A 122,513-nucleotide genomic window follows, 5' to 3' on the forward strand; every position below is an offset into this window, starting at 1 on the left:
ACTGGCAAAGGTCTCCATTCTGTGCCATCTTTAAAGACTGCAGTGAGTGTCCAAATATTCCCGCAAATCATCTGTAATTTTGTAAACTAGCCACTAACTCAATCTCTTTGCAAATGCCAGCCAAACAGGAATATACTTTGACAGTGATGAAGCACTTAATGGATTGCGCCAAAAAACCAAAACAGAAAACAGATAACTCAAACAGATGGATGAAAACCTCCAAAAGTCAACTAATTTATACAAAAATCTAACTAAATTACAGCTAGCGAGAGCTGTGTAAGAGGAACCAAGCCTGCTGTCTTGCAGGAATATCCTTGTTTTGAAGAAATTAAATAAGCCTTTTCATTAAAAGATCAGAACATAGACTCTGAATTTGCAGAGGCATAAAAGTGAGTCCAAACCTTAAGGATTGTTCATTACAAAGTGATATAGACATAGCCGATAGATTAAGGAGTCCTAAACTGCAGTCTCACCAGAGGCTAATTGGAAACAGCAAAGCATGTGACGTGAAGGGGAAAGTTATATCCTTTGTGGATGGGTCGGTAGGCGATGGCACCAAATGTATGGCTGATGCATTTCAACCCAGACGCCAGTGCTGAGCTCAGGAGAAACAGCAGCCAGACCGCTGTGTGACCAGTGCAATAAATACACACATGCACACATACCCCACAGCACTGTATAGCTCTTGAAAACCATCCAACTATTAGCTCAAACACACTCCAAGTGAATTAAGGCGATTACATTTAATACCATCTCCGCTTTGAGTGATGAATAGCATAAGGTGATGTGAAGTGAAAGGTGAAATTTGAAGGCAGAAAAATGCTGAGCTGTCATCCACACCAGACTAAACTGCGCCATCTTCTCCCAGCGCGGCGGCAAGCGTCTGTCAAATGGCAGAGTGACAGTATATATACTCATATATAGTGTATATATATCAGAGAGAAAGCATTTCTTTATGAATAAATCGCTTGAATGAATTTTATTTACATTATAGCCACAGTATATATGTTCTCATTCTTAAATAAAGAATTGCTTTTAAAATAATGAACCAAAATATTCATTGTTATGTGAAAAGATTATGAAAAAGAAAAGCTAGAGGTGTTTTGCAATTCTATGCAGTGCGCATAATTAAGCGGGTATAATAAAGCATGGGAAGGAAATGTAATTAGTTGGCATCCTGTGAAGCCATAATATCACAGATGTCATATTGTTTTTTTCATCTTCCATAAGGATGAAAAACACTTTTGTCTATAAAATGGGTTTATTAAAATGCATGTCGAATAGTCTATACCAGTGGAGCTGATTTTGTTTCAGACCCATATTTTTAAATTGTACATCAAATTGAAGCCCAACACAATACCAAATAAAATAGTTTATTGTACAAAAATAGACAAAAATGTCCTTAGATTCAAACACTTAAGTGTATTAATATTACATCTTGAATCATTAACGACAAAGGCTAAATAGAAAAATTGGTTTCTAAAATTTTGGGAAGTTTAGGTCTTATGAGCAGCATTGGGGAAAGTTACGTTTAAAAAATAATGCATTACAATATTGCGTTACTCACTAAAAAGTAATTGCATTACTTAGTTACTTTTTATGAAAAGTAATGTGTTACATTACTTTTGCTTTACTTTTTCTCTCCTGGCCTGGGCTTGCTTGTTTGTTTTTTAATAACAAAAAAGTTCTATTTTTTGGCAAATGTTAAAGTGCCCCTATTATGCTTTTTTGGATATAACCTTTCATGCAATGTGTAATGTACAACCCGAATTCCGGAATGTTGGGACGTTTTTTAAATTTGAATAAAATGAAAACTAAAAGACTTTCAAATCACAATATTTTATTCACAATAGAACATAGATAACATAACAAATGTTTAAACTGAGAAATTTTAAAATTTTATGCACAAAATGAGCTCATTTCAACTTTGATGCCTGCTACAGATCTCAAAATAGTTGGGACGGGGGCATGTTTACCATGGTGTAGCATCTCCTCTTCTTTTCAAAACAGTTTGAAGACGTCTGGGCATCGAGGTTATGAGTTTCTGGAGTTTTGGTGTTGAAATTTGGTCCCATTCTTGCCTGATATAGGTTTCCAGCTGCTGAAGAGTTCATGGTTGTCTTTCGTTTAATGATGCGCCAAATGTTCTCTATAGGTGAAAGATCTGGACTGCAGGCAGGCCAATTCAGCACCCGGACTCTTCTACGACGAAGCCATGCTGTTGTAATAGCTGCAGTATGTGGTTTTGCATTGTCCTGCTGAAATACACAAGGCCATCCCTGAAATAGACGTCGTCTGGAGGGGAGCATATGTTGCTCTAAAACCTTTATATACCTTTCAGCATTCATAGTGCCTTCCAAAACATGCAAGCTGCCCATACCGTATGCACTTATGCATCCCATACCATCAGGAAGTATTCCTGGGCCCATTTAGTAATGTCATTGACACAATCATGCCGATGAGCGATGAAACGTCGTCTGAGGCCTTGTCCCTTACGCACAGAGTTTCTCCAGTTTCTCTGAATCTTTTGATGATGTTATGCACTGTAGATGATGAGATTTGCAAAGCCTTTGCAATTTGACGTTGAGGAACATTGTTTTTAAAGTATTCCACAATCTTTTTACGCACTCTTCCACAGATTGCCCATCTTTACTTCTGAGAGACTCTGCCTCTCTAAGACATCCCTTTTATAGCTAATCATGTTACAGCCCTGATATCAATTAACTTAATTAGTTGCTAGATGTTCTCCCAGCTGAATCTTTTCAAAATTTCTTGCTTTTTCACTCATGTGTTGCCCCCGTGCCAACTTTTTTGAGACCTGTAGCAGGCATCAAATTTGAAATGAGCTCATTTAGTGGATAAAAATGTAAAATTTCTGAGTTTAAACATTTGTTATGTTTTCTATGTTCTATTGTGAATAAAATATTTGCTCATTTGATTTGAAAGTCTTTTAATTTTCATTTTATTCAAATTTACAAAACGTCCCAACATTTCCGGAATTCCGGGTTGTAGCATAATAGGAGCACTTTAAGGCCCTTTCACACCAGAAATTAAATGAATAAGCCTAAAGTGGAAGGAAATATATATATACGCACAGCTCAGACAAACCTTTCAGCTGTGCTGCCATTTTGGATTAAAGAAGAATAGGATACTGGAGAAGGAAGTTCAACACTCTTATTTCTAAATCTAATCTAAAGTCATTTTTGCTTATACTAGTATATTAGTATGATTGAGTTAGATCATTGAAGGTCAGCAGCAAAGACATCAGTTAATAAAGTGAGATTAAATACATTTGTATAATTTAAGATAGTAAATTATCACAGGTTTGCATAAAATTCTGAGATTACATTTTACTGTTTTTATTCATTTTGAGGAATATTTTTGTGCAAGTAAGATGAGTAAATGCATGTTCACATTTAGTCTAGAACTACAATAACCATCATGTTTACACAGCGCACACAACACCTCTGCACTTTATTTCTCTCAACATGGGGACACGAGAGCTGTCAGTCAATAAATGTGAAAAGTAACTTGCATTATTTGAAAAAGTAACTTAGATATTTTGTTGTAAATTGAAAAAAAGAATACGTTACTTTACTAGTTACTTGAAAAAAGTAATCTGATTACGTAACTGAAGTTACTTGTAATGCTTTATCCCCAACACTGTTCATGAGAATCTCATGAGAAAACTTAATTATTTTATGAGTTGGCAATATTATGTGAAATTGTATGATTTGATTCAAACAGAAGCATATGGTTTTTAGAAAAAAAATTAATAAATAAAGAAAGGTCCACCCCTAAACCCAACCCTCAATGGGGGTGTGAACACATCAACATATGAATAAGATTGCACAAATTCATTCTAATTCGCCACCATTTTTTCAAAACATAAGAATGTGTTGCTGTGGCGCAAACTATGTACCATCTTTTACAGAAAGTTGCATGTGAATCCAATGATTAAGCTTTGTTACATTTATACAGAAAAGTATTTTAGTAACCTAAAAGTACCAATCTAGGCTCATGTAAAATAAAACGTGCCTGTGATATTACAAAATTATATTATGTTGTTTCTTAAATATACATATTTAGAGTTTTGCAAAAATGTAGGTTAGAGGCACGTTTTTCAAATGAGCCTGTTGCAAAGTACGCAAGGGTATTTTAGTCAAAAACTACAAATGACTCAAATCATAAAGTTTTTATTACCTGTTTTCATCTACATCATTGCAAATCCTGTAAGCCTGCATGTTTTACCATATTATGTCCCCAAAACACACATAGTGCCTGTGAAAGGTTTATTTAGGACTAAGTGCTGAAATAATTTCATCATGGATGAATTAGACAGCTGAGAATGATGATTATGATGTTATTGTATCCATTAGGATTTCAACATTAATCCCTATCTAGTATGAAGGGCACAGTTATGGAATCCAAGCTTTTCTGAGCGACTCCTGTTATGGAAGCAAGAAAAACTCATCGTAATTCATCTGTCTGGACTGTGGCCAAAGGTACAAGACATTTAGCTGCAGAGTTGTGAGGCTTTTAGTGAGACAATATTATGCTCAAATTCTATGGCTAGCTATACAAATAAATACAAATGTTTGTTTAATAAAGTAAAAGTGATTGTAAGTTTTGTTTTCGCTATGAACTTTTTGCCGGTTTAAGCGACGAGCTTAAACTTTAATCATTGACAGTGAATTCCTCTTGAGCATTGCTTACACTCTATGATGGAGATAATCAAGCTAGACAGTTATGTAACTCAGAGTCACAATATAAAAATGTTTGCTTACGTGTGTGGGAAACGTTTGAATTTTGCTGTCGCCCTACCATTTCAAAACCCTCCCTTTGCCACTTAAAGCAGTTGTAAAGTGACTGGTGTATAAATATATAGTCACATACATTCAGATGTATATTAATGATTCCCCAGAGGACCATTAATTTACTAGAGGATCTACATATGCCACATATGGTATTTTACTGCAATATACTATTGTTTGTTCTCATGTCTTATTCCCATGGCCTTTTTAAACTGACTATTGAAAATGTTTATTCTAAACTTATAGATATTCAAAGGTTTGATTTATTGATTTAGGATTTGTAACAATACTGGAAAATATTACTGTTTTTACTGTATTTTGATGAAATAATGGCAGCCTCGTGAGACCTTTATACGAGACTTCTTTCAAAAGCATTAAACCAACTCCAAATTTTTGAACGTTAGTGTAGATTTATAATTAAATCATTCATTTATCAAGACATTTTCCAGCATGTCTTGTCTATAGGCTTTCATAATGTCTTTGGTCACAGCAGTCAAATATACTGTATGTCAAATTGTAATTTTGTAAGATTAATGCGAATACCTGCTAAATTGATATTGCTCTTGACGCCTGTGGAATATGAGCATTATTTTAAGACACTTGTTTGGAAATATCACACAGTCTCACAGGCAGAAGAGAATAATGCCAAGAGTTTATCATGGGACACGAGCCATTAATCCATGAGATTTATCTTAATATTAATATCCTGGATGTTATGAGGATAGCATCTCTTACCTTTGCTTTTGTGCTTCACATGCTGGAACACAAAGTACCAGACATCGGTATAATTCGCCCATAGCAGGAAGTGGCTCCTTTTGAATTTCGTACTAGATATGAGATAGTTAGATAGAGTGAAAATACAAATGACTATCATACCCGGACCCTTTGTTGGTAATGTAACAAGCTTTATCTAAAAGTAATGCATAAAAATAAGTAAATTATCATAAAATGCAGAATTGAATTTCTAGAAAAAGGACATTCACATAAATGTAGGCTACATACTGATGATTTTTTATTTCTCTTCCTGCATTTCAGAACCCTTTTCTTCTTCTCGCTTTGGGAAATGTACTTAATCTATCACTCTTTCCCCTAGATTTTAATGTGGGACAGAATGGAGAGATGCGGGATAGAGATTGCAGGAAATTATACAAGGGTCATATTGCCCTGATAAAGGAAAAACTCCAGAAATGGAAGATCACAGTGAACACAGACATGAATACTAATTCTTTACACTCATTAGAGAGCATCCACAGCTAAGGAAAAGAGTACTCTAAAGATAAAATTAACAGAAAAGAGTCATCAGATCTGCACTGCATTATACATAATTACATACTGTAGCAGACACTTTTATCCCAAGCGACTTACCTTGAAAATCACAAGCAATCATATGCAATTTCATGAATAATCCAGAGTAAGCTGGAGCGTGACTGGAAAAAGTTGAGGAAAGAGGGGGGAAAGGAGGCAAAAAAAAAAGACATGCCTTTATTTAATATTAGATTTATATTTGTATATGCAAATTAAACGAGTAGGATGGTCATTGACATTCTCAGTGCAGTCCATTGACATACTGCCATGTCTATGTATGTGTGTCCACTGATGCAACTGTGTTCAATAAACAAAAGGGACCATGAGGCTCATTGACTTCCTTTTAGATATTTATATATAGAGTAGTGGCTTTATTGAATAGCATAAAATAAATAGATAGCAGATGACTGTCAAAACTGGCAGTAAAACACAAAATTTATTCTGCGTTGGTAAGGTTGCCATTTTCTTCTAACTAATAAGACATTATTTTATATTGGTAGCACCCGGTGTGTTTTTCTTTCTACTATAAGTTGAGACTTCTGCTGCATTACAATGACGTCCAAACACCAGATCCATTTTAAACAACTGTCTCCTTCGTAAATAATAATAACTACTATTTACTTTCTGTTAACATCTGACCTAACCCTTAGCCCTTTGTCCGCATTTGTAGCAGCTGGTTTCACAGTGCTGTCCTCCCTTGTGCTCTAAAACAGAGCTACAAAAATCAGGACAGCAGTCAAACTCTGGCTGCAGTTTATTATTGTTTATGTAGATGTTTTATTTATTTATGGTTATTATTAAGCTCATAAAAAAAGCGAGTTGTAATTGCTTGATATAAATACTTCAATGTTTATGTCGCTGCTTGCTGTGGCTGAAGCATTTTTTTTTTTTTTACTTTGTTAAATTCTCAAGTTACATTTTAAAGTAAAGTGAAAGAATGCACATCTGCATGTCATTTATATTTAATCCACAAATTCCCAGGTAATATTTTGACAAATGTGTCCCGAAAGAGAGCGTACAACATTTAAGTAACTTTAGTATATGATCCGTAGGGACCAAAGAAGATTCTCCATGCTTCCGAGTTTAAATGAGTTTTGCACATTTTCTCAGCTCCTGTGAGACTTTCTGGAAAAACAGCAGAATTTCCCAGTCTGTGGCCCTGAAAAGATGTGATTTCACAGTGATTTAGCGTTCTCAGTTTGTATCGCTCAGCAGGTCTCTGTTGTCACTAGACTGGAATGAATGACGCTGGATGTACGTTGGAGCTGGAGGGTCAGCGTGCATCTGAGTTGAGTTTCGTCATAGCTCGACGTCCAAAAAAGACAGTAATCTATTAAAATCAGCAACTTCGATTGGGTAGCATGAAAACTGCTAACAGCACAATCATTTAAAATGAAAAATAACCTTATCCTGAATGGATAGGTTTGGCCAAAAGACATGGAAAAATATTAAAAAGATGGACCTTAAAGCTCTTCCCATTGGAATCAGCACTTTTTTTCACACCCAAAATAAAGGCAGGCCGAGGGAAGCCTAAAGCAATCAATTATAAATTGGCCTCACTTTGGTCCAAACTATACTGTAGAGACAGAACTGTTTCACAGTCAATACTATATGATCCAAAATAACACACTTCTACTCAGCCATAGCTTATACAGCATATTTCTATCATGACAACTCTCTGAAGATTTTTAGTATGGTAATGGATATGACAATGTTAATGCATTTGATCTTGGCGGAATAGATCTGCTACGCTGCTGCTGCTGATACTGTTGCTGCTGCTGGTTAATGCTGCTGCTGCTGCTGATAATATTGCTGCTGTTGATTATTGCTGCTGATACTGTTGCTGATGATATTGCTGCTGTTGATTATTGCTGCTTATGATGATTATTGCTGCTGATACTGTTGCTGCTGCTGTTGATTATTGCTGCTTATGATGATATTGCTGCTGTTGATTATTGCTGCTTATGATGATATTGCTGCTGCTGGTTAATGCTGCTGCTGATGATATTGCTGCTGTTGATTATTGCTGCTGCTGATGATATTGCTGCTGTTGTTGATTATTGCTGCTGCTGTTGATTATTGCTGCTGATTATTGCTGCTGTTGATTATTACTGCTGATGATGATATTGCTGCTGCTGATTATTGCTGCTGCTGTTGATTATTGCTGCTGCTGATGATATTCCTGCTGATGATTATTGCTGCTGCTGCTGATGATGATATTGCTGCTGCTGATGATTGCTGCTGCTGCTGATTATTGCTGCTGATGATGATATTGCTGCTGTTGTTGATTATTGCTGCTGCTGTTGATTATTGCTGCTGATTATTGCTGCTGCTGCTGATATTGCTACTGTTGATTATTGCTGGCTGCTGCTGTTGATTATTGCTGCTGATGATATTGCTGCTGTTGATTATTGCTGGCTGCTGCTGTTGATTATTGCTGCTGCTGTTGATTATTGCTGCTGCTTATGATATCACTGCTGCTGTTGTTGATATTGCTGCTGCTAATTATTTGTGCTGCTGATTATTGTTGCTGATGTTGATTATTCCTACTGATGCTGCTGCTGATTCATGCTACTGCTGGTGCTGCTGCAGAGCAAGTACAGGAACTTGCTACTGCCAATACATACAGTACACTGATACGCTACCATGAGAAAGTAAGACATGCTGCTTCTGCACAAATAGCATATATAAAATTACCAATACCAGATCAATACAGGTGGGGCTGGGGAAGGTGGAGGGTTTCAGAGGAACTCAAAAAAAAAAAAGCTGCAAACTGCTATAGTAAATGCTAACCAGCTATTTAAATGTTGAGCAGCAAGCTCATTGGCTGCAGATGAAACAGGAACCAATCTGCTTGTGGCATGTATTAATGATGTCAATATCATCAGGTTGCATTAAGGATCCATCAGCCTTTTTCAGAGTTTTCAGTTTATGTAAAAAATTTATGGAATATATTCCTAAATTCATGATGCAAAATTAAATACAAAACTAAATATAATTCTAAATTTCAAACATTAACCTGTCACACAATGTTGAAGGAAGAACAAGAAGATGAACAAATCTTTAATAATCCACTTCAAAGGCATTTAACACCTGTGAATCTCCATGACACCTAAAGAGTCGTGGGAAACTGAACAAAGGAACACATGTGACTGAAAATAACAAACTAAAAGTCCATGAAAACAGAAACTAACTGAACATGTGAACAACTGAACTGTGACAAAACATAGTACCATGCCATTGCATTGTTCAGTCCAGCTATTGTAGTGGGTTTTAAAGTTATTTTACTTAATGGATTCTTTGTACTTTACTATAATCTACACTATCTGGGAGGACATTCTTTGGTAAGTTCCCCACAATGATGAAATAAGGGATGCTGGAGCAATACAATGAATAACAACCAAATCACATTCCAGGAATGAGATAAAATTCAATTTGGGCATTCGTAAATAAATCAGAAGTTACAAAAATAGGCAGGCTAATTTCGTGCCATGTTGCATCCACGTGCTTTCTTCAAGGCATTAACAATAGAGATTAGAGGGCTGGGGAAACATTCTTTAAGCCACTATTTTAATGACCCTGTTTATTTTGCTAAAAAGAAAAATTATCATGCTATATCACAAGAAGATAAATGCAGTAATGTCTGGAAATCATGAGACCAGCTTGTGATTGAACAGTTCTGTGTGGCTGCATTCTGATTCATCACCCAAACAAACCATTGTTTTCTATTTGTATGAGCGGAGTAGCAGATGTTCATCTGTACATTGGAGACCTCATGTTTTGAACAATAAAAATATTGTTATTGTTGTGCTGTAATGTTAATCCACAGAAGAAAATCAATGACATTTTAAAGGCTTAAATAATTTATAAATTTTAATATATAATTTTAATAAAGAGACACTGGATGATATTTTTAAAATGTCACTCACTGAATTTAGACAATCAGTATTATTCAGCATAATGGGCATTACTGACCTTAAAGGGATATGTCATCTTTAAAAAACAGTTTAAAAAAGTTTAAAATATTAGTATTTTTCACTTCAGAAGACACTGAATCATCAATTGGGGTTGTATGGATTACTGTCCACAATGGGATTAGATGGATTCAGATGGATTACTGAATACAACTGTTGGTTTTGTGTGGTTTTTGAGCCTGAGATTGTCTGTTTGTGTGCAGTATTACTTTTACAAGCTGGCTCAATCTTCTTCCAAACGTTTCTTTCCTATAGGCGAGCATGAAAACCTTCCTTCAAAGTGAAATTTTCCAGAAAGTCAAAAACTCACCTTTAAAAAGGAAGTAAGACTCTAATATTAATAGAATATTCTTGCCATGATTAATAATATTTTATTAAATTCACTCAGCACTGCTTGGGCTAAACACTATAATGGTACTGTGTCTGGCATGACTAATTTATGGTGAAACAAATGACAGAAATCCGTGGATTCTAACTGTCTGCATTACCAGACAGGCACGGCTTGTATCTGTGAGGCTGAAGGGGTTCTGGAGTGACTTTGGAACAGAGACAGAGATCAAGCCGAGAAAATTAAGGGTTAATCTCCTGAGGATGCTAGACTCATCACACCATACTTCCCTCACTACCTGCGGCTTTTAGCTCTGTGAATGGTCCCCTTTCCCAACATCACCTGTTACCACAATGCTGAATTGTGGTACCGGTGTTATCATCAGAAAATCAATAGTGGCTGCTAGACGAGTAAACAAGGTCAGGCTGCACCACATCTGATTCATCCAGGTCCATATAGTCAAAAATGGACTCACTGGAAAATGACAAGTGCTGGGTTTTAGTTAGATTAATAAGCTTAATTCATCCTCACAATGCCCTGATAGAACTGGTGACGACAATAGCACCCAGTTGATACGGCATGCATGATCTGTTACGTTGGTTGCTTTTTTTAAAAGCAAACTGATTCATATATTTAATTGAATAAAAATCTAAAGATAATTGGTAATATTGGATGCACACAGTTTGCTGGGGAGGATTAACGAAGCTTATCAATGGTTGCATTCAAAATGCATGTAAAATGACTAATTGAATGAATGAAACATGAGGGCTTCTGAATATGCATGAGACATAAGAATAACCCCTTAATTAGCCCTGGACACTGAACAGTGAAGTCTGAAGTCTTTTCACAAGCTCTCAAAGCTCTGAATGAGCACTCACACAAAATGACTGCATACGCACATACTGTATTTATGAATATCAGGACTGAATACATTTAAAATATATATATATATATATATATATATATATATATATATATCTTACAGTTTATTAACTGCACATACTGTATTTATGAATATCAGGACTGAATATATTTAATATATATATATATATATATATATATATCTTACAGTTTATTATTATTAAAGGTGCAATATGTAAGAATTTTACAGTAAAATATCCAAAAACCACTAGGCCAGTGTTATATATTTTGTTCACTTGAGTACTTACAATATTCCAAATGTTTCCAACTATTTGTAAATCGTGAGAAAATTGCAATTTTAACCAAGGCTCCGGGACGTGTGAGGAGTCGCCTGTCAATTGCGTCATACCTGCGTTACCCTCGGTTTCCGGTATTATTTTGTAGAAACCATGGAAACACCAAAGACTCTTTAATACTTCTTTTTACTTGTTTTAATAGACAAGGGAATGACTGTTTTGATATATTTATATACAGAAAACTAATTATTGTTATATAGCTCAACACATTTACAGGTGCTGGTCATATAATAAAAAAATGAACTTTTTGATGATATTCTTATTATAAATTATTTTTAAAAATGAAACTTTCATATATTCTAGATTCCCTACATGTAAAGTAAAACATTTCAAAAGTTTTTTTTTTAAATTTTGATGATTAGAGCGTACAGCTCATGAAAGTCCAAAATCCAGTATTTCAAAATATTAGAATATTTCCTAAAATCAATCAAAAAATGGATTTGCAAAACAGAAAAGTTAAAGTTCTTTAAAGTATGTTCTTTTGTGCACTCAATACTTGATCGGCAGGACATATTACAGCAAATGACTTGCTCCTAGCCCAAATTACTGCATCAGTGAAGTGTGGCATGGAAGTGATCAGCCTGTGGCACTGCTGAGGCACTATTGAGCCTTCAGATCATCTGTATATTGTTGGATCGACTGTTTCTCATCTTTCTCTTGAAAATATCCCATAGATTCAGGTCAGGCATATTGGCTGGCCAATAAAGCACAGTAATATCATGGTCAGCAAACCACTTGGAAGTGGTTTTTGCACTGTGGGCAGGTGCTAAAGTTCTGCTGGAAAAGGAAATCAGCATCTCCATAAAGCTTGTCAGCAGATGGAAGCATAAAGTGCTTCAAAATCTCCTGGAAGATGGCTGCATTGACTTTGCACTTGATAAAACACAATGGACCAACACCAGCAGACGTCACGCCCCCCCAAAATCATTATTGACTTCAGAAACTTCACACTAGACTTCAAGCAGCTTGGATTCTGTGCCTCTCCAGTCTTCTTTCAGACTCTGGGACCATGATTTCAACATGAAATGCAAAATTTACTTTTATCTGAAAAGAGGACTTTCGACCACTGTTCACTGTCCAGTTCTTTTTCTCCTTAGCCCAGGTAAGATGCTTCTGACGTTGTCTCTGGTTCAGAAGTGGCTTGGTAGTCCTTTTCCTGAAGATGTCTGAGTGTGGTGACTCTTGATGCGCTGACTCCGGCTTCATTCTACTCATTGTGAAGCTCTCCCAAGTGTTTGAATCGGCTTTACTTGACAGTATTCTCAAGCTTGCGGTCATCCCTGTTGCTTGTGCACCTTTGCCTACCCAATTTCTTCCTTCCAGTCAACTTTGCATTTAATATGCTTTGATACATCACTCTGTAAACAGCCACCCCATTCAGTAATGACCTTCTGTGACTTACTCTCTTTGTGGAGGGTGTCAATGATTGTCTCCTGGACCATTGCCAAGTCAGCAGTCTTCCCCATTAGTGTGGTTTCAAAAAACAAAAGATACCCGGATTTTATACTGTAGGGATGGTCATTTAATGAAACTCAAATGTAAATATTCTAATATTTTGAGATACTGGATTTTGGACTTTCATTAGCTGTACGCTTTAATCAACAAATTTACAAAAAAAAAACTTTTGAAATGTTTTACTTTTGCATGTAGGGAATCTAGAATATATGAAAGTTTCATTTTTTAAAATAATTTACAATAAAAAAATGAACTTTTTCACGATATTCTAATTATATGACCAGCACCTGTAGTCTTATTGTTTAAATCTAATTTTCTTGATTTTTTTTGCGAGTACCATGCTTTTACCATGCCTCAGAGAAAAACACTATTTTGTGAAGTAGTTAACATAGCATAATCAGATGCAGCTTTATTTTTAGTAACAGTAATACAGCTTTTTCTCCATCATACAATATGTTTTAAAATTAATTGTATGCCATTCATCAACACAAGCCATCCAGCATTTAACATGATATTCTAATAGCAATCTAGTTTACTGCAGTGTGCAACAGGTGTCTCACAGCAGCCGCCAAGCGAACGCACAGAGTAACATTATAACATTTTCAACACAGTCAAATGTATCTAGTATGATAAACAGAGCTGTGTTACCTCATACTCATAACCGGAAAAGCGGTAGCGGCGCCGGCGACTGTGGCATAATAAAAGTTCCACTGCTCACGAGGCGTGTGTTGCGCAATCGCTCCAGCGGCCTCGTTCAGCTCCCACAACACTCGGTCCTGCTCTGCTTCATACTCCAGTAACGTTAATAATCGCATCCATGAACATGATTTCCTCCCGAGTCCTATCCCAATTGTTTTCCATCATCCGTTGAGGTGAAGACCACATGTCCCAAGATTCCACACTCAAACTTGGCATCATCAAGCTATGCCTTTGTTTTGAATAGGCCTCTAGCGACCTCTAGCGGACAGAAAATCTTACATATTGCACCTTTAATACTAATAATACACTTAATTTAGGATACATTTGAACAATGTTTTAAATTCAATTCTGATTATTATTATTATTATTATTATTACTTGCAAGTGCAAGTGGCAAAGCGGATTAAAAAATAAATTACTTAAAATAAATGTGGAAGATTTTGACCATAACAAACCGCATTCAAAATACATTTTTTAAACAAATGTTTTAATTCATTATTAATATTTTAATTAAAAAAGGAAGACTAATAATAATAATAATGAACTTAATTAGATGTATTATTTGAAATTAAATTTCAAAAAAATCTCAACAACATGTTATAAAATTTTGCCTCTGAATTTATATCTATTAAGGATATTTAAATATTTTGATAACCCTTTACATTAACACTTTACAATGTCTCATTTGATAACATTAGCTAATGCATTAACTAACATGAAGGTGCAAGATATTTTTTACAGCATTTATTACCCTTTAATCTTAATAAAAACGTTCATGTTAGTTCACAGTGCATTAACTAATGATAACAGATACAACTTTTAATCTTAAAAAGGTAGTAAATACTGAGATCATGTATTGATTCCACTGAAGGATTGTTTGATGTCAGGAAATATAGGCTGGAGATATCAGTATATAAACAATCAAACTCTTTATTAAACAATAAAGTGAAGATGGCACAGTGAAAGCAACAGGCAGCGATGACGGAGAACAAGCAGGTGAGGATCCACACACACGCGCACACACACACGTTAACAATCACTGAGGAGCTATGGTAACTTTCCTTTGTCTTGCAGATGTTCCACGTGGGAACGAGAACGAGAACAGAGGTAAGTATACTTCAGGTAAGTCACAATCCAAATGATGTGTGTGGAGTGTCCTTATATCTGGTGCTGTGGTGATAAGGTGATTGATGACAGCTGGGGATGATTGTGAAATGTGTGCAAGTGGTGGACCAGGAAGGATTCTGGGAGATGTAGTGCTGAAGGTGACAGGCATAGTAATTGGTGATAGTTGACAGATGAGAACTTGAACAAATACAAAAATAAACAGAAGTGGCTTGACGAAAAAAAGAAAAAAAAAAACATGAATAAAACATGAACTTAAACTTACCAACAGCAGTAACAGGAAACAAAGCAAGACCAAGGAACAATAGCTGCGTCTCATTTCGGAGGCTGCGTCCTTCGGAGGTTACAATTGAAGGCTGCAATTCTTTCTTGCTTTGCAATTTAATTGTTACTTTTCTTAAACGAGACCGCCTCGATGACGTATGCAGCCCTTCAAATGCAACCTCCGGAGGACACGGAAGCTAGAAGGTTCTTCTCTCAAACATCCAATCCAATGTCTTATGCTAATATCTTGCTACAGAACAAAGACTCGTAAAAGTTTCCCTCCGAAGGGAAAACTCCTTGTTGGCTCAGACACCTCAAGAGGGTGTGACATCTTCACTCTTTAAAATCACTGATCACAAGATCACACCCCCTCTCTTCTTCTCTTTTACTGAGAAATGCTGATGTGAAGATGATGCTAAGAAGCTAGAAGCTACTAAGGAACCCCAAGCTTGTGCCAGGCTTCGGCCTTGTCCTTCCATTCACCAAAGATCCTCTGAATCCAACTGGTTCTCATCAAGACAACATCAGCAAGTATCAACTGGAGCCTCAACAAATTGCATCATGACAAGTTTAATTCAAATTGGCGAGACATGCAAGTATCAAACTTTGTCTCATTATTTGCATTAAGTATCTTTACCCCTTTTAAAGAAGGGCGTGTTAGAACTAAACTGATGGTTTGCTCAAGGCTGTTGATCTATTGAATTTCAAACAATGCTGTAACTTCTTGCTTTCCTGTATTCTGCTTCAGCTCTCTCTTTCCCTTGGTAAACTGTATGCATGTATGTGTGTGATTGTTAGAGTAGTTTAAGTGTTTAGTCTAGTTAATAAAGTCTTGTTCATGTCACACGTAAAGTTGACCGTGTTTCATGCTCATATACTGAAGTCCCTAATTATGCCGATCCCGACTACAGGCTCTGAGTAGTACTGTACAATAAGATGTTATTTCCCATAATCTGGAAATTAACATTTCTTAGAATTAATAAACAATTAACACTGAGTGCTCATTGGCCAAACAGGTTAATTGATTGTAATATTAATTTTATTACATTAAGTTAATTTTATTAACTGATCCAAATATTTATAATTAATTATAACTAGTTATGATTAATTATCATATTTATTTTGAGCTAATTTGCTACATGCCTTACAATTCACTAAGGGAAGCAGGTGAAGGGGGTGACGAGAAGATGCCGGATAGCAAATTAATTATTGTCACTGATTAAACCCACTGCCTATCACTCAATGTGTTTTTGAAAGTTTTGTATTTTGTTTGGTTCAATATACTTTTACAAGTCTGACTCTCACAGTTTGTTGGCTTGTGAAATAGCATAACTTGCATGCAGCCACTACAAAACTGTTCACAAGCTTCTAGGGATTTGATTTTGGCTGTCTTGTGTTGAAATAAATGTATAAAAAAAAAACAGTGTGTCGATGTCTGTCTGCTGAATGTGACCCACACAGGCTATTTATGAACAGAGCAAACAAAGTTAATTAACAAGACACAGGTGAATATAATGACTAATAAGACAACTCAGGAAAACTTGGTCAAACGATGGGCAAACATGACAAAACCAAAAACACAATGAAACAGAGAACACGCGTCACAAGCAGAGAGCGATCCTCTTCAGATGGAGACAGCGCCCCAAAATGCAAAGCGGAGTGAGATAGCTTCACGTTCTCTATTATATGCAACTAAACCAAATCCTGATCTTAAACCTAACCCTATAGTAAGTACATGTAGTTAATTAATATTACCCAGTTCTTGAATATATAATTACAGTGTAACAAAAACATTTTATTTAAATAAATTGCAACCATTCATGTTTGTTTTTTTTGTTTGTTTGTTTTTTACAGATAATGGATCACACGCAAGTAATACATAGACATAGGTCTGGTTTCACAGACAGGGTTTAGATTAAATCAGGATTAGGCCTTAGTTTATTAGTAGCTTTTATATACATGCCTTAGAAAAATAACCTTACTGGTGTGCATCTTGAGACAAAACAATGGCACTGACATATTTTAAGATATGTCATTACAAGCTGCTTTCAGTTAAAACGGCTCAAATATGCATTTTAGTCTGGGACTAGCTTAAGCCTTGTCTGTGAAACCGGGGGAAAGTGTGCTTGATTTACTCTCTCCATCCCAAAAACAACATTTAGAGTAATTTAGAGGATTAAAAATAAATAAAACGGGCCTAGTCATCAAGCAGAGGGAAAACTGGAATGTTTCATGAGTGCTGACAGCTCTGTATACACTGCGCAGTTGTTATGAGCCAGTTTTTCATCAAAGGGATCATCCCACAAGAACTGGACGTGTCGTATGTCAAGAGCAGCAGATACGGATCAGCAACTAGGAGGAACACTCAAATGTTGTGCTTCTATGAGAATCAGGCCAGCAGGACCACGTCTTCCCATCGAAACATCTCCCCTCTGAGCTCCAGCAGCTCTGCTTCCCAATTCCCATGAGATAAATCCCAACATGGCTCCCAGCCAGGTGGAAGCACGACCCATCTGTATGGAAAACACAATTTCTACTTACTCTGTTTATATTCTCAATGAGCTTTTTAGCTTTGTCCAGCCCATAAATATACTTTCCATTACTGTTGCTAATGACAGATAAGAGTATAGTGCACTGTTTTGGTTCGTTTATTTTAAAGATAGAGCATCCTCACTCACATTCAGACAGTGACTTCATGGGAAATCTTTGGGAATCGTGATGATTAAATCCTTTTAAAATAAATAAGTGGTCTCAAATGAAATGTCTGAGCCTGGCAGATTTGCAACAATATTTTGTAACAATATAAATTTAGTGTTTTGATCAATTTAACGCATTCTTGCTGAATAAAAGTATTGGTTTCTATTAAAAACAAATGGTATCTTATCAGCATAATGTGTTTTTTAAACACAGTCCTCAGTTAGAAGCACATTAAACATTTTTATGTTCATGTTTCTGTTTGCCCAGCTTTACTTTTTAGCACAGTAAACCAAATTAAAGAGACCACACTGAAAACCCTCTGCCCACTGCGTTATCTCCATGAACTACATGAAGCACGACTCACTGTCTCGAGTTCAGCTCAATTCAACAGATGGAGCCGTTGTGTAACAGGATAGCCTTAGCATTTTCTGTTCAGTGGCCATTAGAAGAAATCTTCAAAAGAACTTTTTAAAATCTCATGTCCTCTTCCCAGAATCCTTTTTATAGTCAAGTGGTGTTTAAAAAACAATGTTACTCCAAGTGTTGACATATACAAGACGAATCACCACTTGATTCTTGATAAGCAGCAAAGTCTCCTGTGTAAACATTAGCCTGTATCTGATCTGCTCGGTTAGGGCTTTAATTACCTTGTTTGAATATCAGCATTGTAATACAGGTGTGTGGTTTAGGGCCACGGCCTCAAGAGCACTGAAGCTCTTCATCAACTGTGGAGATTTTTTGTGCAAGGGGTCGTGAACCTGCAGTGTCATTGTAACTCACAGCACGGGGGGACTGAATCAGCACTCCCTACTGCCAACTTGGCTCGATACCTCCTTTTTCCTTCCCACTCGGGCTGATTTACTTTCATAAGAGGTGTAAAAATCCTAATCGCTGAGGATTCATTTTTATAGACAGCAGGGTGTATGCCACCCCCATGTTGTTCTGGGTTTGCCTGCTGGCTCAATATCTTTCTGTCAGCATTCACACATGAACAGACTTTTACATAATCAACAGAAGTGTGGAAATATTCATTTTATTTATTAATTTATTTAATGATTCCAATCCGATTATCAAATCAAGTAAACCTAATTATTTTGCTGGCTAAAATAGCTTGGAGACAACAAGACCTACAAGTTTAGTATGAATATAGTAAGTAACTTTGTTTAGGCGTGAAAAAGAACAGAGAAACTTAAATGCCAGATCATTAAAATTCACTGTGATAAATGAATCTGAGTAAAAATAAATGGATTTGAAAAATATGGATAGAAAAAAAACCTTTCTGACATAATGGTCAAAACAGCAGGAACTTCAATACTACTACTACTACTAATAATAATAAATAAATAAATGATTGAACTTCATGGAAACAAATTTGCTGCCTCTTTTAACTTTTTATTATTTATTTTTAACCCTTAAATGCATATCTCAGGTCTTTAGTGTTGGGGAAAGTTACTTTTAAAAGTAATGAAATACAATATTGCATTACTCCCTAAAAAAGTAACTAATTGCATTACTTAGTTACTTTTTATGAAAAGTAATGTGTTACATTACTTTTTGCGTTTTGGGCTGGGCTTGCTTGTTTGTTTTTTAATAACAATAAAAATGTTATATTTTTGGCAAATGTAAAGGCCCTTTCACACCAATACTGAAATGAATAAGCCTCAGGCTGAAGGAAATGCATATTTACGCCTGTACAGTAGAGGGCGCAACTCAAACAAACCTTTCAGCTGTGCTGCCATTCTGGATTAAAGAAGAATAGGACTCAGGAGAAGGAAGTTCAACACTGTTATTTCTAAATCTAATCTAAAGTATTTTTTGCTTATTAGTATGGTTGAATTGGATCATTTAAGGTCAGCAGCAAAGACATTTGTTAATAAAAAGAGATTCGTAAAGTATATTTGTGTAATTTAATATACAGGTGCTGGTCATATTATTAGAATATCATCAAAAAGTTGATTTATTTCACTAATTCCATTCAAAAAGTGAAACTTGTATATTATATTCATTCATTACACACAGACTGATATATTTCAAATGTTTATTTCTTTTAATTTTGATGATTATAACTGACAACTAAGGAAAATCCCAAATTCAGTATCTCAGAAAATTAGAATATTGTGAAAAGGTTCAATATTGAAGACACCTGGTCCCACACTCTAATCAGCTAATTAACTCAAAACACCTGCAAAGGCCTTTAAATGGTCTCTCAGTCTAGTTCTGTAGGCTACACAATCATGGGGAAGACTGCTGACTTGACAGTTGTCCAAAAGACGACTATTGACACCTTGCACAAGGAGGGCAAGACACAAAAGGTCATTGCAAAAGAGGCAGGCTGTTCACAGAGCTCTGTGTCCAAGCACATTAATAGAGAGGCGAAGGGAAGGAAAAGATGTGGTAGAAAAAAGTGTACAAGCAATAGGGATAACCGCACCCTGGAGAGGATTGTGAAACAAAACCCATTCAAAAATGTGGGGGAGATTCACAAAGAGTGGACTGCAGCTGGAGTCAGTGCTTCAAGAACCACTACGCACAGACGTATGCAAGACATGGGTTTCAGCTGTCGCATTCCTTGTGTCAAGCCACTCTTGAACAACAGACAGCGTCAGAAGCGTCTCGCCTGGGCTAAAGACAAAAAGGACTGGACTGCTGCTGAGTGGTCCAAAGTTATGTTCTCTGATGAAAGTAAATTTTGCATTTCCTTTGGAAATCAGGGTCCCAGAGTCTGGAGGAAGAGAGGAGAGGCACACAATCCACGTTGCTTGAGGTCCAGTGTAAAGTTTCCACAGTCAGTGATGGTTTGGGGTGCCATGTCATCTGCTGGTGTTGGTCCACTGTGTTTTCTGAGGTCCAAGGTCAACGCAGCCGTATACCAGGAAGTTTTAGAGCACTTCATGCTTCCTGCTGCTGACCAACTTTATGGAGATGCAGATTTCATTTTCCAACAGGACTTGGCACCTGCACACAGTGCCAAAGCTACCAGTACCTGGTTTAAGGACCATGGTATCCCTGTTCTTAATTGGCCAGCAAACTTACCTGACCTTAACCCCATAGAAAATCTATGGGGTATTGTGAAGAGGAAGCTGTGATATGCCAGACCCAACAATGCAGAAGAGCTGAAGGCCACTATCAGAGCAACCTGGGCTCTTATAACACCTGAGCAGTGCCACAGACTGATCGACTCCATGCCACGCCGCATTGCTGCAGTAATTCAGGCAAAAGGAGCCCCAACTAAGTATTGAGTGCTGTACATGCTCATACTTTTCATGTTCATACTTTTCAGTTGGCCAAGATTTCTAAAAATCCTTTCTTTGTATTGGTCTTAAGTGATATTCTAATTTTCTGAGATACTGAAATTGGGATTTTCCTTAGTTGTCAGTTATAATCATCAAAATTAAAAGAAATAAACATTTGAAATATATCAGTCTGTGTGTAATGAATGAATATAATATACAAGTTTCACTTTTTGAATGGAATTAGTGAAATAAATCAACTTTTTGATGATATTCTAATTATATGACCAGCACCTGTTAAAGGTGCAATATATAAATATTTTGTCCGCTAGAGGTCGCCTCAAAACAAAGGCGTAGCTTGATGACACCAAGTTTGAGCGCGGAATCTTGAGACATGTGGTCTTCACATCAACGGACGGTGCAAAAGAATAGGGATATGACTCGGGAAGAAATCATGTTCATGGATGCGATTATTAATGTTACCTGAGTATGAAGCAGAGCAGGGCCGAGTGTTGTGGGAGTTGAACGAGGCCGCTGGAGCTATTGCGCAACACATGCCTCACGAGCAGCAGAACTTTTATTATGTCACAGTCGCCGGCGCCGCTTCCGCTTTTCCGGTCATGAGTATGAGGTAACGCAGATCTGTTTATCATACTAGATACATTTGACTGTGTTGAAAATTATGTTATAACCTTACTCTGTGCGTTCGCACGGTGGCTGCTGTGAGACACCTGTTGCACACTGCAGTACACTAGATCGATTTTGAATATCATATTAAATGCTGGATGGCTTGTGTTGATAAATGGCATGCAATTAATTTTAAAACGTATTGTATGATACGAAAAATAAAGCTGCATCTGATTATGCTATGTTAGCTACTTGACAAAATAGTGTTTTTCTCTAAGGCATGGTAAAGCATGGTACTCGCAAAAAAATCAAGAAAATTAGATTTAAACAGTAAGACTAAACGTGTTACGCTATATAACAACAACAATTAGTTTTCTGTCTATAAATATATCAAAACAGTTGTTGCCTTGTCTATTAAAAAGTGTAATATATTAAAGCGTCTTGGGTGTTTCCATGGTTTCTACAAAATAAAACCGGAAACCGAGGCAGACCAAGGGTTAACGCGGGTATGACGCAATTGACAGACGATTCCTCACACGTCCAGAGCCTTGTTTAAAATTGCAATTTTCTCATGATTTACAAATAGTAGGAAACATTTGGGATATTGTAAGTACTCAAGTGAACAAAATATATAACACTGGCCTAGTGGTTTTTGGATATTTTACTGCAAAAATATTACATATTGCATCTTTAATTATTATAGTTTGCGTAAAATTATTTTTTATTCATTTTGAGGAATAATTAAATTTTTTGTGCATGTGAGATGAGTAAATGCATGTTCACATTTAGTCTAGAACTACAATACCCATCATGTTTACATCAGCGCACACACCTCAGCACTTTATTTCTCTCAACATGGGGACAAGAGAGCAGCCAGTCAATAAATGTCAAAAAGTAACTTGCGTTACTTATTTGAAAAAGTAACTTAGATATTTTGTTGTAAATTGAAAAAGTAACTCTACTAGTTACTTAAAGTAATCTGATTATGTAACTCAAGTTACTTGTAATGCGTTACCCCCAACACTGTTTGTGACCCAAGATGTCATTCACTACCCACCATTTTTTATAGTTAGACATCCATCCTCCATTCATTTTTTAAAGTTAGACATCAAGTCAAGTCACCTTTATTTATATAGCGCTTTTTACAATGTAGATTGTGTCAAAGCAGCTTTACATTGATAACTGGTACATTATTTGGCTGCACAGCAGCTCTTAAAAGAATAGTGTCAATGCAGGCAGATCAAAGCACTGTTGAATAAGCAGATTTTAAGGCCTTTCTGTACTCAATCATTCTCTCTCTCCACGAAATGCGAAATACTTCTAGTTTTGTTTTCTTCCAGCTGCGCTCCATTTTTCTGGCTGCTAACTTTAGGGTCCGAGTGTGCTCATTGTACCATGGCATTGGATTAATTTCCTTAATCTTTTTTAAGCGCAAAGGAGCAACTGAGTCTAATGTGCTGGAAAAGACAGAGGCAATAGTTTCTGTTACAACATCGAGGTCTTCTAAGCTTTCTGGTATGCTAAGGCGATGAAACTGATCAGGAAGATTATTTATAAAGCAATCTTTAGTGGTAGAAGTGATGGTTCTACCATATTTATGGCATGGAGGCAGTTTAGCCGCCTTGACTAAATGTAGTATACACGAGACTAGATAATGATCTGAGATGTCGTCACTCTGCTGCAGAATTTCAACAGCATCAATATCGATTCCATGTGACAATATTAGATATAAAGTATAATTACGACAATAAGTAGGTCCTGACACATGTTGTCTAACACCAATAGAGTTTAGAATATCTGCAAATGCCAATCCTAATGCGTCTTTCTTATTATCTACATGGATATTAAAATCACCAACAACAAGGACTTTATCTGCAGCCAATACTAACTCCGACAGAAAATCAGCAAATTCTTTGATAAAGTCTGTATGGTGTCCTGGTGGCCTGTATACAGTAGCCAGCACAAATGTCAACCTACATAATGTTACGTAAAGTACCATTACTTCGAAGGAATTATATTTGAAAGACTTTTGACTAATACTGATAATATTACTATAGATTACAGCAACACCTCCCCCTTTGCCTTTCTGACGGGCATTGTGTCGATAATCATAACCTTGAGGACTAGACTCATTTAAAGTAATGTAATCGTCCGGTTTTAGCCAAGTTTCTGTCAAACACAGCACATCTAGATTATTATCTTTGATAATATCATTAACAATAAGTGATTTTGAAGAAAGGGATCTAATATTTAACAACCCGAGTTTTATCATTTGTTTAGCATTATTATCTCTATTTTTTATTTGTTGAACATCAATTAAATTTTTACCATTAAATGAGTTTGGAAGTTTTTTGTTTTTACTAATTCGGGGTACAGACACAGTCTCTATTTGAAAATATCTAGGTGTAAGAGTTTCTATGTGTTGGGAGTTATCTGAATTTTCTGACTTCTGTAACGTGAGGCAGCTAGCAGACGGTCGGTTTAGCCAGTCTGTCTGCTTTCTGACTTGGGCCCCAGTTTGTCATGTTTCAGTTCTAAGACTATGTGCCATATTACTAGAGAGAAGAGCAGCACCATCCCGGGAGGGATGAATACCATCTCTTTTCAACAGGTCAGGTCTGCCCCAAAAACTTTTCCAATTGTCTATGAAACCTATATTATTTTGCGGACACCACTTAGACAGCCAGCCATTGAGTGATGATAATCTGCTAACTATCTCATCACTCCGACGAACAGGAAGGGGACCAGAGCAAATTACTTCTCCTGACATTGTACTTGCGAGTTCACACACCTCTTTAATGTTAATTTTAGTGATCTCCGACTGGCGAAGTCGAACATCATTAGTGCCGACGTGAATAATAATCTTAGAGTATTTACGATTAGCATTAGTCAGCACTTTTAAATTTGCTTTGATGTCAGGTGCTCTGGCTCCCGGCAAACATGTGACTATGGTGGCTGGTGTCTCTATTTTCACGTTCCGTGTAATAGAATCGCCAATAACTAGGGCACTTTCAACAGGATTCTCAGTGGGTGTATCACTGAGTGGGGAGAACCTGTTTGATGTTCTTATTGGAATGGAAGAGTGGTGTTTTCCGCGGCTAGGCCGCCTCACCGTTACCCAAGTGCCCTGCTGCCGGAACCGAACAATGTACAGAGTTCACTAAGCTAGTCGCATCCAAAACAGTATCTGAAGCCCTTGCATTCTTACTATCCTCGATTAAAGTTTGGATGCGTGTCTCTAATTCTGAGATTCTCTCTGTCAGCCTGACTATTTCCCTACATTTATGACATGTAAATCCCTCGTCGCTGACAGAGAGAGCTATGGTAAACATGTGGCAAATGGAACAGGTAGCAATGCTGGGAGAGGATGACATGACTCCCCGTGTTTGTAGACTGATCCGACTTACCACAGCTGTTTGAAGAACGCGTTGAAAAAGGAGCGTGCGAGAGACTGTTAACAAGTTAACAAGCTAGCGCTGCAAATGCAAATGCGTTGTAACAGCGATTTAGATTCAAAGATTACAAGCTAGCGACGTCAGATTAGTGTGGTAGGCAATATTACATATAAGGTAATAAAAAAAAAAAAATAATAAAATAAGCAACAATGAATAAAAGAGATTCAAAACAAAGCTATACGGAGTTACAAACGCAAACCAATCTGAGCAGCGAGGCAGACAGGAGCAATCGACCATCTTAGTATTCCTCAATTAATTATAAACAATATAACAAGAAAAAAATTATATTATTAAAAAAAAACCTGAAACGCTATCGATCCCAAAGTGTGTAACAGTGTAAGTATATTTTTTTCTGCAAAACAAAAATTGAAACTTTGATGACTGAATAAGTGCAATTCACCTTTATTCCACAAGGTGGCAATATCTGATACACAATGATGAAGTGACGTTTCACTTATAGTTACTGCAGGCAGTAAACAAAAGAATAGAATGTGTCACCAGCAAAACTTGAAATGGCTCAGCGATTTACTGCAGAGCAATTACTGAACGCAATCAGATATTAGTGTTACTGTCACTTGATGGTGGATCTGGTGAAGAAGCTGTCAGCTGTCACATCTTGATTTTGAAGATGAAAATTATAGTTTTGAGAATATGTTTCAGATCACGAATATAAGCCAGATGCTGAATGTACTGGCAAATGAGCTCTGATGAGGACAGTGGTGATGGTATAAAACATCTACTCAAACTGAACCCTTACAAGCTCCAAAAGGTAACAAAATATGCTTTATTTTATTGTTCTGTAATGGTTATTTTAATATTAGGGGAGTTTTATATTATCGTGTCAGGTAAAGATCCATCCGTGTTACATATAGATCCGAGTCGCTAAAGACCTGAATATAAGAATGATTGGCGAAACATTCATGCATTTAAGGGTTAAATACTTTAATTATTAATTTTATTGTAAAATGTTCTGTTTTGGTTTAGTTTCATTGGGTTTCGGTTCTGTTTTCCCTGTTCTGGTTTACCTGTGTTTCCTAGTTTGTCTCATTGGCTGTTAATTAGTTTCTGTTCAGTTGATTACTCTCCCTTATATTTAAACCCTCAGTTTCCTTTGTTTCATTGTCTGGTATTGTTTATGTTAAGTGTGGTTATTTCCTGAGCTTCTTCCCTGTGATTCTCCTGAATATACTATTAAAGACTCCTTTTGTTATCCTTTGTGATTGTGTGCTTACTACAGCCTACCCAGTGCCTGACAATTATCTATTTTTATTATTTTTAATATATTGTTATTTTTTTTATTATTATTTTAAAGTCTTTTCTCCTGAGGTTCATGTTACTTAAGTTATTTTTAATCAAAATTTTTAATGACCATTTACCACCTTCTCTCTGACCTTTAAAATTGTTGCTGCTGTGCCCTTTTAAGAAACGACCCCTTTACATGTGAAATGAGTAACAGCGAAGACACATGACACAGGGTTGCTGTCGAGTCCAATATAGTTTTTAACTGCCCCATACTTCAATAACAGCCTCTTTGCAAAGCTTGAATCACATTTGTGATAGATTCGTAAAACAATCCGAGTTGAAAAGGAAAATTTGATTTCTCACAATATGACATTTATTTGTTGACAGCTAGTCCCTGTTCACTTTCATCAAGCAAACGGTTTGAAATGACTGCAGTAACTCTTGGGTTTCACCTCAATTATTATGAATTTATGATGTTATATCTTGTCTTTATCTGATGACCTGTTCATGCAGAAATTAGATCTGTCTCACTGTCTATTATTTTGTGTTTTGAAATGTATAAAAACTTGTTCATGTCATGAATTCCTTACAATGCTCACAATGTTGAGACTAAATATTTAAGGGTTATTAAAGAAAATAAATGCTATTTTAGGTAGCAATGTCTCTTAAAATTCAAAATCTGACCAGTGAAAAGAGTAATACATTTCAAAATGAAACTTAGCAATTAAAAAAAAGGAAAGAAAAAGTGCTGAGTAATTTATTGAAAGGAACTGTTTAAGATGGATGCTGTTTCCAATCCAGGTTTTAGATTTAAAATATTAGCCTGTAAAGGAAGGAGAGTGAACACTGGTGAATTGGCCAAAATTAAGATAGAGTTCTTTGGATAAATTAATTTCATGGACTGAGATCCAAAAAAGGCACTGAGGAAAAAGTCTGTACAGATGAATTATTCACATTAAGGCCAGGAATGTGTATTACAAAAACAAATAAGCTTACTAATATTACTTAATATAACAGTAAATTAATTTTGATTTTTTTGATAACCCAAAGCCTCTGTGATTCAAGTATTCCACTGATTCAGGTTCGTCTCCTGCAGGATCTCTAACACCCTAAGGGAGATAAATCTATGCAAGCGGAGATGGAATGTCATGTCCGCTCGTGTGATGAAATGAGTCATGTGTTCCGCTCCGATGGAGACCTCTAACCACTGACTCATGATGAACGACTTTTTGCGAGTCTGGCAGAGTCTTGTTGAGCATACAAAGACTGTAAAAAACATCTCAGCAATCAGCAACAAATCACTATGAGCCGTGAAATACATACTATAAATATCCGAGTCTGAAGATGGAGCCCACTCCATAATCACACCGCTCAATGACATCACTGGAATGACCGGTTATCGATTTCCACCAAACAGGAGGTTTTGAAGAAAACTGTTGAATTAATTTGGTCATAACGTTCATGTATTTGTGCTATATAAATGTAAGAATGTCTTGTAAGAATATTTCTTCTTGTTCAACCCACTTCATAGTTTACTTCCAAACAAAAAGTTTCCCTTACAATCGACTCAATTACACCTTTATTTTAAATATGTGAATGATTTTTTTTTAAGAAAGATACTCTGTTATGAATATGTATCTTTAATTACATTGTTGTCATATGCCAGTCAGCCAGTACATTACAGTTTTTCTCGATGGCTAACACACTATGGCCTGGTTTCATAGACAGGGCTTAGGCTAAGTCAGGATTAGACCTTAGTTCAATTAGGACTTTTAAGTTGATTTTATAAACATACCCTAGAAAAAAACATTACTGGGGTGCATCTTGAGACAAAAAAAAAAAAAAATGGCACTGACATATTTTAAGATCAACAAACAGCTCAAACTTGCATTTTAGTCTAGGACTAGCTTAAAGGGATAGTTCACCCAAAAATGAAAATACTGTCATCATTTACTCACTCCCAAGTTGTTCCAAATCTGTATACATTTCTTTGTTCTTCTAAACACAAAGGAAGATATTTTGAAGAAAGTGTGTAACCAGGCTGCTTTGGGGCACCATTGACTTCCATAGTAGGAAAAAAAAATACTATGGAAGTCGATGGTGCCCCAGAACTGTTCAGTTTCTCACATTTTTCAAAATATCTTCCTTTCTGTTCAACAGGACAAAAAAATGTATACAGGTTTGGAACAACCTGAGGGTTAGTAAATGATGACAGAATTTTCATTTTGGGGTGAACTATCCCTTTAAGCCTTGTCTGTGAAACCGGGGGCATAACTGATTCAAAATTTGCCATTCATTCAATTCTCAAAATGTTTAATTCATTTCACCTGTTTTCACACACTTTCCAATTTTCTCAATGATTTCTGCAAAACTCTACACAAAAATACCCTAATTTTACACAGGTTTAACCATGATCTCATTCCTAAAACACATAATATAATTAACTGAAGCATCACATTGTGAACTCAAATAGCACACATTTATCCATGATTAAACATAAAGTATCAAAACTGATGACACAACAATCTCAGGATAATATATCTCATAATTTGGCAGCTGCTGTCACTTTAAGACCTGACGCACAGATCTATACTGTTACACATGCGTTTCCTTTCTCAACTGTTTTCATTCACTTAACATAACTGACTGTGTTTACGTGAATACTCGCCAAGAACGGCATTTTGACATTATTTTGTGTGGATTTGACTGTTTAAGCAAAATAAGCAGCGAAATATAACTCAATTTAGTACTGAGAGGAGGCTTTATGTGAGCGCACTTTGGGTGTGAGTGCAAAATCTGCAAGAATGAGTAAAATTATGTGCAATATGTGCAATCCCAGAATGAAATTCAAGCACTGTAACACCAACAATATTCATCCGGAGCAAATGAAACGAGTGAGAGGAGGCGGTTCTGTCTGTCAACTCGCTGTCGGAGAGATGAGAGAGCAAGAAAACGCAGCTGGTATTGTGTATCTATTCTGCAGAAAATGAGTATTGGAAGAGTTTTAGACATTTCAGTATTGATATGTATCGAAAAAGTGATATTTTTGATCTTTTTTGATATTATTTGATCTTTGTACAAATTGCTGTGTAGTTACGAGATTGTGTTTGTAGTTGTGAGAAAATGGTGATTTTATTCATGAATTGTGTGTTAGCAATTGAAAAAAAAAACCTGTAATGTTAATATCACAAACCTAAAGTATATATTAATGGTTCATGGTTCATTTTGAATCCAACCAAAGAACGACTCACGGATTGGTAAAGGAGTCACAGTGAACAGTAAACACTCTGAACAATTCACTCACTTAGTAAATTTGACTCAAACAAACTGAGTTTGTTTCTTGCGAGAAATTTTTTTTTAATTAAGTTGTTTTTAAGTCGTTACAATTTTTGTCACATTTACATATTTGTTACAGTCTGGAGCTCTAATACCAATATGTTCATAATCATACACTCCTAAAAAAAAAAATCCTGAACAGGTTTTTTTTTTGCAGCGATAACAAAAAAGAATACCATACATTTTTGGATCCCAACATTTCTTAAAGCTGCAGTCTGTAAGTTTTGCCTCTTTGTCACCATCTCTGTTTGAAACCTGCAATTGCAGTTATTTGCGGAATTATCATCTTTCTGTGGGTTGTGCATCGGCATGGCTCCTCACCGCGGATAAATCTAATGTTTTGAGGAGAATGTGTGGCTGTCAGTCACCGCACCGGTGAATACTGTACAGGTACTTCAGAATCACAGATTGTAGTTTTGGAAGTATGACCAAAATAAGAATTTTCACCGGAAAATCTCATCCGAACAAGTAACAAATCTGCCACTTTTGTTCTGACCAACTGAGAAAAAAGCATTACAATAAATCACGCTACCAATGGTGATTAAATCTAACGATCGCTTGGCTCAGATCACGTAAAACCATGCAAATTATTATTTTTGTTATACTTTGTTCTCAAATTGTTAATGTTAACAACATCAGCATTGCGTGACTATGTGTATTTAGTGTGTATTAGCGTTAACTGTAGATTTTAATTTCTGTACAGTCTAATCTCTAATGTTAATTTGTCATACTCTACAATTCGCCATCAAAATGGTAAGTTTAATTATTTCAGCTGCTGTCAGAAAAGGCTATAAATTATCCGCTACAAGCAGCATCCTCACATGATATAGCTACTAGCTGGGACTCCTTCTTTATGTAAACAGCTGTGACGTAATGATGCAAAGATGAACGGCGGCATGCTCAAATTTCCCACGGAAACCCACCCGATTTAGAAAACATTATTACAAGCTTACCGTTGTGAATCGGGCTAAGGTAAGGAGATAGTTTTGAACACTGGCTGGTTACGTACTTGCTCAAAAATTGATTTTGGATCATTTTTAACCAAAAAAAGTTACAGACTGCAGCTTTAAATAACCTTTTTTTATTAGCGTGAAGAACTTTTTTCCATGGATGTTAAAGGTTCTTCATGGAACAATAGATGCCAACAAAGAACCTTTTATTGAGTACTCTTTATGATCTATATGCCATAAGAAAAAAAATCCTGTGGTACATTTAGATTTTTTTTTTTTTTTAGATCTTTTTGTTAGTGCCAACTATACGGCCCTCCCTGAGGGACTTACACAGATAAAACCCCTGCAGTGCCACATTACTGTCTTTCCTCTTGCTACGGCATCATGTTCCCTTCCCAACACCCACGTCTCAAGGGTTTATGTGTTTGTCCCCAAGTAATCTGTTTCCTCTGCGTGTGGGGACAAGTCTTTGGCACACAGTCATATCTCCAGCAAGGGCCTGCAGACAGAAGCTCTCTCCACTCTCCAGTCATGCTGGGCTGATAAAGGAGGTGGCTATAGGAGCCCTGGGCACTCCAACTGTACGACGTCAATGATGCTATTAGAAGTGTCCTTAGTGGTGCTAATCCATCTAAAACAGAGTTCTCCTACAGTATTCTCCTTTTAAGGTCTCTGGCTGAGATTAAACACATCATCTGGGATCAAAATAGAGAGTGTCTTATGTCATCTCAGACAACCCACTGATTTGGTGATGCCCTTTTGTGTTTTTTCTTCTTTTTGCTGTGTGTTTTTCGGTGCAAATCGACAACAGAATGTATCTTTTTCGAACACATTCAAGAAGAAAACAGATTTATGGCTAGATTCATAATCTCACAATAGCTGTCAAAGCAGGTTTTCTGTAGCAGCTGTGAGCCTGTTATCAGCCTGGTCCAGGTTGTCCATGTGTCCAAGTTCAGCCACAGCCAGTTGTCCATTGAGACATTACGAGACGTGCAGGAAGTGACAATTGGCTTCGTTTTATGTGAACGCTATAATCACACTTTCAAACGCTTAAAAAGGATCCAAAATGCAAAAAAGAAATGGCAGCAAAAAAGCACACAAAAAAAAAATCATCCTCATGCATACCAACGATTTAAAAGCTGAAGTTTAACTCCTTATTTTATAATGGAGGTATTTCAGCTTAAAAATCTGTTGTATTTACTACCTACCTTAAAGACAACAGGAGACTATAGACCTTTACCACTAGACCAGTGATTCTTAACTGGTGGGTACTGTTCCGACAAGATCATCAGGGAAAATATTAATATTAATTAATTAAATTCAAATATCAATAATACCATATAATGCAACAGTGTATGGTAAAATAAACAGGCCTATAAAATTTTAAAAGGGAGGTTTATTATTAGCATCAATGATTTTCAGAGCAGTATTTTGGCACAGATTTATCTGTCACTTGGTATAAGCTAGTCATACTTTATGAAGCATACAGACTAGTGCTGGGCGGTATACCGGTTTCAATTTCGAAACCGATATGTATTTTTCAAAAACCGCCATACCGGTGTGTAGCTGCTGTCTCTATTCAATGGCCATGAAGCGCTATGTAGAGTGTATAGAGAGCGGACTTATATTAACTGCATACCCTTCTTACACTAATGGAAACAACTTTATAACACAACAATAAATAACTCCCAAAACTAACTCTCTTTAATACTGCAAATACCATGTAGAGCCATAAGATTACCGCAATGCAGAAAACACGGATGAAATCACGGAATCCAGTCACAAATAGAACTTACTGAATAAAGCGGAGCGTCACAGAATTTGGCAATTTTTGAATGAATAAATCAAAAGTAGGGCTGTTCAATAAATCAGATATCGATACAGAATAGTGTCTGTGAAAATAAAGCTAAAAAAGACTGCTAATGAAATAGTAGACGAAAATGCGGCGTTCATTCATACAGACTTCCATAGTTTCCATTACTGAAGCACGCCTGACGCTCGCGATGATTTGTGTCTGCTGTCTCACTCACTATACATGAACTTTCTCTGCAAAGCTGCTCTTAGAGTCACTTTTTGAACATTTCACCGTTCAATTTGATAAAACTATCGACATTTGCCTTATCATATACATAGGAAGTCAAGTCTCTACGACCCTGTCAAAATAAAAGTTCGGCAAACTTGAAATAACAGAAATATTACTATTGTACAATAGAGTGTAACGTTACTTAGATTAATAGAGATAATAATAATAACAATAATAATAATAATAATTAAAGCACACAAACTCAAAGGTATTCATTGAAATGACAAATTGCACAGTAAAAATGTAGCCTACTTATTAATTTTATTAAATTAAATAATTAAATTAATTTGATTACATTTTAAACTAAATTGTTAGCTTTATGAACTGATTTGATTACATTTTTTAAATAAATTTTTTATTTGTCCTTACAATGTTTATATAATATATTCCCTGTACTCCTGACAGGTAAAATATGCCAAAATAAAGGTCCAGTAAAAAAAAAAAAAAAAATGGTCAAACCGCCCAGCACTAATACAGACAATACTTGGAATGAGACAATAATTGAATGATTAACATGATTTGCGTTTTTGGATTTAGTGTCTTAATTATAATTATTAATAATTAGTGGTGTCAATCGATTAAAAATTAACCAATTAATGACACATTTTTTCTGTAATTAATCACGATTAATTGCATTTAAAAACACTGGAGTTTTTAATATTTTTATATTGTAATAATTTCACAGTTACTCTCCAAATTAATGTAGAAACAACTTAAAGACATTATATTTTAAAATATTTGTTTAATGGCATCTTTTATGAATGAAGGCCAGTATCAATCTCTATGAAATTGATTTTTTTTTTAAACATTAATTATAGACGTTCACTTACAGTAGCCTATAAATGAAAGCTATCAATTTTAACATTTAGCCTAATAGGCTTTTTAAAAAAAATGACAACTTTTTATTTAATAGAACTTAAAACAATCTTCATAAAAAAAACCATTATAATAAATGTCATATTTACCTGTGGCCTTCCTTTCTAACAGGTAGGAAATAGAAATTTAAAGGGTTAGTTCATCCAAAAAGGAAAATAATGTAATTAATTATTCACCCTCATGCCGTTCCACACCCGTAAGACCTTCATTAATCTTCGGAACACAAATTAAGATATTTTTGTTGAAATCCGATGGCTCAGTGAGGCCTGCATAGCCAGCAATGACATTTCCTCTCTCAAGATCCATAAATGTACTAAAAACATATTTAAATCAGTTCATGTGAGTACAGTGGTTCAATATTAATATTATAAAGCAACGAAAATATTTTTTGTGCACCAAAAAAACAAAATAACGACTTATATAGTGATGGCCGATTTCAAAACACTGCTTCATGAAGCTTCGGAGCGTTATGAATCTTTTGTGTCAAATCAGCGTCACAGTAAAGAAGAAAAGACAATCGCAACTTCCGCTTCATGCCGACTTTAAAAGCATTTGCGTGAATAAGAGCTCGATCATATAATGTAAATCTTGCCAAATTATGCATTAATTGCTAAATATTTTAACGTGTTAACTTTGGCAGCACTATTAATAAAACATTTTAAACATTTTCACATTAGAATAAACAATGAAAAAACAGGTAGCCTTATGGTCAGATCAAATTCAAAATAGTGAATATGTATGTCAAATAAAGTCTCAGTGAGCGAATGCATTTGAATTTATGAGAAATAAAGTACAAATTCTAAATTTTTGTACAATAAACAAATTTGGTTCTGTGTTGAGTCAACACTTGAAGTCCAATGTACAACCTGGGTCCCAAAAGAAAAAACAAACAAGGACCACTGCCCTATAGGCTATATCCAACGCTATCTCACGACCAATTCGTACGTATTTTACGAGGTGGCTAATTCGTATGAATTCATACGACCTCACTTGTACGAATTCGTACGATTTGTCTAAACCCCAGTGGGTAGGTTTAGGGGCGGGGTTTGGGGTAGGGCATTCGTATGAATTCATACGAATTTGTCAACTCGTAAAATATGTACGATTTAACAAAAAACGTATGAATTCATACGAGTGAGGTCGTATGAATTCGTACAAATTAGCCACCTCGTAAAATACGTACAAATTGCTGTAAGATCAGGGTTGGCTATATCAGGGTTCTGGAGGGCCACTGTCCTGCAGAGTTTAGCTCCAACTTGCCTCATCACCCCTGCTTAGAGGTTTCTAGCCTAGTTAGACCTTGATTAGTTGGTTCAGGTGTGTTTAATTAGGGTTGGAGCTAAACTCTGCAGGACAGTGGCCCTCCAGGACCAGGACACCCCTGGGCTATATCATCCCCTCAGGATATGTATAGTAAATTGAATTATGAGGTCTTCAGTATTGTTTGGAGCAATAAGTCAGGCAGATTACAAGCACATGTTAGAGCATCAGCTGCATTCTTTTATTTGTCACATATGCATTCGGTTCAATGACACAAAACACTCTCTCCTACAAATCCCCTGGAACTTTAACTAAGATGATCAGAAAATATCAACATGCTCGAGTCACAAAAGGTCAAAATTTGTATAAGTCTAATAAAAGAGTATACACAAAGTTGCGCAAATAGGAAGTGAAACTGATGGTGGACAGTTCAAAATGTGTTGCTGTGTCAGATGTATTTTTGCCCTTAAATGTGTTTCTAACGGGTCTTTTTGATACAAATCAATGGATAAACTACCTCTGCACTGCATGGTGCTGCTCCTCTGGCAAAACACAGTGAGAGCTAATTCCCAGGAACAGCATAATTAATTCAGGAGCATGGCAGCATTTAGGAATACACAATGTTCAAGATTAAGGACAAGAACAGCCTGTTAAATTGAGTTCAATGTTTCATTTAGGATTCTGTTTGGCGAAGCGTATAAGACACGATTGTACAACAACAGGTTTGCTTCAACCAAAATAATTACTCACACTGAGCTTACAGAGAATCAGAAAAAGGCCTGTTAAATGAGAAAACGCAAATTGCTCCGGATGGTAATGTCTGTGTTAAATATATCCATTTTAAAAAAAATGTGGCGGAGTTTCAATTAATATCAAGCACCAATCTGTGTGGTAAAATATGGACGTCCATGCCTGACATTCTCACAAGATGTTGACAGGGCACAAAACACTGTAATCTTTGAACTAAACTCCCCCAGATTTATAATCTGATGAACAAAGTGAAAGTATTAAGTGCACTGCAAATCTGTATCAATATTGCCTGCCATGTTTGGTAATAATGATACTTGTGATAGTCTTGAAAGCATCAGTAAGAATGTGCTGAACACTACAAACCAGTCAGTAATGTTTTACATCGTATGCCCTTGTTTTCCAGTAAAACTGTGTTTATGAATTTATGGAGTTACATTATCCACCTCATCTTGCAAAGTGGAAGTAAACTATTTTCTGTGAATGTGTGTGAACTGATTCATTAGCCACTATATTACTGGAAGAATAACAAAATGCAGTAAATAGTAAAATAATTTGCACTACAAACCAGTGTGTTTTTGATTACGATAATAAATTAAAATAAGGCCAGATTTGACAGTAGAAGAATCAGTCCTTACTGTTTAGCCCTGCAAGTGTGTTCTGAATGGCATGATGTCTACGTAGGGGACTTCAAAGGGAGAACAATCATGGCAGCCATGTAGTACACCAGGAATCGTTTCAAAACCAAGTTGCCAAAAATAACCACTTAAAGGGGTGGTATAATGCCATTTTTACAAGATGTAAAGAGAGTGTGTATGTGAAGTTTTAGCTCAAAATACCCTACAGATAATTTTTTATAGCATGTTAAATTTGTCACTTTTTGAGGGTGAGCAAAAATGCTCCGTTTTTGTGTGTGTCCCTTTAAATGCAAATGAGCTGTTGCTCCTAAGCAGAGGGCGGGTTTCAAGAGCTCATGTTAGCAGCGCTGATTACCTCAGACTCACCGAAAATGTCAGAAACTGTTCAGCCTTTTATGTTCAAACTGAACTCGGACAATGATGGAGAGACTCAAGAAGAAGTGACAACATGTAGAATGCAACGTTTCTGAACGGTTAGTTGCTTAATTTATGTAGCTGATGTGGGATATCTTAAAGTCATTGATTAGCATATTCTGTCATGATAATCTATAAATTGCTCATGTGGGAACTGTTGTAAGATCCTAGAGTAGATAAAACAGGTATAGTTTAGTTTAATTATAACTTATGTTGGCAACTTGCTTTTATGACATGCTATTGCATTTGTGTTACGTACTGTATTGCAATAACATGGCCTCACCCCTTTGTTGCGTGTTCTCTGGGGCAGGGTTTATGTAAATTTTAGGGTTAGTGATGTCACAAACCCGGGAAAAAGCTCGTTGTAGTCCCTACCAGCCGTTTGTTGAAGTCCTTAAACAGAGAATTCTTTAAAAGAAAATTTCTCCCTTTGCTTTGAACTTTGAGCGCCGTGACTTTGCAGATGTTGTTTGTGCTCAAACAGCAACATTACACCCTAACTAAAGTTAAAAAAAACTAAAAGTGAAATCATAATGAACCACCCCTTTAAAGGTGCAGTAAGTGATTTCTGAGAAACAAGTGGATCAGACCAAGCACCACAACACACTTGTAGCCAATCAGCAGTAGGGGGCGTATCCACTCATGATGGGGGAGGAGAGAGTGAGCAAGAGGGAGATTTGAAGAAAGACTGTAGAAAGAGAGATGGCTGAGAGACATTACAAAAGAGCAATATCACTGGAAAAAGAAGGGTTATGATCAGACAAGAGCTTTGCAGCGCTGGAGAGACACTGAAGTTGCATTGTTTCTGCTCCATACATGAGTAACATTGGTTTTGCTACTTTTCACAGAACCAAGGGCCCTTGGAATTGAATGATTTTTTTGGCGGTTTAACTGATAGACGCTCTCAGCCCGGACTAATTAAGCAATTTATTAGCATCAAATATTTGCAATGTAAATATATTCCAAAAGTAAAAGTATTGCAAAAGTATTCCAGAGGCAGCTAGTCATGAAAGTGCAGCTTGCAAAGCTCATATTGCGAAAACTCACCACTAAAATCTGACAAAATGCTATACACTGCAGTTTGATACGCGCTCCAAACCACTGATTCGAAACAAAAGATTCGTAAAGCTTCAAAGCTTCATGAAGCAGTGTTTTGAAATCCCCCATCACTAGATATTGTTGAATAAAGTCGCTATTTTGTTTTTTGGTGCACAAAAAGTATTCTCGGCGCTTCATAACATTAAGGTTGAACCACTGTAGTCACATGAACTGTTTTAAATACATCTTTAGTAGCTTTCTGGGCATTGAAAGTGTTAATTGTCTTGATGGCAATGCAGGCCTCACTGAGCCATCGGATTTTATGAAAAATATCTTAATTTGTGTTCTGAAGATGAACAAAGGTCTTACAGGTGTGAAACGACATAAGGGTGAGTAATTAATGACAGAAATTTCATTTTTGGGTGAACTAACCCTTTAAAAGTAACTTTCCCCAACACTGCTGATCTCAAACTTTTGAATGGCAGTGTAAATTTTAATTTTAAAATGTCTTTAAGTAAAAGGCATTACATCTTTCACCAATTTTGTATAAGCTCCCATTCCTCAGAATTACATTTTATCATAAGCACATTTGTATGTAAATATCAATAGCATTTTCCAGCGAAATTCACCTGAAGTCTCGTTGGTCTTTCAGCAGATTAGCTGCATATCATAAATATATTGGGGCACATAGAGCACATTACTGGCATAAACAACATTGATACTAATATGATTTTGTATCCCAGTAATGTATTAAACCCATTGGGCTTTTAATGGAGACCTAAGTTAATGTTTAAGTATTGTTTAATCAACAAAAGAAATGTTGAGGTCAGTTTACATTGACTGCTATTGATTTGTTTAAGGATCCATAAAGCTAATTGATATAGATCAGAGAAGTGCTTTTAAAATGTCCAGCAGGACCAAACTGCATTTAATGGGTTTGCTTTGTAATATGTTTTCACACAGAAATCTATAGAGAAATGTTTCTTATTGATCACACTTAATGCTTATGTTATAGTGACCCTGTTTCAAGTGTTTAAAACTGCAGCTATATTCTAACAGTATTTTAATCACTGTATTGTAAATACCATCCTACAATATTCAGCTTACGATATTGTTGCAATTGTGAGGGTGAAAAAGGTCTCTATTGTGAGAAATAAAGTCAAAATTGCCATATATAATGTCAAAATGCAAGATTTATATAGTCACAATTAAGAAACAAAGTCGCATTTGAGAGATAGGAGGTCTGAGCATGAGACATGAGCATAAGTTCCCTCTAGCTGGACATAATTAATTAATGTAAAGTTAATTAGGGAGATAAAGATGTGTATGCAAAATTGTAATGAAAGAATAACTTCATTCATCTCCTTTCAGTCAGAGAAGACCCATAATGAGCAAGATGCTAATTACTACAGTATTTCACAGGTGTAAACACACTTTGTCATTTCTATTTATTGCTAATAGTGCTTGACAGTGTTGGATGCTGCTGTTGAATGGACAACAAGACAATAGCTAAGGCCTTGAATGCCAAAAACGTGAGTGTGTACAGGTGTGGAGTATCCAAAAGTGCTTCTCATTATTATTAAGATAGGATATAAAAAATAATATATGTAAAACGAGTCATATATAAGCCCATGCATCTGCTTATGTTACATGAAAGAGAGAGATGCCTGAAGCCTTGTTTAGCACATGTACCAGAGCATGACCCGCGTAAGCTTTTATATTGCATTTACGTGCGTTTACAACCTCAAATAAACCTCCTGTCCTGTCTTCGGAATGTTCCTCTGAAAAAAAAGTCCAATTACCCAGCAGGTTTGTGTCATTCTGGATGGTGGTCAACCTGCAGTCAACTCAGATAAGAGGTGATCTGAAATTGAATCACACGCCAGAGTGCGCCTGCATTTAAGATTTCCACAGACATTTTGACTAGGTTGTTTTCTCAGAGGAAAGCAGAAGGTGCATGAAAGATTCAATGTCTACAAGATTAGAAATAAACCTGTTTACTTGCATCTGTTATTACATTAAACAATTACGACATGCTGCCCAGCGAGTCTGCGTGTTCAACTTCTTAACACAATAGGGTTCAAACTATATGCCACTGAAAATAATACTCTCCCACTGAGTTGCACTGATTATGATCGGTTCATCCTGTTATATTACCTTAAAATGTGATTAATGATTACAAAATTCAAATAGTCCCCCTCATGGTTTTGTGAAGCACTCTCCAGATCTGCTGGCAATTACAGAAAATGAAAAGAGAGCACTTAAATGCCTGGGGGTTATGCAAAATAATTATCAGTACCATAAAAAATGATCATAATGAATGTTCTCGTGGACCACGGTGTGTTTTCCCTCCCAGCTGTCACAGTTAAACAGCTGTTTAAGTGCCTTTTTGATTTCACATTATATAGTTTTTTTAGATTGCTTTGACCCCTAGCTAGGCGAATGGCCAAGCTGGCATTATCATTTAGAGGAATTGTCTCCCAAGTAAAATAAAAAGAGTAAGCAGCACCATTACAGTAATGACCTGAAAGAGACAACAGAACAACACTGCCAACTGGGCAGGACAACAAATAATTAGATTTTGTGAATGAGCAGCTAATGTCTCTGTTCAAAAGTAGTGTTTTGGTCTTCTTTTGAATTTTGGATTTGATTTGTAGAGTTAGAGAGGATTGTTGTTGTTTTTTTCTGTCAGAGAATATTAGCAATCATGCAATAAAGCAGGGCAAAAAAAGAGAATTTTCCTAAAGCCAAGAAATGGGTTGTCCGCGGGGCCCTTACAAAAAAGAAGTATACTTCAAGTTAATTTTATGAAGTATACTTAAGTAATGCCAAGTATATTTTTAAGTACGCTTTATGTAGTAAGTATACTAATATCAATGTGTACTAGTAGTAAACTTGTAAGTGTGCTATTTCAATACTGCTTGGGACTAAATTGGCCCACATTTAGTATATAAAAATTATGTTTAAGTGTACTTTAAGTGTAACAGTATTAAACTTTAAGTGCTCAACTAGTTCACAACTGTTTCTCATTTGTACTGAATCTGTACTACAAGTGAACTTGTAAGTATAATACTAGTAGTACATTTTTTAGCTTATGAAAGTACACTTTGAAGTGTACTTTCAGTAAACTTCTAGTTTAGTAGTTTTATTCTGCAAGTAGGCTATACTTGTTTTCTTTAAGTAAACATAACATCATAGCTATTTATAGTTTACTATTAATATTATTTTTGCACTTTAAGTATACTACTGTGTTCCAATTTAGGCATTAATTTTTTATACTTGAAATATACCTTTAACAAATTTTAAAAACATTTTATTGTAGCTCCATGCATCCTTTTTTATTAACACTTGAATGTGGGTAAGTGTCATAAAGAAAGGCAACATTTTAAACAAAAAGTTGAGAAAATTGCATTTTTGTCAAAGACAAAGCGTCTGAATTGGATTCAGAACGATGATCAAAACACAGATGGAGTAGATCGAGTCAATCTTCACTGACATTTCCTCTTCATGGGTTCATCATTTCATTCAGTTACGTTAGGCAGTTGTGATTTAATATGCTGTTTAATGTTTGATGATCGCGTTATTAATAGAGCCCCCAACCGTATAACAGTGAAAACATGGATAGCTGGAAAATTCAGTCAATGGCAGGGAAAGAGTAAAGTAGATTTGAAGTAAATGCCTACATTAACAGTAGACTAGCCTACACAAAAATTCAGACAGGCTACTTAGAATTAGGAAAATATCTGTTTTCTTTATAAATCAATATTTTCGAACAATGGACTCTTTTCATGGACTGTGATGACGCGTTTTAACGGTCATCAGCATCGTAAATTTTGCGCAGTTTTTTATATTTCTTTTTTTTTTTTTTTTTTTTTAAATGTATGCACATTTATAACACTATACTTAGTTAACGCTGCTGTGAGGGTGTTTCTAATAAAGCAGCTATGGGAGCTATCTTTCTCTCTTCTGACTGCCGTTATCAGTATATTTTTTTCCTGTTTTTGAAAGTTGTGAAAACACTTGTTGAGTTTTGCTATTTGAGAAAATGGGGGCACAAAAAATATATTTATTGTATTCTCTCATTCACCGCCATAGAATTTTACCCAACTATGACAACTTCCGCTTCGAGAAACCCGGACATGTGAAAAGGGTCTATGTAGGTTTATAAGACTGTATGTAAACAGAACTACAAGCCAAGTATACTTTGAATATTTAAATACTTTTAAGTATAGCTCGATCAAAAGATGGAGTACAAGTATAAGCCAAATATACTTACACTTTTCTGTCAGTATAAGTCAAGCATACTTAAGTGCAATTTTAAATATATTTCTGAGAAGTATGTAAAGTAAATTTCTGAGAAGTACATAGAAAGTAGACTTCTTTCTTATTCTTATTTTTAGTTTAAAAGAAGTATAGAACACTTGAAAAAACGTCTTTTTTGTAAGGGGAAGCAGGATGTCCAAGAAGAAAGGGGGTTTTGCACATCATGACGTTAATAATTGAGACCCCAGACTCATTCTTCAATAGAACCAAAGTGGATGAAGGCTCAGTAAGATATTTTGACGAGTTAAAGAAAACCTGTCATCCATCTATCATAATGTGTCTTAAAAATAATGGCTGCCCACTGTTCGGGGTGTGTTCACAGTGTATGTGTTCACTACTGTGTGCTCTTGGATTGGTGAAATGCAGAGCACAAATTCCAAGCATGGGACACCATACTTGGCCTCACATCACGTCACTTAAAAAAAATAAATGTGGAATTGCTTTTGTGTAAAAAACAGAAATTGAAGTCATAATTCATCCAAATACGTGAGAACATCTGTTTGTTAATGCAAGCGCAGCCCATTGAGTGTGGTGTGACACCACATAAGGAGAAGGAAGCTGAGAATAAATTCCTCACAAACCACATTTGTTCTTGTAAACGCAGTAGATTTGAACGAAAATTAGGAAATTCTCTTTTGAGAACCAGCCACAACAACAATCAAGTAATGGTGAAGTGTGTAATATTTAATACTAATGACTCATGTAATAAATTTAATGTTAACCTGTTATTTTTAATTGGAAGGATAATAAACTTGAACAACCAGTCTCTGTAAAAACCTATTACTTTGCAGCTATATATCCGATTGATGCCATGGCTTTTTTTTTTTTTTTTTTTTCAGGTCACTGCATTCGAGAGTAGGGTACTTCAAAAAAGATGGAAAGATGAACATCAGAAATTACATTTTCAAGCTGGTAGGACACATGCTCTTTTGCTGCTGCTTATTAAAGTTTAGGGTCTGTGGTTGTGCCATGTGAAGCACAGACACTGAAAGATGGAAACCTGTTTGAATGTGATTTGCAATGAAGTTAGCTTTACCAAAAACATTACGTCACCTTTCCTCAAACTGAGCCTCCAGTCTCGAGGAAATATGACTGTCTAGACTTGAAACGGCCTCTCATGAACTGTATTGTCAGCAATGGTCAATGTAAAAAAAAAAAAAAAAAGAAAGAAATCCCCCCTTTAAAAGGAAGTTGACGAGGATACTTTTGTGGCCATGTGGCATTTCTTGTTAATTTTGTTGAATTAGAGATAATTGATAATCAATGCCCAAGGGAAAATTATGGGATTTTTTTTACATAACAATGCTGCTTTCTTGGAAACTGAAATATAAAAATTATACATCCAGTAAAAGCATTGACAGCTAACCACTAATCTTCAAACCCATTAATCATTAATAAATCAATACATGCTTTTCATGCATGTACACAAACTATGACAGATGAGAAAAGTTCCCAACAGGTTTTAAATAATACTTGAGTTATTTTATCATTAAAGATTATAATTATTATTTCCTAGTATCTCTCTCATATACAGTACTATTCAAAAGTTTGGGGTCAGTAAGACTTTTTCGATCAATTTAATTCTTGCTTCTTGAGCCCTTGCTGAACAAAAGTATTCATTTCTTTTTTTAAAAAGAAAGCAATATATATTAAAATATATCATATAAACAATTACAAGGATCTAAATTGTCTCTGTCTGGCTTTGGAGCCAATAGCATGTTGAAGTTATTCCTATTGGAGAACAGCCTTGATAGAAAAGAGAAGTTTTATTTTTAGTATATGAGCCATTTACACGTGAATTAGTGACTTCGTGAGTGTACCACAGCAAAGAAAATGATTGTTTTTCTATTTGTTATCTCAAGTATACATGTAGCAAGTAAGTACAAATAATACTTTTTTCACTATAGTGCTATAATGTGTATATTTCATTTCTGTGCAGTACAAAAATATCAGTATTTGACTGTAAAACAAGAAAATGTTTTTTAAAATGTCTTTGTATTATATTTTGTGTATACTATGTTGTGTATCCTTTCCACCAAGACAAAAATACATCTTTTTTTTCTCTGTCATGATTCACCTCTACTTTGATTAGTTTGATATGTAGCCCACTGTGAAAGTTATGCCTTTATAAGAGGAAAAAATTAGTGAAATGCATGAGGAATCTAATAATTTGGTTCCTTACATATTATGTAACTAACAAGTGTTGATATTTCTGTTTTTGTGCTGTAGCCTGCAGCGAATCATCAAAACTGGTGGTTGGACGGGTTGGGGAAACAGTTACTCTTCCATGTAAATACGACATCAACACCAACGGCCTATTGAGCATTTGTTGGGGGCGACATCAGTCAGTATTCAGCTGTGAGAACACCGTTATCTCCTCCGATGGCTTGCAAGTGAACTACAGAGAGTCCCATAGATTCAGCTTGGCCAGTGGACTCGACCAAGGGGATGTTTCACTTACCATAAGGGCTGCTGAAAACAGGGATGCTGGGATGTATGTGTGCCGTATCGAGATCCCTGGACTTTTCAATGACATTAGTTACAATGTTTATCTGTTCATCAGCAATGGTGAGTAAGCACTCGATTTAATCCTTTTTTTTTAATCAATGTTGTTTTGCTCAGACATGATGATGGATAGTATTCCTGTTCTTCCATAAAAGGACTGGATCCAAACAGAGTCATATCAGGAACACAACTGGTCCCTACAACAGTAAAGCAGGAAAAGCAAGGTATAAAAAACTTTCAGTGCACCTAAAAAAATGCTGGGTTTTTTCAACCCATGTTGGGTCAAATATGGACAAACCCAACCAATTTAATTAAAAAATTTAAACAAGACTAACCATTTTTGTTTTACACACAGTCTACTATGTGTCAGACCCAACCACACTCATTACTGAGTTTTATGACATACCAGAAAAGAAAACTGCAGGTATGAATATAATCATGACCACACTAAATCAACAAGTGATTAAGAAATATGAGCCAATATCTGACAAGAGTAAATGCAATTGATTTATTTCAGATGTTACTGACATCTACATAGATGAACCCAGTGCAGTGGCCCATACTGAGGTATTGCAAGCATTTGTTTACAAAGACAGAAACAATAGCAGTTCTGCTTTTGCTGTCAGTCTGTGTTTTGGCTTGAATGTGTTGTTGGTAATGTATGTATGTAAATGTATATGCATATTGATTTTATTTGTTTGGACATGATTAAGGTGTTTCACATGTTGTTACATGCTGTGTGTCATTTTAGGAAACAATGGAAACATTTGTCTTAAATACTGTAAAAGTGGGGGCCATAGTCTTCATCCCAGGATTAATCATCGCACTTCTGTTCAGTAAGTAGATTAGCGAGTAATTAATCTAATGGTCTAGCTCTGGAAAAATACTGAATACTTGTAAGAAGCATAAATGGGGGAATCTCATGAGACCTCTTATATACAGATCCCATTTTATTCTAAAATCCAAATAAAGAAGATAAGAAGTTATATTTTGCATTAAGAAAATGAGGTTTGTTTTGCAATGTGACATTATTTTCTAATTAAAGGTGCAATATGTAGTATTTTTGCAGTAAAATATCCAAAAATACCAGTGTTATATATTTTGTTCATTTGAGTACTTACAATATCCCAAATGTTTCCAACTATTTGTAAATCGTGAGAAAATTGCAATTTTAACCAAGGCTCCGGCACATGTGGAGTCGCCTGTCAATTGCGTCATACCCGCGTTAACCCTCGGTCTGCCTTGGTTTCCGGTTTTATTTTGTAGAAACCATGGAAACACCAAAGACGCTTTAATATATTACACTTTTTATTAGACAAGGCAACAACTGTTTTGATATATTTATAGACAGAAAACTAATTGTTGTTATAGGCCTATAGCTCAACACATTTAGTCTTACTGTTTAAATCTAATTTTCTTGATTTTTTTGCGAGTACCATGCTTTACCATGCCTCGGAGAAAAACACTATTTTGTCAAGTAGCTAACATAGCATAATCAGATGCAGCTTTATTTTTAGTAACAGTAATACAGAATTTTCTCCATCATACAGTGCGTTTTAAAATGAATTGCATGCCATTTATCAACACAAGCCATCCAGCATTTAATATGATATTCAAAATCGATCTATCTTACTAAAGTGTGTCTCAAACAGGTGTCTCACAGCAGCCACCGAGCGAACGCACAGAGTAAGGTTATAACATCATTTTCAACACTCTCAAATGTATCCAATATGATAAACAGATCTGCGTTACCTCATACTCATGACCAGAAAAGCGGAAGCGGCGCCGGCGACTGTGGCATAATAAAAGATAAATAATTAATTCATTTTCTTGCAATATATATTGTTAAAGGGTTAGTTCACACAAAAATTATAATTCTGTCATTAAGTAGTCACCATCACGTCGTTCCAAACCCGTAAAACCTTCGTTCATCTTCAGAACACAAATGAAGATCTTTTTGATGAAATCTGAAAGCTTTCTGTCCCTCCATTGACAGCAACTACCACATTCAAGCCCCAGAAAGGTAGTAAATACATCATTAAAATAATCCATGTGACTCCAGTGGTTTAACCTCAGTTTTATGAAGCGATGCAAGTGCTTTGTTTGCGCAAAAAAAATAAAATAAAAATAAATAAATAAATAAATAAATAAATAAAAATAATAATATTGGATTACTTTAATGACGTCTTTACTACCTTTCTGGGGCTTGGAAGTGGTAGTTGCATAGCTGTCAACGGAGGGACAGAAATCTTTCCGATTAAAAAACTTCTTCATTTGTGTTCCGAAGATGAATGAAAGTCTTACAGGTTTGAAACAACATGAGGGTGAGTAATTAAAGGATTACTTTACTTTCAAATGAAAATTACCCCAAGCTTTACTCACCCTCAAGCCATCCTAGGTGTATATGACTTTCTTCTTTCTGATGAACACAATCTGAGTTATATTAATAAATATCCTGACGCATCCAAGCTTTATTATGGCAGTGAACGGGAAACAACGAGTATGAAGCTTAAGAAAGTGCTTCCATCCATCATAAACATGTACTCCACACAGCTCCGGGGGGTTAATAAAGGCCTTCTGAACTGAAGTAATGCATTTGTGTAAGAAAAAATATCCATATTTAACAAGTTATAATGTAAAATATCTAGCTTCCGCCAGACCGCCTTCCGTATTCAACTTAGGAAGAAAGCATTGCGCCAGTTACACGTTTTTCATAAGTTGAATACGAAAGGTGTAGGATGTAGCATTTTGAACTGCAAGAGTTTTACACTTTCTTGTAAGCTGAATACGGAAGATGGTCTGGCGTAAGCTAGATATTTTACTTAAACCATAACTTACTTACTTAAACCATAACTTGTTATGAATATGGATATTTTTCTTAAACAAATGTATCGTTTCGCTTAAGAAGGCCTTTATTTACCACCCAGAGCCAGGTGGAGTACATGTTTATGATGGATGGAAGCAATTTCTTCAGCTTCATACTCGTTGTTTCCCGTTCACTGCCATAATAAAGTTTGAATGCGTCAGGATATTTATTAATATAACTCTAATATACACCTAGGATGGCTTGAGGGTGAGTAAAGCTTGGGGTAATTTTCATTTTAAAAGTGAACTAATCCTTTAATGACAGAATTTTCATTTTTTGGGGTGAACTATCCCTTTAATTTTAATATAGATAGATAGATAGATAGATTAGCATATAGATTATATAATGCATGAACAAGAAGCAAACACTTGCTCGTTCCATATGGCTGTGTGGAAACTTCTGCAGATTCTCATGCTGCATAGACATTAAATTTGGCTCTCAGAGTGTATCTCCACTGAGTGGAAGTGAAAGAGGCTCATAGCCTGTTCTGCTTACTGTGCATTAACGCATCCCTCTGAACTTTTTGCCCTCAGAACTGCGGCGCTCAAGAAAACGCACCAGCAGCAGGGGAAGTTAAAATCTGCCAGGTCTCCTCAGCCCAAACAACCACACTTGAATATGGTGTGATGGTCAGATTCGAGGTCACTATGACTGTATATGACATCACATGTGTGGTGACATGGACTTTTTTTTTGGGGGGGGGGGGTTGTTCTCAGGGCCTAATATTTATATTATATAAGCCTAATAATTGATTGTCAGTAATCTGAGATAACTTATTTACGTTATAGGCTATTTTTGTTGTTTTACTTTTTCATTGTAATATGTTTGTAGCCTGTATCTTCATTTGCCAAGTATTTTTGTAAAAAAAACCTTACATAATCTAACTCTAATCATATGTCATGCATCTCTTTCTCAGAAATCAATTACTTAATGTTTCTTTGTCCAAACTTCACGTGGGCTTAAACCGTTTGTTTGGAAACGCGATCTGATTTATCACACAACAGCATGGTACATTAGCGGCCTCTAGTGTTCATCAAACATATCAGCCTAAAAGTTCCAATGATGTACAAACACTTAAATATTAATAAAAAACAAATATGTACAACCTCGCATGTGATGTTTTGTAGAAGTGTGCGTTTCTGCAGTAGCCTCCTGGTAGATGTTAATATGTTCTCAGTTCTAATAAATCTCTCATTCGGTCATTTGAAGTTGACCACAGATTATATGGAAGTGAAACTTTTAAAAAGAAGTCTGATTGCACATTCAAAAAAAGCTGAGAAGGTGTCATGTGCATGTTGACTTCCGTGTATTGGGCTACGATGTAAGAAGAGAGATAAGGCTGTCTTGAGCATTACTGTTAGGAAAACCTTTTCATCATGACTGATCTTCACAGCTGGTTCTTTACATCCTGGATTCTTTGTTATCTGACGAGTGAGTTTCAAATTTAAATGTTTTCAATTTAAAAGTCATTTTTGGCAAAGAGTAAAATGTAATATATATATTTAACGTTTTTAATATTGATATTTTAAAATATCATGTTTTATGTAGTGTTTAATTTTGCAATAACTTTTGAGATTATTTTATGTGATTAAGCCACGTTTTCTAGAACAATTTGGACACTAATAAAATATGACATAAGATGTATTTTTGTTTGTTAACTTAAAAAAAAAAAAAAAAATCATTTTATGATCTAAATTTAAAAAAAAATAAAAATCACCTTTTCTCTCTCAGTTTGTAATTGCAGCGACGTCATCGTACAGAGTTTCGAGGGTGAGAGTGTCACTTTGCCGTGCAAATATGACAGCAAATACCATGGAAAATGTCAGATATGCTGGATGAGAGGAGACATTCCCAATATGGGTTGTGGTGATGAAATTATTGCAACTGATGGGGATAAAGTGGTGAGGAAAAAATCAGGAAAGTACCAGATGGTGGGAGAAATACCGCATGGCGACGTGTCTCTGACAATCCGTAACATTGGAAAAACAGACTCTGGCAAATATGGATGCCGTATACATGTTCCCGGACTGTTTAATGATGAGATGTATTACGTTCACTTGATTGTTGAAGATGGTAAGCAAAGCCATAATTCCAAAACACCTAAAGTCACTACAAATGTGTTTTTGTTTGTTTGTTTTTGTGGGGGTCAGTAAGATTTTTTGTTTTTTAAATAAAGGAATAAAAGTAAAATACTTTATGGGATAGTAAAGACATTTAAATTGTTACAAAAATATTTAAAATAAATGCTGTCAAAAATTTCACGATGTTTCACACACACACACAAAAACTATAAAATCATATATATATATATATATATATATATATATATATATATATATATTAAGCATGAACAACTGTTTTTGAGCATAAGAGACTTCTCGCAAAAACATTAAAAAATCGTACTGACTCCAAATTTTTGAACGGTAGTGTAGATTTAAAAACATTACGTAGAGATTTTTAAAAAGTAGTACAGTTTCACATTGAAATACACTTTCTTCAAAGCACTTATTCCAACAACATGGGAAACTACATCCCTGTCAAGCAGCACATCTGAAACCACAGGAGTATTCACCACTGAGGGTACTTGTGTGTGTGTTTCTATGATTGTATACTGTCTTTGTTAATCTGTTATGGCTGAATCATGAAAACATACCACACAAAACCAAATCAGTACTGTTAACCAAGTCTAAAAAGTAAGTATTTTTGGTGATGGTGAAGATTGTTTGACTATTGTTTGATTGTTTGTTAGATTATTTGTGGTCATTCAGTCATCACAGATTAGATCCGTTCTGTGTAAAGTCAATACTGTCAGCAGTTTTCTGATGGCTCATGCTCATGTGAGAGTTTAAACATTAAAAAAGGAAAATTCTACATCCTGTTTCAAAGCACCTGGTCCAACCACACCAGAGCCTTTGGTAACCAGTAGTTCTGGGCTTATAACCCCTGAATCACAGACCACTGAAACATCAGGAGGTATTATGATTTTTAACCCTGGCAGTGAATCTATAATGACTGAAGAAAAAAAAAATTACATCTGTAAATCTGTAATTGATCATTATTAATAATGATCGAGTGGTGGGATTTTGCTGCTTGCATGTCTTGCATCATTTAGTCATTAAAGATCTCTGCTTTCTTTAAAGACATTTAAATTGGTAGTGTAAAAAAACATTCTGTGACATTATCCTTTTTTATTAGAAAAAAACAAAACACAAGAGAATTCTTCATTCGTCAGTTCTTCAAATGCTCCCGAGAGCAGCACTATTGGACTGTGGACCTCCGATATAACATACGGTATGACACAGCAGATAATCTGTGCTGTTTTTAATAGTTTGCAACATGCTGTATGTATTTGCAAATATGCTGATTGCATTTTTCATTATAAAGCAAAAACCACAGTTGAGGATCCTGAATTGTCCCCTGTGGAACACAAAGATAGTGTGAGTATTTCTCCACAACATGAAGCCTTGCATGTTTTACAGTTTGAAACAATGGTGACTTGATATCTTGATTCTGATTTGTTCTTAAAGGTAAATGCATCTGCAGTTATTGTGCCTGTTATCCTGTTACTGTTGGCTTTGATAGTCATTGTTGGCATTCTGATATGTGAGTCCAAACTGAGAAATTCACACTTTCAAATTTCACTGCAATATCCTCTTGTCATGTTTATTTATAAAATGAAATGTTCATTTTCTATTGTCAGGGAAGCAAAAGAAGAAAACCAGAGCTGCGTTAGACATGTAAGTCAATCCTTGAAGTGCTACTTAATTATGCTTAATTTAAAATTATTAAAAACAATTCCAAAGTTACATCTTAATTTAAAAAAAAAAACAACAGATGTATAAAAACAGTCGACTGAAATATGAATTTACATTTTTCATTATGCTGAACAAATGCTAAAACATTTCTATTTAAAACAAAAACACTCACTTTACACAAACACTACTGTTCAAAAGTTTGGGGTCAGTAAGATTTTTTATGAAATTAATTAATATCGTTATTCAGCAAGGACCCATTAAACCAACGCTATCTCAAGACCAGTTCGTATGTATTTTAATTCGTATGAATTCGTACGACCTCACTCGTACTAATTCATATGATTTGTTTAAACCCCAGTGACAGGTAGGTTTAGGGGTGGGGTTAGGGGTACGAATTCATACAAATTTGGCAACTCGAGAAATACATACGATTTAGCAAAAAAACGTACGAATACATACGAGTGAGGTCGTACGAATTAGCCACCTCGTAAAATATGTACGAATTACCGTGAGATTCAGGTTGATTAAACTGATCAAAAGTGGCAGATCAATGGTCTTTGCATTGTTACAAAAAAAAAATCAAATAATGCAAATAAAATTTAGAATAAATGCTGTTTTTTTAAAGGTGCAGTGTGCAATTTTAGCGGCATCTAGCGGTGAGGTTGGGAATTGCAACCAATGGCTCAGTCCGCCGCTCACCATTCCCTTTCGAGGCACATAGAGAAGCTACGGTGGCTGACACAGGACAAAGATTTTGTCATCTGAGACAGCAGAGAGTAGCCAGTCAAGCCAACGTGCTCTGTAGAGCAGTTTGTCCGTTTAAGGCAGTGTTGCCAAGTTTGCGGTTTTCCTGCGGAGTCAGGCTACTTTAACACTGTTGCTGCGGATTGTTTTTCATGTCTGCAGTTTGAAGCGACCCCAAATAACGGGATATTTAGCCCCTGGAATGCAATTTTTACTGGGGAACCCACCCCTGAAACGCAACTGGGCTAGTTTTGGGCTAGTTTTGAGTAGCAATTCGGCAGGATTTGTTGTGAAAACCTGGCAACCCTGGTTTAGGGCTACTGTAGAAACATGGCGGAGCAAAATGGCGAATTCGATGTAAGGGGACCCGCTGTGTATGTAGATAGAACATAGTTAAAACATAGTTATGTATATTATATTGCATTTCTGTCAATAGATCCTACTATATATTACACACTGGACCTTTAAACTTATTCATAAAAGAATCCTTGGAGTATCAATGGCTTCCACAAAAATATTGCGCAGCACAACTGTTTTCAACATTGATAATAATAAGAAATGTTTCTTGAGCAGCAAATCAGCAAATTAGAATTATTTCTGAAGGATCATGTGACACTGAAGACTGGAGTAATGATGCTGAAAATTCCTTTCATCACAGGAAGAAATTACATTTTAAAATATATTCAACATAAAAACGGTCATTTTAAATTGTAATAATATTTCATAATATTACTGTTTTTGATCAATTAAATGCCTTGGTGAACATAAGAGACTTCTTTCAAAATCATTAAAAATTCTTTTTAATGGTAGTGTATCTTTTAATTATTTAGGCAATAATATTGTGCATATTATAAATGAAAAATAAATGATGTGAAGGATGTAACACACATCACAGTCAATATCAAAAAAGAACATGATTCTTCCATTAGGTCATTTTATGTTTATATTGACGCCTGATCATGTCATGGGCATCGCTGGTCATTAAGCAAAATGCTTATTATTATTTTTTCTCCTTTAGAACCCAGAACTCGGACATCTCGGTCATCTACAGTAATTCTGGCAGCAGTGTGGGCCTGTACAACAGAGAGATGGCTGTGGAAAACATCTATCAAATACAGACTGAAAATGAATATGAACAGTGGCATTAATTTCTTGGCAAATTCACATTTACTGTTAACGTTTAAGTTGATCGGTGTGGAGTCTGTGTTCTGTATTGTTTGTAATAATGTGACAGCTATTGCTTATCAGAGGAATCATTGCTGTGGACTATCCTTTCTCTAATGTCTAGAGGCTAACTGCAACACTATATCATTATTAAAACTAATCTGAAGTTAACAAAGTTTAAATGATTCATTTACCACAAATGTGTTTTGGTAGGTACAGCAGCTGTACTTTTCTCATACCCTTCATATGACCAGGCTACAAGAGTTCATGTCAATTCAGGGCTCTAGAAGTGAAACTAGATTGTAAAGGAGAGCATAAAAATGTTCTGATACCTGTAATTCAAATCATGCTGGTTCACACGTTCTATAACACACAACACTCTCCAGTCACACCTAGTAAACTTCCTTCCTCCATATAACAAAAAACCACTCACTCTTATGATGAAAAAATGCTGCAGTGTTTCAGATGCATCACAAACATCTTTAAGGGAAACCCCTGACAACAACGCCTTAGAGGAAGCCATACACTTTGTAGGCTCTGATGACCAGGGGCAAAGGAAATCACACGCCTTGAAAGTCACAGAAAATTCCCTCTACAACCCATTTGCTAGACACTGAGGAACCCCGACTGAGGAACCTGTTTTTGTTTAGTCAAGTTTAGTTGACCAAATGTCTGGGAATTTTAGTCTAGTCAATGAAAACTCACATTTGATTGTTGTCATTTGACTCATTGTCATTTTTTATATTTCATCAGAATTATTGTACTTTCACCTATAAGCAAAATACAAGAGAATGTAAAATTATACGCATGGTTTACTTAGTTTCCTGATTTATTATATGCTATTTATCTTGAAAAATTAAGCCACTCTCTACATTATGAAACCTGGTAAAACAAGAAACGTCTCTAAAAATAAAACTGTGTAATTCCTAACAGTAATTACAATAATTCCAAATTACATTCATGTTTTCTACTAAAACATGAGCGAAAAAAGACTTCGTATTGTCACACAGAGCTGCGTAAGTGCATTTATTCAGCAACCACAATCGCAAATATAGCCTAATCGAGACCCATGTTTGGATTTATTACAGTTCATTCTCAGCAAACAGTGCAAACGGCTTGTGACAGAACACAGGCACTTTAATTTAATTTAAATGATTTCATTTTTATTATTATTTCAGTTAAAGGCTTTTCACACTGCGCTTAACCCTGGGTTATCGTCGTTCTAAACACCGCTTTTAACCCCAGGTAAGTTTTTTTTACCCAGTGTTATGAAACACTGCTCTGGAGCAGGGTTAGCACTGCTTTTGCGGTGTTAACCCCTCATTGCGGTGCCAAACTTGTACAGTGTGAAACCATGCGGTGTTAGAATGTTACGACGATGCTTAGCAACGGATAACCAATACCGTGCATCATATTCACGTGCTTTAGAGTCACAGAAACCCCTCGCATTATATATAAACAGTAAATTTGGCGTTTGAGAGGAAAAATATCAAATGCTGACAGAAAACGCGACAATTTGAGTGAAGAAGAGACCGTTTAATTCTTACCTTTATAGTCCGAAATATCCACTCAGTATAAACTCGATAGTACAGTCAATACAGTATGCGCAATGCTAGAGCTTAGGTAGCGTGCTGCGTTTATCCAATCAGTGACACTGACATCGCAAATATGCAAATGCGAACATTAACCCATTGGTTTAGGAATGTACAATGTGAAACGTAAGCTTATGAATACCCAGGATTAATTGTTAACCCCGGGTAAATTATGAGCAGTGTGAAACGTGAAGCAAGATAACCCTGTGTCATTCTAAACCCCTGGTAAATGGTATCCTGGGTTAACTATTTCAAGTGTGAAAAGCCCTTTAGTGTGTAATGTTGCTGTTTGAGCATAAACTACATCTGCAAAGGTACGACGCTTAAAGTTCTATGCAAAGGAAGATATTTTCTTTAACAGAAATCATTTTTTAAGGACTACAACAAATGGCTGGTAGGGACTACAACGAGCTTCTTCCTGGGTTGGTGACATCACAAACCCCAAAATTTACATAAACCCTGCCTGCTGGAACATGCAACAAAGGAGGTGAGGCCATGTTGGGCTGCTTTAGAGAAGAGGAAGAGTTGTTGTAGTAAAGTGTTGTTACCATGCTGTCATTTTACACCGGACTGCTTCACAAACGAGGGTCAATTCAACGCTGGATTTGCAAAAAAGATGGCATGACGGAACATGCTAGTCGATGACTTGAATCAACTCCACACATAAAAGTATTCACTAAACCATTCAGAAACGTCGAGATGCATTCTGGTTGGTAAAGTTTTCTTTATTATTATTATTATTATTTGGTAAAGTTTTTTTTATTTTTAACAACATTTTAGTCTTTTTTTCTTGGGCCTGCCTGCACATCTCCTTCAGACAAAAAAGTTGGTGTATATCACAGGATTCACTAGAAAAAATTGTAGAAACTTGAGAAACAATTTAATGCTTTTTGAATCAATGTAAGCCTGCCGTATCCTTCTAAAGCCATTGTTATAGCCTAATGAATAATAAGCTATCCAGTTGCAACATCACAAAATCATTATATTTTACAATTCAAGTTATGTATATAAATACCTGAACAGTCTTCTAGCTGTTCCAGCTGTCTAATACTGTCCATGTTTGTTTAATAATTCAGGCAATTCCTCGAGTCTGATGAAGAATTAGCTGGCTTATTTAATCAGCCAGCTGTGACTGCATGAACACTTGTTCCACTTTGTTTACCAACAATAGCAAACACACTTGCCACCATGGACATGGCGTGTGCTGTGTGCAGGCCCACCGACTCATTCATGAAGCCTGTTTACAAGCACATAAGATATCCAGATAAAACTCCATCACACAATGGCCCTATTCTTTGCTGCACGACTCCACCTCCAGATGAGGACTGCAGATGGGTCAGTGGCCCTGTCCTTCTTGGAGATGTCACAGGCCCAGAGCTTGAGAACACAGCCACTCTTTCACATGTCCTCCTCTGCATAACCCTGGTGCCGCCCAGCACAAGAGCAGTGTCGCCTGAACACCACACTGGAATGGCTGCTCCTCCCCGGTTATCAGTCCTCCGCTGGATCCTCCTCCTCACCATTTCAGGTAAGAAACACACTATAAAATTAAAAATTATGTAAGGTATGTTAATGTGTTGTGAGAGATTTACCTTATAACAGAAGTAATGATCTAAAACAACTGAAAATACACAGCAAAACATTTTTTTTTCATATAATTTTTCAGTAAGAATATTGAAATATACTTTAAACAAGGTAAACTTACAAAATAGCATGAAATATGAAAGTTATTTTTATAACCTCATTAGCAATTTTTGATAGATAAACAGTCTAAACAGCGTAAGGAGAATGACAGGGGAGAGAAGGAATTGTTGAATAAAGTTATTTTTGTTGTGTTTTTGCGCTAAAAAAGTATTCTCGTCGCTTCATAACATTAAGGTTGAACCACTGCAGTCACGTTGACTATTTTAACTATATTTTTACTACTTGTCTGGACATTTAATGTGGTAATTACGTTGCTTTCTATGGGGGATAAAAAAAACACCTCTCGGATTTGATCAAAAATATCTTAATTTGTGTCTTATGGGTTTGGAACAACATGAGTAATTAATGACAGAAATTTCATTTTTGGGTGAAAGTTTATTTTTGGTTTATCCTTAAAACAAAACAAAAAAATTGCTAATGAGGCATTGTAAATTTATCTTGTTCTAAGGCTGTTAAGATATTTTTACTGGAAAACAAGCCAAAAATACTCATGGGAAAAAAAAAAGATTTTTTTTACTAATTGTATATATTTGGTTTTACTATTTTTTTTTAGTAATTTTTTTTTTTAAATAATTCAATATATACACTAATATGGTGGTTTTCAGTGAGGGGCCCGGGGTCCACTAGGGGGGCTCAACAAAATTCCAAGGGGGCCTCAAGATGACTTAAAATAATTTCACAGGTTCACCTGTCCAACCAGTCTTAATAGTTAATGGTAAACGAACTTGGCATGCTGTCCTTAATTAAGCTCAAACCCAAGGCTTGGCTCAAGCTCCGAGCTCATCCCCCTTATAAAGGTACTACGTAGAGGGAAAATGAGAGAAATAGAGGAGGAGATGAGGAGGTGGTGGGATGCCGGAAGAATTGTCGCTGGGACGGCGCAATGACTGCTGCGTATAAACGTTTGTAATGATGATTAACAGGACTTAATGATTAGGCTCCTCCCGAACCTAAGTTTGGAACTTCATTTAAAATATGGCAAAACAAGTGTTAAAACAACTAAAAATCAAGACATTTCTTAGTATTCCCAGACAGCAACATAGTGTGGGCCGGAACTGGGCCGACAATATGTTGCTGTCCGGGTTTGGTTATTTTTATAATGAATGTACATCTTTCTACACTCTAAAAAAAGATGGTTCTTTGAAGGTTCTTTACATGTAGTAACAGTTCTATATAGAACTGCATGATCCTGAAGAACCCTTTACATGCCGAAATGGTTCTTTGTGTTAGAGTTTAGGGTTCTTACTGGTTTTCTGGAGCTTAGCTATTCAATTACATAGTCTGTCAACACACTCTTAACAGGTAAATGATTTCTTTCTTAAAATGTCTACAAATTTTAACTTTCAAATTGTAACTGGTTTCCTACCAATCACCTTTATCACACTATTGAGGTCCTATAGCACTTTCTTTAAATATTGTTGTGGACAGTGGAGGGGCCTTGAAGTCAAAGAGGTCCACTGCACTAACACAATTTATCCACATTCGATTCTAAAGGAACCTCTAATTTTTGTGCCACGCAGCTGACAGGTGCTCTGTGTTGTCGTTTCACGTGACGGAGGGCAGCACAGTGATTTTGTCATGTCATTACTCAGTGAAGCACCATGGCCTCAGCCACGTCTGCTGGGGACGGGATTGTGGAACGTTCTGGTGCAACGACATCATCGTACAAACAGATGAGTATGGCGTTATCTCCAAAGTCTCCGACAGGTACAGGCTCATTGGAGACGTTCTGTCAGGACAAATGGACCTTGGGATCCAAAGAATACAGAAGGCGGACAGTGGGCCGTACTGCTGTAGAGTAGACATAGAAGGATTTTTCAATGATAAGAAGGTGTCCTACACATTGAGAGTCATGAAAGGCAAGTCATACAGATGCTTTAAATTTGAAGAGCAACATTTGAAGAGCTTCATATTTGAATAAATCTTCATGTATGTTCATTTCTGAAGCCCCAACGACTGTGCCTCCAACAACCACAACCCAGATTACTACAGAACCACAGGACACGCAGACAGGTGAGAGGGTTTTTTTTAATGCAAGACACTATAGGGTACATATCTTAAAGGATTAGCTCACTTCTGAATGAAAATTCCCTGATAATTTACTCAACCCCATGTCATCCAAGATGTTCATGTCTTTCTTTCTTCAGTCGAAAAGAAATTAAGGTTTTTGAGGAAAACATTCCAGGATTTTTCTCCATATAGTGGACTTTAACAGGGTTCAACAGGTTGAAGGTCCAAATTTCAGTTTCAGTGCAGCTTCAAAGGACTCTACATGATCCCAGACGAGGAATAAGGGTCTTGTCTAGCGAAACGATTTTAGCGAAAGGGCGTTTGGCTTAATCTTTGCACATTCGCTTTGTAGACACTTTGTAGACACTGGATCGGTACTTTCGCCTACGTCACGCATGACCTTTGTAACATGATTACGTCATGTGTGTGGATCACAGAGCAGTGCAAGACGAGCATTTGTGGTTAAAAAGTATATAAATTTTTAGGTTTTTTTAGAAAATGGCCGATCGTTTCGCTAGAGAATACCCTTATTCCTGGACTGGGATCGTGTAGAGTCCTTTGAAGCTGCATTGAAACTGTAATTTGGACCTTCAACCCGTTGTACCCCAGTGAAGTCCACTATATGGAGAAAAATCCTGGAATGTTTTCCTCAAAAACCTTAATTTATTTTCGACTGAAGAAAGAAAGACATAAACATCTTGGATGACATGGGGGTGAGTAAATTATCAGGAAATTTTCATTCAGAAGGGAACTAATCCTTTAAGAAATGCTTTGTATTAAAAGTATGTGAAATGTTATGTGTAAATATGCATTATGTAGTTATTTGCATAAATCTCCAGAACAGAAATATGAACATTAGATGAAGCCAGGTTCAAAATGTGTTGACAAGGTTTTGACAGAGGTAATTTTGGATATCTTTTTTATCACTCCATAAATCAGAAAATATTGTCAACAGCCAGGAAAAAATTCACCCTATTTTAGGAAACAATTGATATAGAAATCATGATGAACAAACCCCTCTGTAAAAACCTTCAGAATATAGATAGAAATAAAACTGCAAAGTTTGGTGTATGTAAGTGCTAATGAAGGGTTGTTTCTTTCTCAGAACAGGAGAAATAAAAACTCATTTTGAGAAAATGGTTTTAAAGATATGTATTGTCATTAAATTCTACAGATGAAAATAGAACATGTTTAATCAAAAACTTAAATTTTGGATGTTTTTTTTTCAACTAGTCTGAAAGAAGACAAGTTATAGAAGCAAACTTGCCCAAAATATCAAAATTGACCAGTGCATGAAAAAACAATGCTTTTGGCTGTGACTTGCCTTAACAAAATCATTTCTGCTGACTGTTTTTAACAGCTAATTCCGTTATACTTGATTTACACAGTAAGTGTCATCTAAATTTTTCCTTAGACAAACCACAATACATGATGAATCACCAGTTGCATTTCAGTTCTTTTTTCTACTCATGAGAGTTCATTAGAGACCACATAGTGCAGCAACTCAAATGTCACAGACCCTTGTGGGTAGAGATAATGCTTCTGTAACTGGCATTAGCAGCAAAAGCGATTTCCTGTGTTTCGCTCTGAATTTCATAGTGTCATCGCAGCCAGATCAGTCCAGAGGAGCAGATTCATCATTCTCTGACATTTCCTGGCAGAATGTCACACATGTGCATTCTGGGGCTATGGTGAGTTACTGGTGCTCTGGCAAAACATGAACATATTTTATAATAGTACTCCCTCTATACACAATATTATATATATATATATATACACAGTATCTCACAAAAGTGAGTACACCCCTCACATTTCAGCAACCATTTTAGTATATCTTCTCAAGCGACAATACTATAGAAATGAAAATTGGATATACTTTAGAGTAGTCAATGTGCTGCTTGTATAGCAGTACAGATTTACTGTCCTCTAAAAATAACTCAACATACAGCCATTATTGTCTAAATAACTGGCAACAAAAGTGAGTACACCCTAAGTGAACATGTCAAAACTGTGTCCAAAGTGTCAATATTTTGTGTGAGCACTATTGTTATTTAGCACTGCCTTTATCCCCCTGGGCATGGAGTTCACCAGAGCTGCACAGGCTGTTGCTGGGATCCTCTTCCACTCCTCCATAATGACATCACGGAGCTGGTGGATGTTAGACACATGGCGCTTCTCCACCTTCCGCTTGAGGATGCCCCACAGGTGCTCAAATAAGGTTTAGGTGTGGAGACATACTTGGCCACTCCATCGCCTTCACCTTCAGCTTCCTCAGCAAGGCAGTTGTCATTTTGGCAGTGTGTTTGGGGTCGTTATCATGTTGGAAAACTGCCGTTCGGCCCAGTTTCTGAAGGGATGGCATCATGTTCTGCTTCAGAATGTCACAGTACATGTTGGAATCCATGTTTCCCTCAATTAAGCGCAGTTCCCCAGTCCCAGCAGCACTCATGCAGCCCCAGACTATGATGCTACCACCACCATGCTTGACTGTAGGCAAGACACAATTTTCTTGGTACTCCTCACCAGGGCGTTGCAAAACATGCTGGACACCATCTTAGCCAAACAAGTTTATCTTAGTCTCATCAGACCACAGGACATGGTTCCAGTAATTTATGGTCTTGGACAGATTGTCTTCAGCGAACTGTTTGCGGGCTTTCTTGTGAGCCAGCTTCAGAAGAGGCTTCTTTCTGGGACGACAGCCATGCAAACCGACTTGCTGCAGTGTGCGGCGTATAGTCTGAGCACTGACAAGCTGACCTTCTGCTTCCGCAACCTCTAAAGCAATGCTGGCAGCACTCATGCGTCTGTTTGAAGCCAGCTTCTGCACCTGATGCACAGCACGAGGACTCAACTACTTTGATCGACCCTTGCGGGGCCTGTTCCGAGTGGAACCCTTCTTGGAAAACCTCTGTATGACCCTGGCCACTGTGCTGTAACTCAGTTTCAGAGTGTTACTGATCTTCCTATAGCCTGGGCCATCTTTGTGGAGAGCAACAATTCTAATTCTCAAATCCTCAGAGAGTTCTTTGCCATGAGGTGCCATGTTGAACATCCAGTGGTCAATATGAGAGAATTGTACTCAAAGCACCAAATTTTAACTGCTCTAATATAAGATACGCAAATTTGTATGGTCCTATCAAGCAGACAAAACATGAACATGATGAATAGGACATGGTTTGCATGGTTAAAACATGTAGAGCTGTTATTACTTAGGGTGTACTCACTTTTGTTGCCAGTTATTTAGACAATAATGGCAGTATGTTGAGTTATTTTCAGAAGACAGTAAATCTGTACTACTATACAAGCAGCACATTGACTACTCTAAAATATATACAAGTTTCATTTCTATAGTATTGTCCCTTGAGAAGATATACTAAAATAGTTGCTGAAATGTGAGGGGTGTACTCACTTTTGTGAGATACTGTATATATATATATATATATATATATATATATATATATACAGACGTGGACAAAATTGTTGGTACCCTTAGTAAATATGATCAAAGATGATTAAATAAATCTGCATTGTTAATCCTTTTGATCTTTAATTCATAAAATTAACAAAAATCTAACCTTTCATTGAAGGAAAAGAACTGAAAGTGGGGAGGAAATCACATTATGAAATAAATGTTTTTCTCCAAAACATGTTGGCCACAATTATGGGCACCCCTAGAATTTTTTTATGAGTAAAATATATATATATACATATATATAAGTATATTCCCATTCATATTTACATTTTTTAGCACACCAGGGTGATCATGAACATGAAATTGACCAGCCGTGACTTCCTGTTCCACAGGAGTATAAACATGAGGAAACACAAAGGCCAAATTCCCTTAATCATTCATCACAATGAGTAAAACCAAAGAATATAGTTCTGATGTGCAGCAAAAGATTGTTGAGCTTCACAAAATAGAAAGTGGCTGTAAGAAAAAAGCTAACGCATTGAAAATCCCCATTTCCACTATCAGGGCAATAATTAAGAAGTTCCAATCAACTAAAGATGTTACAAATCTGCCTGGAAGAGGACCTGTGTCTAAATCGTCCTAATGCGCGGTGAGGAGGAAAGTTTGAGTGGCCAAAGACTCTCCAAGGATCACAGCTGGAGAATTGCAGAGATTAGTTGAGTCTTGAGTCTCAGAAAGCCTAAAAAAATGATCAAACAGCACCTACATCCCCACAAGTTGTTTGGGAGGGTTTCAAGAAAAATCTTCTGCTCTCATCCAGTAACAATCTCCAGCATATTCAGTTGTCAGACACGACTGGAACTTCAAATGGGACCGTCAGATGAAACAAAAAAAAAGCTTTTTGGCAGCAAACCCACCAGATGGGTTTGGTGCACACATGGATAAAAAGTACCCCATGCCCACGGTTAAATATACTGCTGGATCTTTAATGTTGTGGGCCTATTTTTCTGCTGGAGGTCCTGGACATCTTGTTCAGATACATGGTATCATGGATTCTACAAATACCAACAGATAAAAATCAAAACCTGACCACTTCTGCTAGAAATCCAATAATGGGCCATGGTTGGATCTTCCATCATGACAATTATCCAAAACAAAGATCAAAACTGTCACTGAGCACAAAATGAAGTTTCTGCCATGGTTGTCCCAGTCCCCTGACCTGAACCATAAAGAAAATGAGTGGAGTGAACTGAAGAAAAGAAGCACCAACATGGAGTTGGGAATCTGAAGGATCTGGAGAGATTCTGTATGAAGGAATGGTCTCTGATCTCTTGTCAGGTGTTCTCCAAACTCATCAGGTATTATAGTTGAAGACTCAGAGCTGTTATCTTGGCAAAAGGAGGTTGCAAAAAGCATTGAATAAAAGGGTGCCAATAATTGTGGCCAACGTGTTTTGGAGAAAAACATTTATTTCATAATGTCATTTTCCCTCCACTTTCAATTCTTTTTCTTCAATGAAAGGTCAGATTTTTGCTAATTTTATGAATTAAAAATCAAAAGGATAAACAATGCAGATTTACAGTATCTCACAGAAGTAAGTACACCCCTCACATTTTTGTAAATATTTTATTATATCTTTTCATGTGACAACACTGAAGAAATTACACTTTGCTACATTGTAAAGTAGTGAGTGTACAGCTTGTATAACAGTGTAAATTTGCTGTCCCCTCAAAATAACTCAACACACAGCCATTAATGTCTAAACCGCTGGCCACAAAAGTGAGTACACCCCTAAGTAAAAATGTCCAAATTGGGCCCAATTAGCCATTTTCTCTCCCCGATGTCATGTGACCGTTAGTGTTACAAGGTCTCAGGTGTGAATGGGGAGCAGGTGTGTTAATTTGGTGTTATCGCTCTCACTCTCTCATACTGGTCACTGGTTCAACATGGCACCTTATGGCAAAGAACTCTCTGAGGATCTGAAAAAAAGAATTGTAGCTCTACATAAAGATTGCGTAGGTTATAAGAAGATTGCCAAGACCCTGAAACTGAGCTGCAGCATGGTGGCCAAGACCATACAGCGGTTTAACAGGACAGGTTCCACTCAGATCAGGCCTCACCATGGTCGACCAAAGAAGTTGAGTGCACGTGCTCAGCGTCATATCCAGAGGTTGTGTTTGGGAAATAGACGTATGAGTGCTGCCAGCATTGCTGCAGGGGTTGAAGGGGTCAGCCTGTCAGTGCTCAGACCATACGCCGCACACTGCATCAAATTGGTCTGCATGGCTGTCGTCCCAGAAGGAAGCCTCTTCTAAAGATGATGCACAAGAAAGCCTGCAAACAGTTTGCTGAAGACAAGCAAACTAAGGACATGGATTACTGGAACCATGTCCTGTGATCTGAGACCAAGATAAACTTATTTGGTTCAGATGGTGTAAAGCGTATGTGGCGGCAACCAGGTGAGGAGTACAAAGACAAGTGTGTCTTGCCTACAGTCAAGCATGGAGGTGGGAGTGTCATGGTCTGGGGCTGCATGAGTGCTGCCGGCACTGGGGAGCTACAGTTCATTGAGGGAACCATGAATGCCAACATGTACTGTGACATACTGAAGCAGAGCATGATCCCCTCCCTTAGGAGACTGGGCCACAGGGCAGTATTCGAACATGATAATGACCCCAAACACACCTCCAAGACCACCACTGCCTTTCTAAAGAATGTCTCCAGACCTAAACCCTATTGAGCATCTGTGGGGCATCCTCAAACGGAAGGTGGAGGAGCGCAAGGTCTCTAACATCCACCAGCTCCGTGATGTTGTCATGGAGGAGTGGAAGAGGCCTCCAGTGGCAACCTGTGAAGCTCTGGTGAACTCCATGCCCAAGAGGGTTAAGGGAGTGCTGGAAAATAATGGTGGCCAAAATATTGACACTTTGGGCCCAATTTGGACATTTTCACTTAGGGGTGTACTCACTTTTGTGGCCAGCGGTTTAGACATTAATGGCTGTGTGTTGAGTTATTTTGAGGGGACAGCAAATTTACACTGTTATACAAGCTGTACACTCACTACTTTACATTGTAGCAAAGTGTAACTTCTTCAGTGTTGTCACATGAAAAGATATAATAAAACATTTACAAAAATGTGAGGGGTGTACTCACTTCTGTGAGATACTGTATTTTTACAGTCATCTTTGATCATATTTATCATAGGTACCAACAATTTTGTCCACGTCTGTATACATACAGTCAAACCAAAAATTATTATATTTTTGATATTTTTGATTTGGGTGCAGAGCACTATAGTTCATTTATGTAAGTGAGGATAGCAAAATAAAGTAAACTGTGACAATTTTTTTTTACAATTATTAACATATAGTATAAAAAAAAAAAAAAATTTGACCTTTCAGCTTCGCTATAGGAATAAATTACATTTTGAAATAGAAAAGAGTTCTTTTAACATGTAATTATTTCACAATATTGCTCTTTTACAAATAAATACAGCTTGGTGAGCATTAAAAAAAGCTTACAATCCCCAAATAGTATTAAGAAATAATATAAAACATATAAAGAGATATAAAAAGTAGGGTGGAAGTATAACATTTAAAAATGTCTTTGAGGAACTGAGACTGTTTTATGACAGCTGCTTTTTTAAACATTGTGTTTTAGCTGAATTGAAACCTTAAATTACAACTTTAAAGAATGAAACTCTTCTGAATTTGTGATTTAAAGATGGAAGAGCCGATCTCTAGGATCACACTACAGATAAACATCCCGGTGCTGTCTCTGTCTCTCAGTCTGCTACTGCTCCTCTTGGGCGCACTGGCCCTTTTGACCATCAAACGTACGTATAACTATGAATCTGGACATAAGTTTAATGACATTTTTATAATGAGTAACATATATTCTGAGCTGAAATGAAATATGTATATTCTGATTCAGGTGGCCTTTATGGGAAGGCGTTTGACAGTGGGTGGTAAGTGTGATTCACTTCGAAAATACTATGCTGTTTGAAATGCAGTGTCATCACGATGAGTGCTGTGTTTTGATCCTCAGTTTCTCAAAGGAGCCCCGACACATTATTTATGAAATACGCACAAGAAGACCAGTGGAGGAGAACATCTACACCCTGGAATAGGAAACAAAAACCACTTGATTCTCGTTGTTACTCATATACAGACATTCACACATCCTGCAAGTCTTTAATATCATTCAGTTTTCTATTTGAGAAAGGGATAGTTCACTCAAAAATGGGTAGAGCTGGTGATATTCTAAAAAAAAAAAAAAAAAAAAAAAAAAAAGTGTATTTTGTAAGATAATGACAAACTTTTCTTTTTTTGTGACCTATCCCTTTAAGTAAAAAAAGAATTATAGAAATGTATATGCCTACACATCTTTTTCTTGTTCCTTACATATAACATTTCATTAAAAAAAAATCTTTACTATTGAATATTTACTATTGATTTTGTTCATTTGTTTGTTGTTGTCACATTGAACTTATTGACTTTATTCACATGGGGTACAACAACTTCCTCCCTAAAAATGTATATTTTTAATCCCTTTTGGGGAAGGGTGGGGGGTGTTACTTGTGACCGGCCTATACAAAACATTGCTTATAAATCTCTCAATATGCTATGTTATCGCCAAATATTGGAGTCAATCTTTTTATCAACTTGTTTTCTTTCAATTATGACAGTTTCTTTTTGTAACTAATTGATCATATATAGGCCTCTTTGGTCTGAGCTTATGCACTTCAGTTTTTTTGAGGTGAATAAGCTTTTTTCATTTAAACACTGATAATCTGCATAAGCTCAGATCATTGAGGCCTACAATTGTTCTAGCAGAAAAAGACAGTGGCGCAGGAGACATTTTCAAAGTGGGGGGGACCAAACTGTAAGCAAAAGCCCAGACAGAAAGATCAGATTTCCAGATATCGGACCACCACTTCAGGCTCACCATCGGACCACCATCATATATTAAACTTGCCTGAACATTAACCTCCTAAGCACTGGGACCGTTTTGGGGATTTCTGCCTGGATTTGGCGTACCCAAATTGAAAAGCTTCCCATACCCACATACAGTGCTCTAAATACAAAATCTTGGTGTCATTTTACAGGAAGCCCTTTGAAGTTACATAAAACACTCCTAAAAGTGATTAAAAAAAAAAAAAGATAGTATATATTGTATTTAGAAAACCTAAATAAAAAGTCTCCCCATACCCATTTACAGTGGTATAAATCCAGTATCTCAGAGTTATTTTACAGAAAACCCTTTGAAAATACATAAACACTGCTGAAAGTGATATATATTATAGTATATTTTGTCTGTGCTATAATAAACAAACAAACAAAGAGGTGTTTTATGATTTTTTTATCAGTTTTATTCTTTCAGGAGACACAAGACTCTATTACAATCTAGAACATCCTCCAGATTTGTATAATTCCTTATATGTGCATCATTTTTTGTCACCTGTGTTGAGCATCACCTCAGCATCACCCGTCTGCCTCCTGGAGATCCTCACTAATCTTCAACAGAAACTGAAACAAAGAAATGACTGTTTATACACAGTTTTTGCACTGTAATAATACCCATTTCACAATATCAAAATGTAGATTTACTGAAACGGCAACTCTGTTCAAGTTTGCATACTTGCAGACAGCTGTGCAGTGTGCAAGTAGCTTTACCATATCCCAAACGTATAGTTTTGACATTTTTTTTTGGTCAAATTTGTAATAGTTTATCATATTGATTGCTGTTCTTTCACATTTTAAAATAATAATAATTAAATCAAAAATGAGTAAAAGCATTGTAAATGCAGTAATACAGTTTATACATACCAAACGCAGAGTCCTCTCCTGTCGTGCGTCCTCCCCATTGCGTCGCTGGCCGAGGCAATAATCACTTTAGTTTCGCTTTCAAATATCTCTTTTATCGATGCCATCGATGCTTTTCCGTTGCTAGATGTGATTATCGAAATCAAAACAATCCTAAACTATAAATCCTCACGAAAACTCACAAATACTTAAGTCAAGCCAGCTCGCGCGTCAACCGGAACTGAATGTGAGAGATCAGCCTGTGTCAAACTTCTCGGTTTCTGAATGGACGGTTGGCTTGATTGACATGTCCCCACGAACGCTAACTTTCGGGCATGATTTATATACCATCGACATGTCCTCAGAAAACGTTAGCACGCTTTGATCGATGGTTTGGAGATCGTGTGTTTCTCCGTTTGAGAGAGCGCATTTCCTGTTCTGCACATCCGCGACAAAACAGTTGATTATTTACGAACGAAAGCTCACAGAAATGTGAAAATGGTCTCATTTGAAAGAAAATATCCTAAGCTAGTTTGTAGCTTTGTTTTATACTGTTTTAGTTTGATACTGAATTAAGCAGTCCTTATCAAATGTGCGGAGGTCAATTTCTGTGTTTTTAAAACTGCGGGGGTCCTGACCCCCCTGTCCCCGTGCCAACGGCGTGCCTGGAAAAAGAAATACAAAACCTGTGCTAATTAAAATAAATCAAGTTGGCAAAAATATTGACATCATTATTTTGTGATATAATGAGAGATTTAAAAGGCCTTCAACACAGCACAAGGGTAAATTGTATTACAGTAAACCGCTCTTTCAGCCTCTGTGCCACTTCATGATCTGCTGTGTAAGAGCATTTTTCACCACAAGATGGCAGACTTTCGTCAATTTCCAATATAACGGCTTTAATCACTTTTCTAGCCTTTATGCTGCTTTCACGTGCTCTTTGAACTATCGTACATAAGAGTTTCCTAGGTAAAAATTGCACATGAACGCCCCCCCATTTCGAAACTTATGTGATGAGCTCGTAATCACGACTTAAGAAGTGGGAATTATCAAATTTCCAATAGCACGTGATATACATAATCAGCCTGGCTTACCAGAAACCCCTTCGATTTATTTTTGAGGTGTTCCAGCACAAGATGTCACCAAAAGTACAGTCTTTTTAGTAGACTACAGTGAACTTGAAGTAATGATGTTTGAATGTGCATATGTCTAGTCTGTTTTTGAAATAATGTTTCAGTTGTTTTCTGTGTTTGTACCCTGCTGAAAAAACCAACATATGCTGGTTAAGGTAGGTTTTGGAGCTGGTATGCTGGTTTATGCTGGTCCTATACTGGTCCATGCTGGTCTTAAACTGGTTCATGCTGGTCCTGAGCTGGTCCTATGCTGGTCCATGCTGGTCCTGGACCAGCATAGGACCAGCATAAGACCAGCATAGGACCAGCATAGACCAGCATCAAACCAGCTCAAACCAGCATACCAGCTCCAAAACCTACCTTAACCAGCATATGCTGGTTTTTTCAGCAGGGAGACTGTCCAGTTGTTGGTTTGTTTCAGTAGCGGCTCCTGGACATACATTTAGGTAGAGCAGATTCAGCGCTAGTTTATGATAACCATTTTTGTAAGATTTATATTCTAATCGCTGAACACATCCGCAGCGAGCAGCACTTGCTACATTTTAATATATCCTGCTCAATTTACGACTTAAAATGGTCTAGAAAATCCGAAAAATATTTGTTGTAGAATGCTGAACACATTTATAATTTATTATTAATTCAGTGTATATAGAGGTAAATGTTTGGATGGATATTTTGCCCTAAAGAGAATTATATGATTACAAGCAGATTGAGTTAAGGACCTATCAGCCTGCACCATCAAGAGTTTCATGACAGAACCTTTTATTTGTTTTAGGTAACTATTCCTATAAGCTTCAAGATTGACCTAAATCTTTCTAATAATACAAGAATATCTTCTTTAACCTAAATAATCAATAGGGGTGTCATGCACCAAATTATTATTATTATTGTAGGATTATGTTTTAGACAGACTCTACAATGCACTGAAGTTTGCAACCATGTAGATTTTTATTTACATATTTACAGTTTTTTGGGAGGAAGCACAAAAATAGGTCATTGCCTTTTCACTTCTCATAGGCCAAAACTGTTTAAAGGCATTTCTTCTTTTGTATTCACTGAAAGCATTTATTCAAAGGGGTAATATATACAGATTGGTCATATATAAGGCGCTATATAAATAAAGATGACTTGTCTTGACTTTAAAAAAAAAACAACAAAGTTAAATGATTTTTAAAATGAAGCAAATGTGGCTGTGATGACATGATGACTTCTTCCCAGTCTTGCAGTCTCTCGTGTTCTTGTTCAGACGTGGACAGGCTCTGAGTTCCCAGTCAGGTTGGAGTTGGACTTCAGGCTTCGGGTCAAGTCTCGAGCTCAAGTTGTTTCCTATCCAATACAAAGATTACATGAACAAGTCAACTCATGAATGATATTTTAGAGCTGATTTACAACAGAATTAAATTCTGTTTGCATCACTGATTCTGTTATTTGAAATATATTCAATTATAATGAAGGTGACTGGACTTGACTATAACAAGAACATTACAATGAACACAAATTTGAAAATCTCACTACAAATAATCCAGAATTGAAGACAAATGATGATAATCCTACTCTGTCTGTTACACTTCCTCACACCTGAAATCCCTGATCGAGTGAATCTCCTGAACTTCTTCAATCTAGATCATTCCTAATCCATTTATGTTGTAACATCTGCTCTAACGTCGGCCGTTTAGTTGGATCCCGGGCGAGGCACTGGCTAATCAGATCACTGCATTCTGTACAAATTTTAATAAGGAGAGAGCTGGTTAGTCATGACCATGTGACATGGCATGTATGAAAACAGCATCTAAAACATGATTAATATAATGTAGAATGTTCCTAATCTTTCTTTTAAAAGTGAAGTATGTAGTTTCTTCACTATACGTTGAGCTATATATAAAAGTCTTCCATACTTCACCTTTAACTGTTTCTGTACAGAGTGTTTGCTTTATGTGTGTGTGTTTATCAATGTTATCAATATTATTCACTCACCTTTGGATAAGTTGGAGCTCTGAAATGTAACTTTGGCTTGTGTGATTTCCCTTCTGTTGCGAAAAGGAGGACAAGCGTTCAGCATCTTATACAACATCACTCCTAGAGCCCAGACATTTGCTGGGACGGCGTGGAATCGAGGATCTGTGAAGACTTCAGGTGGGCAGTGATCCTGTATTCCTGTAAGCAAGACATTTGCATATTGTTGAGATTTTTTAAAGCATCAAATCATTAGTAAGTCACTACATTCAGGTTTCCACACTCCCAAAATGCTCACCAACGTATACGTCGCTCTCGTAGCCATCGCTACTAAATAGCTGACCGCAGCCAAAGTCTATCAGCTTGATCTCTAACGTGTGCTTCAACAGGAAATTGTCCGCATGAATGTCATTGTGGAAAACATCATGCTCGATGCAGTGTTGTGCTGCCAGCACAGCCTGACGCATGAAGACCCGAGCTATTGTTTCATCCAGCTGAGGATTGCGATCGATGAAGTCCAGCAAGCTCTCGCAGGGTTCGGGGTACTCCATAACCAGAGTGAATTTTCGAGGGTGTTCGAACCACTCGTAGAGTTGAATGACGTAGGGGCTTATGGGTTCTCGCCTCATCATTAGCAGCAGCGCCACTTCTGTAATGAGAGGTTCAGGATGCCCAGGCTAGAGAAAAGTAGTAGACAAAGGGTCAGCTGGGTAAAAATCTGAAGAAAACATAATATTTTTACATGTACTTTACTTTGATCTTTTTAGATACGTTCAAAAGAGCCTTTTCAGCTCAAAGTTATTTGGTGCCTCTAGGCTTATTTGTCAATCACATTTACACCTAATGCTTCCTACGCGTGTATTAACTACAGTAATCTGCACTTAAACAACTAAATACATATTCAGGTTTTGGCCAACTTACGATATCAAGATAAAGAAAGTTGTCAAACTTGCGCATCCGTTTGATGGCAACCTGCAAAAAAAAAGAATAAAGTAAAAACTTTCGATAACAGTAACAGTATTCAATTCTTGCACTAAGTATTAAATCATCTATAATTGTTTTTTAAATATGTTTTGATGCATGCTAGAGCAAAATGTTTGTACAATTCAGTAAGATTTACCTTTTTGCCATCAAATTTGCGTGTTCCCTCGAACACACTGCCAAATGTTCCGGATCCGATCATCTTTCCCACGTAGTAGAGAGACTCAAAGGACTCTGAAAAATGAACAGAAAAATAGGAGAAATATGAGCTTGTTAGATCCATTGTTTTATTTAAAAGAATATCAGTGCTGGTTGTGTCGAGAAAATAATATTAATACTCTGTGAAAATGAGCCTTAAGATATTTTTAGTGGAAAACAAGATGACAATACTGTTTAAAATAATGTTGGAGAAATAATGACTGGTGATTTACCATTATATGGCTTGATGCTGGAGTGATCTGGTGCAGGTGATGACGGCTCAGGATCAATCTCAGACTCCAGATCTGATGGAGGGACAAAAGGCTCCACAACATCCACAGAACTGCAGTGGAAACAGCAGCAGAAAGGAAGCTTCAGAGCCTTCCATAGCCTCTTCCAGAAAGAACCAAATCCTTTCCTCTTCCTGCATTCTGTAGGTTTTTCTGAAATGAAGAAAAACAATTGAAAACACAACGATTAGAAAATGACATCAGCGTTATTTCTAAATATTCCCTGAATGTTCAAAACGTTCAGTTTTTTCAATGTTTCAAAAATGTTTTTTCTTTTTTAAAGGAACATTCTATTTTATAATTTTGCATTACGGGAAAGTTACTTTTGAATGTTCTCTAAATGTTCTGAAAATGTTAGACAAACGTCCAATTAAACTATTTCTAAAAAAAAAAATAAGCCCCAGCCTTATTTCAGCCTCACCTGTTGAGCTCTTGGTCACAGGAGAAGATTCCCTGGCTCCCGGAGCAGTTCGGCCATGTGAAGTCTCTGGTGGCTCAAGAGGAACTTGACCTGGCAGCGGAGGGCACGTCCACCCTTCGAGGCTGTCGGACCTGGACAAACAGATGCTGCTGCAACTCTCCTGTTCGCTTGGGCTGTCCGAAATATCACCACTCCACCTCCATTCGACGCTGTACGAGCCTCTGCTGCTAAGGCTGATGGACTCTCTGCTGAACCGCCTCACTACATTGTCCTCAGAGAGGGAATCTGTGGAAACAGTTCAGCCATTGAATATAGAAACAGAAACTGAGCCATAATTTCTTTATTAAAAGCCAATTCTGACCTTTGCGAGAGAGTTTAGATGAAGTGGACGGACGTCCATCATCTGGCCTCTGCTGGCTGCCGCTCTGCCACTCCCTCCTCCGGTGATCCTGACCTGAGGACACAGAAACAGCCAAATCAGAAGACAGAGGTGTTAAATATCCAGGAAGCTCCTGGCCCTCTCTGTGTCTGGGTCGAGTCTGGCAGCGGATCCTGATCACGGTCATCAGAACCGGGTCTCCAAACCAAATGTTTTAATAATAATCAATAATCAATGTCAGTGGTCAATTACAAATTGTTACTATAGTTACTCAAATTGAAAAGTTTATTTCATATGCAAGGAATAGGAATCAAATACATGTGATCATTTAGCTGGGAAAATTGGGGGATCAAATGGGTTACCTGACACAAGTTTCTTCATATTAATTTAGTCAATCATTGTACAACATCATACCATAACATACCATAAACAAATGAAAACCTAAAGCACTCACCTCCTCTTTCACTCATGTGAGCCATCGATATCCTCCTGTAAACTGAAATAAAACAATACAACATACAATACAAAAACAGAATAAAATACAATTCTCCTAAGAAACCCCCCTCCAAAATAAATAAATAAATAAATAAATAAATAAAAATAAAAACAATAAAAAATTAAATAAAACTCCAAACTCCTTCTATAATAAGAAATGAACAATAAAATAAAACTGTCCTTGAAATAATATGAACTCCTTCAAAAAATAAAGCTTTATGTAAAGGGTATATATCCTCCGATCTCCTTCTAGAATAAAAGTCTCCTCTCTGAAATCCTCCGAACAGCTTCAAAATCGCAAGATCAGCACAGAAAATATTCTGCCAAAGTCTCTGAATTCGCCTCGTCTCTCAATCAACATATAGCGATCGGTTCAAGTGTAAACATGTGCAGTCAGGATTCATAACACGCGTCGCTATAGCGACTAAAATTCGATTCACGCATTCGCACGCATGCACACCTGAAGTCGCGTGCATGAGCAGAGAAATCTGAACACATTATTGAATAGTTACAAACTTCATTTTGACGTTTTCTTTAATACATATGAGCAGTAGCGGCTCCTGGCCAGACGTTTAGGGCAGATTCAGGGTCTTAGCGCTAGTTACCATTTTTGTAAGATTTATAATCGCTGAACACATCAGACACACTTTTGACAGAATTCTCATGTCCTTGCGGTAATTATCCTGAGGGTGGCGCTCTAATGATGATTGACACTAGTAAACGGAATTGCGTTGCTGTTGAATTCTGTAGTTTTCAAAGTTTAATAATAATAAAAATAAATAAATAAAAAACGAGAAACGCATAGAATGTCATCTTAGAATTGCTTAATGTAGTATTTATTGCTTCAGAATAATGTTTTATAATATTGCAAGTTATGCAGGAATTCCAGTGAGGAAAAAAGTAATGTATATTCTCAAACAAACATAAAACAAACACAACAGAACTACTGTATATAAAAGCTATTCACATGAGCACGTTTAAATTGAAGGGTTTATACTCTCATTAATTTGATACGCTACTCCACATAGGAAGAACAGACATGCCAACTAGTTACTGACCTGATGCAGACACATATCTGAAGCAGACTGATAACGTCTTGTCTGGAGTTGTGTTTACCTAACTTTAAAAATAAGCGGGGCAACCAGAAATCTGTCCCAGTGCCTCTCTGAGAGCGCGCTGCAGCTCCATTTCTCACCACAGATTTACATTGGAAATTTGTGGGGCGCTGTAGAGCTAGGGAGGGCTCCGAGACCGGCTGCCCCACTTTGTATCACTTTGTATATTTGTATTTGTACTACATTTTAATATATCCTGCTCACTTTAAGACTTAAAATAATCTAGAAAATCCGATGTGGCCTAAAGAGAATAGGCTTGTTCGAGATACATCGGCGCTGCGCAGATTCATCGGCGTATGACATCAAAGTACCGCGAGAGTGTTTGGAGAGCATACGACTCCTTATGCTTATGAATCACTCTCGCGGTACTTTGATTTTTTTTTACGCAGATCAGTCTGCGCAGCGCGAACAAGACCATTGATGTGATTACAAACAGATTGAGTTAAGGACCTATCAGCCCGCACCATCGAGAGTTTCATGACAAAACCTTTTATTTGTTTTATTTAACTATTCCCATAAGCTTCAAGATTGACCTAAATCTTTCTAATAGTACATCAATATCTTCTTTAACCTAAATAATCAATGGGGGTGTCATGCACAAAATTATTTTTATTGTCCACAGGCTCTAGTCTCATTTATTGTAGGGTTATGTTTTAGACAGACTCTACAATGCACTGAAGTTTGCAACCATGTAGATTTTTATTTACATATTTACAGTTTTTTGGGGGGAAGCACAAAAATAGGTCATTGCCTTTTCACTTCGCATAGGCCAAGACTGTTTAAAGGCATTTCTTCTTTTGTATTCACTGAAAGCATTTATTCAAAGGGGTCATATATACAGATTGGTCATATATAAGGCGCTATATAAATAAAGATGACTTGTCTTGAATTTAAAAAAAAAACAACAAAGTTAAATGATTTTTAAAATGAAGCAAATGTGGCTGTGATGACATGATGACTTCTTCCCAGTCTTGCAGTCTCTCGTGTTCTTGTTCAGACGTGGACAGGCTCTGAGTTCCCAGTCAGGTTGGAGTTGGACTTCAGGCTTCGGGTCAAGTCTCGAGCTCAAGTTGTTTCCTATCCAATACAAAGATTATATGAACAAGTCAACTCATGAATGATATTTTAGAGCTGATTTACAACAGAATTAAATTCTGTTTGCATCACTGATTCTGTTATTTGAAATATATTCAATTATAATGAAGGTGACTGGACTTGACTATAACAAGAACATTACAATGAACACAAATTTGAAAATCTCACTACAAATAATCCAGAATTGAAGACAAATGATGATAATCCTACTCTGTCTGTTACACTTCCTCACACCTGAAATCCCTGATCGAGTGAATCTCCTGAACTTCTTCAATCTAGATCATTCCTAATCCATTTATGTTGTAACATCTGCTCTAACGTCGGCCGTTTAGTTGGATCCCGGGCGAGGCGCTGGCTAATCAGATCACTGCATTCTGTACAAATTTTAATAAGGAGAGAGCTGGTTAGTCATGACCATGTGACATGGCATGTATGAAAACAGCATCTAAAACATGATTAATATAATGTAGAATGTTCCTAATCTTTCTTTTAAAAGTGAAGTATGTAGTTTCTTCACTATACGTTGAGCTATATATAAAAGTCTTCCATACTTCACCTTTAACTGTTTCTGTACAGAGTGTTTGCTTTATGTGTGTGTGTTTATCAATGTTATCAATATTATTCACTCACCTTTGGATAAGTTGGAGCTCTGAAATGTAACTTTGGCTTGTGTGATTTCCCTTCTGTTGCGAAAAGGAGGACAAGCGTTCAGCATCTTATACAACATCACTCCTAGAGCCCAGACATTTGCTGGGACGGCGTGGAATCGAGGATCTGTGAAGACTTCAGGTGGGCAGTGATCCTGTATTCCTGTAAGCAAGACATTTGCATATTGTTGAGATTTTTTAAAGCATCAAATCATTAGTAAGTCACTACATTCAGGTTTCCACACTCCCAAAATGCTCACCAACGTATACGTCGCTCTCGTAGCCATCGCTACTAAATAGCTGACCGCAGCCAAAGTCTATCAGCTTGATCTCTAACGTGTGCTTCAACAGGAAATTGTCCGCATGAATGTCATTGTGGAAAACATCATGCTCGATGCAGTGTTGTGCTGCCAGCACAGCCTGACGCATGAAGACCCGAGCTATTGTTTCATCCAGCTGAGGATTGCGATCGATGAAGTCCAGCAAGCTCTCGCAGGGTTCGGGGTACTCCATAACCAGAGTGAATTTTCGAGGGTGTTCGAACCACTCGTAGAGTTGAATGACGTAGGGGCTTATGGGTTCTCGCCTCATCATTAGCAGCAGCGCCACTTCTGTAATGAGAGGTTCAGGATGCCCAGGCTAGAGAAAAGTAGTAGACAGAAGGTCAGCTGGGTAAAAATCTGAAGAAAACATATCATTTTTACATGTACTTTACTTTGATCTTTTTAGATACGTTCAAAAGAGCCTTTTCAGCTCAAAGTTATTTGGTGCCTCTAGGCTTATTTGTCAATCACATTTGCACCTAATGCTTCCTACGCGTGTATTAACTACAGTAATCTGCACTTAAACAACTAAATACATATTCAGGTTTTGGCCAACTTACGATATCAAGATAAAGAAAGTTGTCAAACTTGCGCATCCGTTTGATGGCAACCTGCAAAAAAAAAGAATAAAGTAAAAACTTTCGATAACAGTAACAGTATTCAATTCTTGCACTAAGTATTAAATCATCTATAATTGTTTTTTAAATATGTTTTGATGCATGCTAGAGCAAAATGTTTGTACAATTCAGTAAGATTTACCTTTTTGCCATCAAATTTGCGTGTTCCCTCGAACACACTGCCAAATGTTCCGGATCCGATCATCTTTCCCACGTAGTAGAGAGACTCAAAGGACTCTGAAAAATGAACAGAAAAATAGGAGAAATATGAGCTTGTTAGATCCATTGTTTTATTTAAAAGAATATCAGTGCTGGTTGTGTCGAGAAAATAATATTAATACTCTGTGAAAATGAGCCTTAAGATATTTTTAGTGGAAAACAAGATGACAATACTGTTTAAAATAATGTTGGAGAAATAATGACTGGTGATTTACCATTATATGGCTTGACGCCGGAGTGATCTGGTGCAGGTGATGACGGCTCAGGATCAATCTCAGACTCCAGATCTGATGGAGGGACAAAAGGCTCCACAACATCCACAGAACTGCAGTGGAAACAGCAGCAGAAAGGAAGCTTCAGAGCCTTCCATAGCCTCTTCCAGAAAGAACCAAATCCTTTCCTCTTCCTGCATTCTGTAGGTTTTTCTGAAATGAAGAAAAACAATTGAAAACACAACGATTAGAAAATGACTTCAGCGTTATTTCTAAATATTCCCTGAATGTTCAAAACGTTCAGTTTTTTCAATGTTTCAAAAATGTTTTTTCTTTTTTAAAGGAACATTCTATTTTATAATTTTGCATTATGGGAAAGTTACTTTTGAATGTTCTCTAAATGTTCTGAAAATGTTAGACAAACGTCCAATTAAACTATTTCTAAAAAAAAAAATAAGGCCCAGCCTTATTTCAGCCTCACCTGTTGAGCTCTTGGTCACAGGAGAAGATTCCCTGGCTCCCGGAGCAGTTCGGCCATGTGAAGTCTCTGGTGGCTCAAGAGGAACTTGACCTGGCAGCGGAGGGCACGTCCACCCTTCGAGGCTGTCGGACCTGGACAAACAGATGCTGCTGCAACTCTCCTGTTCGCTTGGGCTGTCCGAAATATCACCACTCCACCTCCATTCGACGCTGTACGAGCCTCTGCTGCTAAGGCTGATGGACTCTCTGCTGAACCGCCTCACAACATTGTCCTCAGAGAGGGAATCTGTGGAAACAGTTCAGCCATTGAATATAGAAACAGAAACTGAGCCATAATTTCTTTATTAAAAGCCAATTCTGACCTCTGCGAGAGAGTTTAGATGAAGTGGACGGACGTCCATCATCTGGCCTCTGCTGGCTGCCGCTCTGCCACTCCCTCCTCCGGTGATCCTGACCTGAGGACACAGAAACAGCCAAATCAGAAGACAGAGGTGTTAAATATCCAGGAAGCTCCTGGCCCTCTCTGTGTCTGGGTCGAGTCTGGCAGCGGATCCTGATCACGGTCATCAGAACCGGGTCTCCAAACCAAATGTTTTAATAATAATCAATAATCAATGTCAGTGGTCAATTACAAATTGTTACTATAGTTACTCAAATTGAAAAGTTTATTTCATATGCAAGGAATAGGAATCAAATACATGTGATCATTTAGCTGGGAAAATTGGGGGATCAAATGGGTTACCTGACACAAGTTTCTTCATATTAATTTAGTCAATCATTGTACAACATCATACCATAACATACCATAAACAAATGAAAACCTAAAGCACTCACCTCCTCTTTCACTCATGTGAGCCATCGATATCCTCCTGTAAACTGAAATAAAACAATACAACATACAATACAAAAACAGAATAAAATACAATTCTCCTAAGAAACTCCCCTCCAAAATAAATAAATAAATAAAATAAATAAAAATAAAAACAATAAAAAATTAAATAAAACTCCAAACTCCTTCTATAATAAGAAATGAACAATAAAATAAAACTGTCCTTGAAATAATATGAACTCCTTCAAAAAATAAAGCTTTATGTAAAGGATATATCCTCCGATCTCCTTCTAGAATAAAAGTCTCCTCTCTGAAATCCTCCGAACAGCTTCAAAATCGCAAGATCAGCACAGAAAATATTCTGCCAAAGTCTCTGAATTCGCCTCGTCTCTCAATCAACATATAGCGATCGGTTCAAGTGTAAACATGTGCAGTCAGGATTCATAACACGCGTCGCTATAGCGACTAAAATTCGATTCACGCATTCGCACGCATGCACACCTGAAGTCGCGTGCATGAGCAGAGAAATCTGAACACATTATTGAATAGTTACAAACTTCATTTTGACGTTTTCTTTAATACATATGAGCAGTAGCGGCTCCTGGCCAGACGTTTAGGGCAGATTCAGGGTCTTAGCGCTAGTTACCATTTTTGTAAGATTTATAATCGCTGAACACATCAGACACACTTTTGACAGAATTCTCATGTCCTTGCGGTAATTATCCTGAGGGTGGCGCTCTAATGATGATTGACACTCTAGTAAACGGAATTGCGTTGCTGTTGAATTCTGTAGTTTTCAAAGTTTAATAATAATAAAAATAAATAAATAAAAAACGAGAAACGCATAGAATGTCATCTTAGAATTGCTTAATGTAGTATTTATTGCTTCAGAATAATGTTTTATAATATTGCAAGTTATGCAGGAATTCCAGTGAGGAAAAAAGTAATGTATATTCTCAAACAAACATAAAACAAACACAACAGAACTACTGTATATAAAAGCTATTCACATGAGCACGTTTAAATTGAAGGGTTTATACTCTCATTAATTTGATACGCTACTCCACATAGGAAGAACAGACATGCCAACCAGTTACTGACCTGATGCAGACACATATCTGAAGCAGACTGATAACGTCTTGTCTGGAGTTGTGTTTACCTAACTTTAAAAATAAGCGGGGCAACCAGAAATCTGTCCCAGTGCCTCTCTGAGAGCGCGCTGCAGTTCCATTTCTCACCACAGATTTACATTGGAAATTTGTGGGGCGCTGTAGAGCTAGGGAGGGCTCCGAGACCGGCTGCCCCACTTTGTATCATGAATACATGCCTGCCGAATCCTTGTGCTACATTTTAATATATCCTGCTCACTTTAAGACTTAAAATAGTCTAGAAAATCCGATGTGGCCTAAAGAGAATAGGCTTGTTCGAGATACATCGGCTCTGCGCAGATTCATCGGTGTATGACATCAAAGTACCGCGAGAGTGTTTGGAGAGCATACGACTCCTTATGCTTATGAATCACTCTCGCGGTACTTTGATTTTTTTTTACGCAGATCAGTCTGCGCATCGCGAACAAGACCATTGATGTGATTACAAACAGATTGAGTTAAGGACCTATCAGCCCGCACTATCGAGAGTTTCATGACAAAACCTTTTATTTGTTTTATTTAACTATTTCTATAAGCTTCAAGATTGACCTAAATCTTTCTAATAGTACATCAATATCTTCTTTAACCTAAATAATCAATGGGGGTGTCATGCACAAAATTATTTTTATTGTCCACAGGCTCTAGTCTCATTTATTGTAGGGTTATGTTTTAGACAGACTCTACAATGCACTGAAGTTTGCAACCATGTAGATTTTTATTTACATATTTACAGTTTTTTGGGGGGAAGCACAAAAATAGGTCATTGCCTTTTCACTTCTCATAGGCCAAGACTGTTTAACAGCATTTCTTCTTTTGTATTCACTGAAAGCATTTATTCAAAGGGGTCATATATACAGATTGGTCATATATAAGGCGCTATATAAATAAAGATGACTTGTCTTGACTTTAAAAAAAAACAACAAAGTTAAATAATTTTTAAAACGAAGCAAATGTGGCTGTGATGACATGATGACTTCTTCCCAGTCTTGCAGTCTCTCGTGTTCTTGTTCAGACGTGGACAGGCTCTGAGTTCCCAGTCAGGTTGGAGTTGGACTTCAGGCTTCGGGTCAAGTCTCGAGCTCAAGTTGTTTCCTATCCAATACAAAGATTATATGAACAAGTCAACTCATGAATGATATTTTAGAGCTGATTTACAACAGAATTAAATTCTGTTTGCATCACTGATTCTGTTATTTGAAATATATTCAATTATAATGAAGGTGACTGGACTTGACTATAACAAGAACATTACAATGAACACAAATTTGAAAATCTCACTACAAATAATCCAGAATTGAAGACAAATGATGATAATCCTACTCTGTCTGTTACACTTCCTCACACCTGAAATCCCTGATCGAGTGAATCTCCTGAACTTCTTCAATCTAGATCATTCCTAATCCATTTATGTTGTAACATCTGCTCTAACGTCGGCCGTTTAGTTGGATCCCGGGCGAGGCACTGGCTAATCAGATCACTGCATTCTGTACAAATTTTAATAAGGAGAGAGCTGGTTAGTCATGACCATGTGACATGGCATGTATGAAAACAGCATCTAAAACATGATTAATATAATGTAGAATGTTCCTAATCTTTCTTTTAAAAGTGAAGTATGTAGTTTCTTCACTATACGTTGAGCTATATATAAAAGTCTTCCATACTTCACCTTTAACTGTTTCTGTACAGAGTGTTTGCTTTATGTGTGTGTGTTTATCAATGTTATCAATATTATTCACTCACCTTTGGATAAGTTGGAGCTCTGAAATGTAACTTTGGCTTGTGTGATTTCCCTTCTGTTGCGAAAAGGAGGACAAGCGTTCAGCATCTTATACAACATCACTCCTAGAGCCCAGACATTTGCTGGGACGGCGTGGAATCGAGGATCTGTGAAGACTTCAGGTGGGCAGTGATCCTGTATTCCTGTAAGCAAGACATTTGCATATTGTTGAGATTTTTTAAAGCATCAAATCATTAGTAAGTCACTACATTCAGGTTTCCACACTCCCAAAATGCTCACCAACGTATACGTCGCTCTCGTAGCCATCGCTACTAAATAGCTGACCGCAGCCAAAGTCTATCAGCTTGATCTCTAACGTGTGCTTCAACAGGAAATTGTCCGCATGAATGTCATTGTGGAAAACATCATGCTCGATGCAGTGTTGTGCTGCCAGCACAGCCTGACGCATGAAGACCCGAGCTATTGTTTCATCCAGCTGAGGATTGCGATCGATGAAGTCCAGCAAGCTCTCGCAGGGTTCGGGGTACTCCATAACCAGAGTGAATTTTCGAGGGTGTTCGAACCACTCGTAGAGTTGAATGACGTAGGGGCTTATGGGTTCTCGCCTCATCATTAGCAGCAGCGCCACTTCTGTAATGAGAGGTTCAGGATGCCCAGGCTAGAGAAAAGTAGTAGACAGAAGGTCAGCTGGGTAAAAATCTGAAGAAAACATATCATTTTTACATGTACTTTACTTTGATCTTTTTAGATACGTTCAAAAGAGCCTTTTCAGCTCAAAGTTATTTGGTGCCTCTAGGCTTATTTGTCAATCACATTTGCACCTAATGCTTCCTACGCGTGTATTAACTACAGTAATCTGCACTTAAACAACTAAATACATATTCAGGTTTTGGCCAACTTACGATATCAAGATAAAGAAAGTTGTCAAACTTGCGCATCCGTTTGATGGCAACCTGCAAAAAAAAAGAATAAAGTAAAAACTTTCGATAACAGTAACAGTATTCAATTCTTGCACTAAGTATTAAATCATCTATAATTGTTTTTTAAATATGTTTTGATGCATGCTAGAGCAAAATGTTTGTACAATTCAGTAAGATTTACCTTTTTGCCATCAAATTTGCGTGTTCCCTCGAACACACTGCCAAATGTTCCGGATCCGATCATCTTTCCCACGTAGTAGAGAGACTCAAAGGACTCTGAAAAATGAACAGAAAAATAGGAGAAATATGAGCTTGTTAGATCCATTGTTTTATTTAAAAGAATATCAGTGCTGGTTGTGTCGAGAAAATAATATTAATACTCTGTGAAAATGAGCCTTAAGATATTTTTAGTGGAAAACAAGATGACAATACTGTTTAAAATAATGTTGGAGAAATAATGACTGGTGATTTACCATTATATGGCTTGACGCCGGAGTGATCTGGTGCAGGTGATGACGGCTCAGGATCAATCTCAGACTCCAGATCTGATGGAGGGACAAAAGGCTCCACAACATCCACAGAACTGCAGTGGAAACAGCAGCAGAAAGGAAGCTTCAGAGCCTTCCATAGCCTCTTCCAGAAAGAACCAAATCCTTTCCTCTTCCTGCATTCTGTAGGTTTTTCTGAAATGAAGAAAAACAATTGAAAACACAACGATTAGAAAATGACTTCAGCGTTATTTCTAAATATTCCCTGAATGTTCAAAACGTTCAGTTTTTTCAATGTTTCAAAAATGTTTTTTCTTTTTTAAAGGAACATTCTATTTTATAATTTTGCATTATGGGAAAGTTACTTTTGAATGTTCTCTAAATGTTCTGAAAATGTTAGACAAACGTCCAATTAAACTATTTCTAAAAAAAAAAATAAGGCCCAGCCTTATTTCAGCCTCACCTGTTGAGCTCTTGGTCACAGGAGAAGATTCCCTGGCTCCCGGAGCAGTTCGGCCATGTGAAGTCTCTGGTGGCTCAAGAGGAACTTGACCTGGCAGCGGAGGGCACGTCCACCCTTCGAGGCTGTCGGACCTGGACAAACAGATGCTGCTGCAACTCTCCTGTTCGCTTGGGCTGTCCGAAATATCACCACTCCACCTCCATTCGACGCTGTACGAGCCTCTGCTGCTAAGGCTGATGGACTCTCTGCTGAACCGCCTCACAACATTGTCCTCAGAGAGGGAATCTGTGGAAACAGTTCAGCCATTGAATATAGAAACAGAAACTGAGCCATAATTTCTTTATTAAAAGCCAATTCTGACCTCTGCGAGAGAGTTTAGATGAAGTGGACGGACGTCCATCATCTGGCCTCTGCTGGCTGCCGCTCTGCCACTCCCTCCTCCGGTGATCCTGACCTGAGGACACAGAAACAGCCAAATCAGAAGACAGAGGTGTTAAATATCCAGGAAGCTCCTGGCCCTCTCTGTGTCTGGGTCGAGTCTGGCAGCGGATCCTGATCACGGTCATCAGAACCGGGTCTCCAAACCAAATGTTTTAATAATAATCAATAATCAATGTCAGTGGTCAATTACAAATTGTTACTATAGTTACTCAAATTGAAAAGTTTATTTCATATGCAAGGAATAAGAATCAAATACATGTGATCACTTAGCTGGGAAAATTGGGGGATCAAATGGGTTACCTGACACAAGTTTCTTCATATTTAGTCAATCATTGTACAACATCATACCATAACATACCATAAACAATGAAAACCTAAAGCACTCACCTCCTCTTTCACTCATGTGAGCCATCGATATCCTCCTGTAAACTGAAATAAAACAATACAACATACAATACAAAAAACAGAATAAAATACAATTCTCCTAAGAAATCCCCCCCCCCCTCCTAAGAAATCCCCTCCAAAAAAATAAAATAAAAATAAAATAAAACTCAAAACTCCTTTTATAATAAGAAAAGAACAATAAAATAAAACTGTCCTTAGAAATAATATGAACTCCTTCAAAAAATTAAACTTTATGTAAAGGATATATCCTCCGATCTTCTTCTAGAATAAAAGTCTCCTCTCTGAAATCCTCCGAACAGCTTCAAAATCGCAAGATCAGCACAGAAAATATTCTGCCAAAGTCTCTGAATTCGCCTCGTCTCTCAATCAACATATAGCGATCGGTTCAAGTGTAAACATGTGCAGTCAGGATTCATAACACGCGTCGCTATAGCGACTAAAATTCGAATCACGCATTCGCACGCATGGACACCTGAAGTCGCGTGCATGAGCAGAGAAATCTGAACACATTATTGAATAGTTACAAACTTCATTTTGACGTTTCTTTAATACATATGCTAGTTACCATTTTTGTAAGATTTATATTCTAATCGCTGAACACAGACACACTTTTGGCAGAATTCTAATGTCCTTGCGTTAATTATCCTGAGGGTGGCGCTCTAATGATGATTGACAGACTTTAGTAAACGGAATTGTGTTGCTGTTGAAGTCTGTTTAATAAATAAATAAAACGATAAACGCGTAGAATGTCATCTTAGAATTGCTTAATGTAGTATTTATTGCTTTCGAATGTTGTTTTATAATATTGCAAGTTGTGCAGGAATTCCAGTGAGGAAAAAAGTAATGTCTGTTCTCAAACAAACATAAAACAAACACAACAGAACTACTATATATAAAAGATATTCACATAAACACGTTTAAATTGAAGGGTTTATACCATTTTTTTAGTCTATGGTTTATACTCTCATTCATTTGATACGCGAGCCCGACGACGGTTTCAGTTTCGCTTTAAATAAATTAATTTCGCTTTAAAAAAATATTGTTTGTAATGAATGCTACTATAATTTGTTTATTTTATACTTATATTTTCATTCTTGTTTTGTATTGACTGAATACGGTTAAATTTACAGGATTTGTTGTGGAAATAGCCTAAAATACATGTTTATTGCCTAATGTTTCTAAACGTTTAGTTTTTGCTGGTATTTTACCTACATTATTTTAATGTAATAATAAAATGCGACTGATACACTAATGCGATTTTTTTTTTATCTCAAAAAATAAATATAAATATAGAAATAAAACAATTATATTGTGTTCATTACTCCAACAAAAACCGACTTTGGGTTTACTGTTAAAGGCTAGGCTAATTGTAAGGGGTTCTTGGAAAATGTTCTACCTTATAAGTTTGAGAAAGCTTGGGTTAAATGAAGTATCTGTGATTAACTGTACACCAAATCACAATCTCGTGCTATGGCCACTGCCATTAATACAGGCATCGAAAGGTATTTTACGCTATTTACTCCTGCTTTTCGTTTTGAACGCGGAAGTATGATAAAGGCACTGTCACGTACAAAATAGGTCGTTTTAACGACATATCTCGTTATTACGAGAAAACGTCGTTTTAACGACATAATCTCGTTATAAATGAGTGGAAAAAATATTATGTGGCAGCAATGGGCCACCGTAGATAACATAATACTCTTAATTGTAACTAGAAACATAAGTTTTCTGTAAAGATGCTTTGAAACAATATGTATTGTAAAAGCACTATACAAATAAATATCAATTGAAAAATATGTGATATAAATGAAACACTAAAAATAACTGAGTTAAAGACTTACACTAAACGAAATGTGTTTCAACTTGCATAACATACAACGTACCTCAGTGGGAAATTTACCATCAAAAGGCATGTGACATTCCATTTTATAACATCCAGGAGATTGCAGTGAGTCAATTTAAATAAAAAAAATAAAAAAAACATTTTTTACTTGTATTTATGTAATATTGCCAGTGTGCAAACAAACAGCAAAGATTAATTTTAAATGAGGGAGAAAGCAACAAAATCTTGAATTTTGAAAAAGGAAAGCCCAACAGAATCACTCATTTACTTCTATCATTTTGCTATCATGGTGTTAATTATTTCAGTTTTACACAACTCATTTGGGTATGTCAACTCACTGTAATTTCAAATAAACTTTATTTTTACATAAACTGAGTCTGAATTGATCACACATACAATAAAAAAAAAAAAAACTCTAAATGACAGAAATAGCCTGTCTCCAACCTTCAAGCTACCATCTTTACACAACTTATTTGAACAAATACTCGCTGTACAATACAGTATAACAATGTGCCTTCAGAATACAGTGGTTGCTTTCATTGTTTCTTTCTAAATGTCCCAAATACAGTGCATTAATAAATGTATACACATTTCAGTTTTAGAGGAATGCATTGTACAGATTAAAAAAAAAAAAAAAAGTCTGCAGGAAAAAAAAGAAGAAAAAAAAAACAGAACAACAGCTACAGTACACAATTAATTTCCTTGAGGAATCTTTTGATTAAGAGGAAGAAAAAAAACAGGCATCTTAAGGCTTATGTTGAATTAGATGGACCTTCGTCAGGAAGTATAAAGGTCTGCAGAGTAAATACTGCTATGTCATACTGCCCTTTTATATTTCAACTGAACAAAACACTGATATTTATAACCATCATCCAAGAAAGTCTATTCTTACTATCAAAAGAAGTCAAGAGGAAAGACAAGAAAAGAAAGAAGCGGGAAGCTTTTCGCCTCCAGTTACGTTCTGTCAGTTTGAAGATGAATTCTAAGAGGACGTCCGATACACATAAAACCTTTTTGAAATATTTGCATCCTTCAGACTGTCTTAGCAAACTCATTCTGGAATGTACAATGTTGATGGGTCAGCGTCTGTGACTGCCTGCATATGATAGTAGTCGGCATGTCTTCATTAATGGGCGTCTACGCCTGCGCGCCTCGTGCGAGGGCAGCAGGGTTCCTGAGAGGCCTGCCAGTGTAAGGTAGCAGGTGGTGCAGAGCTGAATGCTGGCGGTGGAGGTGAGGGGGGGAAAGGAGATCTTCCCCAGATAACTTTCAGTTCTCCTCAATGAGGGTGAGATCTAGTTCAGTACAATCCCTTTCAAACACGCTAGTTTGTCCTCCGTCACGCTCTTCAGGGTCCTCCTCCTCTCTCTCCTCCTCCTCGTCACTTTCACTTAACGGCCCAATACTTGTCCTACCCAGGCCTTCAGCTGGTGAACATGAGCCTCTGAAGTCTCCAAAAAAAGGCTCAAGGCCCATACAGACATCACCCCCACAGGCCAATCGGCCACGTTCCATATAACTAAGAGGGTCTGTGCTTCGAGTCTGAAAATGAAGGGATAAATAATGATGTTACTTCAGCTTAGTGACAACAAAGCAATAATTTAAGAGATTTATAAAATTACTTTTTGGAACACAATCATATATTTTTAAGAGTTTTAGGTTCCATGCAGATGCCACTTTGTTTCTGCTGTGAACTGAACTAACACATTACATTAGTGTTAAAGGGTTAGTTCACCCAAAAATGAAAATAATGTCATTTATTACTCACCCTCATGCCGTTCCACACCCGTAAGGCCTTCGTTAATCTTCAGAACGCAAATAAAGATATTTTTGTTGAAATCCGATGGCTCAGTGAAGCCTGCATAGCCAGCAATGACATTTCCTCTCTCAAGATCCATTAATGTACTAAAAACATATTTAAATCAGTTCATGTGAGTACAGTGGTTCGACACAAAAGATTCCTAATGCTCCGAAGCTTAATGAAGCAGTGTTTTGAAATCGGCCATCACTATGTAAGTCTTTATTTTGTTTTTTTGGCGCACCAAAAATATTCTTGTCACTTTATAATATTAATATTGAACCACTGTACTCACATGAAAAACTGATTTAAATATGTTTTTAGTACATTAATGGATCTTGAGAGAGGAAATGTCATTGCTGGCTATGCAGACCTCACTGAGCCATCGGATTTCAACAAAAATATCTTAATTTCTGTTCCGAAGATGAACGAAGGTCTTACGGGTGTGGAACGGCATGAGGGTGAGTAATAAATGACAGAATTTTCATTTTTGGGTGAACTAACCCTTTAAGCTACTATAGCTAGCACCCACTTACCTAACTTTTTAATAAGGATTACTGGGCATATGTTACAGCACCTAATTAATATTCATATTAATATTCATAAGTCAAGCTGATGAGGGTTATCCACCTTATTCCTGATGAGACTACTGTCTTTTTTGAATTATGGGTGGCACTTCCGGTTTGGGGAACTTCCATTCAAAAAGACTGAAACGAATCATTTCAATCATAAGTTTGCCCTACAAATAAAGCTTATGTGTCAGTTTGACTGTGAATGAGCGGTCAATTTTCCTTCATGTTTTATTTTCTGACATCATGAGAATAACGTAACGCTCAGTATTTTAACATGATGTTATAACAAGAATAACTATGGCAAGAGCTCTTTTCAGTCGCTGCTTTCTTTTCCTCAGGATTATTTTCTTTTTTTCCTTTGCATTCCACTTTAATAGTATGAAAAAGGACAACATATACAGCACATTTGTGGTCTGTTCTCCCGATATAATTTATGATATCCCAATAATTATTCACTGGAATGCATGAAGAATCTCTCGTTTTTTTCCCTCATCAAATCCTTATGTCTGTTTCTAGGTTTGTTTTCACAGGTAAATACAATTTATGATCTGTCAAAATGATGGAAATCACGCAAAGCTATAGTTAATGAACATTTTTGATTAAGGAAAGGTATGTTACATAATACAGATATATATTACTACAGTGATATTTAACCCGTCTGTTATTGCTGTGGAAAGAATCGCACTTTTGGGATTATTCATGGTCTGTTGAAATTACCTTGTTGATGCTTTTACACTTTTAAATGTACTTTTAATGTTCGATGGTTGATGGGCAAGTAGAATAATGTCATCTCATTGTACCCTGTTTAAAGGGTTAGTTCACCCAAAAATGAAATTTCTGTCATTAATTACTCACCCTCATGTCATTCCACACCTGTAAGACCTTCGTTCATCTTCGGAACACAAATTAAGATCTTTTTGATGAAATCTGAGAGGTATATGACTCGTCCATAGACAGCAACTTAACCAACACTTTCAAGGTCCAGAAAGGTACTAAAGACATCATTAAAACAGTCAACGTGACTACAGTGGTTCAACCTTAATGTTATGAAGCGACAAGAATACTTTTTGTGAGCAAAAAAAAAAAAAAAAAAAACTTTATTCAATAATCTCTTCCCTGTCGTTATCCTTACGTAACTGCAGCAGTAAGCACAGTGAAGGCTTCCATGTTTACCTCAAAAAGCCGTCTCAGTATTGGCCAAAGCTGGTCACGTGAGCAGCACGACGCGTGTGATGCTGACGCAGGAGCCGGCCAATAATGAGTCGGCGTTCTGACATAGAACCTGGAAGCACTGGATGTAAACAACATAAGGATAATGACAGGGAAGAGAAGAGATTGTTGAATAAAGTTATTTTTGTTTTGTTTTTGAGCACAAAAAGTATTCTCGTCGCTTCATAAAATTAAGGTTGAACCACTGTAGTCACTTTGACTGTTTTAACGATGTCTTTAGTACCTTTCTGGACCTTGAAAGTGTTGGTTATATTGCTATCTATGGACATGTCATATACCTCTCGGATTTCATTAAAAATATCTTAATTTTTGTTACGAAGATGAACGAAGGTCTTACGGGTGTAGAACGACATGAGTAATTAATGACAATTTTCATTTTTGGGTGAACTAACCCTTTAAAAAAAACAAATTATTGCATTAATAGAGCGAGCCTTTCACTGATTGCTTACAGCTTAATGGTAGTTACACCCATAATTCGTGCAAAGCGTTATGGGGCGTAGGAATAAGGTGGATACGATTTTTTTTTTTTTTAAACAATTTGTCAGTTATTTGTCAGTTGAAGTTAGACATTTGTTTTGAGGGGGATTATTAAATCTGTAAGGTCTGAATCAAGAGCTTGTGAACAGGAACTTAATCAAATAAAACAGAAGCAGGAAATCTGTATCAATACCCAGCCCTACTTTCGACTGCCACCTTTTCCTCCTCAGAAAAAAACATTACTGTCAGATGTGCCATTTCAAAATAAGATATTTTTAGTAACAGTAGCTGTAGTAACTGTACTAACACATACCTGTGTCATTTTGGCGAAGTCTAGCACAGGCCGTGCACATGGTCTGTCCGGGTCCCTGCGGCGTTTTAGGCCAGGTTTGAGCAGAAGAAGGTCGCAGGGCTGAGAATGGCACCGTGGAAGTTGAGGAGGAAGAGCACGGCGCACCGAAGACGGAGTGCTGCAGGCGGACGAGGGCGAGGCGGGCACCGCTGGAGGGTGAGACGTGATTTGTGGGGGCACCGGAGGTGGCGGCAGGAACTGGGCGGCAGCTTCTCGGATGAGGACAGGAGAGAGGGAAAAGCGCCTCTGTGGAGGAGGCGGCGGGTGGAGTGGCGAAGGAGAGGAGGAGCATGAGGATGGCGAGGGGAAGAAGCAGCAGCAGGCGCCGCCTCCAGCACCGTCACTCGGGTCCCAGGGGAAAGTCCACGGCAGTGGGGAATCTGGGGAAAGGGCCAGACTGAAAAAGGTGGGGCTGGAAGAAGAATGCAGCGAGGAGTTTAGCGAGGAGCTGGGGGCACGCAGTGGACACGGCCCCCCCGCGCCCCCTCCACTGTGGCATCGGCGGTTCACTGGTGTCCAGACCTTGGAGGCGCTCGGCCGCCAGGTGTACCGGCAGCGTGAAAGGTCCTCTGGTACAGACAGCGAACGACAGTGGCGTTTGGGGGGTGGCGGGGGGGGAGGGGGAGGCCCGGGAAAAGACAGGTCCGTCACAGAGGTGCTAGGGGCGAGCGGACGGTTCAGGGCATCCCCCTCCGGCAGGTGGCTTTCTGGAGGACCCAGGGGCACGGGGCCGGGGGGGAAGCTGGAGCTGAGCACCCCCTGCAGGCTGGCCTTCGACGGAGGGCAGAGCTGCCAGTAACTGCTCTCTGAAAGAGGTTGGACATAGTTTTATGAGTTAGTACCCTTCTGTGCTCCTCAACATCAATTGTGACATTTGGAAGACATTACTATGACAAAGTCTTTATAGAGTGCTGCAGGGATGATGTGTTTTTGTAGGCCCAAAACCCAAAATTGAGTCAGCATTTTAGCACTTCTTCTTTGAATGTCTGAAATAAGGTTTGTGGTTAAGATAAGCTCAAGATATTTTCATGTTTTTTTTCTATGACATAAAATACATCAGTAATAACTTCTTGTGATCTTTTGAACACTTTTACTTGTCTTAAAAAAGCAGATTGCTAACAAGTGGCTAAATGGTACTACAGAGGATGTCAGGGTCATTAAACATCATTACACCAAACAGGTAAACTCATTTACTTACTAGTCTGTTTTTACAGCCTCATTCAGGGGCGGTTTCTTTGTTAGAGCGATAAAGTGACACCACCAAAGTGCGAAAAGGAAAGGGTTTTTTTTTTATATCACATTCAACCACAGTGTTAAGCTAGCTGTCACTGTTCTAGACTGTTTGGACTATATATATCCAGAGGAAGAACAAACAGTGTAAAATCACGTTCTGTTAAGTACCGCCCCTTTTTGGGCAACTTCACTCTGGCCAGGAATCGTGTTTATGTGTTCTCATAGACTTCCATACAAAAAAAATTTTGTTTTCCAACTGCAGGCACTGCAATGCAATCTTTATGGTTTTTGGGAGGGCTAGCACTAACATGCTTTTGTCATCATATGTAACCTTAACTTGTGCAGCGATTGGTGGGAACAAACATACCTCTATGAATAAACTTTAAGCTGAAGTGACATTCAATAATGTTTTAAAACAATTTTGAATTTGACAAACAAGAAAAATAAAAAATAAAAAACTACTTTAATATCATTATTAAATGTGATGAATAAAGAGACAGAGTTGGGACAGCTAGCCAACTATTCAAATTCAGATGATAAAGCATGAAGCAGCAAAGATGCATATGGACATTTCCCTAAAATTGGTGGCTTTCAGGATAGTCAAAATTGCCACACATTTGTACGACAGCTACCGGATAGCTACAACGACAAGGTTAGTAAGAACTGCCACATTGTAGGCCGTCTTATCAACTGTGTGAAATTTTGTGGCCCGTTCGAATTAGCCTTGAGAGGCAAAGAGATGAGAGTAAAGGCTCAAGCTACACTGGCATTTTTCGTGGACTGGTCGACTTAGTCGCGTTGCTAAATGAGGTGTTTGAGAAGCACTTAAAACTGCCAAACTGCCAAACATTACTTGTTTGGAACACGTTTCAATCTGTAACATTACTCCATGATTCTTCACATTACTCCATGTTTCTTCATCGCTATCACATGAAAATAATGTAAAGAGTCCTTCCCACTGACAGTTGTGCAAACATATCTATACTTGTATAGCATATACACTAAAAATAAAGGCCTTCTGAAGCGAAGCAATGTGTTTTTGTAAGAAAAATATCCATAATTTGGATTGCTTTATAAACTGTAATCACTAGCTTAACTGTAATTACTAATTAGAGCCAGAATATTTTTTAATGTAACTCCCATTGTGTTTGATATACACATATACACCTAGGATGGATTGAGGGAGAGTAAATTTTGGGATAATTTTCATTTTTGAGTGAACTGTCCCTTTAAGTTGTTAGACTTACAGGGGGTTTTATGCTCACTTGAAACTCATAATAGCCAAGAAACTCTGCGCTTCAAATTAAGGAGCTATTTAAAGTGATAGATCAATGCTCCAGATACTCAAAAGAGGTCAGATAAGTCAGATAATTTACATACCAGGCATCAATCCATCTGTGGGCCGGCTGGTTTCGGGGCTCTGACGATGAAGTAGAGACTGAAAGAAGAAAAAGAAAAGATTAATTGCATTAATAGGCAGATATTTTGGAGAGCTTGATTGAGCCTACACATCTTAATTAAATCATACTGTGCTGGTATCTAAAACACAAGCTTTACCAGTTTGCTGTCCAGTGGTCGTTGTTGATGCTGGGACAATGCTGTTGATTAAGATTTAACGAAACCATGGCATGGCAAATTGGAGGAGGAAGGAAAGGTGGGGAAAGAGGCTGATGTACACTAGATAAAACTGAAGCACTGTCCACCAAACATCCAGGACACGCTGCTCGCCCGGTCTCACTCAGGAACCATGATGACGTCCTCACCTGGGACACAGAAGTCAAATAAATAAATAATAATTAGATATTAAATCAATTTTATTATTTTACATATGATTAAAAAAAGTAACATACAATATTATTCAAGTTTATTTAGTTAAAAACATTCATATTTTGTTCTTCAAGAGATTTTCTCTTACCCTTTAAAATTATTTGGTCTTTTTGAACTCTTCAGATGTTTTTGAATTATTAATTGTCATGTACGCTTTTGACTCAAGGAAAATGTGATTCCTCATGATTATGACCCCTAAATAAACGTACCTAAACACTAAGTGACACATTTGGTTGTTCTTAATTCAGGACAATTAAGGCTGTGTCGGTAAACTTGACAACCATGCCACCGTGAGGGTAGAGTGCCACCATTTGTATGTAGGCAATATATATATATATATATATATATATATATATATATATATATATATATATATATATATATATATATATAAAATTGACAAATAAAGCTTCAAAAAAGGTGTTTTTTTATAATTCTTTTTTGAAAACTGATGTAATGCATATCTTTGAGTCATGAACAATGTGTTTAAAAAAGTATGTCAGGTGGTATAACCAAATAGTTGTATTTATATACTGTAGTCGTACCACCTGACATGGAGAGTGTACCAACCTACCCATACTTGAAATTAGCAGTTTTTTACCAGTATTTGAGAGAGATCTACAAACCTTTTCAATCTGCCACAAGGATCAGTGTGGGTCCTCTGTTTACTGTTATTACCTTGTCAATTCATAATAAAAGAGCCATGTTTGCAGTTGTACCACCCTGACATTTGAGATTGAGAATATACAAATTGCTGGACAAAAGTTTTTCAATTATCTCAACAGTGTTAAAAATACTGATATTTATATGATTAGTTTATATGAAAGGTTCCAAACGTAAAATTATGTCACAGTATTTAGTTTTTAATTTTTTATCATTAAGACATCATTTTAAATACTTTTCTTAAGTCTGTTCATTTGTTCGGACAGTTGCACCACCTGACATTTTGGGGGTTTAAGATAACAAAACCTAAAATAATGTAAAATAATAAAAATAAAATGTACTAAAAATTGAATTCAAACTAAAAAAGGATTAATAGAATAAAGTGATATATGTCATGAATTATTGTAAAAGGAAATAATGCACTTGGACACAAAAATATGACCCATACATACATACATTTATAATATATATATATATATATATATATATATATATATATATACATACACTTTGTCATGTTTACAAGAAAGAGAATAAATCCTTGATAAGAGCCCTTCCTGTGTAACTAAACATTGCAAAAGTTGCAAAAAATTTTTTTAGGTTTCATTTCCAAGTCTTTCCCTGGCTAAATATATTTAAAAGGCTGTACCAACAGCCAAAGTCGCTAAATAGAAGAATCAAACAGCACTGGCCATCTCCTTTCTGAAAAATCATAAAACACACCATGAGTCTGGCATAAAATGATAATAAAAACTATAATTTCGCCTCTATTACTTTCATAGTACAAACAGTCCTCTTTATAAAGCAGGTATGAGCCGTCTTCATTAACTATGCATTGCCTACAGTGCACATATAAAATTCCCTTTGATTAATAAGTCTATAATACTAAATTGCTGACATCACACTTTCACACTGAAACAAACCAGGAATTTCAGGTGACTTGCATGAATGTAAGTACCAATGAAACAACAATGGAAAACATGCTTGCAAAAGAAATTACACCAAAAGAACATGATTTTTCTCTTCAGATTTCTATAGTACTGGCTTTAGAGGGCAATTATTGACGGCAGCTTACATGAACAGAATTTGACCAATTTTTGATCAATATTTGAATATTCTTGTGCTTAAACTTATATTTCTCTTTTGAAGTGACAAAAGTGATTGAAGTTCTCGCTTTCCAAATACCACTAAGGACTGTAACCCTGCAGGGCACAGGCCCAGTCTGCTAGTGGTCTCCCATTACAGCACACATGAATAGGGACTGCTTGGTGACAGGTGTCTGGGAAAGCTGCACAGTCAAGGAACCGGCTGTTCCGCTGGCCTGATGCCACTGTGGGATCTCCTACGAACACATCCTTCCCTGTCTGTGCTCACTGAGACACGAAGCATTAAAATCACATCGTTCGACATGACTGTATTGATGTATAGATACTAGTGCATGTTATTAATAAGTAGGGCTGGGTAAAAAAATATTGATTTCTTGATTTTAATCGATTCTTATTTTTATGAACCGATATCTCAAATCCTAAGATTCAATCTTTCTGTTTTCAGCTGATAAATGAACAGAACATTGTAGAGCACATCCCATCCAGTAAATCGCAATAAGCTCTGTGCTTTGATGCTTTTGATATAAAAACAAAGTCTCAGATTTCAAATTCTGACCATTTTATTATGAAATTTAAAAAAATAAATACCATTTTGGCACTCTATAACACGAATCAAGCCAAGCGGCAGCGAGGAGCATACATGAACTGATCATCCTTTCCGCTTTACTACTAGATACAGCAAGAAATAAACATGAATGAACATCAAAAGGTATGTTAAAAGATACAGTACAACTTACTGAAATCCGTATCATGTCTCATTTAATCGCTCAATCAGTGTTTCAACCACAGAAAGACGTCAATAAAACAGGTTGTAACAATGCCACAATGTTTTATTTACCTCAGAAAAGCCATTCGGTGACCATAAACTCGTTAGTCAGGTTTTAAAAAAGAACTCTAGAGAGGAGCATTTTTTCGAAATATATGCACCGAATTACACATTCATTTTACTGTTCTTCAGTAATGTATGTTTTAATAAATCCGTTTTATTAAAGTTTTTAGGACAACCACCATTTAAATGTTTATATTTCAAAAAACAAATTAGAGTAGAAACATAATTATTAGGTATGCACGATATATCGGCCATCATATCGGTATTGGCCGATATTTGTTCATTTTTACAATAAGAAAGTTTGGCCGATATATTAAAGCCAATAAATAATGGATTATTATATTGAGACACTTCAGATGCACACTGTCCACCATTATGTTCTTTTTCACCATTATGGTTTTGAATTGCTTGAAATATGATTGAAATCACTTCAAAAAGGAAAATACAGTTAAGTACAGCGCAAGTCTGTCATATAGGCTACATAAAATTATAATGAGAACATTATAATTGTGTGCTTGGCACATGGCTTTTAATGGTGAGACTTTTGTTTTTGTAATCAGACTCTCAAAAATTATATAAAAATTTGGATTTAGATTTATCGGCCAATATATTGGTTATCGGCTTTCAAATATGAAGAAATATCGGTTATCAGTATCGACCGAATTTTTAATTTCAGTGCATCCCTAATAATTATCTAACTATAAAGTTAGTATTATAACTTTATTATTATAAAAAAAACTTTCTTGTGTGTAATTTAAGTGTTTGTATACAAATCAGTTAATATTAACCTTCAATATTATAGTAATGTAGTACTATAATGTCTCCCTGTATAGTTTACAGCATTAGTTGAGATTTTTTTCCTTGAGAAAATTTGCCATGTACTGTATCTGATATACAGTCAAACCAAAAATTATTCAGACATTTTTGATATTTTTTACTAGTGGGTGCAGGACACTAGTTCATTTATGTAAGTGAGGATAGCAAAATAAAGTAAACTGTGACATATTATACCCAAAAATTCTTCATACAGTGGACTACCAGTAAAATTGATAAATATTTGGAACCAAAAATTATTCAGACACTTTGACATGACCATGTTTTGCTTAAGTGTTATTAATTTTTTCTGACACAGTTTAACTCTGAGATCTTGTCATATTTTATTACCATTTTTTTAAAACTATAGTGAATAAACTGTATGAATGAATGAAATGTTCAAGGTGTCTGAATAAATGTTGGTTTGACTGTATATCCAAATTAAACAATATCGAATTGAATCGTAATTGGATCGAAAGCTTGTGAATCGTGGTATGTGTCAATACCCAGCCCTATTACTTCTTAAAACTTAACAGAGTTGAAATATTTTTAAAATAATATTTCAGACATTTAAAATATTAATTTTCACAGCATTTTTTTTTTTTTTTTAAATAATTTAGGATGGGTGTTTCTCGCACAAGCATAATCATATATGGGGGTCCATGCATCTTAAAAGATTCAAAACCCTGATTTAAGTGTTAAGTGAAGTAAAGAATAATTCACAGATGCTGATTTAGGTGAAAAAAAACGTCGCTAGTAATGACGTATCATAGTGGTCACGAGTAGATTCGGGTTCGGTTCCGCCGTTGCCTTGGTAACGCGCTGAGCGGTCGCGGCTGATGGAGGGGGGAGGGGGAGCCTGCCTGTCATCTCCATTATAAGCACATTAAGCGTGACATGTAGCACAACATATCCTTCGTCTACGCTTCAAATCATTTGCGGAGATAAAAAAAAAAACATGTGTGTGTATATATATATATATATATATACACATTTCACGATCGCATCGCCATTATTAGAAAAAAATAAAATCGCGCTGAAGGTCGGGGTAGGCCACTGGGTTACATTACTAAAGCGTGAGGTTTGCACGGGACATTAGCCAAGTTTTGCCATTCTGAGCATGCATACACATTAAGAGTATATTGATTTTTGCACGCCGAATGCAAGCGAATGAATTGAGACTATAAATAAGCACTGGTCGACATTAGGAAACAGAAGCGGTTTCATATCGCGTGCACCGGTTGTACTCTCTATTTGCAGTTTGCAGCTTACGCTAGGGGTATAACACATTAAAACCTAAAACTCTAATTCTATATTTTGCATTTTATAAAACGCCATTCATTTCATGATGATTAAAAATAACAGACTACATGTCAAGCCAATGAGGAACAGCCGACCCGGGCTATAGCTAACGCGGAGCTGTAAACAGGCCTATTAAAGAAATAAAGGTTTAGAATGTCTTTCTGTTTTATAGGGTACATTCTGTTCGCCAATCTGTAAAAGCAAATTACTGCATCCCTGCCATGTGCTGCAGATTTGTTTACACACGTTTATGAAATGCGATTCTGCCCCACGAGCCAATTTCTAGCTGTTAAGCCATGCACAATGAGCCCGACTGCAGCAAAACTACATGTTATATGAAGAATGCAGCATTTAAACGAGGATGCACTGATGATTTTCGACGATAATGGCTTACCTTGAGTCAACCGAGAGTGGTCGATAAAACCCCAGGCCTTGTATGTTGCTCGTAACCGAGAGATTCAGCCGAATCGGTACAAGAAGCTAAAGCAGGTCGGCTTGCTGTCTAATACACACTGTCCTCGCTTTGGCCTGGAAATATATCTGTATACAATTCTCACCTGCTAACAAAAACATATCGTTAAAATAACATGCTGGGTCATAAGCGAAGACCGATAGAGATGATTTAAAGGATCGTGTAAAATTGAGGATTGGTCTGCAATTGCACGCTTGGTCGATACAGACTGCCTTCTCAACGTCGCCCACTAGGGAAAAATAAGTGCGTCCCTTCTATGGAGGAATTTGTAAATAACATTCAGGGCATACGGTCTCGGGTTCATCTTACAACTGTTCTCAAACAAACGCCTGCAAGGAGCTGTATGAGAGCTAGTAAATTGGAGCAAATATTATCAGATGAATAAATGGACGATATAAAGCTCGGAGGTGTCAAACAATACAGTTCAGTGAGAACACTCGACTCTTTGGACTGAGCCGATCCTGAGAATAATACGACACTCAGAATCATGGGAACTGTAGTGAACTCCATATAGGGATTTTGATTATTTTTGTGAATAATCCCCATCTAATTTAGGGCTTATTTTCGGGAAAGATATGCAATATCTTGAAAATAAACTCTAAATTATATTAGATTATTCACAAATGGCAAAAAATAATAAATAATAATAATTGTAGGCAACTCAAGCTAGTCGTCTTTGACTAACTTTTCTCTATATTCTGACAATGTAGTACTAACAATAAAAAAATGGGTGTTCTAATAAAAAGGTACAATTATTTGAGTAAGGATGCTTTAAAGTCCCCCTGTGGTGACAATCAAGTTTATACAGGTGCATCTCAATAAATTAGAATGTAGTTCATTTATTTCAGTAATTCAACTCAAATTGTGGAACTCGTGTATTAAATATATTCAATGCACACAGACTGAAGTACTTTAAGTCTTTGGTTCTTTTAATTGTGATGATTTTGGCTCACATTTAACAAAAACCCACCAATCAATAAATTAGAATACTTCATAAGATCAATTAAAAAAAAAAGGATATTTTAAACAGAAATGTCAGGCTTCTGAAAAGTATGTTCATTTCTATGCACTCAATACTTGGTTGGGCCTCCTTTTGCATGAATTACTGCATCAATGCGGCGTGGCATGGAGGCGATCAGCCTGTGGCACTGCTCAGGTGTAATGGAAGCCCAGGTTGCTTTGATAGCGGCCTTCAGGTCATCTGCATTGTTGGGTCTGGTGTCTCTCATCTTCCTCTTGACAATACCCCATAGATTCTCTATGGGGTTCAGGTCAGGCGAGTTTGCTGGCCAATCAAGCACAGTAACACCATGGTCATTGAACCAGCTTTTGGTACCTTTGGCAGTGTGGGCAGGTGCCAAGTCCTGCTGGAAAATGAAATCAGCATCTCCATAAAGCTTGTCAGCAGAAGGAAGCATGAAGTGCTCTAAAATGTCCTGGTAGATGGCTGCGTTGACTGTGGACTTCAGAAAACACAGTGGACCAACACCAGCAGATGACATGGCAGCCCAAATCATCACTGACTGTGGAAACTTCACACTGGACTTCAAGCAACATGGTTTCTGTGCCTCTCCACTCTTCCTCCAGACTCTGGGACCTTGATTTCCAAATGAAATGCAAAATTTACTTTCAGCTGAAAAGAGGACTTTGGACCACTGAGCAACAGTCCAGTTCTTTTTCTCCTTAGCCCAGGTAAGACGCTTCTGACGTTGTCTTTGGTTCAGAAGTGGCTTGGTACGTGGAATTTGGCAGTTGTAGCCCATTTCCTGAAGACGTCTGTGTGTGGTGGCTCTTGATGCACTGACTCCAGCTTCAGTCCACTCCTTTTGAAGCTCTCCTAAGTTCTTAAATCGGCTTCGGCTGACCATCTTCTCAATCCTGCGGTCATTCCTTTCACCTGTACACCTTTTCCTACCAAACTTTTTCCTTCCAGTCAACTTTCCATGAATATGCTTTGGCACAGCACTCTGCGAACAGCCAGCTCTTTCAGCAATGACCCTCTGTGGCTTACCCTCATTGTAGAGGGTCTTGATGATCGTCTTCTGGACAACTGTCAAGTCAGCAGACTTCCCCATGACTGCTGTTGTGATTACTGACCTAAAACCAGTATTTATACCCTGAGAATGGTAATTTAATAGAACTTTAAATTAAATATTCTAATAATTTGAGATACTTATTTTTTGATTTTGATGAGCAGCAAGCCGTAATCATCAAAATGAAAACAAAAAAGTCTGGAAATATTTTACTTTATGTCTAATAAATCTAGAATATATTTAAGTTTTACTTTTTGAATTACAGAAAAAAAAGAAAAAAAAAACTTTTTCATGATATTCTAATTTATTGAGATGCACCTGTATGTCTATCTGGTGTTTTTAACATGCTTTAAGACAAACCATGTGCAAATTCATAAGTCAACGCCATTGCTAAATATTTTGTCTTTAAAACTGCAGTAAACCAAAGACAGTCTCAAACCAGTGGTTTGAAATCACTGGTGTTTCTGACGTCACAAACTACCTTGTAACTGATCACGTCAACGTGCCGGCGGGCTTTAGCATATCATTAACTGACCGCGCAAGAGTCTCAAAAGAAGGTTATCCTGGTATATTTTTCTGATATGAAAAATCAGGTAGATTTAGCAATATGGCAGGTGTATGATGCATATTACGATGTTATGATGAACTATATGCCTTTCTCCACTGATGTTCTGAGTTGTTCAAAGCGTTTTTAAGGATACTGATTATTAGAAGGCAGCTGTCTGACATTGCGAACGGGAACATGGTTTATTTAACATTAGCAACACATTATTAGCTGTTTGATAACAGTCAAGCAAAACACTAATTATATTAATTACTGTTGTGTGTCCAATGTTGTAAAAAGCGATACCATTGTGCAGCAGTTACCTCAGTAAGTTGACCGAGAGGATCTCTGAGATTGCTCGAGTGAGTGGAGGCAGGGCTAATTATCATATTCATAAATCCATGTATATTAAATAAGGTAAGGGTGTAGAGTTACATTCAAGCTATTTTAAGGCATTAAGAATTTTTTTTTTTCCCCCCCACAGGAAAAAAACATTTAAATATCTTTGATCACCAAAACTACATAAGTTTTAAGGGATAAAATTGACTACAGGGGACTTTAAGAGGTGAGATTAGGGGCCGTTTACATGACAAGTTTTAGGTTTTTAGTTAAAGAGAGAAAAAAAAGCTTTTTTTTTTTTATGCAAGTTTTTGAAAACAATACCGTTATGGTCTCTCTCTAAACTACAAAAACATGCTTAGCGTTTCTTTACAAAGTGATCAAACTACTGGCTTGGCATGCATAATGCAGCATTTTTAGTCATTTTCATGGATCACACACACACGCACCTTGTTTTTAGAACATTGTCGTCATGTAAATTTACCATTAAATGGATAAAAGCATCACTACCATTCCAACTAGTGGGGTATAATTAAATTTCCAAACAATGAAAACATTGTGCAGAACACATTTAAATAGTCTGTAGAATGTGTAGCACAACCAGTTAGTGACATGCAGAGTCCGCTATAGCCAGTCCACATCTTTATTAGTTTTGCTTTCCATTCATAGAGGTCCACACAAAAAATAAAAATAAATAAAACTTCTAAACTTCCTGTTTTTAGAAAAACAGTGACGTGACAAACAAGAGGGAAATGTAGTGTTAAGAACAAAATTAACCTGTGTTTTTGAAGGACAAGATAAAATAAACAGAAAATTAGAAAGTGAGGAACAAAGTAGCAATAACAGATACCTGGAAGTGTACAACATTCATCTGAAGAGGATGCCTTGATTACAAAATACAGTGCACAACATACAGAACTAGGAGACAGTGATCCTAAAGTGTAATTCTAACATCTAACACTGCTGGTAGAACAAGTTTGCACCTGATCTGTGCAGACCATTCAAATGATTTGACGAGATACTATGTATATCTCCAGAAAGGCTCTTCATGCAGCAAAGGTGCCTGGTTTCGGTTGTGGTCAGTCTCGAGGAGAAATCGCAACCATCCTAGGACGTTTTCCTGTGCTGTTAGGTGACTACTAAAGGTATAGCCCAATCCAAGCTGAGAGGTTTGGCTCTGGTGGCATGGGACCCCAATCTGGACAGAAGAATCCCAGTTAGGATCTGAAATTACACAGGCTCAAACAGAAAATGTTTTGACTTCTTACATTTGCAAAGAGGCAGTGTATTAGATGTAGCAGACATGAAGACATTTACACAAGTTTGGATATTGAGTATTCCATTTCGATACAAACAATATTTAGATCTGACCTGAGAAGCATTAGTAGACAGCCAAGGAGCATCGGTTGAGAACTCAGGAGGTTGGGAAATGGAGTCTGGCACCATTTCCCACTTTGTGCCCTCCATTTCGCTGGCTTCGCACAGCTCTGTATTCATCTTCTCAAGCAAGCTCTGCCTAAGAGTTAAAACTTAATTAATAGAATGTTTAAAAAAAAATAAATAAATAAAATAAAATAAGACTCACAATTGATCAACAGGGTCTTGTCCTTCCACGTCTTTCTGGGAGGCAGATGGTGGGTCCCATGCATGAAGCGCCCTCCGCCAGAGCCGGACTTGCATATCCCAAGATCTGCGGCTATATTTGCGGTATTTGTTTGGAGTGGAAGGGTGAATCCCAGGGACACGCAGACGCCTGAACATTGAGGAGACAATACCCAGAAAGTTTAGTTATACATTCACTACAATCAGGACAAACATCCAAAACAAATGGAAATGAACAACATTTCACCAATTCTCACTTTGGAACCTGCTGCTCATAGTTCTGGTAGCCACAGGTATTCTTTCCATACTGAATCTGTTTTTGTCTGCGCTTCAGAACTGCCTCATTAGTCTCAAAATGTGACGGGTCAGCATTTTGTGGGCACCACTTTACCCCTGATGGTGACCTATAAAATGAGTTTTGTTCATTTAATCAGCTGGAACAAGGCCAAATAAATACACTTATTTGTATTAATAAAGATATCCTTTATTATATAAAAACGTATATGAATTATATTTAGTATTCAAGTCTCTATTAAAAGCTGTGTCTTTAAATTTCTTTATTTACTTATACTAACTACATGAAGAGACATTTGCCAAACCTCTTGATCCCATCTATGTCTTCCGTTCCAACAGCAACACTAGCTGTAGACATCTTCAGGATGCACCGCTCAAGGATAGAGGACCTGAATAGAGAAGAAACAAGTTAAATGGTTAAATGCCACGCTTTAAATCAGCTGTACGAGACATTTAGAAGTTAAGACAAAACTTCCACACAAGAACACTCACCATCATCCCCCACACAACTAAAAATAGTTTAATAACAGACCTGCGAGGCTTCTGAACAGCAGAAGTCTTTTCTCCATTATGTGAAGCAGACTGTGGGGTTTTAGAGCAGCTGCGAGGGGGGAAATACACAGTTCACAAAACAACATTATCAAGTTTGCAAACTGTAGCAAAAACATAAGGGAACTTACCATGTTGTTCTTCAGTCTACATAGATATTTACCTGACAAGACTATCATACACTGTACTGCAGCCTGGAAGAAGCCAAGGTTCTGGGCTACATGGAAGAGAGTGTGTTTTAGTCTTTAAGTCTTGGGCAACGTCTGTTGGCCACAAATGGAGGGGCAGACCTCTGAAATACAAAAGACAGAGCGTCCCTACATGCTACAGTAACACAAAAGCCTAATTGTATTAAAAAACAAAAATATATAAGAAGAATTTTAAAAACATACAACCGCGACTCAAAGGGGCTTTGAAGAAGGCTTTCTAACCGTGTTGTCATGATTTTGGCTACAGCCACACAACACATCGAGTTTGACAAAGCTTTTTATCAGCGACAGGTGTACTGAGGGCGGGGCTGTACAAATGAGACAGGTAAGGCCAGTAATCATTAAGAAAAAATAATCAGAATAAATGATTTATGATAAAATAATGTAATAACGCTTTTGCGTTCAGGGAAATAATTGCGCTTTTATTATGAAAATGCATAGTGAACAGTTTCTGGTCGTTCCCACGGGGACAAGGATCAAGTTGTCACAGTTTTTCCAGTGAATTTTTCTCTGTTTAGACACATACCTTAAAGTATTGGTAACAATACTTTTGGTAACAGCTTTTTCGCAAAAAAAACAGTTAGGCTAATTTAACTCATAAACTTTTTGTGAGTAAGCTGTCACAATGGAACCAGACTATTTCAGGCTGTCAGCAAAATTTAAACAGTAAAACTATGAAATACAAAACAATTGAAACTATTTCAAACAGGTGAAAACACGTTAAACGTAACAAAACATAAAACGTTTTTAGCCAACGAATATTGTAATTAATATTTTTCCCCCACTGTCAGTGACCACTTTCGAAATAGATTAGCAACAGCACTTGTTTACGACAGTCACGCACGCTTTACGACATCACGATAGCAAAATGGCGTCTGGCAGTGGGGTAAGAAATTTGCTAAGACCTGTTTTTGATTTCTTTCTTTGTTTGTAATTGCGTTCTATCCGCGTTCTAGAGATAAATGTTTTGCGCGCAATTCGGTTATTAAAATTCATATTTTTAAAAGTGTACAACGTTTTATATTGTAGTCGTTGGAAGATCAAAACTATCCGTGACGCCAGATGGTTTTGTTTTGTCATATACAAGAACGAAAACAGATAAGTATTTTAATTATGAGACGATTTGGAATCTAATATCTCTAGCATTATTGGCCAATAGTCTTTTTAAACTTTTAATTTGGTCGTACGGGTTTTTATTAATATTCGGATCTTGTGCACAGGCTGTTCTATGCGGTTGAATGAATACAGCTGATGTGATTCCCTTTATTTAACATGTTTATAATATCTTCTGCTTGTTTTTGTAGTCTAAGAATGATTTTCGACGCAAGTGGGACAAAGATGAATATGAACAGCTGGCCCAGAAACGAATCACGGAAGAGAGAGAGAAAAAAGATGGTAAGCCTTTCAATATTTATTCAGTTTTTAGGTGAATTCAGGTCATCTCAATAGTAAAAAGTGTCCCAAAAAACCCGGAATTCACCAAGTTCGTCAAGTACGGGGTCAAATAAACCCAGCTACTGAAGTGATCACATTATGATTTAACCTAAACATTTAATCCAATGAAACAGTTTATGGCAGTATTTCCTATGTCATCCATTTGTTTCGTTCTCCAGGCAAGCCTGTGCCCCCTGTCAAACGGGAGCTTCTCCGCCACAGAGATTATAAAGTGGATCTGGAGTCAAAACTGGGGAAGACTATCGTCATCACAAAGACCACACCACAGGCTGAGATGGGAGGGTGGGTATCTGCTATACAATTGACCGTAGTATAACAATGTCAATATGAGTTCATGAATAAGTGATCACTGGCTATGTTTCCATCCAATGTTGTGAATTTAACTTATGCACAAAATTGGAATATTTCATAAAACATTAGCGAATAAAGCAGTTTCGGTTCCATGTGTTGAAGAGAACAAAATTGTCTCAGACCAACATTTGAGATGCTGTGCGATGAAATTATTCCGCTTTTTAGTCCAGTTATCCAATCACACCCTCTGGTGAGGCAAAGTCATATAAATTTTCTGTTGCACATTGAGGGATTTATTTGGTAAATGTGTTTCCGTCGTAGTTTACACTTGTGTAGGATAAAAAATATCCACCTCAATTGAGTGCGCATGTTTTTTTAATGCACATTTTTCAAATTTATGCACATCTTGGTGTTTCTGTGCAGCGTTTTTATGCGATATCCCAAAATTTGCATAAAAATAGGTTGATGGAAACCTAGCTAGTGCTGTGTTGAAGCATAGGTTGCCCAGAGAGTTTTTTCATGGGCTGCATGTATTTCAGGTCATTGTGCTATTTCTTTTGCTGTAATAGAGTGCAACAGTACCCACTCACTATTTCAGAGGCCTTGGTTCCGGAAGTGTTATTACATTCATTTCTACCATAGGGATTTCAAAAAAGTCTTTGTTAAAGCATTGTAAGCCATAATAAACCAAGCCAACCAGCTACGAGGTGAATCACAACATTACACTTAACTTTCATTTTAAGCAAAAAGGATTTGAAAATCGGACACACATATAAAGGTAAAAGACTGTGTATTTAACAGCTTTAGTTAGCATTGCAAACAGCATAATCGAATTAAAAACAATGGATAAATATAAAACTACGTATTTAAAAATGTAGATTTTATATAGCCTATATAAACAATATATTTTAATATTATTGCAAAATATGCATAAATGTTGAAATATTTAAATATTTTGAGAGTGTAGGGAGACCGACTCGATTACATCATTTGCAGCGCTTCATGGGAGTGGGCAGGGCTAAAGAGATCTTATTTGCTTGTTTGGACTATGGTGGAATTTTCTGTACAGCATTATGTGTAATGTAGTTTTTCACCACAAATTCTGCTGTTAAACAATTATTTTAAAACTAAGTTGAAATAATGCTGGCTGACAGCTTCAACAGAAGCAAATACTATCAATTAACAACCTCGTAGCTCACAGTAAGACTGTCAGTTTCCCTATGGAGAAAATTAAATTAGTTTTTACTTGTGGAACCCAACTGTTGCACTCTTATGTATTTGTGTCAATTAATAATATGTGTCAACATTTTTTCTCTCAGGTACTACTGCAATGTCTGCGATTGTGTAGTAAAAGATTCCATAAACTTCTTAGATCATATTAATGGTAAAAAACGTAAGTATTGAGGTCTTTGTTTGATACAACATCTTCATTAAATACAATATGTAAATTCTTATTTATCCACTTTACCTGTACAAATCCCTATATGCAATATTTAAATGAATATTTATACTATCCGTACATACTGCATCTTTGTATACATACTTTTTTCTTTTTTTTTATTATTGTGTATGTTACTCTTGTAATTTCGTGTCTAGCTGTTGTATTTCTGTGGAAAAGTCAGTCTTTGTAAGCACACTTGGCCAGTAGCATTTTCTAATTCAATACATTTATTTACAATTCATAGATCAGAGAAACCTGGGGATGTCCATGCGAGTAGAGCGCTCTTCACTGGACCAAGTTAAAAAACGTTTTGAAGTGAACAAGAAAAAGCTGGAGGAAAAGCAGAAGGAGTATGATTTTGAGGAACGAATGAAGGAGTTGCGAGAGGAGGTAAGTGTTGAAACTGAAGTTCATTCACACATTTACTGACGGGTGACATGCAAATAACGGCCGTTCTACACCACAAGCGTGAGCAATAGGGGTGCAACGGTTCAAATTACTCACGGTTCGGTTTTTATCACGGTTTCAGTACGGTTCGGTATGTGCTATGTTCAGGGAAAATAGGACTACTGTCAAATAAAAATAAACAAAATAAGAACAAATAATCAAACTACAAGCAACAGCACAAATAAATACAGTAGCGCAAAGATACAAATAAAATAAACCGTGTTTTTCAGGTTTTTCAGGTATCTAACAGTAGTTTTCAGGTACAGAAATTTAATAAAGTAGCTAATCAAATGTAAAACAAATCTTCACTGTATTAATAGTAAAGATTAATCATTATTAATTGTTAAATTAACAAAAGCTATTCAGTCAAGAGCAATGAGTGATTTCCTTGTCTTTTGTTGTTTGATTAACAACACAAAACATAAAACACAGACAGCAGGAATATTAGGCTGCTGTCACTTTAAGACCTAATGCATAACACATAACCGACTATGTTTGTTAAGATACTGGCCAAGACGGACATGTTCACATAATTTTTGTGTAAATTTGTCCGTTTAAGCAAAAGACTAGAAAGAGAACTCAATATTTATGCGCTTCAGCGCTTGCGCTTCGGATGAGTGCACAAAGCCAGAATGCGTATCCATTGACAGAAACATACATTAGCCTAAATCTGTTTTATTTATTTTCAACAAACCATATTATAGATGTGTATTAGTGATGCGCGGGTCGTCTCATAACCCTCGGACCCCGCGGGTAACCCGCGGGTCGGGTTGGGGCGGGCAAAGAAATTGTCACTTTGTATGCGGGGCGGGTTGGGGCGGGTCATTAAAAACAATTTTAAAAAATCCATGTATGTTGCGTGCAATTTTCTGTAGCCTATATTAAATATTTGGGAATATCATATTTTATTAGGTTCTTTGATAAGGTTACAATACGAAGGCCGTAGCAACGTAACTTATGTCCCCAAACCTTTGGCGTGACGTGACACGTCACATAAGCTGCGCACCAAGCAGCTCCGGCCGCCAGCCACAACAACAAAAACGAAAAAAATAAAAGTGAAGATGATGGAAGACGAGGTGCGGGAGAAATTAAGGTCGGGAATTTACATAATTAAAAGAAAAACAGGTCAGGCTGCAAAATCTAATGTTTGGGAACGGTTCTCAGAAATAATTGCAGCAGGAGACAACAGCAGTATCGGCTATGTGAAGTGCAACTCGTGTGAAAAAATTTACAAACACGAGAGCCACAAAACAGGCACTTCTAGCATGGCAAGACATATTTGTGGGGGGTCTAAGAAAAAGAACGACAGTGACACGTCTCATAATATTACTGCGAAATAGATTATACCCCGGTACAGTGGATGCCATTCTTTTTTTGCACAGCGAACGTAAAAACGCTAAATGAACATTTCTGTGCGTTAAATGTGTGGTAGATGCTGTGGGCTATTGTCTCTCTCTCTCTCTCTCTCTCTCTCTCTCTCTCTCTCTCTCTCTTCTCTCTCTCTCTCTCTCTCTCTCTCTCTCTCTCTCTCTCTCTCTCTCTCTCTCTCTCTCTCTCTCTCTCTCTCTCTCTCTCTCTCTCTCTCTCTCTTTTCATTTTTCCTTTTAAAATTGGACCTGGAGTCTGTTAAGATTGATTGATTAAAAAAAGTTCAGATTAAAAAAGATTGATTAAAAAAGTTCAGCGGTTATCGCTGTAAACTGTCAGCCTCGTACAAATCTAAAAAAAATGTTTAGCCCATTAGATGAATAGGCTGCTTTCTAAATGTTGAAAATATTTACCATTATCTTGTTATTAATATGACCTGGTTTATGGTTCATATTCAATCGGATGTTGTTGCCAGTTTACAGGGCGATGTTTCCAAGCACTTTCAGGCTGAAATAAAGGCTGTTTATTTAACATTACAATGTCTATATGTCTGCTTAATGGTCGCGGGTGCGGGGCGGGGCGGGTTGTAAAAATAGATACAGTGGTGCGGGGCGGGCTGGGGCGGGCCATATAATTTCATAAAAGCGGGACCCGCGGGTTGGAAAAAAAGCCGACCCGCGCATCACTAATGTGTATGCGTCGTCAGATATGAGATCAATCATGGTGCAAGTGCATGCAAACCATATATGGAGAATGGTACGGTTTGATTTTTTTTTTTTAACCAAGAAATGTTACACCCCTAGTGAGCAGCATGTATTTTTTTTAGCATGCATGTTAACTAATGAGTGCATTCACACCGGGAGTGGGAGCAATGTGTGAGCATCGCATGAGCAGCAGTGAAGTGGGAATTTCGGCGCTGAGTCTATTTTTGCTGCGCTGCTCACGCTCAATTCAAGTGACAAGCACACTTTTGATGAACAAAATAAATATGATTTCACACAAAAAGTGCTCAAAATGCACAGAATAAGCATGTCTAGTGTGTTTTAACAAGAACTGGAGTATGTCAGAAAAGAAAATTAAGAATCAAAAATATTTATAGAAGATTTACTAATTTAAACTTGTTTTTAACTATTCAGTTTGTGTAAAAGTATGGTGTATTATAAAAAAACTAAAGTAAACGGCATGTTCTAGATCAAAATATGACTGAAACAACATAATCAGAGCTTTTTTCTTGGTTGTGCCGTTTACCATTTACATGCAAATTTTGTATACCTCCTTAGGGCTGCACAACGATTAATTGCGATTAATTGTTTGCAAAATAAAAGTCTGTTTACGTAATATATGTGTGTTCTGTGTATAATAATTATATATATATATATATATATATAATACACACACATACATATATAAATTTAAAAAAAAATGAATGTATAAATATATATTTATATATTTTTTATATATAAATATAACATTTTTCTTAAATATATACATGTATGTATTTATATATACATAATAATTATACACAGAACACACACATATATTACGTAAACAGATATTTAATCGTTGTGCAGCCCTACCCATGTTAACAAACTTTCAAGACTATCAAGTTTATAAATGACCAACTTCTGAAAACAAATTTATAGTTGTCTTTGTAAAGAAATGCTCACTTTAAATGTAGCTTTGGAGTTGCTGCTGTGACGCTGTACAAACGCTTCCAGTGTGAATACTCTCGCGAGTCTGTAGCTGCAGTGACAGTGTAGTTACCCTGACACGCTGCTCACACGCCACTCACGCTTGTGGTGTAAAACGGATGTAAGTGTCTTGAAAACCAGTGCATCTTAACTCACTATTATGAAATTGCGAATATAAAAAAAAAAGTGTAATTTCCGATGCATGTTTTCTATAACTTATGGTGGTAACCTTAAGCCCAAGACAAAATTTCACTTTTTTCTGGAAAGTGTAAATCAATACAACTTGTATAACAACAATATAACTTGTTGCCCTGTGTTGTTTCTTTTATTCTGTTGTTAAGGAGGAAAAAGCAAAAGCCTACAGAAAAGAGAAGCAAAAGGAAAAGAAAAGAAAGGCAGAAGAAGACCTCAATTTTGAAGATGACGATGAAATGGCTGCTGTGATGGGATTCTCAGGTTTTGGATCCTCCAAAAAAGGCCACTGATCACTTATTTCAAAAGCTTGCTCACCAAGACCTTTCTGAATGGGTTTCCTTGAACTGTATGAACATTTTCAAGAACTTCAATATTCCTTCACAGGACCACACAGTTTTTTATCGCACAATCTGTTAAATACTCCCAATTCAGTATGTGGTAAAAACCTATAGTAGGTTAACCTGTTTTAGGTCCTTGATCACAGAACATCAGCATAACTCCGTCAATCTAAACTAAACTTCTTGTTATGATTAAGTTTTTGTTATAAGGTAATTGTGTAAATAGGGCTGCATTATGCATATGTTTTTATGAGTTGTGTCTGAAGTAACCCTTTTACCCCTTTCACACACTGAAAAAGGAAAAGTTCAAATAATATTTTTTGAAGATGAAGCTTGATGCTTCCATTCCTCAATGTCTTTGTAGATGAGGGGAAGAGCGTTGCTTTTTTTTTTTTAATTATAAGAATGATAGATTGCAATTTGACATTAAAGCATTGTCTACCAACCTTAGACCTAAGAGTTTTCCCACTGTATTAAAAAAAAAAAAAAAAATATATATATATATATATATATATATATGTATATGTATATGTATGTATGTATGTATGTATGTATATATATATATAGTGTGTGCGCACACATTTTTGTGTGTGTGTGTGTGTGTGCAGGGCCAGCTGACCAGCCATTGTGGCTAGTGGTTTTCCAAAGTTACTAGCCACTCAGCATTTTCAGTGGCCACAATTTTGACATCGATACCATGGGGAAAAAACTGCCATATAGATATTTCTTATATTATCTCATAATTTGGCAGCGGGTATATTAGGTTGCTGTCACTTTAAGACCTGATGCATGGATCCATTATACTGTTAGGACCTGTTTACACCTGGTCACTTCATGTGTTTTCCATTTACATTTGGGCACATAAATGTGTCTCTGCAAAACGAATCCGATCTTCAATTCCCGCACTATATGCAGATTTGGTGAAGTTCACGTCACCGAAAGCAACAAATATGAGCTGCATTTTATTGCTCATCAGCTAATTTCAAAATTAAAGACCACAATGGGAGAGAGCGTGCCAACAGCACTGGTAAGATCAGGGGTGTCAAAACTTTTTTAAAAGGGGGCCAGATTCGATGTTGTGGACACATCTGGGGGCCGGTTCCTTTTCTATATATATATTATATTATATTATATTACATAAAATTTGTTTTGTTTCTTGAAAACAAGTAGCTTGAGATAGGACACAGATGTAAATTTAATACACAAACAATAAAAGGGTGGAATTTAAATATTACTGAGTTAGAACTCTATTCTTATTTAAATTAAAAAGTACTCTAATTAGATCACCGCAGGTAAAACCACACATGGCAGCTCACTACATGGTAAAAAGTAAAAATATTGTTTATATATCTAGAATGGCTTTATTGTATTTATTCTATAAACATTTAATATAAATACGAATGCACAAAACTTCAAGTTTGACAAAAAATAGTCTGTAATTTGGCCTTTATTACTCATTTAATACATATCTACATTAAAAATTAAATAATATGAGATACTAACTCACATTTCTGACAAAATACCACAGTTACAGGTAGTGTTACCACTGTAATTCCATGATAAATGTTGTTGAATTGTTGGTTTAAAAGTACTCTAACTTGATCGTCTCAATGTTTTACATAAAATAGCTTGTGTAATGGATTAATAATAATATATATCATTGAATTATTATATAAATCATATATAAACCATAAAATCATTCTAAGTAATTATCATTAAAGCCAGACAATTTCATTGTTAAATATTTTTTTTTACTATAAACTGACCATTAAACTGGGGGAATGACTTTATTGCATTGGATGTGTCAGTGTCACTTCGCTCACATCCGATTGGCCCAAATTCGGTTTGAGATCTCTGAACCAGAACATAACCTGCCCCGGAGAAGGTTAGCCGTGGAGCATAAGTTACTATGGCGATGAACACTGCTAAAAAGCCAAGTCACTTTCATGGTACCTAAAACCCAGGGTTGGCGCAAACTGATCTGAAATTTACCTGGCTAGCCAGCTAATCCAGATTCATGGTACAGGCCCCTGGGCCCGTATGTATAAAGCCGCTCAGAGTAAAATTTTAGTCTTAAGTGTGTCAAAATTCTAAGAATGATGTAATTTTACTCTTATTCTTAGACTTAGGAACCTTTATGAATCATACTTATTCTTAAGTGTCAAGACTAGGTCTCACCTCCTAAATTATTTAAGATAGCTGTAGAGGTCTCTTAGCCTAGATAGGAGTAACAAGATGGCAGCAAAGAAGAGGAGACGCGCATTCCAATGAAGATATGATGTGTTGGAGTTATATGATGACATGGAGTTGATAAAATTATATAAACTTGATTGTCAATTCTTTTTGTAACTGACCTAATAAGAAATGTAATAACTTTAAATAAATGTAATAAATTTAATTAATATGTTTAATGCATTTTAATACATTTAAAGGTTCTGTAAGCAATTTCTCAAATTTGTTGTTGAACACTGTTGATATTTGAAATCAACCCAAACAAACACAGCCCTCTCTTGATTGCTCCGCCTCCAAAACTCACACTCCAATACTAACCACCCTGCTCCAAGTCGGTCTCGAAATCCGGCCCGATCACTGCTGTCACGCGAGGCGAATGCACTAACAATGATGCTAAACACCTAATTCTCTAGCTGTTGTCAGTGTGCAGTAGTTTACCTGCAAAACTCTCACTATCTGGCCACTGTTACACACGCAATGCGAGTGGGTGTCTGTTTATCACAGCTGACACGCAACAAAACGCTTCACGAATAAAGCGCAAATGATGAACGAACGACAAGGAAGCACAAAAAATGAACGTACAGTACACAAGAGTAAATACAAACAAGAGTTTGTTGTTAATCGCCAACAGCACAGCAGCTCCAGACAATCAAAACCCAGTGTTACTTACATGAGAAGGAATCAAAGCAGCCTCCTCATCTGTTTTCAGGCCTTCCTGCTTAGCTCTCTCCAGCGCTGGAAAGCTTTTCTAATATAAACGCGGTTCTAAAGCGCTTGCCCAGTCATAAACCTTCATTGCAGTGATATTCTTGAGCTCTTTAGTATTGTGTAAACTTACTACACCAAACATATAGCGGCCAAAATTGATGTGCAAAGGTTTTTTTTTTTTTTTTAAATGACCCTACAATTTTGCTTAAATCATCAAAATATGAGGAAAATATTTTTATTTTTATGTTTATATCATTTAAGTGTTTTAAAATATGACAATTACTACAACATAATCAGTTTTTAATATTTCATTGGTTCTCTCTTGGTTTTGCATGTGTTCATAATTACTTTGGATGACAGCCTAGCCAAAAATAACACATGAAACAATTGCCTCCAAGCACAGCTTCATGATATGCTTACATCTTTTAACACATTTTTTTAAATATTTGAATTAAGGTTGAAGATGTCAATTTTCATATGGCTGGACATCACATTTGGCCACTACTCTATGGCACTTCATTGACTTTCCAACTGACCATCAAACCATGCGGCAAAAGCAAGCCACTTTTATGTTGATAGTGGGCTCCCCTGGAGTTGTTGGAGCCAATGATGAACTCATGTTCACATCATTGCTCCAATTGTAAATGAGGAGACATATATCAATAGAAAAAGATTCCACACCATCAATACTAATTTGTGATCATTTTGCACAATGCAATGCAATTTTTAAAAATAAATTAAAATATTAAAACGTTTCAGTGTCTTTTTAAATGATTTTTTTTTATAATAACATTAAATTATTGGTGTTGTGCTGCTGTGACTTCACCCTTGCAGACTCGCTATTGGCTGATTCAGAGGTTAAGGGCGGCCATTTTGAGTTGACATCATTGTAGTCCTTAGTTCACAACACTTAAGTCAGCACTTAAGAAATCGGTCTTACACTTTACTAAAAGTTGCTTTTAGCTTCTTTATAAAATTATCTTACTCTTAGAAAAGTCCTACTCTTTACTAAGAATTTTTTGACACTTAAGTCAAAACTTAAGACTATTCTTAAGAGCATTTCTGAGAAGTTTTATACATACGGGCCCTGGTCTTTTTACGATCATATAGCTATCCGATCAGAGAAAACGCATGACGTGACTTTCTCAATTGTTTACGTTCACTTAAAACTGACTGTGTAAATGAATACTCACCAAGACCGGCATTTTTGTGTGTATTTGACTGTTTAAGCATAATAAGCAGTGAAAGAACTCAATTTAGTACTGAGAGTTGGATTTATGTGCGTGTACTTTGGGTGTGAGCACAAAATCTGTGGGAATGACTAGAATTATGTACAATATGCACAATCCCACGCGGAAATTCAAGCCCTGTAACACCAACAGCATTCATCTGGAGCAAATGAAACGAGTGAGTGAGGGGAGGCGGGTTTGTGATATATATATATCTATCCCCTATTGAATAAAAAAACATCTAATGCTTGGCAGGTCTTAAAATTTGGAAAGTAAAACCTCAGATGAACAATAACACATGACATATATCACACCATGTCATTATTTATTTAGCATAAATAAAGCCAAGATGGAAAAGCTATGCGTGACAAACTTAGGACACCCTATGATTCAATTGCTTGTACATCTAGCTACTTTTAGTAGCAATAACTTGAAGTAATTATTTTCTGTATGACTTTATTAGTCTCTCACATCATTCTGGATGAATTTTGGCCCACTCTTCTTTACAATGTTGCTCCAGTTTATTGAGGTTTGTGGGTATTTCATGCACAGCTCTCGCCACAGCATTTCAGCCAGGTTGAGGTCCGGAGTTAACTGGGTCATTGCAACACCTTGATTCTTTTCTTTTTCAACCATTCTGGTTTAGATTTCCTGGTGATCTTCAGATTATTGTACAGTTGCATGACCCTGATTTTAGCCAAGCTTTATCTGTCGGACAGACAGCCTCACATATGATTCAAGAATACTTTGGTATACAGAGGAGTTCATGGTCGACTCAATGACTGTGAGGTGCCCAGGGCCCATGGCTACAAAACAAGCCCAAAATCATCACCCCTCCACCAGCATGTTTTACTTTTGTTTTGAGGTGTTTGTGCTGATATGCTCTTTTGGTTTTCACCAAACTTGACACTGTGCATTATGGTCAAACATCTCCACTTTGGTCTCGTCTGCCCAAAGAACATTGTTCTAGAAACCTTATGGTTTGTTTAGATGCAACTTTGTAAACCTAAGCTGTGCTGCCATATTCTTTTTAGAACGATGAGGCTGTCTCCCTGCAACCCTTCCAAACAAGCCATACTTTTTCTAATCGTATTGTCTTAAACTTTATCATTGACATGTTAACTGAGGCCTGTGGAGTCTGAGGTATAGTTCTTGGGTTGTTTGCAATTTCTCTGAGCATTACACAGTCTGATCTTGGGGTGAATTTGCTGGGACGTCCACTCCTGGGAAGATTGATGTCTGAAGATTGAATGTCTTCCACTTGTGAATAATCTTCCTCACTGTGGAATGATGGACTTCAAATTGTTTGGAAATGGCCTTGTAACCCTTCTCAGAATGATGGCAGTAACAGTTGCTTCTCTAAGATCATTGCTGATGTCTTTCCTCTTTGGCATTGTGTTAACACACATCTGATGGCTCCAGACCAGCAAACTTCTGCTTTTATAGAGGTGATTATACAATTAGATAGATTTGATTATACAAACCAGATTCCAAAAAAGTTGGGACACTGTACAAATTGTGAATAAAAAAGGAATGCAATGATGTGGAAGTTTCAAATTTCAATATTTTATTCAAAATACAACATAGATGACATATCAAATGTTTAAACTGAGAAAATGTATCATTTTAAGGGAAAAATAAGTTGATTTTAAATTTCATGGCATCAACACATCTCAAAAAAGTTGGGACAAGGCCATGTTTACCACCGTGTGGTATCCCCTCTTCTTTTTATAACAGTCTGCAAATGTCTGGGGACTGAGGAGACAAGTTGCTCAAGTTTAGGAATAGGAATGTTGTCCCATTCTTGTCTAATACAGACTTCTAGTTGCTCAACTGTCTTAGGTCTTCTTTGTCGCATCTTCCTCTTTATGATGCGCCAAATGTTTTCTATGGGTGAAAGATCTGGACTGCAGGCTGGCTATTTCAGTACCCGGATCCTTCTTCTACGCAGCCATAATGTTGTAATTGATGCAGTATGTGGTCTGGCATTGTCATGTTGGAAAATGCAAGGTCTTCCCTGAAAGAGACGACGTCTGGATGGGAGCATATGTTGTTCTAGAACTTGGATATACCTTTCAGCATTGATGGTGCCTTTCCAGATGTGTAAGCTGCCCATGCCACATGCACTCATGCAACCCCATACCATCAGAGATGCAGGCTTCTGAACTGAGCGCTGATAACAACTTGGGTTGTCCTTGTCCTCTTTAGTCCGGATGACATGGCGTCGCAGTTTTCCAAAAAGAACTTCAGATTTTGATTCGTCTGACCACAGAACAGTTTTCCGCTTTGCCACAGTCCATTTTAAATGAGACTTGGCCCAGAGAAAATGCCTGCACTTCTGGATCATGTTTAGATATGGCTTCTTTTTTGACCTATAGAGTTTTAGCAACGGCGAATGGCACGGTGGATTGTGTTCACCGACAATGTTTTCTGGAAGTATTCCTGAGCCCATGTTGTGATTTCCATTACAGTAGCATTCCTGTATGTGATGCAGTCTAAGGGCCCGAAGATCACGGGCATCCAGTATGGTTTTCCGGCCTTGACCCCTACGCACAGAGATTGTTCTAGATTCTCTGAATCTTTGGATGATATTATGCACTGTAGATGATGATAACTTCAAACTCTTTGCAATTTTTCTCTGAGAAACTCCTTTCTGATATTGCTCCACTATTTTTCACTGCAGCATTGGGGGAATTGGTGATCCTCTGCCCATCTTGACTTCTGAGAGACACTGCCACTCTGAGAGGCTCTTTTTATACCCAATCATGTTGCCAATTGACCTAATAAGTTGCAAATTGGTCCTCCAGCTGTTCCTTATATGTACATTTAACTTTTCCGGCCTCTTATTGCTACCTGTCCCAACTTTTTTGGAATGTGTTGCTCTCATGAAATCAAAAAAATGAGCCAATATTTGGCATGACATTTCAAAATGTCTCACTTTCAACATTTGATATGTTATCTATATTCTATTGTGAATAAAATATAAGTTTATGAGATTTGTAAATTATTGCATTCCTTTTTTATTCACAATTTGTACAGTGTCCCAACTTTTTTGGAATCGGGTTTGTATATATATATATATATATATAAATATAATTCGGGTAAATACATTAAATTTACCTTCTTGGAACTGTAAATTCTGTTATTGACAATTAAACAAATAATAATTCTGGGGATTAATTACCAAAACTAAAGTGAAGGAAAAGTTTTATCTTGTATTGATTTTATAAAGTAGATCACCACCTGATGGTGCTATTGGGTCCTATGTATTCACTATTGCAAATGCAAAACACCTGGCTAAAATAATCAATAAAATGGGTTAAATCAAAAGTCAGCATCTGACATTCTAAATTATGTCTCATAGACCTTGTCAGTGAAAAATGCCAATTCACAAGCTAAATACAGCATTCCAACAAAAACCAAGTGATATGTTAATTCATAAAGGGAAGTGGCTCGGTTGTTCACACAGCATGAAGAGCTCTGCAGGCCTCAAGTCAGAGACATATGGTGACACGTGGCCAGAGGGTTCTGGCCTTTCATTTGCCTATAAATGTCACATTGCCATTGTGCACAGTTAAAGAGGAAATATAGCACGTCAGTTTTATCAAAAATAAGGAAAAACTGAGCGCCAATGACAGGTTTGTGATCTCCAAAGACAAACGTGAGACCATTGAGACCATAGACTAAATTATAAATTATATTAAGCATCATCAGTCACAAAATGCTCAAATAATTGAATTTAAAATCAGCAAAAATGGCTGAAGGAAAGAGTGTCTAAAGAGTCATTGCGAAAAAATGTACCATGTAACGATAGTTTCCACTGAAATATGTTTAAGTAACATTACTACTGTTTTCAGTGTGGGAGCTCCTTTAAATATTTATATATAAACAACAGGATGACATTACCTTAAATCAAGACTGATGAGCTTGCCCCCAAACAGATTTTAATACACCCACATTACCAACTTCTACTGCAGAAGCAGCCAGGAAATGGAAATATGTGTGACAGGCAGGGGTATTGTATGACATCAAATAAATGTAATATAACTATATCTGAACATCCGTTCACAGGTTTGTGAATCAAACACACTTTACAGCTACATCAAAGCTGATATTCAGTGATGGAAGCACATTTACCAAGATATTTCCATGAACTAACCCCTAGACTCAAGAACAGGAGCAACTGAAAGCCTGTAACTCATAGTTTCCAGCTGTGGGTGTTGAATGTGAACAGTTCAGGGACTGAACCAGACACTCATGTTGCAGGTCACAATCGTCACATAAAACACTAACTTCTCGCAAATATGGTATTTTGTAATATCCCACAAATCAATCTGGGTGCTTATTTTAAAATAGAGCATTTACAAAAATTGCACAATTCAACCAGGTTTAGTTTTAAAAAGTTAAAAACAGTGCAGTTTGTATTTTTTTTTAATACATGTATGGTTAAATTAAATTGATAATTATCAATTAAAATGCTAAATCTAAATGTAGATTTTAAATCTACATTTAAACAATAAGCTAAATATTTAGCTGTGAAGCATCAACTAATGGCAAATGAAGCTCTGAACCAAAAGATGAGACTACATGAATAATAAAATTACAGTGTTTATTACAGCTTTAGTGAACATACAATTTGTGTTGTAAACTTAGCTGTCCATGTCCTGGTTTCACAGACAGGGCTTAAAATAATAGGCATTTGTTCAATTAGGATATTTAAGTTGCTTTTATAAATGTTCCTTATAAAAAATAAAAACCTTACTGGTGTGCATCTTGAGACAAAACAATGGCACTGACATATTGTAAGATATGTATCTTATTATTTCTGCTTGACAAGTAAGCAGTCATGATAGCAAGTGTACCTCACTCTACACTTTTTTTAGGTTATTTTTCCAGTGTTTGGGTAGTTTTTGTGTTACCCAGATGATCCTCCTCCTGGGTCAGACATAACAACCCAGGGGTTGAGTTATTTATCGCTGGCTTTTTGCGATTTCTTCAGGAGAGAGCAGTGCAGCTCCGCGTCAAATTGGTGCATGTCTTCGGTAAATTACAGGTTTGTGTACGTTTTATTTTATCTAGAAATTCGTTATTGTTCTGTATATCGTTTAATTTTATGCAAAGCAACACACAGGGGCACGATGTGAGTCACCTAAAGGAGTGTTCGTCGGTCTTTTCGCGTGATGGATGCCTTGCATAAAATTGTATGATTTTATTCTTAAAGATACAGAATATAAATACTTATGATGTTAAAATATGATATCAGAATTGTACACTGATTATTTATGGACAGGTTATGGAGTCAGTCACAGTATATTTCGCTACAAGTGAAATGCAAGGCGGCGGTCTGAAGTTAGCAGTTTCCTCGCCGAACGCGAGCCATCTCCGGCACGAGATCCAGCGCCATTACGGTGGAAACTGGACAACAGAGACTGGTCGGTTACGCTTGAATTACTTCTAAATGTTTATTTTTTTACTTCTGATATTTGTTAAACTAGCTTAAGTGTAGGCAATATGTATTAAAAACGATATAAAATATGCTACACTATAAAATATGATCGAAAATATCATGCATTTAAACCAGTGGTTGTGAGTATTAAAAAAAAAAAGTTTAGAGGATTTAAGTTAATCTGTAAACTTTAATTCATATATGAAGTAAAAAAAAAAAAAGAAAAGAAAAAAAAGCTAGCATTATAGTAAAAAATGAATCAACCCATTATGCTGGGCTAAATAAACAACCCGATTTGTTGGGTAACTTAACATGTGTTCTGTCCTATATTTACTCTGCCCTTGGGTTGAAAACAACCCACATTGGGTTGTTTTTAACCCAGTGTTTTTTTTGTTTTTTTTTCTCACAATTATTTTGCTTGTGTTACCTTGAAGTGTGACTGGCAGAGGTTACACTTAATTCTAAGTATTAAATCCCCACTAAATCAGCATTTATCAAAATACTAAAACAAACATTGTGTTTTTAACAACACAATCTCCAAATGCTTATAGTCTACATTAATCTGAGGGGGCGAGGATGAATTATCATACATCAAGTAATATCTTGTTTTTTTCATGAAGGGGCTGTACTTCCCCTATTTGTCACAACAATCATTAACAGGAAGTCTATGGGGAAGTGGATGTCATTCTGACTTTTCATACAGTGCTCTGGCGAATCCGGGGTGTTGGTTTTTTTTTTTTAAGTATTCTTTGAAAATGTTTTGAGTAATTCTTCCACGTCTACATTTGAAACTGAGTGAATCTGTGAATCTGAAGGTATTGTCTGTTTTGGGTTCTTATTTGTTTTATTTTTCTTGGTTTGGCACCAGTCTCCTCGTGTTCTCGGTGGACATAGCGTCAGACACAGTGTGAACCCACTGTGAGAGTGGCAATTTCTTCAATGC

General features: G+C 36.7%; 7 protein-coding genes across 28 annotated transcripts in view; 5 read left to right on the plus strand and 2 right to left on the minus strand.

The window, feature by feature from the left end:
• Window positions 1-43,763: 43,763 nt before the first annotated feature.
• havcr2 (hepatitis A virus cellular receptor 2) lies at window positions 43,764-48,607 on the plus strand. The gene is made up of 7 exons (XM_051878677.1): window positions 43,764-43,972; window positions 44,326-44,664; window positions 44,757-44,825; window positions 44,957-45,025; window positions 45,119-45,168; window positions 45,353-45,437; window positions 48,001-48,607. Exons 1-7 carry the CDS (start codon window positions 43,930-43,932, stop codon window positions 48,042-48,044), a joined length of 699 nt encoding a protein of 232 aa, XP_051734637.1. The 5' UTR covers window positions 43,764-43,929; the 3' UTR covers window positions 48,045-48,607.
• A 124-nt stretch (window positions 48,608-48,731) lies between these two features.
• havcr1 (hepatitis A virus cellular receptor 1) lies at window positions 48,732-53,305 on the plus strand. 4 transcript variants are annotated; one of them, XM_051878673.1, is made up of 9 exons: window positions 48,732-48,898; window positions 49,199-49,540; window positions 49,970-50,047; window positions 50,354-50,440; window positions 50,663-50,758; window positions 50,852-50,904; window positions 50,995-51,070; window positions 51,168-51,204; window positions 52,985-53,305. In XM_051878673.1, the coding sequence occupies exons 1-9, from the start codon at window positions 48,844-48,846 to the stop codon at window positions 53,112-53,114; spliced, it is 954 nt and encodes a 317-aa protein (XP_051734633.1). In that variant the 5' UTR covers window positions 48,732-48,843; the 3' UTR covers window positions 53,115-53,305. The 4 variants fall into 4 exon arrangements, with proteins under 4 accessions (XP_051734633.1, XP_051734635.1, XP_051734634.1 ...); XM_051878675.1 differs by lacking the exon at window positions 50,354-50,440; XM_051878674.1 differs by lacking the exon at window positions 49,970-50,047.
• Window positions 53,306-56,052: 2,747 nt separating this feature from the next.
• Window positions 56,053-66,289, plus strand: timd4 (T cell immunoglobulin and mucin domain containing 4). Of its 2 annotated transcripts, none has more exons than XM_051878823.1 (7): window positions 56,053-56,250; window positions 58,019-58,285; window positions 58,374-58,439; window positions 60,036-60,127; window positions 65,572-65,683; window positions 65,782-65,815; window positions 65,896-66,289. In XM_051878823.1, exons 1-7 carry the CDS (start codon window positions 56,193-56,195, stop codon window positions 65,975-65,977), a joined length of 711 nt encoding a protein of 236 aa, XP_051734783.1. In that variant the 5' UTR covers window positions 56,053-56,192; the 3' UTR covers window positions 65,978-66,289. The 2 variants fall into 2 exon arrangements, with proteins under 2 accessions (XP_051734783.1, XP_051734782.1); XM_051878822.1 differs by having other exon boundaries at window positions 56,071-56,250; window positions 57,947-58,285.
• A 3,478-nt stretch (window positions 66,290-69,767) lies between these two features.
• Window positions 69,768-99,609, minus strand: LOC127503951 (serine/threonine-protein kinase pim-2-like). 16 transcript variants are annotated; one of them, XM_051878212.1, is made up of 9 exons: window positions 85,115-87,739; window positions 78,573-79,540; window positions 78,212-78,496; window positions 72,151-72,360; window positions 71,859-71,953; window positions 71,660-71,710; window positions 71,037-71,415; window positions 70,760-70,939; window positions 69,768-70,111 (listed from the first exon to the last, which is right to left on the minus strand). In XM_051878212.1, exons 2-9 carry the CDS (start codon window positions 78,775-78,777, stop codon window positions 69,945-69,947), a joined length of 1,572 nt encoding a protein of 523 aa, XP_051734172.1. In that variant the 5' UTR covers window positions 78,778-79,540; window positions 85,115-87,739; the 3' UTR covers window positions 69,768-69,944. The 16 variants fall into 16 exon arrangements, 15 of the variants coding, with proteins under 15 accessions (XP_051734172.1, XP_051734178.1, XP_051734174.1 ...); XM_051878218.1 differs by lacking the exon at window positions 78,212-78,496 and adding an exon at window positions 72,629-72,913 and having other exon boundaries at window positions 78,573-78,665; window positions 84,625-87,739; XM_051878214.1 differs by having other exon boundaries at window positions 78,573-78,665; window positions 84,625-87,739.
• A 3,095-nt stretch (window positions 99,610-102,704) lies between these two features.
• On the minus strand, window positions 102,705-105,067 carry slbp2 (stem-loop binding protein 2). Of its 2 annotated transcripts, none has more exons than XM_051878308.1 (8): window positions 104,913-105,067; window positions 104,684-104,812; window positions 104,504-104,572; window positions 104,277-104,360; window positions 103,935-104,081; window positions 103,661-103,828; window positions 103,447-103,591; window positions 102,705-103,273 (listed from the first exon to the last, which is right to left on the minus strand). In XM_051878308.1, the coding sequence occupies exons 1-8, from the start codon at window positions 104,987-104,989 to the stop codon at window positions 103,097-103,099; spliced, it is 996 nt and encodes a 331-aa protein (XP_051734268.1). In that variant the 5' UTR covers window positions 104,990-105,067; the 3' UTR covers window positions 102,705-103,096. The 2 variants fall into 2 exon arrangements, with proteins under 2 accessions (XP_051734268.1, XP_051734269.1); XM_051878309.1 differs by having other exon boundaries at window positions 104,916-105,040.
• A 436-nt stretch (window positions 105,068-105,503) lies between these two features.
• zmat2 (zinc finger, matrin-type 2) lies at window positions 105,504-112,405 on the plus strand. Its single transcript, XM_051878310.1, has 6 exons — window positions 105,504-105,615; window positions 106,034-106,124; window positions 106,343-106,466; window positions 107,795-107,868; window positions 108,161-108,306; window positions 111,764-112,405. Exons 1-6 carry the CDS (start codon window positions 105,598-105,600, stop codon window positions 111,905-111,907), a joined length of 597 nt encoding a protein of 198 aa, XP_051734270.1. The 5' UTR covers window positions 105,504-105,597; the 3' UTR covers window positions 111,908-112,405.
• Window positions 112,406-122,232: 9,827 nt separating this feature from the next.
• The window catches only part of lcp2a (lymphocyte cytosolic protein 2a), an 11,992-nt gene continuing 11,711 nt past the window's right edge, over window positions 122,233-122,513 (plus strand). The window contains exon 1 of one of the 2 annotated variants that reach the window (XM_051878282.1): window positions 122,233-122,513. This exon is cut by the window's right edge and continues 131 nt beyond it. In XM_051878282.1, the coding sequence (XP_051734242.1) occupies window positions 122,510-122,513 (4 nt within the window). In that variant the 5' untranslated portion in view covers window positions 122,233-122,509. The other variant, XM_051878281.1, reaches the window with a different exon arrangement.

This window comes from Ctenopharyngodon idella, chromosome 21 (genome assembly GCF_019924925.1).
Source record: "Ctenopharyngodon idella isolate HZGC_01 chromosome 21, HZGC01, whole genome shotgun sequence".
Classification (NCBI taxonomy): Eukaryota; Metazoa; Chordata; class Actinopteri; order Cypriniformes; family Xenocyprididae; genus Ctenopharyngodon; species Ctenopharyngodon idella.

Coding starts and splice junctions, on each gene's coding strand:
- zmat2 (XM_051878310.1), top strand. Junction 106,467..107,794: donor CCACAGGCTGAGATGGGAGG/GTGGGTATCTGC, acceptor TTTTTCTCTCAG/GTACTACTGCAATGTCTGCG. Junction 107,869..108,160: donor TCATATTAATGGTAAAAAAC/GTAAGTATTGAG, acceptor TACAATTCATAG/ATCAGAGAAACCTGGGGATG.
- havcr1 (XM_051878673.1), top strand. CDS start 48,844: ATGACTGATCTTCACAGCTGGTTCTTTACATCCTGGATTCTTTGTTAT. Junction 50,759..50,851: donor GACCTCCGATATAACATACG/GTATGACACAGC, acceptor TTCATTATAAAG/CAAAAACCACAGTTGAGGAT. Junction 51,071..51,167: donor CATTGTTGGCATTCTGATAT/GTGAGTCCAAAC, acceptor TTCTATTGTCAG/GGAAGCAAAAGAAGAAAACC.
- timd4 (XM_051878822.1), top strand. CDS start 56,193: ATGGCTGCTCCTCCCCGGTTATCAGTCCTCCGCTGGATCCTCCTCCTC. Junction 58,286..58,373: donor CACATTGAGAGTCATGAAAG/GCAAGTCATACA, acceptor TCATTTCTGAAG/CCCCAACGACTGTGCCTCCA. Junction 65,816..65,895: donor AAGGCGTTTGACAGTGGGTG/GTAAGTGTGATT, acceptor TTTGATCCTCAG/TTTCTCAAAGGAGCCCCGAC.
- slbp2 (XM_051878308.1), bottom strand. CDS start 104,989: ATGTGTTGTGTGGCTGTAGCCAAAATCATGACAACACGGTTAGAAAGC. Junction 104,573..104,683: donor GTGTATGATAGTCTTGTCAG/GTAAATATCTAT, acceptor CCCCCCTCGCAG/CTGCTCTAAAACCCCACAGT. Junction 104,361..104,503: donor GCTGTTCAGAAGCCTCGCAG/GTCTGTTATTAA, acceptor TTCTCTATTCAG/GTCCTCTATCCTTGAGCGGT.
- LOC127503951 (XM_051878212.1), bottom strand. CDS start 78,777: ATGACCGTGATCAGGATCCGCTGCCAGACTCGACCCAGACACAGAGAG. Junction 71,954..72,150: donor CAGCATCAAGCCATATAATG/GTAAATCACCAG, acceptor TTCATTTTTCAG/AGTCCTTTGAGTCTCTCTAC. Junction 71,416..71,659: donor ACTTTCTTTATCTTGATATC/GTAAGTTGGCCA, acceptor ACTTTTCTCTAG/CCTGGGCATCCTGAACCTCT.
- havcr2 (XM_051878677.1), top strand. CDS start 43,930: ATGATTGTTTTTCTATTTGTTATCTCAAGTATACATGTAGCAA. Junction 45,169..45,352: donor GTGCAGTGGCCCATACTGAG/GTATTGCAAGCA, acceptor GTGTCATTTTAG/GAAACAATGGAAACATTTGT. Junction 45,438..48,000: donor AATCATCGCACTTCTGTTCA/GTAAGTAGATTA, acceptor TTTTGCCCTCAG/AACTGCGGCGCTCAAGAAAA.